Genomic DNA, 136,950 nt, shown 5'->3' on the forward strand with positions numbered 1-136,950 from the left:
ATATTTGGAATTGGGAAGATGCCATTTAAAAGTATGTTATATATTTCCTATGGACATATGGGAGACTTTGAAACTACATTTCCCATGATTCCTCATGGCAAACAGGAAGTATGATGATGTAAGAGAGGGGTTAAATCTCCTGGGTGAGGAGGAAGTTGCTCTCTGAGCTACGAGGCGTGGGCGATACAAAAGGTAAAGATGGCTGAGGCAATGTGAATACTTACAGGCGCGTGGTCTAATGATTTTATCTCTATCAGCATGGCTTTAATTAAACTACTAATTTCTATATTTATATCAGTCTTTATCATTTTTAATCATAACAGCTGTAACAAAGTTATTGTATGACTTAATACATTGTCTCTAAGAAAAGATGTATGACGAGAATGGATTAGAATGGATTTCCATGCCAACATTATGTGTGATATCAAAGCATATAAAAATAAACCTTACTCAAGACAGAGCAGAGCAGTATTCATGATGCCTACTTGGTTGAAGTTCAGACTGTCTCTTATTTGTCTTAACATGCCATTGCTGTCCCACCACTGAAATTTCCTGGACCTGTGGGAGTTAGACTCCCACAAGTACCCCCATCTCATTTCTTTTTACGTCTTCTTTCTCCATATAATTAAGTGGTTGTAATATTTTATAGTCTGTCTGAGATGTAGTAATAAAATCTTTGGTGGAAACCCAAAGAAGGATTCCATTTAGCAACCTTCCTGTGTGATTCTAGACATCAAATTTCAAGAAATCTTAAAAGAAAACTGCCTGGGTATCTCAGAACCAGAGGGAAGAGGGGAAATATGAATAATCCACCAGTTATTTCCTGAAGTAAACTCCCATATGAAAACTCCCAGCAACAATATAGCCAAAAATCCAGATCTTCTAGGTCAAAGAAGTAATATTGCTATCAGAAAAAAAAAAAAAAAAGAATTAAAGTTCTGAGGAGCTACAGACAGGATCACACAAGATTAACAACCACTAGTATAAAGGAGTGGGGAACTTGAGCTATGGTATTTCATAAAGGAAAGGGTATGGGCTGTAAGGGTTAAAAAGGGGTCTTATGGGTTCAATATATTAAAGATGGTCGCCAGAGGATTGAACTATTATCAATCCTCAATTAAGAATAATCTCAAGTCAAAATTGACTTTTATGGAAGTTTATTTACATGAGAGAAAAGAGAAAGGAAGAAAATAAGAGTCTATCCCACTGATTAGTCCAGGTAGATCTTAACCCTTAGCCAAGGGTTAAAGGGCCTGAGGCCCAGAGATGAATGGAGCAAACTTCATTCACAGAATCTATAAAAAGAAGTTTCTTAATAGAAGTTCAGGAAGATTCAATCTTTAAACTTACCACCTGGAACAGTCTTGGTTACAAACCAGCAAAGTTCCCTCAGGTCCCCTTCACCAAACCAGAAGAAGCCTCACTCACTCTACTCCCTCTTTTAAAAGGTTCACGTATGCATCACTTCCAGTGCCTTACCCTAGCCTGCGTGTCCAATCACAATAGACGCTTTCTCATAAAAAGTGTAGGGGATGGTCCATTGATTCTGATTCGCTACTCACTCTAGCATATGTGGGTTAGGACCTCCCAAAATTGGAAGGTGCTCTCACCTTTGGTGATTAAATCTAAAGATGGGCAGTGTAGACTTAATCTAATTATCACAGGGCTTATAGCCAGAAAAGCACTTACCCAGAAAAAAACAAACAACTAAGCTTAGTGTTATAAGGGGGAAGCTTAGTGTAGGGGGAAGGGAGGAGGCAGGGAATGGACCCTTCATGAAATACTTTCAAGCATTCCTGATGAAAAGACTAGAACTGCTGAGAAATTTTGTAGTACAAACACAAGAATGAAGTGATACATAAAAAATTTAAACATGAGGAAATCACTGGAGGGAAAAGAAAAGGTTAGGGGAAATTATCTCAGGTAATCATAAGTAGATATCTACACAAAGAAGGAGGAGGGGATGGGAAGAGCGCTTGACACTTGAATCTCACTCACCTGACCAAAAGAAAGAAGAACACATAAGGTTGGTTCCAGAAGTACATTTTAATTCAATATGGAGATAAGAGGAAAAAGGGAAAGAGAGGAAGGAGTGACCCAAGGGAAGGTAAATTAAAGGGAGGATCAGTCTTAAGTAAAACAAATTATACACACAATATACACAAATATTTTTTTCCAGTGTTAATGTATAGCAATGAGAGCTGGACTATGAGGAAATCTGAATACCATAAAATAAATGTTTTTGAATTGTGGTACAGAGTCAGGACCTATTGAGATCTGGACAGTTTGGAAAAACTGGACTGAATCATCAGCAATGTTCAGTTTATCAGGAATTGATGTAAAGGCTTGTATTTACCTTCAAAAATGCAGGAAGTACAAAATAGAGGAGGTGAGACTAGACTGCAGTTCCTCTGAAAGATATCTGTGGGTGTAATTAAATAGACTATAGTTTCCATGTGACTGTGTTTTCCAAATGTGACATGACAACCAAAAAAAGATTAAGAGATCAAAGCAGATTATAGGACTGCTGTGTTCTGTCCTGATCATATCACATTTACAGTATTCTGCCTTTATGTGCCACATTTTAAGAAAAACATGAATAAGTTGGAGTGTCTAAAGAAAAAGACTTTGGTGGAACACAATTGTTATTTTCTAATATGTCATGTGGAAGAGGGATTAGATTGATTCTATCTGTCCCCAGAGAACAAAACAAAGAGCAGTGGGTGGGAGAGGGGCACAGTCTACTTTTTTTTATTTAAATTAAATTTAATTAATTTTTATCTGCATATTGTTCATTCTTATAAGTAAACAATCCCATTAAACCAAAACCCCCAAACAAATAAGTGATAAATCATGTTTTCATCTGTATCTCTACTCTAACAATTCTTTCTCAGGAAGTAGATAGCATTCTTTTTCATAAGTCCCTCAGAATTGTCCTGGATCATCGTATTGCTATTAGTAGCAATGTCTATCACAAATAATCATTCCACAATATTGCAGTTACTGGGTTATATGCAGTTACTGGGTATAATGTTCTCTTGGTACTGCTTATTTCACTTTGCATCAGTTCACGCAGATCTTTCCAGCTATTTCTGAAATTATCCTGTTAATCATTCCTTGTGACACAATAGTTCATCACCATCACAATTTGTTTAGGCATTCCCTAAGTGAGTGACATCCCTTTAGTTTCTAATTCTTTGGCATCACAAAAAGAACAGCTAAAAATATTTTTGTACAAACAGGTCCTTTCTCATTTTTAAAATTCTCTTTGGGATACAGACCTAGTGATAGCATTACTGGGTCAAAGGGTATGTAATCTTTTATAGCCCTTTGGGTGTAATTCCAAAATTACTCCCCCAGAATGGTTGGATCAGTTCACAACTCTACCAGCAATGTATTAGTGTCCCAATTATATTCCACCTTTCTTAAGGAAAAACTTCCTAAAAATGAGAGTGATCAAAAATCATCATAGACTCTCTTCAGCAGTAACAGTTTCCATAACTTTGAGAGGTTGTTAACCAAAGAATAAATGACTACTTGTTGGAGATATTATAGAGAGGAGATTGAACCAGATGGCTTGTAAGGTTATTTCCCATCACAAGATTCTGTGATTCTGTGATTCTGTTTTTGTGTTCTACAACTTTAAACATGCCAAGGACAGGCTATCATCTTAATCCTTAAACCAAAAATTTTCTTTCAGTTGATTCTATTAGTCTATTTTGACCATGAGAAGATATATCAAAAAGCGTGGTACATGTCAGCAGGAAAACCAAATTCATTTATTGGAAATTTACATTATAACTTCAATGTCTGGCCAAGCTCCAAGTACTCCAGACACCTACTTCATCTGCCTCCATGGCCAAAAGTCTGTTTTGCTTCTGATCATTGCTTCCTTCAATCCACCCTCCCTTCCATCAGCCCTTCTCCTTTCTCTTAACCTCTTTCCATCCTACTTCCCTGTAGGATAAGGTAGATTTCTATACCCAACTGAGTGTGTATACTACTCATTCTTTGCACCAGTTCCAAAGAGAGTAAGGTCCAAGCATTGTCTGCCACTCCACCTCCATTTTTCCTTCCATTATAAAAGTTGTATGATACAAATTTCTTTTATATGAGATACTTTTCCCTTTTATTCCTCTCCTTCCCCAGTTCTCCCAATGCATCTCTTTTTCTTACACTTTAATTTTATTTTCTTGAAATCATCCCTTCATAGTCTTTTGCTTTATGTCTATGCACACTCCTTCTAACTTCCCTAATATTACAGGTATGATCTTCTCATATGAGAATGTGAATAGTTTAACCTTATTGGTCCCTTATGATTTCTTTTTCATGTTTACCTTTTTATACTCTCTTGAGTCTTGTATTAAGTCTCGAGTGAGCATTCTATTGAGCTCTATTCTTTTCATCAGGAAAAAGCTTGTAAGCAAATCTACTTTAAAAAAAAAAACACTTTTTTTCAGTGAACTTTTCAACCTCTTTCTCCATTAAGTCAATTGTATTTTAAAAGAATTCTTCTCTTCAGTATATTTTTTGCCTCTTTTACCATTTGGCCAATTTTGGTTTTTAAGATGTTCTTTACTTCAGTATTTTGTGTGCCTTCTTTACCAAGTTGTTGACACTCATTTCATAATTTTCTTGCATTATTCTTTTTTTCTTCTACCTCTTTTATTTGATTTTAAAAATCCTTTTTGAGTTCTTACAGGAATTCCCATTTGATTTGTGTCCAATTCTCATTTTTCTTTGAGGTTTTTCAAAATAGCTATTTTGACATAATTGTCTCCTGAGTTTTTGTAATACTTTTTAAAATTTTTTTATTTTTTAACCCTTTTTTTAAAACCCGTAATTTCTGTGTATTGGCTCCTAGGTGGAAGAGTGGTAAGGGTGGGCAATGGGGGTCAAGTGACTTGCCCAGGGTCATACAGCTGGGAAGTGTCTGAGGCTGGATTTGAACCTAGGACCTCCTGTCTGCCTGACTCTCAATCCACTGAGCTACCCAGCTGCCCCCATTTGTAATACTTTTCCCTCTAGCTATAGTAGCTTTTTGTGTAGGTTCATTTTCTTGTTAGAGGATCATTTTAAATCTATTTCTTGACTTCAAAGTCCAACTTTAACATACAGTTAAAAGAAGAGCTCAGAGTGGTCAGGATGAGGCAACGTCATCAGGGAGCATGGGGAAGAGGCGCTGCGATCTATGAATAAAGAATGGCAACAGCTTCTGGTGAGACACGTTGTATCCCAGGCCCTGGAATCTCCAAGTTGCAGTTTGCTCCATTCAGTAGTGCCTTAGATGCTGGATTCTGGCATGAACTGACCCAGAAAAAGCTTAATGAGTATCGCCTGGATGAAGCACCAAAGGACATTAAGGGTTATTATTATAATGGTGATTCAGCTGGCCTGCCAGCACGTTTGACTTTGGAGTTCAGTGCTTTTGATATAAATGCTCCTACCCCAGCCCACTGCTGTCCGGCTCTTGGAACTTTATTTAACACCAACACCCTCAAGTCCTTTAAAACTGCAGATAAGAAGATGCTTTTGGAGAAAGCAGCAAAGGAGATTTGGGAATCAATAAAATCAGGCGCTGCTCTTGAAAATCCTGTACTCCTTAACAAGTTCCTGCTCTTGACGTTTTCTGCTTATGTGCTGGGCTGAAGGGTGAAGCTGCCTCTGTTTTGCTCCTGGACTCAGAAGTACACAGCTATGTTCTGGAACTTCTTCTATGGAGCTAGGACCCCTCTCCCCTCTGGATCTGTGACCAAGAACTGAGTAATGGGCTGCAGAGCTGCCAGAAACCCAAAGTTTTTTTATGAGAAAAATCCCAGGAGTGTTGGCAGTTGTGAATATAGACTCTCTGAGGGTCTTGGAGCTGATAACACTCTGACTTGCATGTTGGGGAAAGGGGAAAAGAGAGAAATTCACAGCCCTTTGACTTAGAATGCTCTAGGAGCATCTAAAGACTGCAGCACTGAGGATTGCTCCACAAGGTTGAGGGTGGGGGAGAGGGAGTAGTGTGAAAGCCAACTGCCAGTGACTAAGAAATAGAGGTCAAAACCATAGAGGACTCCGTCCAAATGTTGGAGAACATGAAACCTAGCTCCGCCTCCAAATCCTAAATCAGAAATGGAGGCTGTAGAAAGTGATGAAGACAGTGAAGAGATACTGTGGGTCAAGAGATGCTCAAGAGGCACACTTAAAAGAGGAGAAGAGAGGAACTCTACAAGTACCATCAAAGCTTCAAGAATAAACCCTTGGCTACAAGATCTCCAAGAATCTGGATGAAATGAAGCAAGAGATTAAAAAATGAACCACGAAGGAAATCATGGAAAGAATTGGAAGAAGAAAAATTAGCTTAGATCAGAAGCTAGAAAACCTTCTCTAAGTAGTAGATTCCTGAAAAGTAGAATGGAGCAAATAGAACACAATTACTCCACTAGACAACAAGAAATATTAGGACAAAATCAAAAGGCTGCTCGTTTCTCCCTCCCCACATGCTCCTGAGGACATTTCTCCCATCACCCACCCCTCTGCCCAGCAACCCAATGGGAGCACTTCCTTCCTCCTCTGTCTGGGCTAAGGGGGTGGCTCACATTCAGTGTGAGGGTTATAGTTTGGGCACTCAGTCTCTAAAAGACCCTAGTCCAACCTTCTTATTACAGATGAGGAAATGACTACCCAGGGTCACATAGGTAGGAACAGGGTTGAAGATCAAGCTCAGGCCTTTTGACCCCCATTGTAGTACTACTCTTTCTATGAAAAAGCTATCTCATTTGACTTTGTATTGTAATTATTTGTGTATTGGTCATATCCACTTTCTGAACTTTTTCTGTGATGCAGCAACTATTGTCTTATCTAGACTTTTTAGCCCCCTCAACTACTAGCATGTTATATATATTTGGTATATGATAAATATTTGTCAGATTGAACTAACTTCACCTTAAGAGTTCTAAAATATTTCTCAATAAAGATTTTTTCTGTTGAAAAAAAAAAGAGCTCAAAAAGGATTTTTAAAATCAAATAAAAGAGGTAGAAGAAAAAAGATTTGAGCACTACTGTTTTCAGATCTAGTTCTGAGATTCTGTAAGTTTTTGGTGCTTCTAAGTATGATATTGGAAATTTTGAGGTCCCTGGTCTAAACTTCCTGTGGACATCTAGATCTCTTACAAACTACATTTCCCATGATTCCTCTTGCATAATACAGGTGGGCAAGAAGTGTGATTACATAAACAAAGGTATAAAGACTCAGGACAGAATTGGTACTTGCTCTTTCCTGCTGAAGAAGCCAAGTGGGAAGGTATGGCATGGCTTTTGAACTGGCTCTTATCAGACATGTGGCTTTAATTATCAATATGGCTTTCAATAAAACCCTAATATTTTTATATATATCCATTTTATTTCTTACATAAGCATGTATGATCTAAGATGTGCTCTCCTGTTCTGTGCTCTGCTATATACTCTAGAAGCGACTTTGTTCCCTTATCGTGCCACAAATGCAAGTGAAACTCTTGGCCCTGAGACTGTGACCAGGTCCTTTGATCTCCTGCAACCAAAAGAACTGGTCTTCTTCTCTTCCTTGGAACTATGATCAGGGACACTGATTCCTTGTAACTGAAAACACTAAGGCTCCCTTTCACTGTGGAACTGCCTCTGGGCACTGCAACAGGGTCCTAAACCCAGTGCTAGGAAAGGATCCACTGTAATTCTTTCACATGTTATTCACATGAATGTAGGGTAAGAGGGAAAGCTAGGGATGAGGAGTATACAATTTGACTTGAATGTAAAGTGACAGGAAAAAAGCAACATGGAACCAATTATTTAACCTTCTTATCATCTGTGGGCTTTTCCCAAAGTGTTGTAGCCACTTTTGGTATTTCAGTGGTATGGACTGAGCTTGGGATGACCCAACCACCTCTCCATGGTCATATATCTCTTCTACTGAACTCTCAAGTTTTCTAGGGGTAGAAAAATGTCTCATCCTGATTTTTGTTGGTTCTGTCACTCTAGAATTTGATTTGAGGCATTCATTCAAAGTTATTAGGAGGGGAATGACCGTGTAAATTGTGGTATATGATGTTGATGGAATACTATCGGGCTATAAGAAATGGTGGCAAGGATGCTTTAAGAAAAACTTGGAATGACCTACATGAACTGATACAAGTGAGCAGAACCAGGAGAACATCGTAAACATTAACAGCAATATTACATGATGAACATTTATGAAGGATTTGACTTTCTTAGCAGTAGAGTGATCAGAATCCTCAAAAATTCATGATAAAAACAAAAGAGAAAAAAAAGAATGGAGAAAGAACTGATGGAGTCTGAATGAAGACTGAGACATACATTGTATTTTATTTCTTCATTTTTCTTTTGCTTGTTCAAGTTCTCTTTCACAAAATAACTTACACATGTAAAATCTATTTCAGATTGCTTGCCATGGTAGGGGAGAGGGAGAGGAAGGGTGAGAATTTCACTCAACTTTAAAAAACCAGAAAGTTAAAAAAAATTTCATGTCTTTGAGGAAAAAAATAAAATATTGTTATCTAATAAGGGGGGAAAAAGTCTCTGTCCTCAAGAAGCTTACACTTGGAGTCAAGGGATACAATATATACAAGAGAAACAAGAAAGAAAGACAAAGAAACTTCCTGAGGGGAGAATGATATTGCCTGAGGGCATCAGGAAAGGCCCTATGGAAGAAGTGGCATCTGATCTGGATCCTGAAGAAAGCTTGGGATTCTAGAAGGTCCAGAGCAGAGGAAGAAATACATGGTGAATATTGGGTTCCATTCATGCAAAGGCAGATAGGAAGGACATTGAATGTAGGGAAAGAGGGAAAACTAGGGATGAGGGGTATGCAATTTGACTTGAATGGAAAGTGATTGAAGAGAAGTAACATGGAACAATGTTAGATAGCAACCAGTTTGTAGAGAACTTCCAAAAAGGGTTGAGGGGTTTGGAGTTTATCTTGGAGACCATAAGAGACCACGATGATATTTCAGTAGCAGGGGAGACATGGTGAGCTCTTTGGTTGAGCAATATCTATTTGGCAGCTGTGTGGAAGAGAGAGCAAACAAGATACCAAACAAGAGGCAGGATGAATGATTAGAAAACGATTGTAATAGTCCAGGCCAGAGGTGATAAGAACCTGCATGTAAGAGAGGCAGGATGAGTATAGAGAAGGGTCTGAATATGAAAGATTAGTTTTGACAAAAATTTAGAAACTAAAGGAAGATGAGTATCAAGAGAGAGGGAAGAGTCAAGTAGAACACCAAAGTCATGAGCCTACATGACTGCAAGGATGATGGTGCTTTCACCAGAAATGGGGATGTTTGAAGGGGATGGATCATAAAGTCATTACTGAGAGGGGAACAAGAGGTCTCAACTTTTTGATGTCCCGGACCTTTTGTTTGTCAGTCTGAAGAAGCCTACAGATTCCTTCTCAGGACAATGTGCTTAAAAAATCATGCAGGATTACAAAGGATGCTAATTATATTGAAAACTAAGTATATCTAAGTATATTTGTGGACTCCAAGTGAAGGATCCCTGTAAGAAATTTCCTGAAGGGAAGGACTTTTGATTTAGACTTTAAAGATGAGCAAAACTTTGAACAGAGAAGAGAGGCTTAAAAAAGCATTCCAGACATAGGAATAGTCTAAGCAAAAGCCTGATGACTGAAAGATCAGGGGTGTTCTAGTAGGATATAGAAGGACACAGATATTAACTCACCTTGACTAGGGCTTAGATTGTATGAAGGAGAAAAGAAAATGATGTAGGAAAGATAAACTGGGGCCATATTGTGGGAAGCTTTGAATGTCAGACCTTAAATGCATAGAACTTTTTTGATGAGAGAGCATTGCACAATAGTTAAATGATCAAACTTGGAGTTAAGATGAGATGGGTTTAAAATAGTTCTAAAAGGGGGCAGCTGGGTAGCTCAGTGGATTGAGAGTCAGGCCTAGATATGGGAGGTCCTAGGTTCAAATCTGGCCTCAGACACTTCCCAGCTGTGTGACCCTGGGCAAGTCACTTGACCCTCATTGCCCACCCTTACCACCCTTCCACCTAGGAGCCAATACACAGAAGTTAAGGGTTTAAAAAACAAACAAACAAACAAAAAATAGTTCTAAAAGGGGGCAGCTGGGTGGCTCAGTGGATTGAGAGCCAGGCGTAGAGACGGGAGGTCCTAGGTTCAAATCTGGCTTCAGACATTTCCTAGCTATGTGACCCTGGGTAAGTCATGTAACCCCCATTGGCTAGCCCTTATCGCTCTTCTGCCTTAGAACCAAAACATGGTATTGATTCCAAGATAAGAGTTTCTAAGGTAAGGATTTAAAAATAAAATAAAATAAAATGGTCCTAAATCACTTAGTAGCTGGGCAATCATGGACAAATCAGTTAACCTCACTTGGCTCTAATTTTCTCACCTGTAAAACAAGAGCAACAATGCCTACTTAACACAGTTTCTGTGAGCATCCAACGAGATGTTACACGTGAAGCTCTTTTCAAACCTTAAAGCCCAGAGTCCTGGATGGTTATGCCAGTAAAGCAGAGTGGAAGAGGATTCTACCTGGAAAGGCTCTCCTCAGGGCCGTGGAGACAAATGGTGTGTATCTCTTCTGAGGACAAGTCACATATATTTAGCACTAGGAGAATCACATAGGGAGAGATATTCTGATCAAAGCAATCTTTAAAGACAATCTGATAAGATAGAGGGAGAAGGTTGAAAATCTTCATCATTGGAGGGATTTTCTACACTAAGGAAGCTTTAAATATATGAAGTGCTGAAGCAAGATCAGATTAACTTTTTGGCTGCCTCATCACAAAATATTGACTTATTTTTAAATTGTAGTTCGGCCAATATATAAACAGTTATTAAGCACTGACTGTCCCAAGCATTGTGCTCAGGACCTCAATTTATGCACTAATTGTTGCCTAATTGCCTCCCTTTTCCTCATCTAATAAGGGCTGGGAAGCCTTTTGCAAGAGGGCAATGCCACAGGGTTCGAGGCTCTCAGATTTGGTGTGAAACACTACCCCAAAGAGCAGCTCAAGGAGCATGTAACTTTTCTTCTGAGATCCTTCACCCTGATCATCAGCTCCCCCAGACAGATTCCTTGCCCGTTGGCTGGCTCAGGTAGCTGAGAAGAAAGATCATTAGTGAGGATGGGCCTCACCTCCTCCAAGAAATGAAGAATATAAGAGTCAACTCTCCACAGAACTCCAGAGTCTCAAAAATGGAGGAGACTTCAAGCAAGGATCTTCAAGGGGACAGTCCATCCAGCTTGCAGATTCCCAGTGGTGATTAGGAATCTACTCCCTCCTGGAGCAGATCATACCAACATAATTTGATAGAATAAATCCAATTGCCTCTTCCTAATCTCTGAATTTAGGGGAGTTTTTTTTTTGGGGGGGGGTCTGAGGATTCTTCTAGAGAAGGTGAGTTATTAAAATCTCTCCCAGGACATCTATCAGCAATGAAAGTGAAGATGAGGAAAGGACACAGGCTTATCCAATACTCAAGAGCCAATCGTCACCTAAGTGGATGACAAATTTACTCCTATTGGTTCCTGTCAATCCTACAGGGTAGGAATAACCCCATCTTTATTGAGTTAGATGCCCCTGGGGCTCTGTTCTGCTCTGAAATAGGCTGATGGTTTGAACTGAACAAGGCTCTTGGACTAGAAAGGAAGTCAAAATTCTGTGGGTGAATATGAGAGTCAATATCTGCCCAGCCATGATCAGATACGAATCATACTTCCTGGGGGTAACCTGGGTCCAAAAATCTGTCTCTTCCTGTAGTTCTTCTTGTCCTACAGGTCACACTAGAAGGAATCACAGGACTCTCCTATTATCTTATCAACCTGATCCTCTCAGAGAGAGGGAGAAAGGAGCTCCTTCAATCCCAAACCATACCTCTTTAAGGAGCCTCTAGGAAGAACTAGGGAAATTAGGTGGTGCAGTGGATTGTGTGTCAGTATTGAAGTCAGAAAAACCTGAACTTAAAGCCAGACTCAGATACTGCCTACCTATGTGACCTTGTCTTTTTTGAATCAATTTCCTCATCTGAGTTGGATAAGGGCATGGTAAACCACACCAGCATTTTTGCCAAGAAAACCCCAAATGAACTCAAGAGGAGTTGGACAGGACTTAACAACACTAACCACAAAAACAGCTGACCCCCACAGTGACTCTTGGGGCCCCTGAGATTGCCTAGAGCAGTGTTAGTGTTGATGAAGGCTTTCAAATTCACATGTCCAAACTGCAGCTTTAAGCTGCCTGTGAATCCCCTACATTACCCAAGGGAACTGAGGGAGGAAGTGCTCCCTTAGGGTGGCTAGACAGAGAGGCTGGGCATGCAAAAAATGTCCTCAGGTGCTGGGAAGAGAGGAAACTGAGCAGCTCCACCAGTGCTAGCTCAGCAGACATACTAATACTTGGCCAACCACGCAGAGTAATGGGCACAGCCCTTGGGAAATGGACCTCAGCTTCCTGAAGAGATCAGAGAATAAAGAGGAATCCAGGCTTAGCTTCACAGAGAGAGGAAAGAGGAAAGAGTTGGAGGGAATGCCTCAATGACCTTGCAGCACATATTTCTATAACTCTTGGACTAGAAGACCTTGCCCAACAAGGACACCCCTTCAAAGCCTTCTGCACAGATGGAGCAGGGAGTTGTGTTCTTCCACAGAGGAACCCACTTAAAGAGTCCAATAACGGAGCAATGACTGTCTGAGGCAGAGAGAGTTCTGCAAAGAATGCAGAAGTGATGGCGAGAAGACCTGCATTTTAATTTTACTACCTCCCAGAGAGGCAGGAAACTATACCAGCAGGAAGGATCGGAAGGGCGGTGGCAAGAGAAAATCAGAGACCAAGTACTTACCCTGTGACACATGTGATCTTGTCAACTAGAAGAGCTTAAGTCACAAAGAGAGAAACTTCAGTTTTCTAGAGGAGAAGGAAACAGCAGAGACAAAGCTGGAACACCAGAAGGGACCAGAAGACCACCAAGGTCTGCACTTGGGCTCTACACAAGGGAAACAGCTCAGAGGGAAAGGAAGACATTCCCTGAAAAGAAGAGAGGTGAGGTCACAAGCACTGGGAAGCACAGACTCATGGAGAGCCCCTCAGAAGCTCCCCAACATGGAGGCTCTCCCTGGAAAGGGATCTTGATCACAGGTGAGATACCAGATCTACTGGACCCCAGGGAGGAGAGAGAATTTAGGGGATTCAGACCCAGATAGAAACAAGTGAATTAACACAAGGACTAAGAAGGAGATCAGGCCCAGGGAGTGTCTTCCAGAGACAGTCTCTGCAGACCTGACCAAAGATATCTTCCCTAATTCAGGGGCACCGGGGGAAGTAACAACTCAGGGCCATCAGTCCACATCCTTGAGACCAGTACTAGAGCCAAGTAATTTCTGAAGAGGCTAAGGGAGTTTTTACAGTCAGAAAAGACCTGGACTTAGAACCCAGGCCTGGTGTTTACTAGTAGTACAACAATGGACAGGTCACTTACTTCTCTTAGCTTGTATTTACTTAGAATACCACCTTCTTCCCAGGATTGCTTGGGAGCAAAACTGTCATCCTTAAAATTCCCTCAGGGTTTGGTGGGAAATGCCCTCCTTGGGTTTGGAACCAGAAAATCTAGATTCAAATGCTACCTTTGGTATTTACTATTTAATACATATCACATCTGTTCATTTATTTGGACCTCAGTTTCCCTTTCTGTAAATTGAGGGTGTTTCCTTCAGTGATCACTAAACCTTCCTTGGGTTTAGAACCAGAAAATCTAGATTCAAATGCTGCCTTTGGTATTTCCTATTTAATACGCATCACATATATTCATTTATCTGGACCTCGGTTTCTCTTTCTCTAAATTGAGGGTGTTTCCTTCAGTGATCACTAAGGATCTGCCAAGTCTAAGACCTGATTTATCTCCTCAGCCACACCGTTTTATTTATTGATTTGTTTATTAATTGAATTGAATTTATTGATTTATTGATTTCTCCCTTCAATGTCTTGCCTACCACCATAACAGGTCCTTTCTGAATCAAGTCCATGGAGGGAACACAAAATGTGTCTGAGACTAAACTCTCACATCTTCTGCACTGCCTGGGACTGATAGATTGATGTCTAGGCATAATAACCTCCTTCAAACATACCTTAGAGTTTGTTAAGTGAGCTGGGTCTCTGGTGGGCAGGAGGACCCTCCTGACCTCTGCCTTCTTCTTCCTTTTCTAGCCTCCTTCTTCAGCTGCTGGATCCAGCCCAAATCTGCTCAAGGTGCTCTGGTCAGTGTTGTGCCAAGACCACCCTATGGGACAGTGGGCAGCAATGTCACCTTGATGATCCAGGGGTACTCAGGGAAAGTTCTCAGCTATAATTGGTACAAAAAGACAATAGAGCACTCCAACAGGATCATAACCTACACGGTTCCTTTTGGAGAGCAAACACCAGTGGAGAATAGGGAGAGGGGGTTCCCCAATGGCTCTCTGCTCATCCCTAACCTCACCCTCAATGACACGGAAGTCTACATTGTACAAATTGTTGATTCTGAAGGTGTGATAGCCGCAATCGAACAAGCACAATTCAGAGTGTATGGTAAGTGCTGGCCTTCTCGTGGGCCATGAAGTGACCGCAAAAAGCTTCTGTCTGGGATGCAGACATTTCCTAAGTACATACTCAGGGATCAGGGGGAATTCATAACATGATCCACCCACAGAAAGTAGACTAAGGGAGTGGGAACCCTGAAGCCCACAAGTACCTGGAAACTGGTCACAGAAACCACACGAGATCTCAGAGGTCCTAGTCGCAGAGGCCCCAGGGACATAACACAAACAGGCTTCTCCACTCTCTCAGCTGGATTCCCAGAAGACCTGGCTGCCATTTCCTTGAGTGCTAGAATGCTTTAGCTACCCCATACCTAGCCACCCAGATGACAGACATGGACAGAATCAGGAGCAGTATAGAAGTGAAGAGCCCCAGGGAACATCTGGAGATCCAGGTCAGGCTGGGCCAAGGTGGACTGAGAACAGCTCTGCCTCACATTTGCCTAGGGATCCTTTGACACTTTAGCTTGGCCTCCAAAGCCTATATCCTCATAAGAGGATAGGCTAAGGGCAGAGCCCCTTAGAGGCTCCTGTTTAGCTAAGGGAAACCTGAGGGCGGGAGAGAGAAAGAAGAGTGTTAGAGGAAGGGTATCAGCTTGATACAGATTCATTTTCTCTTCTATTATCCAAGCCCCAAGCCTAGACAGGAGAGGCTGTGAGCCCAGGATTCCTTGGGAAATAAAGGTGGCTGTGAGGGGGCAGTCAGTATTCAAGAGGTAATTTCCTTCTTCCTCTCAGCTTTTTCAGGTTATACTTTAAAACTAGAATGAACCACTAAAGGATCAAATTGGTATCTGGCCCCCTCCAGTTGTGCCTCTGTCAGGCAACCTGTTCCTGAAGTTCACTTGCCCCAAGACATCTAAAAATCTAGGAAGCAGAGAGGACATTGTTGGGGGGCACAGTTAGTCACTGACAGTCCCTTATCTTCTGGGCCCCGCAGAGGTCAAGTCTAGACTACCTACTGCCCGGGATCCAGAGGACTGGCTGCCTTGGTTGCTGAGACCATCTTGGATGCCTGTTCATCCTGAGGCTCCCAGCGCTGTCAGAGGGAGAATCCTGTGGCACACAAGGACCCTAGTGGGACAATACCTGCATTACTTCCATTTTCTAGAGGAAAGACAGAGGGGCTCAGGCTTCTCTGAAGGAATGGAATGGGGCAGAGGGTCACATTGCTCCTGCTGAGGGCTCAGCTAGAAGAGAAGACAAATTCAATGTAATGTGGGGAGCAAAGAGATCATTTGGGGCTCCAAATAGGTGCAACTTCTCAACAACAAAACCTTTCCAGTATTAAGAAGCTGGTAGGTATCTGAGGCAGATCTGGCACTGGAGTCTTCTTAACTCCAAGGCAGCTCTAAATAAATACAAGTTAATTAGGCAGGAAGAACACTAGCAGGTGATGGCATCAGGAAAAGTTTTCTGGAGGATGTTCCACTTAAGGGACATCTTGATGGAAAACAGGGACTCTGTAAAGGTTAGGGAAGGACAGAGGGCATCCCAGAGTAGGGGGAATGGCTCCCCTCCTCAACACAGGACACTTTAGGAGTTAATATATGGAAAGGAAGCTCAGACTACTACTCTGAAGGGCCTAGGAAGAAAGGGGCCCACGAGGACCCAATGAGAGGAGTTAAGATACAGAAGTTGGGTGGGGCTAAGACTACTTCAATTCCCCTGCAGTGTTCTCAGGCCTGGAGACAACAAAGAATTAGGCCCTTTATCAGACAGAAGATGAACTAGGCTCTCCCAGGGCAACCACCTTCTACTAGAGGGGTAGGGCTATAGAAAGAGAAGAGCTATAGACTTGAGATCAGGAGGTCTGGACTCATCTGTGTAACTGGAGACAAGTCAGCTCAGCTCTCCGATTCTCCATTGCCTCATCTGTAAAATGGGGACACTAATCCCTGCATTTTCTGCCTCTCATATTGTCCTGAGGAAAGGCCCTTCTAGTGGGATAGAGAGGGGCATCACTATAACTCCTTAGATGCTTTATTAACTTCTCCTACTCAATCAAGTTCAGAAAATGAATTGGGCAGTTGGTGGCCCATTACATAGAGTGCTGGACCTGGTATAAATAGTCCTAAGATAATTTGAAGATGAGGCTATAACTTGGGGCAGAAAACATGAGGAAAGGCTCCTTGGAAGAGGCGGAAAGTGAGCTAAACCTGGCAGGAAGAGTATTTCTATAGGGATCCTCCAGGGAAATGCATGGAGAGGGATGATAGCATGTCACAAAGGAAGAAGATTTATACTCTAGTAAATTCTCTGTCAGTGATGGCTTGAACTTGATAATTTTCTAATGGAAGTCTTGCTGCTTCATTGAAAGTCTAGAGTAAGATGCAAGTACATGGAGTCTGTGGTTGCCTGACCTGTCCAGGGTGGAGCAAGAGAGAACATCTGGGAGTAACTTACTTCATTCCAAGTTTCTGCAGTGTTGTCCTGAGACCAGAAGGGCTCATATTATGGCATTGGTTTCTGGGGCTTCTGAACTGCCTTGTTTTCTTCCTGATAGAGCACTAGGTCTCTGGGCTGAAGGGAATTCCTTCCCTTCTTCTGGTGCTGATGGCTACGAATTGACCTATGAGAAGATTTCTCCTTGTTCTGGTCTCCTCCCTTCTTGTCCACCATTCCTTCTGATCCCTTCCTATAGCTGGAATATTTTTTTTTTTTTGCATTTTTTTTTTTACTTTTTTTTTTAAACCCTTGTACTTTGGTGTATTGTCTCATAGGTGGAAGATTGGTAAGGGTGGGCAATGGGGGTCAAGTGACTTGCCCAGGGTCACACAGCTGGGAAGTGGCTGAGGCCGGGTTTGAACCTAGGACCTCCTGTTTCTAGGCCTGACTCTCATTCCACTGAGCTACCCAGCTGCCCCCTTAGCTGGAATATTTTGATGGCCATACTCACTGTTCTGGGTCAACAGGTCAGGGAATGTCCATGGGAAGTGAGATTTCTGGGGAATCTCAGACCATCTTCTATTCCTCCTCTTTTCTGACATGGAACTTATCATGGGCTGGTCACAGCTGGTACTTGGGCTAATGATAGCACCAAGCACTGAAAGGAGCCTCAGAGACTGTCTAGGTAAGCCCTGACTTACAGAGAACTCTGGCAGCATTTTCTTTCTTTATTTTTAAAAGAAAATACGAATTTCTTTCTTCATATACAAGGAAAAAGGCAGTGTTGTAGAGTAAAAGAACAATGGATTCAGAGATAGGAAGACCTGAGATTAAGATGTCCTATCTCTGACGCCACTTCTGTAGCAATGGACTGGTTACTTAAGGTCTGAGCCATGGGTAACTTTTTTTCTTTCTTTCTTGTTACTGTATTTTTATTTATTTTGTTAAATATTTTTCAATTACATTTTAATCTGATTCAGGCCACACTAAAGTTGAAGCCTATAGGCCTCTGCACTAGATGACTTTTTTTAAAATTTTTATTTAGAATATTTTCCCATGGTTACATGATTCATGTTATTTCCCTATCCCCCAACTCCCCCCACCCCCATAGCCAACACACAATTCTACTAGGTTTAAATGTATCGTTGATCAAGACCTATTTCCATATTATTGATAGTTGCACTAAGGTGATTGTTTAGCATCTACATTCCCAATAATATCTCCATCAACCTATGTGTTCAAGCTGTTGTTTTTCTTCTGTGTTTCCATTCCTACAGTTCTTCCTCTGAAAGTGGATAACATCCTTCTCATAAGTCCGTCAGAATTGTACAGGATCATTGCATTGCTGCTAGTAGAGAAGTCCATTATGTTCGATTGTACCACAGAGCATCCATCTCTGTGTATAAGGTTCTCCTGCTCTGCATCAGTTCCTGGAGGTCATTCCAGTTCACATGGAGTTTCTCCAGTTCATTATTCCTTTGAGCACAATAGTATTCCATCACCAACAGATACCACAATTTGTTCAGCCATTCCCCAATTGATGAGCATACCCTTATTTTCCAGTTTTTTGCCAAACACAAAGAGCTTGGCTATAAATATTTTTGTACATGTCTTTTTCCCTTTGGGGTACAAACCCAGCAGTGGTATGGCTGGATCAAAGGGCATACAGTCTTTTAGTGCTCTTTGGGCATAGTTCCAAATTGGCATGGTTGGGTCAGTTCACAACTCCACCAGCAATGCATTAATGTCCAAGGGCAACTTTCTAAGAGGGGAAAAAAGGTTGACTTTGGAATCAGGGACATTGGTTCAATTCTAACTCTGCTATTTGCTATCTGTTTGATAAAAGAGAAATCACAACCCTGGGGCTCAGTTTTCTCCTCTAATAATGAGGGCATTTGACTAGATTAAGGCTTCTTAGCTTTAGGGGGTCCCATAAACATGGGTGAGAAAAAATGATATTTTAATTTTCGTTAACTTTTGGTTTCCTTTTAAATCATTTGCATTTCATTTTGTGAATTTTAAAAATCACGATTCTGAACAGGGGTCCAAGAGCTTTCTCAGACTGACTACCCAAGCAATCCATGAGACAAAGAAAAATGAAAAGCCAGCAGTCCAGATGACCTCTGAGGTCCCTGCCAGTTCTGAATCTGTTACTCTCTGATCCTATGAACCACAATCTAAGGGTTGGAGGTGACAGAACATGGGGCATATTTTGGAGGTAGATAATCATCTGGTTTGATCAGAGTATATGACATAGTTGGAAAGGAGTGGTCTGAGATAAGACTGCAGAGGTAGGATGGCTCAAGAGAGTGGATGGGTTAGAACATCAGTTAAAGGACTTTGACCATAAGATGATAATAAAATTCTCTGAAAATCTTTGAGGAGTGGCATACCTAGATCTATCCACAATTCTGATTATTTTTACAGGGGCATGATGAGAGCATTTAAGAAGCACAAAGAAAGGTAGAAAACCCTGGCCATGCAGTGATGATGGAATCCTCAATTTAGCTTTGGAAAAAGGGTAGTGCTATCCTTAAGTTCAACACCTTCATTTTACAGATCAGGAAACTGAGGCCTAGAGTAGGGAACAAATTTGGCCAAAGTCAAATAGGTAGGAAATGGAAGAGTCAGATTTTTAAACCCAGGGCCCTCTCACTCCAAATTTCTATCATACCCCATATTGTGTAATGGGCAGTATCTTATCTCCAAGTAGCCTGGTTTCGGCTCCACTCTCTCCTGGTCCATCCTCCAGAGAAACAAAGTTTTTTATATCCTCTTATTTCAACAGAACCAAAACCCTCCTTCAGACCTTTCTTCGTAACATGCTATAAAGGAGGAATTTTGCAAAGAGAGGTAGAAGGTAGAAAAGAATTAAATTCCTCCTTTACAGTGCTTCCTTCCTTCCCTTTTCCTTATATACCCATCTCATGGCCTTCAAAACCACTCCTTTCTTCTTTCCTTTATATTCTTTTTTTATCTTTTTTATCTTTCTTTTAGTTGCTTAAACCCCCTAGTCTCTATATTTTGATAGTAATCCAGATTATCTATAGAATAAATCTTCATTCAATTTCTCTCTACTCTGCACTGAATTTCTCCTTTAGCACAAAAATATTATTAAACAAAACCAACGACTTACTAAATTTTTACTTTCTAAATTGAATCATTTACTTCAGTTCAGGTGACTTATTCATTTACCAAGAACAATTAAACTTTGTTGAATTATTGCTAACTAGTTGCAGTTCTGCCTGCAATTCTCCAGGAGATGAAAGCATTTTTCATACTCTCCCAGAAGTGAGAGGGGACCTATAATGCCCAACATTGGTCTCCATATGTAGTATTTTATGGGACAAACCCCCTCAAAAAGCCATTAAGATATTCTTATCAGTTATAAAAACCCTTAAAACATTACATGAAATTTACACTAAGAATATTACATTTCAAAGCAGGATGCCTGCCGTGGCTCATTCACCTGTTGATAGAAAAGAGGTTCTAACTTCTCTCATTATGTTAGCTTCTTACAAATGCCTGGATTATTCAAATAAAAATTCAATTCAATTATATCATTCACAGAAGGCAACCAAAGCATTTTTTCCTAAATTAAATTGTGCTTACTCTCTGATCTTTTTTTTTTCCTTAATAGGAAAATAGTAGGCACTTAATAAAATCTTGTTTTCTACTCTCATCCTTACCTTAGATTGGAGGAGGGATAGTCTATGACACAGTGTACCATATAGTGTTTCCTGTCCATTTCCCTTATTAGCAACAACTATTGAACCACAAGACACATCCCTCTGCTCATAGTGCCCGGGGACCATCACTATCTGTAATGGAAACTTTTCAGTTAGGGCTGATAATGAGTGTTTTTCCCATTAAAATGTGGTCTAGTGAAGACACAGGCCAGTTACACCATTCTGTCCTCTTTTTCTTTCTACAGAGGAACTTGTGAATCCTAACATTGCTGTCAATAGCACCAACATTATAGAGAATGACTCTTTGGCCTTGACATGTAGCACAGAAAACAAGGAGGAAAATATTCTGTGGTTCTTCAATAATCAGCCCTTGACGCTCAATGAGAGGATGAAGATATCTAAGAGTAACGAGACCCTCACCATCATGAATGCGAAGAGGAAGGACACTGGATCCTATCAGTGCGAAGTCTGGAATCCAATTAGTTCCAAGAAAAGTGACCCCCTTACCCTGATTCTGAACTGTAAGTGACTTCAAGTCTTCTCCATCCCAAACTCTTTCTTTCACTAATGACTGACATCTCATTCCTTTGCTCTTTACACAGATGGACCAGACCATATTGAGATTCTTCAGAGCCCTGAAAATGGGGAGATTGAGGTCCCATTCAATGACTCCTTGACTTTAGAGTGTCAAGCTTTGTCTTACCCTCCAGCCCAGTATGAATTCCATATCAATGATACTTCTGGGCCTATACACTCAGGAAGCACTTACACTATCATGTATGTATCTTGGGAACATTCAGGAGAGTATACATGTTGGGCAAGGAACAACATGACCAACATATCCATCTCCAAGGATGTTACAGTCAAGGTTGGTAAGTAGTAGCTCTCTTCCCTCAAAGAATGTTTCATAGATTTGGCTGGGGTGGGACCCCAGGAACTCTATGCTTAGGCTCATTCAGGAAGGCAGCTTTTCATAATGAATGGGTAGAGGACATGAAAGAAAGAATCTGACTCTAGGGAATGTGATCAAACTTTTAATGAATTCAGTCCATTTACTGCTATTTTTGTCATTTGTTCAACATTCATTTAAGCCCCCATTTTGTGCAGAGCACTGTGCTCAGCATTGAGGGAAATAGAAGGTTTAGCCAAGACTCCATTTTTCCTTTCAGGAAACTTACAGTCTAGTAGAGGGCTCAGATCCTAACACACATACTTGAGACACAATATGACTTGATATGCATATTGAGATGATAGCTACTGTTAACCTAGAAAAAAAAAACCCACAGAACTATTAAATAGTCAGAAAAGTTACTCTTTAATTATGGAGAGGAGTTCAGCGCTAAATTAGACCTCCTCCCAGAGTTGTGTGCTACAAATCCAGCTCTGGTCACTGAACTCCTGGGAGGGCCACCTTGTGAGATGATAGCTCCAAAGGACAAAAGAATTTGGGGAACTTATATACCCTTTTAGGGAAACTGAGGACTGAGGATGTGAGAGTATAATTGATTGACTTTACAATGGTAACAAAGAAAATGAGGAGTCCTAGACTGGAATAACAGTGAGAGGCTGGAACTTTACAATGGACACAAAAGGGAAAGATCCAGACAAGAGCTGGGCCACCTGGGTAAAGACTTTGGCTAAGGGGAGAAACCATTGGGACAAAAGAGGTACTTAACACCTTTTGGGATTAGCCATCTCCACCTAAACTACTTTAAAGTCTACTACAGGCTTTTCCCTAAGGGGGAAACTCATGTGACAAGGTCAAACTTGAGGTCTTTACCTTCAAGCTAACTAAACTGGGGGTGTCATCAGATCTCACCAGGCTACAAGTTTGGGGGTTTCTAGATTCCACATCGACCCTACAAAATGAAGTGTTGTAGAAGACCTTGCATGAAAAGTCCATTCCATTTGGGGTATGATCAGAAATCACATCAGGTTTTATAGAAGAGCTATCACTTGAGTATTGTTTTAAAGGATGGGGAAGGATGGCAGAGTGGGATCTAAAGCTTTCTTGCCCTTCTAAAATGGCCCACAAACTCCAAAAATAATGCCATAAAAGGGACATTAAACGATGCAAAAATAGGCAGGAGTAGTTAGCCAAGCAGAAGAGCCAAAGATAACTAGGGAACTAGCCCTAGGGACAAGAACAGAAAAAACAGAGGGAATCCACAGAGTAGCCCTGTAGGGCAGTATTAGCAACTTCACCTTGTTTGCTGAGGTAGAGGAACCCTCATATTGGAGGATACCACAGGATTCCGAATCTACTGGTGCAGCTACTGTGTCTACTATGGCTTCAACTCCAGCACCAGAGACTCCAGCTTGTCCATAGCTGAGGAGTGAAGAAGTGGACAAATTGGAGGTGGATAGAGTGGTGCAGGGCCCCAAAGGCAGGAATTCAAGACTTGTTGCTAACACACAAGAGGTTTGAGGTACATAGATAAGACACTTGCTTTGTCCAAGGAGATGGTGGTAGAAAAGGAGGAGTGAGGAAGGCACACCCATGGGTAAATGTGTTTGCTGAAGGACTGGGGCCCTATCAACTGTAGTAACTTTCAGGTGAATGGAGACCCTGGTTGCTTCCATGGAGGGGAGGCAGAGTGGCTGCTTGCAGTTGCAGTGGCAGAACTGCACTGGGCCCCTCATTGGAGCACCTGAGGTCAAATACAGACTGAAGCTTAAGTGGGGACCAGGAGTAAATCCAACTTGAGACTATAAAAACTGCAAAAAAATTAAATGAATTCTCTTGGCCTGGCCTTTAAAATGAAAATAAGAAAATTAAAATGAGCAAGCAATGAAGAAAGAACCTAACTATTGATCATTATTATGGAGACAGAGAAGATCTGACTCAGACTCAGAGGACACCAAAGTAAAAATACCTATTTGAGATAAAACAAAGAACTATAATAAATTGCAATAAGGTCAAAAAGAGCTTTTGGAAGAGCTTAGAAAAGAGCTCAAAAAACAAATGAGAGAGTTTGAGGAAAAATTGGAAAGCAGTAAGCGCTATGCAAGAAAATAAAAACAAATTATGAAAGAAAGATCACTCAAATAGAAAAAATTCAAAAACTTACAGAAGAGGGGGCAGCCGGGTAGCTCAGTGGATTGAGAGTCAGGCCTAGAGACGGGAGGTCCTAGGTTCAAATCTGGCCTCAGCCACTTCCCAGCTGTGTGACCCTGGGCAAGTCACTTGACCCCCATTGCCCACCCTTACCAATCTTCCACCTATGAGACAATACACCGAAGTACAAGGGTTTAAAAAAAAAACCTTATAGAAGAAAATAATGTATCAAGAAGTAGATTTGGACAAGTGGAAGCTAACAATTTTCTAAGAGCACAAGAAATGATAAAACAAAATCAAAAGGATGAAATAATAGAAGTGTATGAAACATCAACAAAACAACTTACATAGAAAATAGATCAAGGAGAAAAAATACAAGAACAGTTAGACTCCCAGAAAGTTATGATCAGAAAAAGAGTTTAGATACTATACTCCAAGAAATCAAGAAAAAGTATCCAGAAAGTCTAGAAACAGAAGGTAAAATAGGAACTGAAAGACTCCAACAATCATTACCTCAAAGAGATGAGAGGATGAAAATGTACAGGAACATAATTGATAAATTATGTGTCTCCTCTCCACTCCCCCTAAAGAAGAAAATACTACAAGCAACAACAACAAAAACAATCTAAATGCTGTGGAAGCACTGTCAGAATAACACAAGATTTAACAGCCACAACATTGAAAGAACACAGTACATTGAACAAAACATTTCACAAAACAAAAGAATTTGGCTTACAACCAAGAATTATATATCCAGCAAAGACAAACATAACTATAAAAGAGTGAGAAATGGATATTTAACAAATGAAGGGAGCTTCAGTTTTCCTGGGGGAAAACCCCACAACTCAGCAGAAAATTTCATCTATAATAAACATATAAAGGTAATATAAGACTAATCATAAGTAATCAAAAAGTCATATTGTTTTATTCTGGCATGAGAAAATGTCTTCATTGGTCCCTGAGAATAGTGTTATTGTCTGAGTATTTTGAAGGGCTGGTTATGGATCAAATACCTGAGGTCAAAGGAATGTGATGGAATGAGTTGATTTGGTAGTAGAATAGACCAGGAGGAGGTAGATTAGAATGGCTGACTATCTCATAAGGAGGAGGAATGAGAGAGGGAACTGCCATGGAGAAGAGGAGGAAGGGATGGAGGACGGGGAGTAAGAGGACTCAACTGTCATCAGACCTGGGATAGAGAAAGGAAAACATACACAATTGGAAGGGTGACTTTTTTTTAACATACAAAGAAACAGGAGGGAAGGGAGATGGGATAGTGGATGGAACAGGAGTCCCCTTGGAGGACTAAGGAAATAAGAGAAGGAAGGATGGGTTGGTTAAGATAAAGGAGAACAAAGGGACAAGAAAGGGGAGGGGATGGAAGGATACTTAGAGAGTAGTAGATATCAGGAAGCAGGGAGGTAAGGTGAGGGGATAAAGGAATCAAGAAGTAGGAGGATACAGTTAGGGAATAAGAGATGGAATTTGGGAAAGTTGAATAGAATAAGAATTAAAATGCAAGGGGGAAGTTATAAGGGAGTAACCTTTGGAAAGGTGATCCAATTTGTAACTAGGAGAGTAAGGGGAGAGGATAAGGGAGGGTTTGGGGAAAGGATTATGAATTGGAGAGGTATTAGTTAAAGGAAATTGGACATCTGAAGAGGGATATGCTGGAAAGAAAAAGAAGGGGACAGATAGTGAGGAGGAACACAACAAATAGAAATGCACAGTTAGTAATTATGACATTGAGTATAAATGGGACAAATCTACCCATGGAAAGAAAATGGGTAGCAGAAAGGATGAAAAAACAGGATCTCACAAGGTGATGTTTACAAGAAACATGCTGAAAATGAGAAATACATAGAGTGAAGGTGAGGGGCTGGAGCAGAATATACTATACCTCAGCTGATCCAGAGAAGATGAGGGTAGCAGACATGATTTCTGACAGAGTTGGGGCTAAAATGGATGTAGTTGGAAGGGATGATAGGGTAATTATATCATATTCATGAATAATGAAGTAGTATCAATACTCGACCCATATACACTAAGTGTTATAGCATCCATATTTTTAAAGGAAAAACTAAATGAGACATAGATGGAAAGAAGTAACAAAATAATAATAGCAGGGGACTTTAACCAACCCCCAATCACACCAGTTCTAGATACATTTAACCAAAAAATAAATAGGAAAGCTATTAAGGAAATGAATAGAACCTTAGATAAGTTTAAAATGATAGTTGGGAGCAGCTGGGTTGCTCAGTGGATTGAAAGCCAGACCTAGAGATGGGAGATCCTAGGTTCAAATCTAGCCTCAGACACTTCCCAGCTGTGTGACCCTGGGCAAGTCACTTGACTCCCATAGCCTAGCCCTTACCACTCTTCTGCCTTGAAGCCAATAAACAGTTCCAAGATGGAAGTTAAGGGTTTAAAAAAAATTATAGCTGACTAGAGAGCCCTGACACACCTGCATGAGATTAATAGTAGATCTAAGCCTGAGCATACCTATAATCCCACAGTTTCTGGTGGGACAATAATGGTGTGGAGAGCATAAATATTCTGCAAATGTCTTACTTTGGCACTTATACTATGGAGGTAATCTTGCATTCCTGGGAAGTTGTGGCATTGGAACAAAAGTTCCACTGGAGATGACCAAGCTAGACAGACTTGGTTTTGGAAAAAGTATGGTCCTGGCAACATTTTGTGTCTGCTGCCCAAGGATCAATCTAGCTAAATATGTTCCTGGTAATATATGCTACTTAAGGAACAGTCAGATTAAGTTGATCAAATTAAATTCTAACAGGAACATAGAGAAATACACCTAAAATTAAACTTCTAGAATAGCTGTAAATTGTTTGTTTTTTTTTTAAAGAACAATATGGAAATAAACATTAAGAAGTGTTAAGCTGTTCATGCTCACTGAACTAGGGATCCCATTATTAAGATTAGGCCTTAAGGGCATTATTGAGAGGGTAGACAGCTGTGTATGTATGGAAATATTCATGGAAACTTTATAATGACAAAATAACTGGAAATAAATGCAGTGACTGGGAGAAATGACTGAATTGACTGTGATATTTGAATGTAATAGATTATATTGTCAAGTAGAAATGACAAATATTGGAAACAAAGAAAATAAGGGTAATATATGAAGAGGTGAAAAGAAAAGAAAGGAAAAGAAAAGAAAAGAGAGTTAGAATAACATAATATGAATACATTAAAAAAGTAATAACGGTCACAAAATTAAGAGAAAAAAGCATCAAAGTTAAATCTAAAGGGAACTCAAAAATAGAGGAAGTGCATATTAGCACATATGTATAATTTACATACTTTTAAACAAATTGTGAACAACTTGGAGTGTGTGATTTAGCACATAATTTTTTATGCATTTGTTTTTCTAAATGTTTCTTTTTGGTGCTGGTGGTTTAAAAAAATTAAAAAAATATTTTAAGGATGAGAAGGAATTCAGCAGGTTAAAGGAGAAAAGGGAGACTATTCTTTTTCTACAAAGAAACTACCCAAGCCAAGGATCATAGTGTGAGAAAGTCAAATGTGTTTTCAAGTGTGGATTGTAGACCAGTGCAGCCAAAGCAGACAATACATGGCCAGGAGAAGCATTAGAAAATGCTGCTGAAGGCCAGACTAAGAATATGAAAGGTTATTCAATAGGTAACAGAGTCCCAGAAGCTTTAGTAGTAGAGAAAAGAAATGATCACAAAAATATCTTGTTGATATGTGCCAGTGATTCCCAAAGTGGGCGCCATCGCCCCCTAGTGGGTGCTGCAGTGATCCAGGGGGGCAGTGATGGCCACAGATGCATTTATTTTTCCTATTAATTGCTATTAAAATTTTTAAAAAATTAATTTCCAGGGGGTTAAATAATATTTTTTTCTGGAAAGGGGGCGGTAGACCAAAAAAGTTTAGGAACCACTGATATATGCCATACAAGGATACGAGGAGACTAGGCAAAGTTTTATTTAATGTGACCATTGTCACATCTCTAGTACATTTGTGACTTGGTCCAAACAACCTGGATGTGTAAAAATATGGGGAATCTAAGAGGTTTTTTCAGCCCCTCAATTCCAGGCAAAACTAGCCTCAGTTCTAAGATAAGGTGATAAGAATACAAATAATAGAGCTATAAGCAGGCAAGAGTCATTATAAAAGAACATTTGTAGAATGTTTTGTCATTGAGAATACAAAGCAGCAGTAGAAAGAGTAGAAAGAAACTCTTCGGTCCAGTTCTCCATCACCACTACTCCAACAAAGTCTAGAAAGAGCAAAATACCCAGTAGTAAACCAAGGGGAAAACTTAATGATTCATTTTTCCATCCCAGATCAGCATATTTACAAAGAACAAAGTCTGGGCACGTGGACTAACCAGAAAGTGACATGAAGAAGAGAAACTAAATGAAGTCCCTAGCCAGTGTACTTGGGGGTGAACTGGTTAGGGATCCAGCCAAGATGCACCTGATGCTATGCAGAGGGTAGAGAGGACCCAATGGACACCCATGCAATATGAGCCCAGAACTAGGTCACAGAATCAGTGCTGAGAGGTAGAAATAACTGTGGCTCTGAGGTTGTAGAGTGGACATGTAACTGGTATTTCATCCCCAATCTAGGTCCAAGATCTGAAGCTGAGTAACTAGGACAGAGAGCTCTGAACAAGGGGAAGCCTGTAATTCTGCTCCTATACAGCCTTTTAGCTAGCTGCCAGATACTGGGGGTAGCAATAGTCTACTGGAACTCCAATTAGGGACAGATCTTCAAAGATATTGTGAAGGCTCAAATGTAAAGAAGAGCCTATAAAACTCAGACAAATAATGTAGTGATCAGAATTCGCTTAAGATAAGATTGCTTTGGGAACAATGAAGGTTAGCAGGTCATAGTCCTGAATCACTCCTGAAATTCTAAAAGACATTGAATACCCAGAGAAAGAAGCAGTTACATACCAAAGAATACAAACCACCACCAAATAAAGCCCAGTGAGCAGAGCTTGACCCTAATACAAAGTATCAATTTAGGAGGTAAAGCTAGAAGACTGAATCAAAAACAAAAAATACTCCCATAAAAAAAGCTATTAAAAAAATACAGGAATGCCCAAGTTACAAATACAGGGAAGAAATGAGTGCAAAATATCTACAATTAAAGCTTTAAATAAAGGAAAAATGCAGGTACGTGATTAACTAGAATTCCTAGAAGAAATAAAGCAATAGTTGTTTTAAGAAAAGTATTTTATAAGTATTTAGCATTAGAACTTTAAGGTTTACAAAGCACTCTTCAAATTTAACTCATTCTGTTCTCCCAAGAACCAATGGAAATAGTCTATTATTAACCACATTTTCCAGATGAGGAAACTGAGGCAAACAGAGTTCAAATATCTTGTTCAAGGTCTGGTAAATATCTTGGTTTGGATTTGAACTTCAGTCTTCCTGAACCCATGTCTAAGAATCTAATCTCTTTACTTTCTTAGGTATGAAGGAAAGACTTAGATGGAGAATTAACAGCTTCATACAAGGGGTTGAAAATTTTCTATGTAATAAGACTCTTTGAAAAACAGAATGAACCAAAAAGAAGTAAATGAACCCATGAGCTAACAAGAAATATTAATACAAAGTACAAATTTTTCTTCCAAAAATTAGAAAATAATATAAAAATCTAAAGGCAAAAAGGACCTAAAAAACAAAACAGAACAAAACAAAATTCTGGAGAATTGATCAAGGAGAAATCTGAAAGAACCAAAAAAAAAAAAAAAAAAAAGAGCTCAGACATCAAATTTCAGGAAAATATAAAAATAAACTGCCCAGAACTAGTAGAACTGGAAAGGAAAGTGAAAATAGAAAAATAAATTTTTTTCTGGAAAAAATAAATCCTAAATGAAAACTCTTAGGACCATTATACCCCAAATCCAGAACTTGCGGGTCAAAGAAAAAAATACTATAAACATTCTATAAACATACTATAAACAGTGTTCAAGGACCAAGGAGTAACAGTTAGGATTATACAAATTTTAGCAGCTATCTGTATAAAGGATTGTGGATGCTGGAGTGTGATATTCCCAAAGACAAAAATGTAGGCTTGCCACCAAGAATAATTTACCCAGAAAAACTGAATATAATGCCACAGGGGGAAAATAGAACTTTAAAGAAATAGATTTCCAAATATCACTTCCCTCTTCTTTATAGAAGACCCAATGAGACATCTACAGAGCCAGTGTGGCTTCAGAAAGGACTGAAAAATAGTTGAATAGGTGTCTGTTTCTTGACAACTCCAGAAGAAATGCCAGGAGCAGAACAGAGGTCTGTACATAACATTCATCAATCTGACTAGCCTTTGATACTGTTAGTCATGGAGACTTGTAGAAGATCAGAGCTGTATGTGTTTGCCCAAAGAAACTCATCAGTATTGTATGCCAGCTCCATGACAGCATTCTCGTACAGTTTCTGGATAATGGATGATGCACTCACATTTTCCCCATCACCAATGGAATGAAGCAGAGCTGTATGCTCTTTCCTTTTCTTTTTGCATGATGTTTTCAGGTATGTTGTTGGATATCTTCTATGAGGATTAAAATGGCCTTAAGATTAGCCACCACACTGATGGTGAATTATTTAACTTGAAAAGTCTGCAAGCCAAGATTAAATGGAAGCACAGCTGATGCATGAATTTCTGTTCATAGATGAACAGAATCTCTGAGACTGAGGTGCAACAGATCATGGACCAATTCTCTGCTACTTGAGTTAATGTTGGCCTGACAATCAACATCAAAGCAACAGTTTCTCCACCAGTCAACATTGTACTACCTATATGTGGAAATAACAGTTACAGTAAATGGAGAAACTTGGAATGTTGGTGATAAGTTCACTTACCATGACAGTACACTTTCCAAGCATGTCCACATAGATGATGAAGTAGAAGCATCCATATACCTTAAGGGACACTCAGGAAATTATATATACATATACATATATATATATATTAGGCAAGGAACCATGCGATTCACATATCAAACCCTAAGGACATCACAATCAAGGTAAAATGGTCTCTCTCTTCCCCAAGAGAATAAGTCTCCTGGGTTGGCCAGGAGGAGGAGGTGCTCAGCCCCACTCAAGAAGGCAGATTTTCATGGTAAATTGCAAGAGGACATGTAAAGAAAGAATCTGAATCTTAGGAATATATTCATTTGTGCCCAATGACCTGTAGTAGAGCCTTCTGAGATCATATTGGTCTGATTAGCCACATTTGGACACACTGTACATTGACCCTGACATAGTGATGTAATCTTGCTCCTCTTCAAGTCTGAAGGACACAAGTAATCAACTGTAGAGGAAACAGTGAGCAAAGAGGAAAAAGTATAAGAGAACAAGAAGGAGGGAAATACACAAATAATAATTAAACTGGGATTATAAAATATATTAACTCACCCATAAAAGAGAAGACATTAGCAGAGTGGATTAGAAAGCAAAAACCTAACAATGAGTTGCCTATGAGGAACTCATTTCAAGTATAAAGATTCACAGAGCTAAAAATAATGGGCTAGAGCAAAATCTATTATGATTTAGCTAAATTCAGAAAAGCAAGGTAGCAATCATACTCTGAAACAAGATAAGAGCAAAAATGGACATGATTTTTTTGACACAGAAACTATATTTTGCTGAAAGGTACCATAGAGAATGAATTGCCACACCAATATAATAATGAATATACTCTTAAGTGGCATAACAGGCAAATATTTAAAGGAAAAACTAAACAAAATATGAGAGACAGAGTAAAGTTACAATAGTAAGAAACCCTAATGAATCCCTTTCAGACCTGAACAAATATTACAAAAATAAAGGATGAAGAGTTTAAGGATTTGGGTAGAATGTTATAGTAGTTGAACATGATGGATCTCTGATGATTATTGAATAGAAATGGAAAAAGTATACATATTTATCAATTGTGTGTGTGGCACTTTTACAAAAAAAATGACCATGCTTTAGGACGTAAAAACCTCACAAACAAATGCAGAAAAGAGAAGTATTAGTTACATTTCATGCACTAAAATCATATTAATAAAGGACCTTGGAAGAAAAGATTGAAAAATTGTAGATTAAATAACTTAATTCTAAAGAACTGATAGGTTGAAGACTATTTTGTTATTTCTCCTCTTCTGCATAGTGATTCTATTTCCATTAACAAACCTAAGGCCATCCTATAGCACAAAGCACATGATAATCATTATCATGAATGATAATACATGGAGTACTTAAGATAAGAAGAGGAAGGACACAGACTAAAAAAAAAAAGACTAGAAGCAGGAAGGAAGCTACTGAAAAAATTCAGATGGAAAATGACAAAGGCTTGAATTTGGTCAGGGTAGTTAGCAGGGAGAGAAAGTTAAGTTCATTGGGTTTAAAGCAGGGATAAGTATTACAGATAGATCATCTAGCCCACACTGTATCATTTTATTATTTTATTTTATTTTTAAAACCCTTACCTTCTATCTTAGAAAAAATACTAATTATTGGTTCCAAGGCAGGAGAGTGGTAAGGACTTACCCAGGGTCACATAGCTAGGAATTGTCTGAGGACAAATTTGAATCCAGGACTTCCTGTCTCTCGGCCTCACTCACAATCCACTGAGGCACACAGTTTCCCCCTGCATCATTTTATAGACTGAGAAATCGATATTCAGAGAAGAGAAAGATCTTGCCCAAGATCCCCTCAGCTAGAAGTTGACAGAGTTAGGATTCTAATCCAAGTCCCTAGATTGCAAACTTTTTGTTCTTTCTGTTACAGTGCACTATCTTTCAGGGATAGTTGTGAGAGACACCCATTTAAAGGATTTTAGTAGAAAAGCAACATAATCAGAATGGGATTTAAGAAAGATGAGATTTGGACAGTGATATGAAGGGTGGATTAGAGAGGTTAGAGACCAGAGGCAGTAACACTGGTCACAAAACACTGCCAAAATCTGGAAGGGAAGAGATGGGGAAAGCGGGAGTAGAAGCTGGGAGGACAGAGAAGAAGAGATATTCTCCAAACAGAATCATCACAAATAACTCTAACATTAGGGAGAATATCACAATTGATTAGATGTGAGATTTGAAGGAGAGAGAAAGTCAAAGATGGTTCCCAATTGGAACCTGGGTGACTAGGAGGGTGATGGTGCCATTAATAGACATGGAGAAGGGCAATGGTAACAATGTGGGGAGGAAACCCAGAGTTCAGAGAGTAGGTATTGTGCTTACCCAAAATTCAGATTCAAAAACTATCTCAAATATTTTGCTATATATTCCCAAATGTGACTATGACAATGGGATACCCATCATCTTAGAAGCAAAGGCTGAGTTGGCATCATCAATCAACAAGCTTTTGTCAAGTATTTAGAGAGTTCCAGGCACTGTGCAAACATGTGAGGTCCTTCATATTGGGATCTCTCCAAAACACTCATGGTTATTTTTCTCTTCTCTATCCATAGTTGATCTGCCTCCAGGAGGAGGTAATGGCTCCTTACTCTCAAGAGGGGCCATCATTGGTATTGTGATTGGAGGACTAGTTGGAGTGGTTCTGACAGCAGTCCTCATCTGTTTCCTGTTCTTCAGAAAGATGATACGGTAGAATGATGCTTCCTTTGGTTTTGCTCCCTCCTACTTAGCCTCCCTGAATGGGGAAGAGAAACCAGGATGGTCTTCTGACCCTGTTCCCAATTCTGGGACCTGGTCTATCTCCCTTTTCCAAATTCCTAATTTTCAGCACTAATTCACTTGGGTGATTTTTTCCCCTAGACTTTCTTTCTTTCCCCCTATCTCTCAGACTTGATTGCCTTTTAGAAAGAAGAGTTCATTTCTCCACTGGTATGGGGACTAGACTTAGTCATTTTTCTCAGATCCTCAAACAAAGGAACTGAGATCCAAAAATGCAGAGAGGTAAAGAATGGAAGGGGCAAGAGAAAGAAAGGAGATAGTTTGCTACTCACAACTTGGTGAGACTCCAAATGAGAGAAAAGGTCACTGAGGCAGATTGAGACTGCACAGATTAGCTGAGTAGGAAAATTATAGTACCTATGGGTGAAGTAACTAACAGTGAGTTGATTGTACTTCATGGATAAGATCTGATGGGGGAAAAGAAAGTTAGAGGCCTGGGGAGAGAAATCTAAGGGGATCCAAAGACAACTCCTAATTATGCTTCAAATGTCCTTCTGGCTCAGGGACCCCAGTCTCTCTGATTGAGAACTCACTTACATATGTCTGATATTTATTCAGGGTCAGAGAACATCATCTTACAAAGCACAGATCCTCGGCACCCAAACACAGTAAGTAAAGGCACTGAGCAATCCATTTAGTAGCTTGGGGGTTTTGCTGGGGGTGGGGCTTGCCTTGAAAGACTCCTCCAGCCTCCACACTTGTGCCTTACCCTGTCTGGGGCCTTTATCTTCCCAAAGTCCGGTCTTTCCCAGTCTAACTTGCAAAAGGGATCTAGGACTATTCCCTCTCAGCCTTAAAAAGAAAGATTCCTAGACTCTTCTTAGCCACAGGCTAACAGAGTCATCCATCCCAAGCTGGCCAACTCTGGTCTGTAATAAAAAGACCTCTTTCCAGGAGCCATGTCCTCATCCTTATTCCTTCCCTTTGGTTCATGGCACTATATATAGGATGGGGGTCTCTTCCTTCAGTGAACCTTCCTATAGGTGTTCTGTGATCTTCATATCCTTCTCTTGACTGGAATTTGCAACTGAGGAATCTATCTAAAGGGAAATCAGAATCATGTGACTCAGATTCTGTGGAGTGGGAGATCTGAAATGGGCTAACAAGGCAACACTCTAGGCCAGTCCTTTGGTGCCAAGGCTGTTGGGTTGTCCAAGACTGGAAACATTGAGAAAGCATCTACTTTTGAGGATGGTGATTACTCTGCAATCCTCAGGTGTCTCCCAGAGCCTTCTCCTCCTAGTTTCCCTTTCCCAGGGAAGAAGGCGAGAATCCTAGGTTAGGGCAAGAAATGAGGAAGAGGATGATGTGGACTCCTGCTCATTGCCCAGGACAGATGCTATTTGTTTCTAACTCTTGTTCTTTTGCTTCTCCAGGTCAAGTCTTCTTTGACAGTTCAATTAATGAGGTAAGCTTTATTTGTTTCCAGGGGTTGAATCTATCCATACAAACTAGATAATCCTCTGGGCATGGAGAAATTAGATGACTTTGAAGTCTACAAGGCAATTACTATCCCATTTAGTCCCACAGTTTAAGCATTTTCCTTATTTTGCTGACGAGGATACTGAGGTTGATAAGTAGTAAGGATAGGAATCCTATTCAGTCTCCTCAGTTCCATATCTCCCACCTCACTGGCCCTCCATCCACACATTCTTTCATTAAGAGTGAGCATATTCAGCTGACCTGAGCCATACAAGCGCATTCACCTCCATCCCACAACATTTATTAACCATTTGCCCAGTTCAGTGCACTATACTTTATACTAGAGATATGAAAAAAATTACACAGATCCTGACCCTTCCAGGAAAATGTCCCAAAGAAGAGGATTCAGAGAAGAAATAGGACCAAGCCAGTCTATGGCTCAGAATCTCCAAAAGTTTTCCTTTTTATAAAATAAAAGGGAAACTTAGTTGTTGTTCAAGTCATTTCAGTCATGTTCAACTCATGATGATCCCATTTGGAGTTTTCTTGGCAAAGATACTGGAATGGTTTGTCATTTATTTCTCCAGTTCATCTTACAGATGAGGAAACTGAGGCAGAGTTAACTGACTACCTCCCTCAAAAATCAAGAATTATTAAAAATTTGGCTACCTTAGGAGATAATGGGCTTCTGAAGGTCTTCAGGTTTTGACTGGATGGCCATTAATTAGTGGGTGCTTAAGAGGGAGTTCTATGCTCCAGGTAGAAGTTAGACTAGATATGGTCTTATCCAGTCCTGAGAGTCAATGGCTCTTAGATTCCACAAATTGGAAGGGCCCTTGGGGACAATAACATCCTACTCTATCCAATACGTCCTTCACTGATCCCACTCTGTGTCTTGCAGACCGAGGAAACATTCTACGCATCCCTGAATTTCAGTGCCCAGAAACTACTTGCCCTGACACAGGCCCCAACATCTACAGACATCGTTTACTCTAAAATCAAAGTGAAATGATCTGGTCCTTCTTGTTCTCTGCACTACAGATATATTGATAGGTATAACTTGGAGATATGGTGGTTTCAATTCTAGACCATTGAAAATAAAGCAAATATTGCCAATAAAGCAAGTCAAATAAATTTTTTGGTTTCTTAGTTCACATGAGTTAAGTTTATGTTATACTGTAGTCTAGTAGTGCAATAATATTATGTCTAAAAACAATATACATATCTTTTTTAAATAGATATTTTATTTTTACCAATTACATGTAAAAACAAATTTCCACATAAGTTTTCTGAAGTTATATGTTCCAAATTGTTTCCCTCCCTCCCTTCCCTCTCCCCTTCTGCAGCTGGCAAGCATTCAATCTTGGGTATACATATATTTCCATATTGGTTATTTTTATAAGAGAATACTCATATAAAACCAAAAGGTCAAAATAAAAACCCAAAGAAACTTAAGTGAAAAATCATATGCTTTGACCTGTATTCCAACTCCAAGACTTCTTTCTCTGGAAGTGGATAGCATTTTTTGTCATAAGTTCTTCAGAATTGTCCTGGATCATTGTATTACTGAGAAGCTAAGTCTCTCATAGCTGGTCATTCCACAATATTGCTGTTATTGTGTACAGTGTTCTCCTGGTTCTGCTTATTTCATTCTGCATCAGTTCATGTAGGCCTTTCCAGCTCTTTCTAAAATTATCCTGCTCATCATTTCTTATAGTACAATAGTATTCCATCACAATCATATACCACGATTAGTTCAGCCTTCCCCAAATTGATGGACATCTCTTCAATTTCCAATTCTTTGCCACCAAAAAAGAGCAGCTGTTAATATTTTTGTATACATAGGTCCTTCCCCCTTTATTTTTAATCTCTTTGTCATACAGACCTAGTAGTGATGATCAAAGGGCCAAAGGGTGCGCATTGTTTTATAGCCCTTTGGACATCAACCCAAATTGCCCTCCAGAATGGTTGAATCAGTTTGTGTGGAGTAAGAAATTAGTGTGTTATTATCAAGTTATTAATAGTTATTAATATCTAAAAGTTGGTGTCAACCCCGCCCCCCCCATATCCTTACAAAAACTTTATAGCTTTAAATGAGTCTGTCTGGAAATTGCCCTAGGCAATAGTCCAAGGCTGATTGATGGTCTTAGATACTGAAGTACCTGTGATCAAAATCTTAAGTACCAATCTTGAGTACCCTTTTGTCTTAGAAGCTTTCCCTATAGTATCTTTGTATGTGGATTATTGAAGCTTCTTCAAGGAGGTCAAGCCCAAAGTTTTGACTAATCCTTTCATCAGCCTCTCCTAGATAATCCATCCCTGAACTACTCCGCTCCTTCAATGTCTCCAACTTCCTGAACATTTCTTTAAAATATTGATTTGCTTGGATGTATCCATTGTGAAGCTATTGTACAATTTCTAGAAGATGTTAATTAGCTTGAATATGTTCATTGTAAAGCTATTGGACATTCTGTCTCCAACTATTTTTAAAATGTTATAATCCCTTCTGGGAGACCTGATTGCATCAAGATTCTCCTAAAAGTAAGGGATTTTTGAATGTAAAGGGCTTCTGTACTTGCAGCAATGCAATGACCCAGGACAGTTCTGAGGAACTTATGGTAAAGAACACTATCCACATTCAGAGGAAGAACAGCAGGAGTGGAAACACAGAAGAAAAGCAACTGCTTGAACACATGGGTTGAGGCAGACATGATTGGGGATATAGACTCGAAAATACCACTCCAATGCAACTATCAACAATTTGTAAATAGGTTTTGATCAATGACACATCAAAACCAGTGGAAATATGCATTGGCTATGGGGGGGGAAGAGAGGGGGTGAAGGGGAAAGTAAGAGCATGAATCATGTAACCATGTTAACTTTTCTAAAAAATAAAAATTATTAAAGGAAAAAAAGTTAGACATAACTGAAAAAAATGTAAGGGGATTTTTCTGTGAATTTTTGGGCATTTGTCTTGGATCAATGATTTGAGATAGTGCCTCACCCCCTCCTTAATAAAGCATTATACTTTATTAATTTCCCTGGTCATATTTTTTAATAAGTGGAAAAAGTGGGTGAACTTTGAAATTTCCAATGATCCTTCAATTTCCACTGCACACAAGTTCACACAACTGGCAATGCATTAGTATCCCAATTTTTCCACAACCCCTCCAACATTTATCACTTTCCTTTACTGTTGGCCAATCTGATAGGTGTAAGGTGGTACCTCAGAGTTGTTTTAATTTGCATTTCTCTAATCAAGAGAGATTTAGAACATTTTTTCATATGGTTATTGGTAGTTTTAGTTTCTTCATCTGAAAACAGCTTATTCATATCCTTTGACCATTTGTCAGTTGGGGAATGACTTGGATTCTTATAAATTTGACTTAGTTCTCTATATTTTTGAGAAATGAGACTTTTATCAGAGAAATTTGTCATAAAAATTTCCCCAATTTGTTATTTCCCTTCTAATCTTGTTTACAATCATTTTGATTGTACAAAAACATTTTAATTTAATGTAGTCAAAATTATTTATTTTATATCTTGTAATGTTCTCTATTGTTTGGTCATAAATTCTTCCCTTCTCCAAAGATCTGATAAACTATTTTATGTTCCCCTTATTTACTTATAATATCACCCTTTATGCCTAAATCATATGCCAATTGTAAGGAATTAAATTAATTGGTTTGACTAAATATGTGAGAATTTGAAATTAATATTGTGGTTGTTGATTTAAAGTATTATAGCTCAAGTCAAAATGACTTTTAATAGCTTCCATTTACAAAGAGAAATACAAAAAGAGGGTAGAGAAGATATTTAGCCTATCACACTTAATATTGCTCCAGTGCTCGACTCAGCCTGGCATGACTTGTTAACCCTCAACAGAAGTTAATCTCTCTCCAGAAGTCAGGAAAGGAAAGCCAGCTATTCACTCACCCAAGAGCTAGTCCAAGTCCCAGGTTACCTCCAAGAGGCAGGTCAAGATGACGAATCTAGCTGAAGACAACATGTTGAGGATGACTCCTGAAGCCAATCTCTAGCCCCAGAAATTCAGAGTTTTTATAGTTACTTCTTGTCCCTTCCCCTCTTCACAGGGGCCAATCACAGTTTTCAAATTGTCTAGCACTACCCAGGGGGGCAATGTCTTGCGGGATCCACTTCTCATCCTCTGGAGGTATAAACTCTTACCAAAAGGATTCACAATTTCCTGATTGATTGAGTTGTTACCCACTTTAGCAAATGACTTGCGAATACTCTTACTTAGTGTATAGTGAGGTACTACTAAGTTAGTGTTATCCAAGTGTTAACTCAAAATAGACAAAGAGAATAAAGAATTCCCTTTCACACCAGTCCTCTACCATCCTTCACATTTTTTTCACTAATTCCCTTGATATTCTTGATCTTTTGTTCTTTCAGATGAATTTTATTATTTTTTTCTAGTTCTATAAAATAGACTTGGGATAGTTTGATTGGTATGCCACTGAATAAATAAATCAATTTAGGTAGAATTATCATTTTTATGATATTAGCTCTGCCTACCCATGAACAATTAATGTTTTTCCAATTATTTAGGTCTAATTTTATTTGTGCGAAAAATGTTTTGTAGTTGTGTTCATATAATTCCTTTGTTTGTCTTGACAAATAGATTGCAAAGTATTTGATACTGTCTAGAGTGATTTTACTTTATTTTCAAAACCCTTACCTCTTGCCTTAGAATCAATGATATTGGTTCCAAGGCAGAAGAATGGTAAGGGCCAGGCAATGGGGGTTAAGTGACTTACCCAGGGTCACACAGCGAGGAAGTATCTGAGGCCATATTTGAACCTAGGACTTCCTGTCTCTAGACCTGGCTCTCAATACACTGAGCTACCCAGCTGCCCCCTCTAGAGTGATTTTAAATGGAATTTCTCTTTCTAACTTTTGCTGCTGGACTTTGTTGGAGATATGTAGAAATTCTGATGATTACATACCTTAATTAAAACATACTTTATTGTGATCAGTGACCTTTGATGTTACTATTGCAATTGTTTGAGGTCCTCACAAATTGTGCCCCTTGGAAGCTCTGGAGAGACTGAGGGCCAGAGAAAGAAGAAACAAGGTTGAATCATTAACATTATAACATCCACTCCCAAATCTGGCTGGAGCATTGGAGGCATCAATTGGACATGTCCAGTTATCTTTTATTGTCAAATCCCAAGTCCTAAAGAGAATCTTTGTTTGATGCTGTGATTTCTAGGGTACTCCATTAAAAAACCTAGACTAGGGGCAGCTGGATAGCTCAGTAGATTGAGAGTCAGGCCTAGAGACGAGAAGTCCTAGGTTCAAAACCGGCCTCAGACACTTCCCAGCTGTGTGACTCTGGGCAAGTCACTTGACCCCCATCACCCACCCTTACCACTCTTCCACCTATGAGCCAATACATAGAGGTCAAGGGTTTAAAAAAAATAAAAAACCAAAAATCTAGACTAGATATGAGGCCCAGAATCCTTTCAATATAATGATGGCTTGGCTATGTGTGTCCTGTTTATATGGCGTTATGACTCTATGAAGAGGAAGGGAGGAGGTAGGGCACCCCAGGTTTGGATGTTGGGGGATGACTCCTCTCTTCAGCATAAGACACTGTAGCAGTTAGGATCTGAGAAGGAAGCTTAGCCCACTGGACTCTCTGAAGAGCCTAGGAAGAAAGAGGGAATTAAGGAAACTTTAGTGATAGTAACTGAGACAAGCAATTTGGGTTGGGCTGAGATGACATCACATCTTCTCAGTCCTAGAAGAAACAAATGTTTGAATACCTTTATCAGACAGAAGCTAAACTGAGATCTCCTGAGGGCTCCAGCTCATTCTGAAGAGGTAGGGCCAACTAAAAAAGGGAGCTACAGCCTTGGAGTCAGGAGACCTGGATTCAAATTCTAGCTCCAGAACCTATTGTATGACCTGGGTCAAGTAATCTCAGTTCTATGTGGTGCCTCCCTACATCACCTGCCTTACAGGCTATGCTGAGGAAATGTCCATCAAATAGGAAAGAAATACTAATCATTATTACTCCTTGGATACTCCATTAGCTCTTTCTACTCTAGCTAATTCAACAAATGAATTGGGTAGCTAAGTGACCTGGTGCATGGAGTGATAGACCCGGGTCCAGGAAAACCTGAGAATCCAACTTCAAGCTCTTACTAGCTGTATTATTCTGGGCAGGTCCTTTAATAAATCTGCCTCAGATCTATCATCTGTTAAGTGAGTCTAATAATAGCACCTTACTCCCAAGATGCTTGTGAGGGTCAAATAAAAGAGTAAAACCATCAGTCAATATTAAGACCCTATGTAAAGTCGCTCTATTGTTACTTGCAGATGTTTCTAAAGTCACTGTGTATGAAAGGCCAGCTTTCCCCAGGCCAGTCTCTTGGAAGGGGGGCAATGTCAGCAACCTGATTGAAAACAGCCAGAGAGCTAGTGAAGTTTGCAGAGCCTGTTCTCTGAGGCCATCTGCTGATCTTTATTTTTATACCTTTTTCTTAAGATTACATACATGCTGGCATGATTTCCATTCCCACCACACATCTTTTTTGAAGACAATGTATTAAGTATACTTTTCATTTTCCAGTAACTTTTCCATATTTTTCTTTCTTTCTTTTTTTAAACCCTTACCTTCCATCTTGGAGTCAATACTGTGTATTGGCTCCAAGGCAGAAGAGTGGTAAGGGTAGGCAATGGGGGTCAAGTGACTTGCCCAGGGTAACACAGCTGGGAAGTGTCTGAGGCCAGATTTGAACCTAGGACCTCCCATCTCTAGGCCTGGCTTTCAATCCACTGAGCTACCCAGCTGCCCCCTCCATATTTTTCAAGGTGTGTTTGACATATCTCTTGAGCTACAGTGGTGGGAAAGTACAGGAGACAATTTCTCCATTTATCATTTCATTGCTCTTTTATGTTAAAGTACTGTACCAAATCAGGAATTAGGGTGGGAGGAAACTTGGAGACTATTCTAGCCTGTTTTTGTAGGCACCTGTGTATGGGAACCTAAGTTAGGGTTTTAAAATCTTTAACATTAACTCACTATTTGCTGGTTTGTTGTGAAGTGACTTCTAGGGGAATTTCTGTATTACTGCATGTAAAGGTGGGAATTTCTTAGGAGTTTATAGGGGGCCTGTAAGGGCTCTGATATTAGCCTGTATTGTTTTACTGAGTTTCCCTGGGGCTGAATAAGGATATTGATTACAATAATTTCAATAAAAGGCAATGTTAGTGAGAAAAGAGTCACATAGGGGAATCTGAGTGGAATTGTCATCCTTCTGTCACCTGCCATGCAAGTTTCTGAACTCATGTGGGGCTGTGCAAATGTTATGAACTTTGATGGCTTCCCACAACTGTGGAGGGGACAGTTACATGACTCAGTGGATTGAGAGCCAGGCCTACAGATGGGAGGTCCTGGGTTCAAATCTGATCTCAGATACTTTCTAGCTATATGACTCTGGGCAAGTCATTCAATTCCTCTTTCCTAGTCCTTATTGATTTTCTGTCTGGGACCCAGTACACAGTACTGATTCTATGACAGAAGGTAAGAGTTTAAAAAATAAAATAAAGTCACTGTATACAGAGTAAAGTGCCAAGATGAAAGTAGTCAGAATTGTGGGTAGATCTGGCCATGTCATTACTCAAAGATCTTCAGGACTCACTTTTACCTCCCATCTCATGGTCAAAGTTCTATAATGGATATGGAGTGACATGGCCAGTTCTACCCACAATTCTGAATATTTTCACCTATAGGTGGGTGGATTGGAGGAGTAAAAAAAGAAAGGTAGAACAATCTGGCCATGCATCAATGATAGAATACTCAAGTTAATTCTGGAAATTGTTTTTAGATATCCTTGAGTTCAACTCTCCCATTTTACAAATGAAATGACTGAGGCCTAGATAAGGGAAGATACTTGACCAAGGTCACAGAAGTAGGAAGTAGCAGAGGCAGGATCTGAACCCAGGGTCCTCTGACTTCACATCCATGATGTTTTCCAATGTCACCCATTGTGTCCTGTGTTCTGTTGTTGTTGTTTGTTGTTGTTGTTGTTGTTGTTGTTGTTGTTGTTGTTGTTATAGCAGTAGTATTTTTATGAGCCATTCTCTAACTCTTGTCATATGTGGCTGGGGAACCTCAGCATTCTTTCCTTTCAGTCAAGACCCACTTAATAGAACCTGCCTCTTTGTAAAAATATAATAGCTCACATTTAGGTAAGTCCTTAAAGATTAGAAAGAGTTTTCACATAGATCATTTCATTTGATTTTCTTAACCACTCTGGTGATAGAAATTATTATTATCTCCATTTTACAAATATAGAAACTTGGGCACAAAAAGATACTTAATATATACTTGTTCTTTATTCCCTGCCTTAATCACTAAATTTGTGTATAAATTAGAACCTGTCTCTAGGGTACAGCTTGCCATCATCAGAGCTTCCTGCTCAACTTCTTGCCTAAAAGTATGTGTAACAGGTCAAAGGAAAACATGACCAATTTACCAATCCCCAAAGACATTCCATTCTATGTTGTTGGCACATGATCTCTCTGTTCTCTCAGGGAATGTGTCTTGGGTTGGCCTAGGTGGGACCCTAGGAAATAGTGTTCAGGTCCACTCAGGAGGGAATCTTTTCATGGTGAATTGAGAGATGGCATATAAATAAAACCCTGACTCTAGGGTATGTGGTCAGTCTTAAGTAAATTTTTCCAGTGATTCTTGTTCTTGTTAAAAAAGACAATCAACCTCTTTCCCTATTATGATAACCTTAGAAACGTTGTCAGTGGGCAAAAAAGGATTGTCACCAACTCCTATGGCCCCTGTAACCAGAAAATCAATCTTAATAGTTTAATCAAGGCTTGGAGGGTGGTTTTTTGAACTATAAAATGTAACTGTATGATTTATTGAAAAAATTTAGTCCCAGACAGAAGTCTATATATGTAACCAGCTTAAGAATGTAGTCCCAGAATAATACTGAGTTATAATTTCCAATATGGTTATCATAATAGTAATTTAAAGTGTGTTACTTTGGTAATCATACGTGAATTACTTTGCTAATCCAAGGTGTGTGAATCTATTTTTATTTTCTTGATATAAAATTACTTGATGTCAGAAAGTCACCCAAAGGTTCTGGAGGACAGGAGTCCTTAGAAAGCTGGAGTCTTGAAGGCTGAGGGCCCTTAGAGAGCTCTTGGAGGTTGGGATGTACTATGTCAGAATGACCTGTCAAAGCCCAGGTCAAAAGCATTCTGATATATCCATGACCTATAAGTCACTATTGTTCATGTCAAGAGTGACCCCTGTAATCTTCACCCTGACTCTTTTTGCTTTTCAAAATGTGTAAATATCATTGATCAGGGTCTCCTGCTGTAAGGGCCAGAATGTTAGGGGTAAAAATAAAAGAGTTGGACTAAATTTATAAGAGCACTGTGGCCAGGAATTATTACTCAATTCCAAATGACTTTTTATGGTAGTTTATTTACAAAAGGAGAAAGAATGAAAGTAAAAAATCAGAGAGAGTAGATATTTACTCCAGCTTAGTCCGAACCAGGCAAGGCTTCAGAGGAAATTAAAGACAGGTTTTAGCCATGAGGCCTCCTCCAAGACAAGGAGCCTCCCAGAGGCTAGTACCTCCAGAGTAAGTCAGGGAAAGGAAGTCAGCCTTTTTCACTCACCCATGTGGTAGTCCTAATAGAAGGCAGTCCAAGATCCTCAGCTGGAGCTCCTTCAGGATTAAGTTGAAGGCAAAACACTCTCCCCAGTTAGAAGACTATCTCCAGAAGACAATCTCTTCAGACAATCTTTTCCAAGACCACCTCCCCAGACTGAGTTCAGGGCTTGCTTTTATGGCGACTTCTTGTCTCCTCTCCTCTTCACAGGGGCCAATCACAGTTTCCAAATTGCCTGGCACTGCCCAGGGGGAAGTGTCTGTGGGATCGACTTTGCACCTTCTGAAGGTCAATTTCTCATCAAAAGGGTTCACAGTTTCTGAGTTATCATCTAGTTTAATGTGTGGGTAGCAGACCTCCCCTATTTAAGGTTAAGTAGGGGTATCTTCCTTTTGGAGGTGTAAACTCCTGTAGTAAAAGTCTGTGGACTTCCCTTTTTACAAGTGTAAATTCAGAATAGGCAAAGAGAACAAAGAATTTCCTTTCACACTGCCAGGTTTTGAATTGGCAGGAAACCTATACCCCACTGGTCCTGCGAGTTCTGTCACAAAAGAGCCAGATATTTACCCTGGTCTCCCAGCATTCTACTTTTATAACCCTAATATCAAAAGTGAAAAGAGTGAATAAACCACTAATGAAGATGAAATTAAAGGAATGATTAGGAATTATTTCACCCAATTATATGCCAGTAAATCTAACAGTTTAAGTGAAATGAAAGAATATTTTCAAAAATAGAAACTGTCCAGATTAGCAGAAGAGGAAATAGAATATCTAAAAAAACCTATTTTGAAAAAGAAATTGATAGTCTATAAATGAGTTTCCTCAAGGAAAAAAAAAACAAGACTGCATGGATTTCAAAGTGAACTTTACCAAATATTTCAAGATCAACTACTTCTAATATTAAATAAATTATTTGAAGGGCTCCTAAGTTAGTTATGAAGGCAGGTGGTGTGTTGCTGCTACTGGATGAACACTACTTTAGTCTATAAGGTGGGCTACAGTTGCCCAGGTGGAAGCAGAGAGGAAAGTGAGGTGGTTGGATGAAGTCCTCCATGGAGACCAAGAGTTACATTCTTCCATAATTCTACTAGCTACAGGACTGACAAAGAATATGTAGCAAAATAGGAAGTTAGAGTGCCTTAACTACCTCTTTGCACTGCTGGGAAGACAAAAGCTATCCCAACCCCCAGGTAAGGGCAATTGTAATAGTAAAAGATGGGATGCTAAGGTCTAGATCTTCTGGGAAGACATATAGGGAAGACTCAGGGGAGGAAGCTGATGTCATAGGTGAAGATGAGGAGGATGGAGTCATATATAAAGTAAATAGAATGTCCCCCCAGTAAAGGCCCACCCCATCTTTACCAGAAAGTTGAAGGGTTTGTGGACAGAAGATCAGAAGGAGCAGGTAAGAGACATAGATGAAGAGCTAATCATAAAATGGGAATATACTCCTACCCACCACCCACTCTCACCCCCAATTAATTGACTTTTCAGCAAAATTCTAGTGAGTGAAAGAGAGTATCCCTGCTTGAATGGTGAGGCTGTGGGATTTCAGAGGGGGTAATATCTCCCTCATAGGTAGTGAGGAGAGAAAATCAATAAGGCAAAACTCAGGACAGAGAATTAAAAATACTTTATTCTAAATATTTCAAAGTAGCAACATAGAGCAGCAAATGACTCCCATGTGGAGCCAGCTTATATTGGGAATGTCAACATGAGAGTCTCCCTGAAGCTACCATGCCTTTTTGTTGGTTTTTTTTTTGGAGTTACCCTATCACCAGGCTGAGAATAAAGAAGTTTCGCTAGCTACAAGACACCTTCATGAAGATGATTGAGCTATTCACCACAAACCCTGCTTGAAGTGACTTTATCCAGCTCAAATAAGTTCTGCCATCAGAAGTTGTGACAAATATCTTGTGTTCCTCTTGTTCCTGGAAGAAATCCACCATTCTCTGCCCTTGACCCCTAACCACCACTGCCACTGTTCCTCACTGAATCTAAGAGAGCATTAATATTGAGGACTCCTGGGAACACAGAACCAAGGATGGGTGTGCTTCAGTGAGACTTTTAATGGTCATTTCCTCCTAGGTGGATAGCCTGGTGCATCCCCCTAGAGGTAGAAGACATTTTAATCCTGACTTGGTATCCTTTGGTGCTTTTAAAGGAAGGATCAACTAGATCATATTATTTCAAGGCAAAGAGCCAGGAACATTAAAAGAGGAGGAGAGATGGGTGTTATTATGTAATCCACAGTCCAGCTGTCACCCTACATGCCCTGCACCCACACCCTCTAGGCAAAATGTGTGGCTTATCTCTCCTGGAAAGATGCCAGTGTCTGCTACTATACATCAAATGAGATGACCAGTATTATAAGAAAAATGGTGGGGTCTCTCCCTCATAATGCCTTCTAAGCTCTTTTAATTTCACGTTTCACTTTTGCCTGTTCTTTCTCTGATTGATCTCCAGTAAAGCCTGCAATGTGTTCCTACAACGGACTGCTTCCATGGCTGAGCAGCACAAAAATGATGGGTATATGACCAACTCCTTGTGTTCAGTATATCTGGCCTTCCCTGGTGGGTGTCCACTTTGTAGGGAAAGGACTGGGACAGTGTGAAGATGTGAACATCTAGCTTCATGCCCCAAACAAAAGTGGCTGACCATCACCTCTGGCCTGGGGCCTGGCTGTTACTTCTCTTCAGATAAAAGCTCAGAATTGTAGAGAAGGGATGTAAGGGCCCCAAACCACAGTAAATGTGTTCCTGCCCTTTCACAGGTCTGAAATGCAGTCATGTCAGTCACTCTAAGGTAGGGCTACCTAGTACAGGGGACAGCACTGTGCTGGAAGGGAAAATGCCCAAGTGTCCTCCCTTTGCCATGACACTTCTTATACTGGCATCATGGGATTATCAAATGCCCTGCAGGTCAGGTGAAATCTCACCTCTTAAGTAACCATAACTTAACAGTGAATGAAGGAATATAGCCACTTTGGGTGCCCCCAAATAGGACCCAATGGTTATATGTCCCATACTTATGGTCCTGGCTGTCCCTTGGTTGGAAAGGATGCTGCATGTTAGGGTATGTATGTTCTCAAGGAAACATTGTAGAGACCCCGCCTGCCAAACCTATGGCTTGTATTAATTAGGAATTTTGTACCTTTGAACTACATTCCCCAGAATTCCTTTCTGTATTACCCAGAATCCTTTTCCTTTCATTTACATGAGTGCTTACCTTGTTTGCTTATAAGTTCTGTAACTCCTCCCTCATGCTCTCTTTTCTGGTGACCAGGCTGAGTTAGCTAGCTTTTTTACTTTAGTTATAATTAACAAACTTTATAAAATATGACAGTTATTGTATATTAATTTTAATCTTTACAAGCTAAAGAATGCCTTGTCCAAGCCCATGGAAACATGCTTTTTTTTCCTTGGCATAATCATCTTCCAAATATCATTACAACAGGTATTGGATTATAGTATGTAAAAAATCAGGTGGAAGCCCTCACAAGTTTTGTATGCTTTGATGATAGTAAAGAAGTGCAGCGATGACTAGTATCAGAGGTGAAGCCAATGGATAAAATGGTATTACCAAAAATGGAACTAGACATCTTGACTACTTCCCAAAATGGTACCTGGCCCATAATGCAAACCTCTTCCTGTGCCTTTTTCTCTGTTGAATCACTTACTGAAACTTACCCAAATATATGATAATCATTTAATGACCTCAAATAACCACCAACTGTCATTGCTTCCTTTATCTCTTCCTTAGGGGTGAGATGGGAGAAAATATAGGAGACTGAAATGATTGGGGTAATTTTCTTATTGTTCATATTGTTTTTCTCCTGTGCTTATATTGCTGTTGTAAACTATGTCTCCTTTGTTAGTGCTGGGTTCCTCTGCTTCCTCCAGATTTTTTTTTAAATAGTCTATTTTCCCCAATTACATGTAAAAATTTAATTTTAATATTCTTTTTTAAAATATTGAGTTCCATTGCTCAAAGGGCTTTAGAAGGCTGTCTGCCTTTTGATCCAGACATATGACTGCTGGGTTTATACTCCAAAGAGATAATAAGGAAAAAGACTTGTACAAAAATATTTATAGCCTCGCTCTTTGTAGTGGCAAAAAATTGGAAAATGAGGGTGTGCCCTTCAATTGGGGAATGACTGAACAAATTGTGGTATCTGTTGGTGATGGAATACTATTGTGCTCAAAGGAATAATGAACTGGAGGAATTCCATGTGAACTAGAAAGACCTCCAGGAACTGATGCAGAGTGAAAGGAGCAGAACCAGGAGAACCTTATTACATAGAGACGGATACACTGTGGCACAATCAAATGTAATGGACTTCTCTACTATCAGCAATGCAATGATCCAGAACAATTCTGAGGGACATATGAGAAAGAACTGTAGGAGTAGAAATGCAGAACAAAAACAACTGCATGATCACATGGTTCAATGGGGACATGATTGGGAATGTAGACTCTAAGCGATCACACTAATGCAAATATTAATAATATGGTAATGGGTTTTGATCAATGACATATGTAAAACCTAGTGGAATTGCTCATTGCTGGGGGAGGGTTGGGGGGAAGAGTGGAGGGAAAGAACACGAATCATTTAACCATGGAAAAATATTCTAAATCAATTAATTAAATAAATAAAAAAGATAAAATATTGAGTTCCAAATTCTTTCTCTCCTTCCCACTCTCCCTATTTTGCTTCCTCCTCCCTTGTCCCCTCAATGATAAGTAATCTGATATAGATTTTAAATGTGCAATTGTGTGAAATGTTTTTCCATATTAGTCATTTTGTGGAAGAGATCTTAAACAAAAAAAGGGAAGAAAGTGAAATATACTATGTTTTGGTCTGTATTCAGACTCTGTTCTTTAACTGATGGCATTTGGCATTTTTCATTCTGACTCTCAGGGATTGTCTTGGATCACTGTATTGCTGAGAATAATTAGGTGATTCACAGTTGTTCATCAAGAAGTATTGCTGTAGGGCAGATAGGTGACTCAGTGGATTGAGTGTCAGCCCCAGAGAAGGGAGGTCCTGGGTTTGAATCTGAACTCAGACACTTCTTAGCTCTGTGACTCTGTAAAGTCACTAACCCCAGGTTCTTAGCCCTTACGGTTCCACTGCCTTGGAACCAATACGCAATATTGATACTAAGATAGAGGGTAAGGGTTTCAAAAATAAAAGAATTATTGCCGTCACTGAAGTAGACAAAAGCCCACAATCCCAGGCATGCCCAGGAAGCCTGCAGGGAGGTAGACAAAAACCATATTCCCAAGAAGCACCTACAAGTCTCCTCTGGAAGCTGCAGCTGCCCCAGAGACTCAGGCACATTCCACCCTAGGGTTAATTTTATGGCAGCAGGAGATGCCTCCACTGATAGCACACTGGAATGTAGCTTGTCCTGCAAAATGCTAAAAGCCAGCTCCAGCTTCTGTAATTTATTTAGTGCTTGCTTGCTTCTGCCAACCTTATAATGAATATACATTTATAACTTTGTTTAAATGCACCAATTCCCTCCTTTGGTGTGCGTGCCAAAGGAAGGTTTCCTGTCCTTCTGTAAATTCTCTACCTACCCTTTGTTCGGGGGCCACCCCGCTGGCCAGTAATAAAGGTAAAGACTCCTATAGTTTGAACTCCTGGGTGTCTGTGCATTATTGTAAGAAGTGTACCCCACTTCATCCCTATATACAATGTTCTTCTGGTTGTGCTCACTTCTCTGTCCCCTGGGAAAACTGACACACAACCAAGGGCTGTCCCTGGCAGCATGTCTTCTTTGTTTTATATGTTTTTTAATGTCTGACCTGACCTCAGAGGGCTGCAGGAATCGTATCACCTCGTCCTGCTGCTGCCACAGATCCAGTCTCATGTGGAAACTCCTTTTTTCAACATAATTGCTTGTATAAACTTGAATAAATCGACATTTGTAACCTATGCTGGTGCAGTCTGCTTCATTCTTCAAAATTCGAGTAGCTTCCCACCAGTGAGGCATTATATTTTTGGTCTGTTCTGAACAATATGAGTGATGAGTAAAGCAGATTAGGCACAAAGCTGATGCCCAGGATAGAGCATTGTCGATCCGGTGCACAGAATGGGGAACTGATCAATCTGCTATTCATGCTTGACTCATGCTAAAACTACAAGTTTTGCAGTTGATGTTGCGAAAAGGGAATTCTTGGTTCTCTTTGTTTATTCTGAGTTTACACTCATAAAAAGGGAATCCTTTATCCTCTTTGCCTAGTTGGAATTAACACTTTAGTTAACATTAACTTAAGCACAAGCATGAACTAGGTGGAGGAGTTCGCACACCACTTAGTGAGTTCACACCCTACTTAGTGCCCTTACAATGTTTAACTAGTGCGAAGTGGTAAGAAATGCAAGATTTCAGAGTAGGAGGCTCCCTTTCCTATTACTACCCTTCACTGCCCACTGTCTACTGCTATCACCAGGAGGTCTGTCCCAAAGACAGTCTCTGCAGACCTGTGCCAGGGGCAGAGGAGAAGTAGCAGTTTAGGGCCATCAATCCACATTCTGAGATTCAGGGCAATGTCAAGTCCCAGAGCTGAATAAACTCTGAAGAGGCCAAGGGAGTTTTTACAGTCAGAGAAGATCTGGGTTTGGATCCCAGCTGTGTTTACTAGCTGGGTTACCATGAACAGTTCACTCACTTCTCTTAACTTGCGTTTATCTAGAACATCATCTTGCTTCCAGGCAGTTTGGGAGCAAACTTCTGTTAGCCTTCAAATGCCCCCAGAGATTAGTGGGAAATGCTCTCCCTGGTTTTGGAGCCAGAAGATCCAGGTTCAAATGCTGCTTTTGCTATTTATTATTTGATATCAGCCACATCTGTTAACTTATCTGGTCCTCAGTTTCCTAATATGTCAATCAAGAGTGTTTGAGTCAGGCATCTCTAGGGTCTTTTCTAGGTCTAAGACGTGATTTATACTCTCAGCCACACCAGTTTGTTGATTCTTTTCTCTCTTCACTGTCTTGCCTACCACATTGTTAGGTCCTTTCTGCACCAGGTCCGTGGAAGATGCTCAGAGAGACCAAGCCAGAGACATTGATATGTAGACACAGGAATCCCCTCCCAACCTATCCCACTGAGCCCCCAGCAGAACCTGGAGCAGGCTTAGCAGTCCTACCCTTATCTTGGGAACAGCTCAGTGATCTGGGCCTCTCAGGAGAGGAAGGGGACCCAGATGACCTCTGCTTTCTTCCTCCCCTTTCAGCCTCTCTCCTCACTACCTATATCTAGCTCACATCTGCTCAAGACCTTGCCACAAAGTGTGTGCCAAATCCACCCTATGGGGCAGTGGGAAGCAACATCACCTTGATCATCCAAGGGTTTCCTGAGAAGGTTCTCAGCTATTCCTAGTCCAGAAAGACAGTCAAGGACTCCACCAAGATTATCAGGTACATTGTTGGTACTGGAGTACACGATTCAACAAATGTCCTGGAGGGGGCATTCCCTGATGGCTCCCTAGATCATCCCCAACCTTAGCCTCTCTGACACTGATTTCTAATATTGTACAAACTGTTGATTCTGATTTCCAGATGATTGGGACAGAAGGACAATTCTATGCATGTGGTAAGTGCTGCCCTTCCCATGGGCTATGCAGTCATTCCCATACCCTTCCTCTATCTGGCGTGAGAGGCCTTTAAGTTCCTCACCCAGGGAGCAGGGATAGTCCAGAGTATGAACCATCCCTGCTGGAAGGACTTGCCTACCTAATGGCTGTCCAGATCTCTTTATCATCTCAGATAATCTGATAAGGACAGTTTAGTTGATAAGGAAATAATGGGACAGGAAGATCTTTTACCTCATGCTTCTAGCTCTGGCTCCAGGAGCATGGAGTATATTATATATATTTCAAGACTCATTTCACACAAAAGAACCCCCCCAAAACTTTGCAGATTTGCAGAAGTTACAAATTACGTCATATCAAAACGCAAAAAGTCTCATTGGCTTCAGAACAGACCAAGGCCAAGGCTGAATTTTGACTGGTTCTTATCAGAAAGCCAAGTTGGGAGTATTTTTCTCAGGGTTGAATTGCCCCTGCTAAAGTTTTGGCCTTGACTGTAGCTGCATTCCTGGACAAAGGGGAACAGTGTCAACCCTTTAAATTCAGGTTTGCTAGGAACTTAAAGCTTTTCAATAAGGTCACAATACTTTTCAACAAGAAATCACAAGGATCACAAAAGGGGTCTAAAGAGGAGTCTCAGATTTTTATCTATTCTCTTATTGGCTTCCCACAAATGGCCACAGAGATCACATGGCTACAACATCGACCTTCATGCTTATTTTCTTCAATTCTCTTTGTATCACTGTTTTTGGACCATTTTGTGTTGTAGTAGGTCCTTCTAGTACCTCTATCTCTTTGGTTAGAGTTGGCATTTCTAGTAAAGTCAATTTGCTGTCTAAATTTACAAACCTTAAGAATATGACCTGGATGCCCACAAAGATAACAGCGAGGGGAAAAGGATTTTGTTCTTGGGGTGTTATTTGTAGGTTGTCTGGATTGAATATGGCCCCTACTAGCTTGGAGGGCAAATTTTTTTATTTCTTTGATTTCCTTTTCCTTCTTAGCCTGTTTTAGCTGCTTTCTAAGGTCTGCTATGAGTTTGTCCTTGTCGGAGTCTGTTTGTCTTGCTGCCCTTGCTTCCTTTTACTTTGAATCATGGATGTAGGAAGCATGTTATCTTACATCCTCCAGTGGCAGTGATTCCCACTGGGGACAGTTCTGTCTAAAATAATTTCGAATGGGGATTGATGTTCCTTTTACAAACTGCCTATGAATGTGATCTATTGTCTCTTGGGCATGTGTGCCTTGTAGTACTAGGATAGTCTCAGCTGCCTCTATCACTCTATCGAGGAAGCTGCTAGGATGTTCTTCTCCCTGTCTCAGTTTTTCGAACTTTTGACATGAATTTGGCCTTTTTGCATGCATCCGCATTGCTTCTAACAAATCAGTCCTGCATTGCATTAGATACCTAAAGTTAGTGTGTTGCATAAAATCTAAATCTTGATGGACCAATGGCCAGGACTCTAAATTGGGGTTTGTTCTCGTTTTGGCTAGGAATTTTTCCTTTTCTGAGGGAGAGTAAAATTCCCCTAAAAGAAATTCCATATCATTGAAACTTGGATTGAACAATGTAAAGACTCTTTTTAATTCTTTGATGACCTTGAAGGGATGCTGGAAGAACTTAGAGAAATGTCTTTTCAGCACCTCCATGTCACTTGGGGTGAAAGCTTTGTAGATCTTTACATGTACTACCCCTTCACCAGGCTGTACAATTGTTTATCTATGATTTGTAATACAGTGATTGTGGGTTCTGTAGATGGATGGGATAAAGGTTGTTTGTTATTGGACATTGATTTGTTAGTGGTATTATTCCCTAGATTCCACAATCTCTAGTTGGAGAATCATGTGTTTGTCCTGTTCCTTTCTTTCCCTTATCTGCTTTAGGACTTGGAATAGCAGTCTGATGTTATCCATAAGTTCCCCAGAATCAGTGTCTTTCTTTGGTGTTGTAATTGAGCCAAACCATTGTCACAAGTGAAAGAAAACATTTTTAAGACCACAAGGAATTGCCAGATTGTTAAAATTATATCTATGGCTGTTGGGATGAAGCAAATACACTCAGCTAGGGTCAGAGCACACTATTTATAATTGTAGATATCTAGAAGTTGTTGCATGAGATTAGGGACCTTTATGAACCAGAAATCTATGACACCTTGCATTAGTGACCAGGTAATCACTGAAATGCTAGACAGGATAAATGTTATCCTGGATAACTTCATTTTGATTGGATCAGTAGATTATAGGTTGTTCACTAACTTTGCTCACAAAATAATGTTATAAAGAAGTAAGCAAATGTTGATAATAAGGAATAACGGGTGATAGGAGGAGGAATGAAGGGAGGATAGCTGAGTTAAAGGATGAATGGGTGGTATATAGAAAGATAAGGGAATGAATGGGAGTATATAGGAAGGACTGCTCAAACAGGCTAATCACAGAGGGCTAGAGACAGAAGGTACTAGAAGGAAAATAGGCTGGATCTTCAGGCAGGGAAAGTATCTCTATGATATAAGAGGAATTGGGCCAGTCAGAAATGTTTAGATCTGGCTGGAGGGTTTTCTCTTGTTAATTTCTAAGGTCCCTTTGAGGGAGGAGTCAAAGGCTTCTCCCTGCCAGTGAAATTGATGTCTTCAGGAAGTCTCAGCTGGGTACTTCCTGCCCAAGATGGATGCCTAGGTTTCCCTCAAGAAAATAAAAGGAAAGTAATTTCTTCCTTCTTCACCCTTTGCCTTCATATTCAATACAATGATTCACCAGAGGCTTTTTTCGTAGGTAACAAAGGGGATTTATTGATGGCAGGGATAAGTTGAGGGAAAGAGGGTTTCAGGGTTTTGTAACTGCTGCTAGGGAGAAAACTGGTGTTGGGGGAAGGGTCACAGGAGAGAAGGACAGACTGAGAGAGGCTGGCTCTCCCAGTCAGGAAGGTTTCACTGCCCTCAAGCAAAGGTATGATCAGACCACTATATAAGGGGATGGCTTGATTGAGGATGTCCTACTTGCCTACAGAATCTAAACCCACAATGTCCAACCACCAAGCTCACCCTTCCTCCCAGGGCCCAATGGGGAAATTCAGGGGAAATAGCAGGATGTAAATGGAGAGATCAGGGAGAGGTCCAGAGAAATCAGGCTAAGTCCAAATGTCCCAAAGACCAAAGGCATAGGCAAAGGCAAAAGCCAAAAGGCAAAAGCTTCAGGATTATTTATAGCATCAGGCTCCAACTGCCTTCTGTGAACATTCTAAACCTCCTAACTGCCAGGGCTACTACAGTTGAATTTGCAAAAGCAAAAAGTTTCTGCTGCAACCCTGCATTAAACTAGATAGGTCTTTAAAGTATGGGATTTTAAGAATGTGGAGTTCAATAGATCAAAATGGAGAAGGAAGAATATTCCAATTCTATGGAGGAATGGCCCAAACCAAAGTTCAGAGGTGGGTAAGTGCAGTGTTTATTCAAGTACAAAAGTAGACCTGAGCATCCGGAGCAGGCAATGCAAGGGTAGGAGATGTATTAGAGAAGGCTGCTGCCATTTTGTGAATGACCTTAAATGACAGGCTAAGAATGCCAAAGGTTACTTGGCAGGTAATAGGAAATCCCCAAAGCCTTATTGGCAGAGAATATAGATGATCATATACATATCTGGTTGGTAGATGTCCTTTACAATACTGGGTAGACCGGTAAGACTGAACTTGATATTTAAGGGTCAGACTTTAATTTAAAGTGACCTTTGCCATGACCTGATCCAAACAACATGGATGTAGAAAAATCTCAGGAATTCAAAGTTACAGCTTCTACATTTTAGGCCAAACTGGCCTCAACTCCAAACTAAGATGATGAGAATATATAGAGACAACAGAGCTGTGAGTAGGATTGAATCAATACAAAAGTGCATTGGTAGAATAAATGTGTCATTGAGAGACCAGAAGAGATAACAGAAGGAAGAGGAAGAAGAAGCTCTCCAGCCTGGCTTTTCATCATAATCACTTCAATAAAGTCTAGGTGGGGCAAAGGATCAAGTCGAAAAGGGGATCTTTTTCAAGGGGAAAACCCAGTAGGTAATTTTTTCAGCCCAGGTCAGTGTATTTACAAAGATCAAAGTCTGGGCACATGAGCTAACCAGGAAGTTGACAAGAGAGTGCATGAGGGCACTAGGCTGTGAACTTGGGGAGGAAATGGTCATAGATCTAGGAAGAAATACGTTTGATTTTGTGTAGTGTAAAATTAGAATCTGTTACCATAAAACTATAATCCCCAGCAAAACTATGATTCCCAACAAAACTACAATCCCCAGCAAAACTACGATTTCCAGAACCCCACTTACTTCCTGTCATTACTGACATAGATAAGATATAAATTGGATGGAGTTCCAAGTCTAGCCCTCTTTTTCCTTCCTGTTCAGTGGCTTTGGTGGAGCAGGCATTTTGAGCAGGTAGAAAATTTAGTCACATGGTTCTATTTTGTCAGATAAAAAACATTATAAAATATAATACTCGAAGTATTGGAGATTAATTTAAATCCTACAGTAGGAACAGGAAGAGGAACCAACTGGCAGCTTTGTAGCCTCAACCTAGAGGTGGATCAGTGCCAACTAAGGAAGAGATTTATATAGAGGGATGGAAACAACTCTGGGCCTGGGGCTATATAGCAGGCAAGGAACTGGAGTTTCATCCCCTGTCTGGTCCTACCACCTATAGCTGAAGAACCAGAGCAGAGAGCTTAGAACAAAGGAAAGTCCATAATTCTGCACCTACAGAGTCTTGTGGCTAGCTGACAGGGACTGGGGACAGAAATAGTCTACTAGGACTTTAACTAGGGACAAGTCTCAATGGTGCTGCCAAGATCTAAATCTAAGATAAAATCCTGAAGAACTCAGACAAGGAGGGTAATGATTAAAATTCACTCAGCATATGCCTGCTTTGGACACACTAAAAGGTGGCAGGTCACTGTCCTGAGTTACTCCTGATATCTACAAAAAATACAGCATTGAATATGAGAGAAAATAGCAGCAAGACACCAGAGTATACAAAACAAGAGCAAACAAGGCCCAGATATCTCTTCAAGAAGCATATAGAACCTGATAGTGATATGAAGTACCAATTTAGGAAGTAAGGCTAGAAAAGCAAATACACAGAAAAAATTCCCCCTTTAAAAAGCTATTATATGGACAGGGATACCGGAGATTCAAAGTCAGTGGAGAAATGACTCCAAGATATCTATAAGCAAATCCCTAAATAAGGAAAGATAGTTTGGACACTCAATCAACTAGAATTTCTACAAGAAATGAAGTAACTTTTAAAAAGAACTAAAAATTATTTTATAAATAATAGATATTTAATACAGTATATAGCAGTGATGGCAAAACCTTTTAGAGTCATGGGACCATTCCAATCCCTTCTTTGGCAGTGGAAAAGCTTTTTGTTCATGAGTCCCTGGATCCCTGAATTGTTAATAATAGTTAAGTCAACCATACTTGATCATTGTACATTATTGCTGTGACTGTACAATGTTCTCCTGGTTCTGCTCATTTCACTTTGCATCACTTTACATAAATCTTTTGAGATTTTTTGGGGAATTGTCTTGTTCTTCTTTGTGGCACAATAATATTCCATTACAATCAGATACTCAACGTTAGCTATTCCCCAACTGATAAGCAGTTGTACAGTTTCCAGTTCTTTGCTACCACAAAGAGAACTGCTATGAATACCTTTGAACAAGTAAGTCCTTTCTCCCTATCTCTGATCTCATTAATCATAGTAGTAGTGTTGCTGGTCAAAGGGCATGTACATTTCTATGACCCTTTGGGCATGGTTCCAAATTGCTCTCTAGAATGCTCACATCAGTTCACAGCTCCATCAACAGCATATTAGTGTCCCAGTTTTAAATTTATCATTTCCCTTTTTTGTCATATTAGCCAGTCTGATAGATGTGAGAGGGAACTTTGGCAGACACTTGCTATAAAAATTAATGACTCAACAAATCACTGCCCCTCTCCATGATGCTATGCCAAACATTTCAGATATTCTGGAGTAACTAGCAAGTCATCTAGGAACATACTATGAAGTACTCATCTGGGCCGATGGCTTTGGATCCAGAAGCCCAGCACCAATTTTCATCTACATGGGAGAGTGAGCAGTGGCCCTTCCACGTTCTGCATCAGGGCTTTTTATATAGTCCAACAAACTACTATGGCATAGAGATTCCATGATCTCAAACTGTTTCAGTTCCCTAAAGAAATCATATGGGCCCATTATATTGATGGCACAATATCAACTTATGAGACAATTTCTCTCTTGTAGGACAAGCTGCATGCCTTGATAATATACTGTTGAGAGGAAAATTCTTCTTTTGGAATTTCACGCTAATTAATGAGGCAAAAAACAAAAAAGAATTCAAAGGAGTTTAGGCTAAGTAGTCAAGATAACAACATGGCGAAGAATTGATTACTGGAGATCAGCAAATAACTTCTCATGGGCCTAGTTTATATAAATAATGTTAATATGAAGCTAACGTGTCTGGTTTCGTTTTTTTTTTTTGGAGTTATCCTATCCCCAGTACAAGAATACAGAAGACACATGATAACTTCCTTAAAAAGTCTCACTCACTCCTAGAACCCTTCACTGTGACTTTTGGCTGACGCTGTTGAGCTGTTCACCACAAACTCTGCATGAAGCAGCTTGAACCTGCTCAGATCAGTTCTGCCATTGACAATTGTGATAAACATCTTGCTTCTGCATTCTGTTTCTGGAAGAGACTGACCACTGTCTGCCCTTACCCCCTTACCACCCTGCCATTATGCCTTGCTTAACTGAATCTAGGACAGATAAAAATGGACGAGTCTGTTACAAGGAGATCTGAACTGGTCACTTCCTCCTAGCTGAATAACTTGGTGCATCATCCTAGGTGCAGAAGGCCTTTGAGCACTCACTTTGTATCCTGTGGTTATCCTGTGGCACTTTTTGTGGCAAGGGGCCAGCACAATTAAGAGAGAAGAGACAGATGTTGTAGCATGTTCCACAGGCCCAACAATCACCCTGGCTTGCCTTTCACCCACCTCCTCTGGGCAACACATTTGGTTTGCCTCACCTGGCAAGATGCCAGTCCCTGCTACTGTACTCTACATCAAATGAAGCCATTAGTAGTATAAGGCAGAAGATGAGGACCTCTCCCCCATCATACCTAGTAACTACTCTATGGTAAAAGATCAATGGATTTTGATAAAGGAAGACCTAAGATCAAGTCCTACCTCTAACGTTTACCACTTCTGTAGTAATGGGCTGCTCAATTAATGTTTGAGCCTTGAGCAACTTTCTAAGAGGAGGAATAGGAATGAAGTTGGAGCTAGGATATCTACATTCAAATCCAGCTCTGCTAATTGCTATCCGTTTGGTCACAGAAATGCCACAACTATGGACCTCAGTCTTTTTCTCTAACAATGAAGCATTAGGCTAGATCAGAGCTTCTTAAATTTCATGGAGGCCATGAACATGAATGGTCAAAAAAGACATCTTTATTTCACTCACTTTTGGTTTCCTCTGGAATCCTTTATATTACATTTTGTGAATTTAAAAATCATGACTCTGAGAAGAGATCCATGGGCTTCTTCAGACTGCCTGCCCAAGGGATCCATAAGAAAAATAACAGATGAAAAGTCATCAATCCAGATGATCTCTGAGACCTCTGACAACCAGGAGTCTGTTACCCTCTGATCCTAGGAATCATGATGGAAGGTTTGAAGGTGGCAGAGTAGGGTGCGTGTCCCAGAGGCAGGCAGTCACCTGGTTTGGTCAGAGTATATGACATGGCCAGGAAAGAATGGTCTGAGATATAGCTGCAGGGGTAGGATGACTCCAGGGGGTGGAGGGGCTTGAATATCAGCTAGAGGACTTTGACCCTGAAATATGAGGTAATAGTTAGCCCCTGAAAATCTTTGAGCAGAGAAGTGCCATGAGCATATCTACCCAGAATTCTGATTATTTTCACAGGGATATCATGGGTGGGTTGCAGGGGCATGAAGAAAGGAAGAAAATCCTGGCCATGAAGTGATGATGGAATCCTCCACTTAGCCTTGGAAAAAGACCTATCCTTGAGTTCAATTTCTTTTTTACAAATGAGAAGATTGAGACCTAGACAGAGGACAAGACTTGGCCAAGTTAACACAGCTGGAAGAGGTCAGGATTTGATCCTGGGTGCTCTCAGACTCAAAATCCAAGTCTCCACTCTACTGTGTAATGGGAGGTATCCTCTCTTAGGGGCTTGGTTTCTGCTTTACTCTCTTCATGATCCATTTTCCATAGTTCATATCATCCTTCCTTAGGGCACTAGAGCAGAGAATATTACTTTAAAGTCTTGTTATAGCCTTCTCTCCCTCTAGTCAAAGACATATAAGGGGACCTACTTCCTTGTAAAAATGTAATAGCTCATATGTATGCAAGACTTTAGATTTTATAAAGAGTTTTGTACTATAGACGATCTCATTTGATCCTTCCAAAAGCATTTTGAGTAGATATTATTATCATCATCCTCTAAGTTCAACATTAGTAACTCTGCCACATCAGGCATAATAAGACCCACTGGGGCTGCCAAGCACCATCTAGAAAGTCCTGCTATGGCTTTTTTCCCATATCCTCACCATACATCATAGATGGCTAGCTGATTTCAGACTTTTCAATTTCTTAACCAATACCATTTGGCTTTAATGGATACATTTGTAAGAGAAGAGCTATACTTTCTCTCAGCCTAAATTTCCCAATAGGGACCAAGAGAGGGAAGATAGGTCTTCCTGATTCCAAGCCCATCTCTCTATCCACTGTGCCACCTAGTCACCCCAATTCAATTTGCCCTTCTACAAATTCACCTCTTTGGCTATAATTGTGCCCTTTGGAGACAAGGAGAATGAATCAAATCCCTCCTCCACATGACCTCCAACCAAAGACAGTTACCAGGTTTCCACTTACCATTTCATCTCCCTCTAAAAGTTCTCTTCTCCAGGTTATCCCAAATTGGCTAACTTCACAATACTAGAGAATGCCCATCCTCCTTTTTACTTTCCTTTAGACACTCTCTAGCTCATCAGTGTTCTCTAGTGACTATCCAACACCGCAGGTATATCAGTATCAAGGCTCAGGACCAGAAAGCATCTTCAGGTGGAATCCTCACCTGGAAAGAGAGAAACCCTGAGAGCAAATTTCCTTGGCATTTGTTGTGATAGAATGCCACGAAGGACTGACTTCTACCCTTTCTCACTCCCACTTTCCCAGAAAACTGTTCAGGGCATCATGTAAGAAGTTCCTTCTCTCAATGTTCCCAATAGAAAGTTAGTCAATATACATTTGTTAAATGTATATTATGTGCTAAGATCCAAAGAGAAGCAAAAGATATTCTCTATCTTCAAGGAGCTTATCTTGTGTAGGAGGAGATGGCTTGCAAGCAACAAGGTATGAACAGGAAGTAGACAAGATAAATTGGATATAATTAATAGAGGGAAGGTATGAGAATTAGGGGGGACTAGTAGAAACTTCTTGTGGAATGGGAGACATTAATCAGCTGGGACTTGAAAGCAGTCAGAGAAGATAGAAAGTGAAGATGAGGAGAGAGAGCCTTCCAGGTATGGGAACTGCCAAGGAAAATATCTAGCCTGAACAATTTCAGATTGTCTCTTATCTAGGGTTCTGATGTTTTGAGATATAATGAGTTCATGATGGGCCCAGCAGACAATGGGTTTTAAAGCTTCAAATCTTTGACTTTAAGAAAGCAGGCTTTTAGAGTCTGGCTCCATCTCCTCAGTTCCACTCATCTCTAAATCTGCCTTAGTGGTAAAACCAGGGAAGCTGCAGAAAGATGGAAGTTCATTAAGGGCAAGAATTGTGTCGTTTTAATCACAGTGCCTAGCTTTGATGACTCATCTAGGAATGGAGATGAGTGCAGATCTCCCAAAGACGATGCCAGTGAGATGGCAACCCTTTCAGTTTTCTCCATTCTGGAAGAACTTCTAGCAAAATCCTCACAGTAGACAACATTTGATTTCTGGAGATAGATATCAACAAGTAGGGGGAGGTTCATCAATAGTAGGACAGTCATTTGCAGGTGAATTCTTTGGCCGTGGCAGCCCATGGTGAAAACCAAATCGATACTCAGTGGCTCTAAGTCTTGTGGTTAAAAGCCATCATACATCTGAGTAGCTGATAGGCCTTGATAGGCCTAAGCCTCCTTCCCCCCCTTTCCCCTATTAGCCCCACCTTCTCCTGCACCTGCTGGACAGAACAAAAGCAGCTGTTCCACCTGATGGGACGCTGTTACTTCTCATGCTATAACCTAACAAATTCATGATGGATGGATGTTATGAACTTATACTGTCTGGACCATGCTAAGGACTGTAAAATCATGGGGACCACTTGCTTCCCCCTGGAACAGCCAATGAGACAAGTCCAGATTACCTAAACCCTGCACCTCTAACTTCCCCAAACCCATAAAAATCTCTATTTCTCCCTGCCTAAATGAATCCCTTTGCTAGCTATTTCAGCTTTGAGTCCCCCCTTTTTTGTATTTGCAGCACCTAATAAATCTTACTGAACTTCCCTACTCTAGTCTCATATTGCCTCTTGTATTGGACCCCCATCAGCCTCTTGTATTGGACCCCCATATTGCCTCTTGTATTAGACCCCAGGACTGATAGTAGTGAACATGGGCATGTATTTCAAAGTGGAAGAAACTACTGAGGTCAGCTAGCCTGAACTTCCCTTTTTGTCAAAAAAGAAATTGAGACACATATTTTCCCAAGGTCACACAGATATTTAGCACAGAGTCAGAATAAGAGCAGAATAGTCAAAAGGGGAAAGGAGAGTGTTGAGAGTCACCATCCCTAGGCTTTGCACAAATAGGAACTTAATTCTAAATCCTCACCATATGGAGGCCTTTCACAATGTCTAAGGAGGATACTGTTGGAAGGAGTATTGACCGTTATTGGTATTGGTATTATTAATAGTTGTCACCGATGTGAACAGGCTCTTGAGTTTGACTGTTGAGGAAAATGGCTGCTCAAGCAGTTGAAGGAAAACTCCTGCTCAGGCCAGTTATATAAAACTATTTATTTTAACTATTGAAATTTGCATAAAAGAGAAAGTAAAAAGAAAATAAGTATTGATAAGAAATATTCCCTATAACTAATAATTCTAACTTATACCCCACAAACCTTTTCTGCAAGGGAAGCCTTCTTGATCACCAAATGGCAATCCTCCTTAATCTATACTAACTAAATTATAAATTCTAACTTACTAAATCTATTTCCAAAAATTTATGAACTTGATGTTTATAGAGATCTGCCACACTTCTTTTCCCTTCAGCCAAAGATCAAACTCAGTCTGTCTGAGTAACAAGCTGTTCTCCAAGCAGTTGCCCTCTGGAGCCACCAGAGGAGGTCAGAAGAACTGCTCAGTAATTCTTCTGCCTTCCCATTAGACACCTTTCCAATTTCTTCAAAATCAAGATGTTTCAAGTCTTCCACAAACTCTCCAAGTCTGATTAGAGGGAAAGCCAGGAACAACCAAGCTCTGAATCTCTGTCCCAGAAGTGGTGTCGGTTTCTCAACTGATACTCTCAAGGCAAAATTCTCTCTCTCTGACCTTGTCGGAGTTCCATGGCAAATCTTAAAGCAACCCTAGGAAGTCTAAAATCACTTTTATAAAACCTACATCGGTCTACACTCTATTCTTAATTAAGCTAATTACATTTACATTACAATTATCATTACAATACATACTAATAAATCCTGTTTAAATTGAATGAAGTGAAGGACAACTGGAGGTAATCAATTGTATCAGTCTTGATGGTCTTTCTAATAAAGAAAATAATAGAGCAGGGCATTAGCCCTCATTGGAAGGATAGCTCATACCTTCTCCTTGAAGAGTCAAAAAAAGTCTGTGATGGGAGCCACATATCCTAAAGCCCTCCAAAGCTGTTGCTTTCCTTGGTTGGTGCCTTTACTTACTGTGCTTGGCTGCACAGAACAATTCTAGTCTAGAAAGTCCTATTTGCTGGATTTTAACAAAGAACAGACATGTGGGAATATCTTTCCCAAACAAAGCAGCAGAGCTTCCAGAGCCTGAAGGGACATTTACAGCAGAACCAAGCCCTGTCTTTGGATATGACATTTGGCTTTATGTACCCTCCTCAGGCCTCTAAACTTCTTGTTCCTCTCTGATCTCTTTAACTTGAAGAGAGATCACCTTCTACTTCCCAGAATCAGTTTCTTCACCTGTAGCTCTATTCTCCCATTCTGTCCCACAATCCTGACCCAAAAACTTTTCCTCCTGGCTTCTCCTTCCAAGACAGATTAAGATTCCAATGGCAGCTTTCCCTGAATCTCCTTTTGAATTTATGGCTACCTTCCTTTACTTGTACTCTTTTCTGCCTCTCCATCTTTTCCCTCTCCAGACTTTGTCATTTGTTTGGGATGGGGAGGTACTGTGAAAAGTCTAGGTTGCATCCTGTCCACCAACAATGAGGAAGTGAAGACTTTTCTATTTTCTTGGCTCCATGCTGAGCCCTCAATCAACTGAGTCACTTAGAAGCAGGAGTTGGGGTGTGGAGGGAATGAAAATGGGTCTCTATCTGCTCCCACTCTAGCAGAGGCTACTCTACCTTCTGTTCCCTCTCCTTAGTTCTGCTGGACCCTCCTAGGAGCCACAATAAAACCCCAGAGAAAAGGTCAGGGCACTCTGACCTGGCTGGATAAAGGAGGAGACGCTCAGTAGTCTGAGTCTGAGACACCCCAAAATAATGATCCCAGTACATCAACTTTGCCTAATATTCTCTCCACTCATTTAAGGGTCTAAACAGTCTGCTTTGGGAGGAAAATAAGGAAGGAGATCAGGCATCAGAAGACAAAAGTAAATTATATTGAGTGACTCATGTTCCCTTTGGGGACAAAACCCCTTCTCTATGGACAGTGGGAGGGATCTGTGTAGGGGAGGGGCTTGCTGGGACAGACAGGAAACCAAGGCAGTTAGGAGGGGAAGAAAGAAGAAGAGAGGAGGGAGGAGAAAGTCAGAGGCTAAGTCCTTGACCTGTGGGGCTCAAGGGATTCTTGCTGAGAGCAGCTCCAGCCCTGCAGAGAGAAGCCTTAGTCCTCTGAAGCAGGAAGAACAGGGACAGATCTGGAGTCTCAGATAAGGATTGCATCGAACCTGGACAGCAGCAGAGACACCTCCAGAGTAGGCAACTGGGCTCTGTACAGGGGAGACAGACCTGAAAAGGGAAAGATGGAGCTTCCTGGGAAGGAGAAGGCAGTCATATGCAGAGGGAAGCATAGACTAATGGAGAGACCCTCAAAAGGTCCTCACGTTGTGGGCAGCCCCTGGAAGGTGCTCCTAATCACAGGTGAGATACCAGTTGTGCTAGAGCCTCGGGAGGAGAGGGATGTTGGGAGATTCTGACCCAGATATAGACAAGGGAATCAACCAAAGGATCAAGAGGAAGGAGACCTATCTCAGTGGGGTTCTCTCAGAGACAGTCTCTTAAAACCTGTCCAGGGGAAGCTTCCCTGAACCAGGGGCAGATGATGAAGTAGCAGCTCAGGGCCATCATCATTCTACATCCCTAAATCCAGTCCCAGAGGTCAGTAACCACTTAAGAGGCAAAGGAAGTTTTTACAGTCAGAGGAGACCTGGATCTTGATCCCAGCTATAAGGTTTGCTAACTATATGACCATAGACAGGCCATTTACTTCTTTACCAGGACACCATCTTCCTCCCAGAGGTGTTTGTGGGCAAAACTGTCAGGCTTCAAAGGTTTAGTGGGAATTTCCTTCCCTGGGTTTGGAGCCAGAAGATCTAGATTCAAATGCTGCCATTGATTTTTTAAAAATATATTGGAGGGGGCAGCTGGGTAGCTCAGTGGATTGAGAGCCAGGCCTAGAGACGGGAGGTCCTAGGTTCAAATCTGGCCTCGGACACTTCCCAGCTGTGTGACCCTGGGCAAGTCACTTGATCCCCATTGCCTACCCTTACCACTCTTCCACCTATAAGTCAATACACAGAAGTTAAGGGTTTAAAATAAAATAAAATTAAATTTAAAATATATATATATATATTGGTCACATGTGTTAACTTGACTGGGAAACTCAGTTTCCATATCTGTAAATTCAGTTTATTTGATTCTGTGATGTCTAAGGTCCTGTCCAGGCCTAATCCTGATTTCTGTCCTTAACCACATCAGTTTATTATTAATTCATTTCTTCCTTTCCATTTCTTGCCTACCAAAAGGGCAAGCCCTTTCTAAATCAAGTCCATGGAGTGACCTTATAATGTGTTACAAACCAAACACTCGGATCCTTTGAATAGTCAGGGACAGACAGATGGATGCATAGGCAAATGAATCCCCTTCGGGCATACCCACTGAACCCCCAGCGGTCCTTGGTGTAGGCTTATGTGATGATTTAAAAATCTGAGAGACTGGGTTCTGGATAAGAGAATTTATGTACTGATCTGGCTAGAAATAACCAATAAATTAACTGGTCAGTGATGTCTCTTGGTGATCAGAGACCAAAATACACAACTTGTGGAGTTATGAAATACAATTTTGGAAGCTCATTCTCTAGCCCTCCCTCTAGACAGCCAAAGACATGTCTAATTGGGGAATAGCTAATGAGGAGGTGGTCCTACGTTTTCTCAGTACCTCCCCAATTCCTTCATAATGGTGGAAAATTACAAGCCTAGTCCTATGATTCCAGTGTCTAGAAGAAGAAGTCAGATCATGTCTGGTCGAGTGACAATGTCCATTCACCCAATGCGGCACTCAAGGGCTCTGCCCTGCTGCCCACAAATGTACCTGGCCTAAACTCTCTTGTTTTGTTTGGTGAGGCAGGACCCACAATTGCACTTTTCAATTGCCCTAATTTAGAAGATGCTCTGGGGTAGAGTATGTGAAAAATATCCCTTGGATTTTTTAGGAACAAAAGAATGAGGAAAGAGGTTTGGAGGACAGATCCGAGCCCCAATTTAAAACTTAGAAATAGAAACAATTCCATATTAAAATAAATCTTATCATCCCATCCTCTGATTCTGTGAGAGACACTCTCCTCAATTATTTACTAATGAGTACGGCAATTATGAACTTCAGGACTGATTCATCATGATACAAAAGGACCTGGAGGTACTATGAATTGAATTTCCTTTTTTTTTTTTAAATAAACCCTTACCTTCCATCTTAGATTCAACACTGTATATTGATTCCAAGGCAGAAAAGAGGTTAGAAATAGGCAATGGGGGTTCATACAGCTAGGCCAGATTTGAACCCAGCTCCTCCCATCTCTAAGTCTGGCTCTCAATCCATTGAATCACCCAGCAACCTTTGGTATATAATACATTTCAAGGAGAGTTTAACCGTAAGACATGGGTGTTTGTTTTTTTTTAAACCTGATGTTGAAAAATGATGGATGCATTGACAGAGAGCCATTTGATGGTACTCCCCTATGGCAAGCAGGTCATCCAGTCAAACAAAATAATGGTGCAGGAGGAAGAAACGAAGGGAGTGGGTAGCCTAACCCTTACTCTTCAGTCTATTATACACCAGGAACCAGAGTTCCATGATGCAGCTCTCGGATTTCTGGGGTCTTTTCTATTGGTGTCATCTTCCCCTTCTTAGCCGTTGTGGAACTATATTGGTTCTCAGAGTAGTTTCTCTGGAAGATCTGCTTTTCCTGGCCAGGTCTCTACTAATGTCTTTCTCTAAAATTTCTTGAAAAAAGATCTTAAAACAGCAGATCTTTAATATTCACTTACTATTCACGTCAATCTTCTCAATCCCCCTTCAGAAGCATGTGATACTGCTAACGGTCTAATCTTATCCTGGAACTCATATAGGGGGCCAGCCTCTATATGATTTTTGGGGTCCTGTGTGGCGTGGTGGCATAGGATGGTTAAGGCAGGAGAAAGAAAATGAGAACAACTAGACTAGTGGTTAGCCCATGCTGTCCCAAAGTCTGTGGGCTTGGGAGTTTATTATATACTGGTTTCAAACAAAGAACACAGCTATGAAGGGGTAACAGATCATCCATAACCCATTAAAGTCTAAAGAGTAAAGGTATAAGTACCAAGACAATGGCCAAATTCCAACCATCAATTAGTAGGGATAATTCTGGGAGAGGAAATATCCCAGGGAGATGCTCACCAGTCAAATCCTAAAGGAGCCAGTTCTAATCTGAATATGCACTCTTATCTAATTAACATTTGTTAGGAAAGGAATCATTAACTCAGTAGATGCTGGTCTGCCACTTCAAAACTCTCCAATAAGAATTGTAAAAAAGGTGGGGATCAAAGACTGAGTCAAAAGAGGAGCCTCAGATTTTTATCTTAGATGGCCCATTCTGTCTGCATCCTGACATGCAGTGCAGAAAAATCATACACACAGTTTTACTTGCCGATGATTTTGTAATGGGATCCAGATAAAATATCTGTTACAGACTCTGTTTCTCTAAATGACTCCTAATAGCCTCTTGGAGGGATCAAGTTGTTTTTGGATTAACCTACCTGTTGGTACCAGAGCCTTTTGGGGCTCAGGTGACCAGGACCAAACACAAAGACTGCCTCAGCCTGGATTGGTCACGTAGGGAATCCAGATAACAGGCCCTAAATTTGATCCTATTTCTCCAAAGGCTTTAATACATAGAACGGCTTCCCACAAACTCATAGATAACAACATTTTTTATGAACTGATGGCTTCTCTGTCTAACTGATAGCCACCCAGTGAATTTGCCTAAAAGAGGCTTATTCTCCTATTCCAATGGCACGCTTAGAATAGGCTGGGCAAATGAAGGAGACAGATACTGGCAAATGTAGGGGAGACCTGGTAAATTATTCCAAATTACATCAAATAAGCTGTCTATAGCAAGTTATTAACTGTTATAAAGTTATTAAATCATTAACATATTCAGTTACTAACTATGCTCAAATAAACTAGAAATGACATCCACATGGAATACCCTTTTCTCCTTTAGATAGAGCTGAAGTCACACAGCTAGTAAATTACTCAGCCTGGAGTAATTTCAACTCAATCTTTCCTGAATCGATGCATTTCCTAAAATTATCGTTTTTAATGCCAAATAACAAATGTATTTATTATTATTACTATTTTGTTCTTTTTCATATTGAGTACTGATTTAGCAAAATCATAACCCAATAGGAGAACACACTTTACTCTAAATGAGGCCACTGTATGATTTAATTTCGGTAGCAAAATAAATCTGGATTTATAATCCCTAACTTGAACCTTTGAATCACACTTTATCAAAGGGCCATTTACTGTTAGCACTTCACAGAGAAAAGAACCCATTTTGTCAATAATCAATTTTAAAATTTCCCAGCTCTCTAAAACCTTATGTCTAGTTCCTTACAAAACACTAATTCAATATTTGTCACTTCTCAAAGGCCTTATCATTTCCTTTCATCTAATGAAACAGTTCCCTAAGCTTCTTTCTCTACCTGTCTCAGAGGCTTTTCAGAGAAGTGGCCCTAATAAGCAATTTCCCATTCTCCTCTCAGACTACAGGACCTGCGATTTTCAAGCTACATTTTCACAAAGAATAACCGCCTAAAGTTTTCCACCTTCTTATCTGAAAGAGATTGACAGCTTTCCTCAGGTCTCTCTTTCTAAATTCCACAACCCTTTACTTAAATTTATCTAAAAAATTGTACCTGCCTTCTTTCCTAACTTCACATGACCCTTCTCTTAACAATCATATCCCATGCATTTTTTAGAAATAACTCTTTACTCCAATGACTTCTAGTTTCTCTTATTTTTTCTCTTTTGTCTTCCAAACTTTGCTCACAGTTGGAAAGAAAGAGGAGACTTTATTTTAAAACACGTAAGTTCTATTCCAAGCTTTCCATTCTAGTTAAGTAGTTCTTTTCACCTTTTAACTTAGCATTTTCCTTATCCCATATTATATATCTCAGTTGTTTTCTTCAACATATTTTTGTGCCTTTCTTTCCTTTTTTACTATTTGAGTTTTTAGGGATTTGATTTCTTCAGTGAAATTTTTCCCTAATTGATGAGCTTTTTTTCAGTTCTCTGATCATTTGGTTTTTAAATTTATTTTCAAGTTATTCCATGGGTTCTTTTAGGACCTGACACCAAACACTTCAAGTTAAAAGATCTTGTTTGTATTCCAAAATGATAAAATAAATAAATCTATCAATTTTTTTTAAAAACCCAATGAAACGTGTTCCTCCTGCTTTCCTTTGTTTTGAGGCGATTTTTTTTCCTGTATAGAAGAATTGGGGGAGTGCATAATCCCTTACTCCACCATCTTAGTTCCCAGCATGCAACTCCATGGCCTAATTATTTCAAGCATTGCATAAGGCTCACAAATTTCAGCTAATCTAAGGTCAAAAGTTTAAAATGAATTTTCCTTGTTCTTTATTAGAATTTTCTTAATAAAAGGAAGTTTTAAATTTAAAACATATTTCAACCAAGTCAATTCTGAGTTATAAAACAGCTAATATACTTTTCTGCTTTGATTCCTATACCATTCTTCAAATGACCCTACTGCCACACCTGTCTTATTTCCTTCATTATTTCTTCTCCTAAACCTTTCCTTATCTTCTTGAAGTGCACATTTTTTACCTTATATCCATCTCAGATTCTATGTACTTCACTGAGAAATGTTCTTATAATTTTAGCCCATAAATGATGTGAAACAAAATTTAATGATTTGCAAAAATCTTTTACTTTCTTAGTTATGCAATTAAATTTCTACTCAGGCAACTCTTTTCATTAATTTACCTGCTAAAAAATTATTATCATTTTTCATTCAAAGAATATGACCATGTCTCTATTTTCTTGATTGCTCCCACAGAAAGAAGATAGAGAAAATTTTACTTCTTTTTACTGGTTCAATTTCTAATCTTCTCTCTCTCTCTCTCTCTCTCTCTCTCTCTCTCTCTCTGTACACCTTAAAGAACAAAATTTATTTTATAGCTGCAAACATGCGGCCCTGATATGAGATATTGTGTGGGCTATTAAGAAAATACCATCAGAGGGGGCAGCTGGGTAGTTCGGTGGATTGAGAGCCAGGCTCAGTGATGGGAGGTCCTGGGTTCAAATCTGGACTCAGACACTTCCTAGCTGTGTGACCCTGGGCAAGTCACTTGACCCCCATTGCCTAGCCCTTACCACTCTTCTTGGAGCCAATACACAAGACAGAAGGTAAGGGTTTTAAATTGAAAAAGAAAAGAAAAGAAAAAAGAGAAGAGAAGAGAAGAGAAGAGAAGAGAAGAAAATAAAATAAAATAAAATACCATCAGAGAACAAGGTGAACAAGGTACTCCTAAGCCTGCCCAGGAAATTTCACCTCCAATAGGTCACAGGGGAGAATTATGCATAAGGAAAAAGGGATGTTGGTACATCACTACAAACCAACTAAATCTTAATTTAAAAATTTTTAGTTTTTTTAAAAATAATTTTCCAATTAAAGTTTTAGTCTTAAAAGTAGGAAGGAAAGCTCTTGTATACTTGAGTTAAAACAAAAATTTCTTTCCTCACTTAAAGCTAGTAGGAAAGAGAGAGAGCATGGAGGAAAGACTTGGAGAGAAGTTAGAAGAAAAGGGGGTTGGGGAGAAAACTGTCATCAAGATCTATAATCCTCACCTTCTTCCTCTCATACTGAGAAAACCAAGAGTTTTGGGTGGTCATAGTCACCACCATCAAAGATAACATTTCTCCTTTCCTCTGGAGATAAAAGTCACTTTGCTGTTTTAGTCTAAGACAGTGATTCCCAAAGTGGGCTGGTGGGTGCTGCAGCGATCCAGGGGGGGCTGTGATGGCCACAGGTGCATTTATCTTTCCTATTAATTGCTATTAAAATTTTTTAAATTAATTTCCAGGGACACTAAGTAACATTTTTTTCTGGAAAGGGGGTGGTAGGCCAAAAAAGTTTGGGAACCACTGAGCTAAGACATACACACACATATGGAGAATCTTTCCTGAAGACTAATGCAACTGTGCCTTTCAGAAACATATAGATCCCTTAAAATACTGTTCAGGGAAAGACAACTCTGCAGAACTATTGGAATTTACTGAAAGGGACTCCTCACTGACTACCTTGGTGGAAGGGCAGGATTTTCTTCAATTTTCCAACCTCTTCAGGATTTGCCCCATGTGGCTTACTTTTCATTTATGCCCTAAATATTTCATTTTCAATCTTTTGTGAAGGTTAAGTTCCAATATAACTTTACCAGTATTTTCTTTGAATTCTGCTGGAACAAATCTTCCCTTCAAAAGAGTTTTAGGGGATGGGTCCAGGATATGAGTACCCAGGATTCTAAACTTTCTAGGTATGAATTTTTTTTAATTCTTTCTTTTTGACAAAATCCAAGTTATTCTGGAAGTTGGAAAGTTTGATGGCAAATGCTTTAGTATCATGTGCTAAAAACTGGACTGACAAATAGTGAGTTTCAGACACAGACACAAAAAACTAGCCATCAAAAATAAAGTCAACTGAGACTGGGAAAACTGCTTTCTGCTAATAAAGATTTTTCTTTTTAGTTTGGCCATAGAGATTTGCTATCAAAAAAACATAAAACAAATAACATATCTTATGCAGAGTCAGCTGTAATGAGTCTTGATCGCCAGGAATAGGAAAGATTATCCAGTAAATCTTCTGATTACTCGCCAGAGAGATCACCTCTGGTGAATAAAATCTTTAGTTGGGCCCCAAAATTTTGTAGCTAGATTTCTGATAAATATCTCGGGGAAGAAGGAAATCTTGGGTACAATCACTTCATGGTTTGCCAGGTATGATGATTAACGAGTATGAGATTAAGTTCTGGGTAAGAAAATACATTTATTGACCAGAGTAGCAATAATCAATAAATTAATTGGTTTGTGATCTCTCTCAAAGATCAAATACCAAAACATAGATTCCAAAGTCACTAAATACAATTTTGTAAACTCATTATTTAGCTCCACCATAGATAGACCACCTATTTCTAGTTGATGAATAGCTAATGAAGAGGTAGTCCAACAATTTCCTAGTCCCTCCCCAATTTCTTGATGTTGTTGGAGAATTACATGCCAGTCTTAAGATTCCAATGTCTAAAAGAAGAAGTCAGGTCATACCTGGTTATTGTTCATTCAACCCAACAGACACACCTGGCTTGAGCTAGTTTTTGTTTCCTGGGCAGTATAAAAACTTACTTTTAAATTGCCCCAATTTAGACGATGCTCTGGAGTAGGGAATGTGGAAAGCATCCCTTGGAATTTTAGGAACAAAGAAATGAGGAAAATGATTTGAAGGCTAGATCTGATGCTCAGTTTAGAACTTAGAAATAGAAATTATACTATATTAAAATAAATCTTCTCAGTGTGTAGTCTCCATCCTCACCTTGGAAACAGCTCAGTGATCTGGGTTTCTTAGCAAGGCAAAAGGATCCTGCTGACCTGTCTCTTTCCTCTACTCTCAGCCTCCATCCTTAGCTGCTGGATCCAGCCAACATCTGCTCAAGGTAATCCTACTGGTATCACGTCAATCCCATCCTATGGGACGGTGGGCAGCAATGTCATCTTGACCATCTCGGGATTCACAGAGAAGGGTAACATCTATTCTTGGTACAGAAAGACAACAGAGGCCTCCAACCATATTGCAAGCTACACTTTCCGTACTAGAGTACAGACACCGGAAGATATCCGAGAGAAAGTACTCCGCAACGGTGCCCTGCTCATCCCCAACCTCAGCCTCAGTGATGCTGATACCTACATTGTAGAAGTTACTATTTACAAAGCTGGAGTTGGGATATTTATAGCAAAAACACAATTGAGAGTGTATGGTAAGTGTTGCCCTTCCCATGGGCATGTCACTCCAATACCCTCCCTCTACGTGGCGTGAGAAGCCGCCTCTAAGTTCCTTACTGTGGGAACAGAGAGAATCCTGAACGTGATCCACCCCAAAGGAAAAACCCCGAGAAGCTGAGAACTCCCAAGCCCACATCTGCCTACTTATCAATCATAGAGAGCACAAGAAGGCTTATAGATCCTTAGATGCTAAGGCCCAAAGAACAGAAGGGACACGAGCGCTTTTCCCCTCTCCCAGCTGGGTTCGTGGAGGAACTGGCAGGCCATTTGCTTGTGGATAAGAATGTGTTGGCCACCCTGCAGCTGGACACCCATACAACTGACAGCTCCAGTAATAGCCAGGGGAGGCTAGCCGCAGGGAAATTCTGGAAGTTCAGGTCAGGCAGGACCAAGGTGGATTCAGAGGAGCAATTCTGCCTCACATTGGATCAGGGATACTTTTTGATCCTACTTTGGCCCTCAAAGCCTACATCCTAATAAGAGAGGCAGCTAAATCCCTGAGAGGTTTCTAATTAATTCTAGGAAACGTGAAGGCGTGAGAGAGTAAGAAGAAGGGGAGCAGCAGAGGTTAGCTCGACAATGATTAATTTTCTCTTATATTGTGAGATCCGTAAGCCTAGATAGGGTCCTTTAGTGAGGTGGTGGGTCCAGGAAACCTTGGGCCATGAAGGTAGTTGGGAGGGGCAGGAAGGATTTAGTAGGAAGCTTTCTTTTTCCTCCCAACTTTTCCAGACCATACTGTGAAAGTAGGATAGGTCCCCGAGGTCTCCTCATGGCACCTGACCTCCTCCAATTGGGCCCAAGTCAGGCAACTTATTCACACCTGCCCCAAGACATTTAAAAGTATGTGAGGAAGGGGAGCATTGGGTGGGGGTAGTCATTGACACTTCCCTGCCAGCTGGACCCAGCATGGCTTAAATCCAAACTACCTACTGCCCAGGAGCCAGGAGCCTTGGCTCCTGGGACCATCTGGATGCCTGTTCATCCTAAGGTTCTTATTGCTGTGAGAGGTAGGACCCTGCTGTTGACAGGATCACCAAGATCTCTATTTTCTAGATGAAAGGCCAAGACAGAGGAGGCTTCTCCGAGAGACTGAGGCAGAGGATCACAAAACCTTCTGAGATCTCAGTTGGAGGAAAAGACAAATTCAATGTAATATGGGGAACTAAGAGGTCATCTGGCACTGCAAACAGGGCAACTTTCCCAACGAGGATAGCTTTTCAGTTGGGGAATGGATTAAAAATGGCTAACATTTATATAGTAATTGAAGGGTTGCAAATTCTTCTATGTATCATATTTCATTTGATTCTCACAAAGACCCTACAATGTAGATGCCATTTTTCTTAATGAGTAAAATGTGACTGAGAGAGACTAAGGGACTTGGACAGAGTCAAATAGCTAGTAAGAAGCTGAGACAGAATTTGAATTCGGACCTTCCTGACCTCCAACTCCAACATTCCATCCACTGTATGAACTAGATGCCTTCCACCTGGGGGAAAAGAAGCCTCATAATTGATAAGGTAATATAGAAAAGCTGAGGCATGCTGTGGGACCTTGGACCAAATGCCATTTGCCATCACTGCTTCTCTGCTGATGAGACAGTGATAAATTGTTGACCTACTATAGACCTCAGCCCAACCAAGCTACTGAGCCCTTAGGGGATGCTAGAGAATTTCTCCTGGGGCAGAGAACATCTGCTGATTGTTTTGTGCCCCCAGCTGGCCAAAGAAGGTACAAAAGACACACTTGTTCAACCATTCAGTGGTGTCCGCTTTAACGTGACCCCTTAATCTTTGTCTAAAGGATTTCTTGGCAAAGATACTGGAGTAGTTTGCCTTTTCTGACTCCAGGGTGCCCCTATTATAAAGATGAGGAACTGAAGCAAATAGGAATTAAGTGACTTGCCCAGAATAACAGAGCTAGTATTTGAGGCTTGCTTCTTTCTGACTCTAGGCTTTGTGCTCTATCTGCTACATCACTTTGCTGTCCCCATCAGCACATGGTAGACACGATAGCTGCTTCTTCCCTGCTCCCATCCACATCTTAGTTACTGGATGGTCCCTGTCCTGCGACCTGTCTGAGGGGATGGATAGTTCAGGAGATAGCACTCCATCCCCAGGGCATCCTGATCGCTTTCCTCAGTAGTACAACTATTGAATCATGTAGAATCTCTTTCCACATGGTTTCCGGACCCATTCCTATATGTCTGCAATGAAAGTGTTTGGGTTTGGGCTTCTAGTGTTTGTTTGTTTGCTTGCTTGTTTTTCACTAAGATGTAGTCTGGTGAAGACACAGTCCAGCTCTTCACACAAGCCTCTCTTCTCTCCCTACAGAAAAACTGGCCAGACCTAACATCACTGTCAATAGCATCAAAATCAGAGAGAATGAGCCTTTGGTATTCACATGTAGCACAGAAAACGAGAGGGCAAACATTCTGTGGTTCTTTAATAACCAGCCCTTGCCACTCACTGAGAGGACTGACCCATCTGAAAATAACCAGACCCTCACCATCAAGAGTGTGAAGAGGGAAGACACTGGGTTCTATCAGTGTGAAGTCTGGAATCCAATCGATGCCAAGAGAAGTAACCCCCTTAGCCTGACGGTGAACTGTGAGTGATTCGAATTCTCCTCCCTCCCCAACTCTTTCTCCAACAATTTCTGACATCTCATCTCTTTCATCTTTACACAGACGGACCAGACAATATCAAGATTTTTCAGAGCCCTGAAAGTGAGAAGATTGAAGTCCAATTCAATGATTCCCTGACTTTAGAGTGTCAGGCTCCGTCTAATCCACCTGTTCAGTATGAATGGCATGCCAACGGCAGTCCTGAGCTGATACACTCAGGAAGCACTTACACCATCCCCCAGGCATCTTGGGAACATTCAGGAAAGTATACATGTTGGGCAAGGAACAATGTGACCAACTTATCATTCTCCAAGAACATCACCGTCAAGGTGGTCGGTAAGTAGTCTTGCGTTATTCCATGAGTGGTGGGTGGGATTCCATGAGGAGGTGCTCAGGCCCAAACAGGAGGTCAGCTTTTTATGGAGAAATGGGAGTGGAAAGGTAAAAAAAGAATCTGACTCTAAGATATGTGATCAGATTTATAGTGAATATGAGTCCGAATACTGCTATTTTGTCTGGTGGAATGGAGACTAATCTCCTTTTCTCTTCTAATAATCTTAGAAATTGTCATGTCTAATACAAGCTCATTCATCATTCAGCACACATTTAGGTGTCCACCTTGAGCAGAGCACCATCATGGGAACTAAGGTAAATACCAGATTTAGCTAAGACTCCAATTGTCCTTTCAGGGACCTTACAATGATGTTGAAGGTTCAGATCCTCAAACCAAGTAATTGATGCACAATATTACATGAGAAGCTTAGATTATGAGGGACTTATGAGAAAGAATGCTATTCACATCCAGAGAAAGAACTGTGGGAGCAGAACACAGAAGAAAAACAACTGCTTGATCACATGGGTCGATGGGGATATGATTGGGGATGTAGACTCTAAACGATCACCCTAGTGCAAACAATAATATGGAAATAGCTCTTGATAAATGACACATATAAAACCCAGTGGAATTGCTCGTTGGCTATGGGAGGGGGGTGGGAAGAGAGAGGGGAAAGAACATGAATTATGTAACCATCGAAAAATATTCTAAATTAATTAAATAAAGAAATAGAATATACATCTAAACTTAAAAAAAGAAAGAAAGAATGGGGAGAAGTTCAAGTGGTCAAAGGGGAGAAGGGAGACTTCCATTTCTATAGAGAAATATCCCATATTCAGAGGTGTACAGGTAGTTTTTGATTGTACAAAGTAGACAAACGCAGCCTGAGGAAACAATGGATAGCCAAAAGAAGTAGTAGCTATAGCTGCTGCCATTCTGTGAGATGCCTTGAATGTCAAGTCAAGAATAAGAAGAGCATTCAGGAGACAAGAGGGAGTCACTAAAGACTTTTTAGAAGAGAAGAGAGATGATCACATGCATATCTCATTGGTAGATGCCCTTCATCACATTGGGCAAACCAGTAAGACTAAACCAGACATTCATGGGTCAGAGTTTTGCTTAATGTGACGCATGGGCACATTTCTAGTTCTTTTTTACTTGATCCAAACAACCTGGATGTGTAAAAACTGAGGGAATCTAAAGTTCCTTTTAGCCTCAATTCCAGAGAAAATTGGCCTCTGCTCCAAGACAATGAGATGAGAAATATAGGTAAGAGAACTGTAAATAGGTAGGAGTGGTTACATAAGTGCATTTTCAGAATACTTTGTCATCAAGAGACCATCCAAAGAACCAAAAGGAAGAGTAAAAAGAGACTTTGTAGCCCAGCTCTGCATTACATCCCAACAAATGTCTAGAAACATAAAAAAATTTTAGAGGTGATCCAAAGGGAAAACCGAGTGAGCCACTTTTCTATCCCATGTCGGTATTAACAAAGAACAAAGTCTGGCCAGATAGGCTAACCAGGAAGATGACAAGAGAACTAGTGAATTAATGAGGTTGTGCACTTGGTAAGAAAAACCTGAGACTTTCTAGTGGCCGAGGAGCTGAAGTTTCACTCCCCGTCTGCATCTGAGACCTACAGCTGAGTAACAAAGATAGGAGAGCTCAGAACAAGGGGAAACCTTTAGTCCTGCACTTACACAACCTTGTATGTAGCGTATAGGGGCTGGAGTCAGCAATAGTATACTAGAACTCCCATTAGGGACAAGTCCACAGCGGTGTTGTCAAGACACCAATCTGTGGCAAAAGGTTGTAAAACTCAAATAAGGAGGACAGTGATCAGAATAAGCTCCAGATAAGACTGCCTTGGGCACACTAAAAGTTAGCAGATCACCATTCTAAGCCACTTTTGATATCACTGAGAAACAAAACACTGAAAAACTAAAGGAAGAAGCAGCAAGATATCAGAGAATACAAACCAAGATGGAATAAGGTCCATTTAGTCCTTCCAGAAGTGGGCAAAGCCTGATGATAATATAAAGTACCAATTCAGGAAGTTTGAATTCAAGAAGATTGAATAAACAAAAATATTCTCCTAAGGAAAAAAAAAAGCTTTTATGTTGCCACAAAAGACAAAGATAAAAACGTAAGAAAAAATGATTCTAAAATATCTATAAGGAAAGTCTCAAATAAAAACCATAACTTGGAAACAATATCAACTAGATTTTCTGAAAGGAAAGAAAATAATTTTTAAAAGAGTTTTAAATTATTTTATAATAGTATATGGAGAGAACATTAAAGTTTAGAAAGCACTTTACCAACATTATCTCATTTAATCCTCATAAGAACCCTGCAAGGTGGATACTTTTCATCATCCCCTTTTACATATGAGGAAACAGAGGCAAATAGAGGTTAAACAGCTCATCCAGAGTCACACAACTAGTAAAAGTCTGAGGCCAGATTTGAATTCAAGTCTTCCTAATGCCAGGGCCAATACTCTATCCACTCTACTTCCTCTAACTGTGGAAAAAGGCATAGAAGGAGAATTAATTGCTTGGTACAAGAGATAAAAAAGTTACTCATGTAATACACTTCCTGAAAATTAGTTTTAAAAAAACAAAACAGGAGTTAACGAAATTGTGAAATGACAAGAAATAGTAAAACAAAGTCCAAATACTGAAAGAAGAAAATGTTATCTCAAAACAAAATGAACAAATAATATAAGATAAAGGAGAAATATGAATTATCCAACCACCCCAAAAAAGACTTTGGATATCAAATTTTTAAAAATTATGAAAAAAAACATGTTATAAACATCTGGGAAAAAACGGTTCAAATTCTAAAGAGTCATAGTAAGGATCACAAAAAAATTCAGTAGCAATCTTTATAAAAGAGTTGGGATGCTGGAATATAATATTCCAAAAGGCAAAAATATAGGTTTGCAGCTCAGAATAATATACCCAACAAAACTAAGTATAATTCTATAGAGGGGAAAATGTATCTTTAAAGACATCAAAGAGTTCCAAGTTGATTACAATTGTAAATGAAAATTAGATTAATTCAGCCATAAAACAGAAGAGCTGAGTGAATTATAAAGCAAAAACCAAACTATGTTTTCTATAAGGAACACATTTGAAATATAGAGATTCACAGAGTTAAATTTAGAGCAAAATCTATTATATTTCATTCAAAGTAAAAAAAAAAAAACACCAGAGCCATTGTGATCTGAGAAAAGTTGATGGCAAAAATGGACTTGATTTATAAAAGATAAAGTGGAGAAAATATGTTATACTGAATGTCACCAGAGACAAGAAGTTTCTGTACCAATATAACAATGAATATGCAGTAAGTGGCATAACATCTAAAGGCTTAAAGGAACAGCTAAGCAAATTCTGAGAGACAGAGCAAAACTAAAATAGTAAGGCACCTTTGTGTCCCCCATTCAGGCCAAGACAAATATTACCAAAAACAGGGGAAAGATTAAGGATTTAAGTAGAATTTTATAAAAGTTGGATATGATGGACGGTTCATGATTACTGAATAGGAATATAAAAGAGTATACATATTTCTTAGGTGTGTATGGAACTTTTACAAAAACTGACCAAGCATCAGGGCATAAAAACCTCAAAAACAAATGCAAAACAGAGAAGTATTAGACACATTTTATACTTATCAGAATGCAATAAAAATTATATGCAGAAAAAATCTTTGAAGAAAACAATGAAAATTACAAACTAAATGCCAATTCTATAAAACTATATGTTCAAAGGACTGCATTATCCTTTCTCCTCTTGTCCAAAATAAGTAATCTCATTGTTATGAGCTCATCTTATATAATAATAATATAATATTATATAATGATAGTTCATCTTGCAGGAGATGGTAATCACTATCATTAATGACAATACACAAACTATTTGAAATATAAAAAATGAAGGACATAGACTGAACTAGAAGAAATATTAGAGGCAGAAATGGTAGTAAGGAAAATATTAAAAAATTCACATGGAAAATGGTAAAGACTTGAATTTAGCCAGTGTAGTGAGGAGTGTAAGAAAGATAAGCTTATAGTATTTAAAGTTGGGATGAATATTAAAGATAGATCATCTAGCCCACACTACAACATTCTATATATTGGGAGAATGACATACACAAGAGAAGAAACTTGACCAAGATCTTACACAACTGACAGGGTCAGAATTCTAATTCAGGACTTAACTTCCATACCTAAAGCTCTTTCTGTTTCAGTGCACTGGTTTTCAAGGATAGAAGTGAGAAACTCTCATTTACATATAATTTTTAAACCCTTAACTTCTGTGTATTGGCTCTTAGGTGGAAGAGTGGTAAGGGTGGGCCATGGGGGTCAAGTGACTTGCCCAGGGTCACACAGCTGGGAAGTGTCTGAGGTCGGATTTGAACCTAGGACCTCCCGTCTCTAGGCCTGACTATCAATCCACTGAGCTAATCAGCTGCCCCCTTTATTTACATATTTTTGAGGAGCAAAGTGAAATAATCATGATAGGACATGAAGATGTGAAGAATCACATAGGATTGTGATAGGAAGAATGAATTAGAGACGTGAAAGACTAAAGGTAGAAACAATGCTCAGAAAACTATTGCCCTAATCTGGAAGACATGAAGGGACCTGGAGCGAAAGCAGAGAGGGAGGGGTAGATGTGAGAAATACTGTCCAAGACTAATCAACAGAAATAATCCTAACATTCAGGAGAATCTCACAGCAATTGATTCAATGTGAAGTTTGAAGGAGAAAGAAGGTCAAAGATGTTCCCAATATGAATCTGGGTGCCTGAGAGGTGAGTGGTGCCATCAACAGAAATAGAAAAGGTCAGTAGACACAATGTGAGGAGGAAATCATGAGTTCAGAGATTGGGTCTGTAGAGATGTCTTTGCCCCAAATGTAAGTGTCCTTTATCGTTTGCCAGACACTGCAATGTGATCTTGTCAAAGGGATACTCAGGCTTTGAGGATCAAGGGTCAAGTCTACTTCTACATTAATAGACATTTATTAAGTATTTACAGTGTTCCAGACACTGCACAGATACTAAGCACATCATGTCATGTATCCTTCAAAAACACGCAAAGTTCTTTTTCTCTTCTCTGTCTACAGTGGATAAGTATCCAGGAGGAGGGAAAGGCTCCTCACTGTCTGGAGGAGCCATCATTGGCATTGTGATTGGAGAACTAGCTGGAATAGTTCTAATTGGGGCACTCATCTATTTCCTGTTTATCAGAAAGACTGGATGGTAAAATGATGCTCCCTCTGGTTTTCCTCCTTTGTAGTCAGTCTCCCTAAACAAGGAAGAGAAACTAAAATTGTCTTCTGCACTATATACCAACTTCTGGGACCCAATCCATCTCCTTTCCCTAAACTACTTTTCAGCACTAATTTTCTTGAGTGACTGCCTTTCTGGGTTTTCATCCTTCCCCATCCCTCACACTTAATTGCTTTTTAGAAAGAGGTGTTTGCTTCCCCTTTGGGGTGGAGACTAGACCTAACCATTTGCCTCAGATCCACAAAAAAAAGAAGTGATGTCCAGTAAGGTAAAGAATGGAAGGGGTTGTATGGAAAAAGAGAGAGGTTGCCACTCACAACCTGGGGAGAAACCAAGTGAGGGGAAAGACTACTGAGCCAAATGTAGACTGCACAAACTAGCCAAGTAAGAGAATAAGAGTATGTATGTGTAAAGGTAATAACAGTGAAGCAGTTGCATTTTAGCAATTAGACATGAAGTCTGAGGGCATCCAAAGACAATCCTTGGCTCTGCTCCAAATGTCCCCTCTAGATCAGAGAATGCTTTTATTCTCATTGGGAATGTCCATCTCAGAAGCCTGTTCTCTCTTTAGGTCCAGCAAGTACCATCTTCCAGAGAAGAAGCATTCAACACCCAAAAATGGTAAGTAAAGGCACCAACCAACAAAGTCTGCAAAGAATATTAACCTTGGGAAATATTGCTCCAAAACAGACTTCTTTCTTAGTCTTTTCAAGAAGTTAAGAGTTATCCTTCCAATGGCATTCGCTTTCCTTTTTTTGAAAGTAAGACCATGAAGATGAATACAATTCAGCTCCTCCACTCTTTTCAACTTAAATAGTAGTATTAATTGTATACTTATTCAAAACTGTCAAATGCCCTCACATTGAGAAGACTAAGAATTAAGTTACTATTTGTGTGTGGCCTGGAGATGGTGACCCCCAACACTCACCATTCCCTTTTCTCCTCCTCTACTCACCTTTTGACTGTGTACTTAATAACTGTGTGACCTTGGGAAAATATCCCTATTCCTCAATTTCCCCATATGTATACCCAGAGGGGTGGATTAGTTGGCATAAATTGTCCCTTCCATATCAATATCTGTGCTTCTAAATCACTGCCCAAATTCAAAATGGCACTTAAGCAGAAGATTAGAGGAAATGTGTGCAGTTTTTATTTTTTCCATTGTCTGCCATGACCAAAGTATTCATCTTCAAATGACCAATATATTAAGCATAAGTGTCTCCATTCTTAGTGATGTCTGTTTCTAGAAATCAGACATAGCCTGTTACGAGGATTACAAGCCCCTCTAGAATCGAGGAAGCTTCCAGAACTGCTATTCTAATGGCACAGCCTTAGGGACTTCTGGTTCACCTCCACACCTTGACGAATCTACGAAGCAAGGTGTTATGATCAAACTAACATATTCCTTTCCTGCATTGAGCTTACATTCTCTTGGAATTTCCCTATTTTCTCCATTCAGCCAAATTCACAGATGATGAGATGATAAGATGGGGTCCATCTACATTAACACTCTAGAAGGCCAGACTCTTAGAACCAAAGAGTTCCAAGCCTTAACAAATATGAGTGTGCTGATCCAATCATGAAATCTTGGAACCCCAAAATCTTAGAACCCTAAATAAGGGATACCCTGGAAATGTCTACACAGGATATTTTCTCTTGCTGACTTCAGGCATTTCTTGAAGGTATTCCTATATCATCTTTACCTCCTGGTTTCCCTAACTTCCTTTGAGTGACACCTAATGCTGCCTCTTCCACAAGAAGTCTTTCCCACTCATTCTTAGTTCTGTGCTTTTCCTCTGTTGATTATTCTGTCCACATCTACAGTTGTTTACAAGTTGTCTCATCCTTTAGATGATAATTTCCTGGATATCAGGAACTGTCTTCTCCTTTCTTTGCACAGACAAAGCTTAGCACAGCACCTGGCACACAATAGATATGTCCTAAATGCTTATTGGCTCCCTCTCTGTAGGGGGAAATGTAGAGGATGGAACTCTCTTATCTTCTACCCATCTGTTTGTTGAGGGACTTGGAGTGAGAAGGAGGAGGAATCAGTCTCTCATGGAATTAAGGGCCAGGATCTGCCAATGAAATTTTCTGTCTCGGTTTCTTTCCTTTCAGGGGAGGACACCACCCTTTATGAGAATGCAGTTTGCCTAAAAGGTTCAGCAATTCTTGCACAGGTAGGGACAGAGGATTTACACTTTGGGGTGCCATCAGGGAGAGGGTATGGGCCCATTTATCCAGGCCTGGTGATTCTTTCTAGCCCTGAACCTTAGGCACTTTGATGTATCTGAATGATTACATGATCATTAAAGTACATGGAAGAGCTGGAGAGTGTCTGAAGAAGGATTAAAAAGCATTATTTAGCATTGTGATGGGATCTGGTAGGGCACCAGCCTGGGGGAGAAAAAGACCTTTGGAGAGGAATGTGGAGGTAGGTGGGAACCCAATAACTATTTCTGGAAGGTTGTCATGTGGATAAGGAATTTGATTTGAACTCATTGGCCCCAGAGGGCACAGCTGAGATCAAGGAATGGAATATGTAGAGATTAACTGAGGGATGATATCAAGAAATCTTCCTAGTAATGAGATGCCAAATGTTCTCTTTCTGCTATCCACACCTCTCTACTGAAACACCTCAGTACTTCAGTTCAAATCATTAACAGTTTGGTCCTTGACTTCTGGAACAGGCTCTTCATGGCAATGCCAAGTTCCAGTGTCTCATCTCTCATCAATACACCTAGCAAACATATTCTTAAGGCACAGATCTGACCATGTCATTTCCTGAATCAAGAAGACTCCAAAGCTTCCTATTCCCATGAATCATTTCCTGTCTGTTTGGGTAGAGACACTGATTTCATTGTTACGAGCAACTCCTATTCTCAAGGTGGATGGGCAATCTATAGACTTTTTCTATGTCAGTGAACCTTTAAATACTTGCCCAAGAATCTGAGGTTACTATGTGCCAAAGGCCAAATATGAAATCAGTCCCTTCTGAATTTCAGGCCAAGTCCTGCTCCTTGGAAAGGGCTCACCCATGGATGCAGATCTGTGCTTCCAAGTTTATTGCACTCTATTATCCTTCCTGAACTAAAAAGGCCCAACCTAATGAGCCTCTCCTGTTGCCCTGTTTTGGACCTTTGTTCAGGCAATCTCTCTTGTTTGGAATTTGTTCTCTCCTCAACTCCTTCTCATGGAATCTTCCTGCCTAGTTCAGCTCAAGTGCCAACTACATGGCTATAGCCTGTTCTTTCCTATTGCTAGCACCCTCCCTTTGCTCATCCTTTTGTATATGTTTGATAGTTGATTGTTTCTATACTAATGTTACCTTCCCATGGATCATTAGGTCTTTGACTTAAGAACTGTTTCATTCCTCTCTATTTATTCCATGAGTAAATGATGAAAAATCATTCATTCAGTGAGTGATCCATATTCAAATCATACTCAGTGCTTATTGTGTGATTGGCACTCTGCTAAATGAAGAAAAGTCATCACTATCCACAATCTGACTACATTTAAATAGGGGGAAATTCCACATATTGGGGAATCATAGCCACACTGGGACAATTTGCTTTGGGGATTACAGGGATGGCCACTAGAATCAGAAGTCAGGTAAAAGTTGATTTGATTATAGTTTCGGAACTGGAAAAGAGAAGAGAAGGTTCAGTAAGGCTGAGGCATTCAGGGTTGAAGTTCCAGGAGTTAAAGGACCAAGTCATGAAGAGCTTGTTTTCTGGTTCACTCAGAATAGCTATTCAACAACAGTCTGGAAGATAAGTGACTCATGACTATAGCCTATGACTTGAGATGGTGAGTATCAGCTGAGACAACAAAAAGCCAGGTCAGGGAGATTGTTATAGCTAGAGTTCCAGGCAGGTAAAGAATAAGTCTTTTTGGATTTATTTTAGCATTATACCTGACAGGTGCTAAATAAATGTTTGTTGAATGGATGAAGGTAGAATGGGCTAGCTGGGGCAAGGTTTGCTCCTCCACCCTGAGTGTCTTTAAGAAAGGTTGAATAGCCACTTGGTCCATGACTTGTAAAGGACATTGGTATTTGGATCTAGGTCAGATTAGATGTTCTCTGAGGTTTCTTCTAACTCAGAGACTTCATGATTGTGACATCTCTAAGATCCCTTTTGGTTCTCACATAACTTTCCTTTTAGCTCTAGCATTTTATATCATAAGTTCCTTTCAAACTCTAGCTTTTGGAGTCTTTGACTAGCTGCTGTTTTTCCCTCAATAGGGCCAGGGATCCTCCCCAACTTTGCCTGAAGTCCTGTCTGAGAAACTCTATGAGGTATGTACACAAAGCAGGACCAGGTCTCAGTGACCAAGGGAGAATAAAAAACTCCAATTGAAATTTTACTTGCTGATAGGACAGGGAAGAGGAGCAAGTTTTGGAGAGAGGAGAACTCTTCTAGTCCCAACTTCAGTTTTGGAATGTCAATGACATATCTTCTTTCCATCCCCAGTCACTGATCATCACAACAGAAGATGGTTATGAAAAGATCATTCCCTCAGAGAATCCACAAGATGAACAAAGAAGAAAAAGTTACTAGGGATTTTATGATTGTCCTTTTGCTTCTTTTCATTAAGGAGGGTTCAGGGGAGAGATCTGAGAGATTTAGAACAACGGGAAAACCAATTAGGAGAGGAGAAAGTGGCTGGATTTGGAGGAAGGGAAGACTTTCAGGGATACAAGAACACCCTGACTTCCCAGAAAAGACTGAGAGAAATGAAAGAACTGGATAAACTAGTTAGAAGTCAAAAAAAACTTGTGGGATTAGTTTGGATACATACTCTGATGCACTCCATGTGCTTCAATATTTTGAATGCTTTCATGTTTTCCTGCTTTCTTTATCTCCCTTATCTAAATTAAAGTCCTTTTAGAAACTGTCCTGATTATTACTATTGAACTAAGGTATAGGTGATCCACCATTCCTGGATAGTCCTGAGATGTTGAAATTCTCAGTCTAAGAGCCCATCCTCTTAAGCACCTAAGATTTCATGGAACCAGGAATCTTTGCTTTAGATCAGGGGTTGGCAACCTTTTTGGCCATGAGAGCCATAAACACCATATTTTTTAAAATGTAATTTCGTGAGAGCCGTACAGTGCTCGCAGTGCTGCTCCTGTAACAGCACCTGAAAAAAAATTGACTTTATGGCTTCTGCAGAAAGAGCCATATCTGGCCCTCAAAAGAGCCAGATATGGCTCGAGAGCCATACTTTGCCGACCCCTGCTTTAGATAATGTGATCTGGAGGATGGAGAAGCAGAATGTGGTGGATATTCCTATAATGGATAAATAAAACTAGTAATGCAAAGACAATGGCCGTTGCAAGGAGCAAACTACTTATGGGAGAAAGAAATACCAGCCATGGGCTCTAATGATAGTGATCTTTGAGATCAAAAAGTGGACTCCATCAATGGAGAGCTTCACACAGGGAGAAAAGGACTTCCAGAGTCAGGAGTTAGTTTTCTCCCATTAGCTATAGGTGTCCCCAACTCAGGCACCTTACTATCATTAAGTTTGTACTCACTTTTTGGGGGGATCTTGTGTTTATAGGTGTTATGATTATAATAACAGATAGTTTGGAGAAGCAGATAAATGTTTTCAGGGCCAAATATAGCTTTAAGTCAAGAGCCCTAGATTGACAGGTTACAGTGAGGAAAGGAGGGGGTAAAACACTCCTGATTCTCAAACCCCTCCCCCTCTAACTGCTTCTGCTTCAGTTGGTAATGAAGACAGCAATAGGATTCTTCTGGTAAGTTTCTCTTATGGCTGAAACCCCAATAATGTTCCTTTCTTAAATTTATATTCCTCTCAGGTCAGTTAGAGGAGATATATAGAAATTATTTATCTAACTGTTGAGGACAGAGGAGATCTTAAACTGGCAGCCAACAGGATTCAATCTAGAAGTTCAGACTGAATTGTAAGTATCTTCCAAATAATTATCAGGCACAGCTTTGAAGGTAAAAAGTTATATTAGGAATTAACAAGGGAAATTATATAAATCCATGAAGGGTTTAGGATAAATGAAAGGTGACCCTAAACTGTTAAATTGATGCCCCCTTCCCCCTCCTCCCTGGAGGGATGAAGCACTTAACTAAAACTGGCTCTCTTGCTATAGATAAATATCTTACTCTCTAATTACTAAATAATTATATAATTATATTAATGAAGAATAGAAATGACAAATAGGCTAACTCTATGAGTAGAAACTACTGGCTTAAGCTACAATGGTTTCTCAGGAGAAACCCAAGTCAGGAGAAAGAAGCAGAGTATCTGCTCACATCCAATCCCACAAATAAACTGTCTTCAACCCTTCTCAACTGCCCCTCACCCAAAGTTCTCCAGGGGGGTCCCCTGGAATTCTGGGTGAGGCTCTCCCTTTACCTTTGCAGGGATTCCATGCTTTGCATCTGCACACAACATAGGTGAATGCACCCCACTTGTTGTTTTTTTGTTTTGTGACTGGGGTATATGTTTTAGACCAAGTTTTCATATTATTTCTTTTCAGTAAATACCTTTGCTCCCGATAATTATCTTTCTGTCTGATTACTAATGAGAAGAACATTGGTGGGAGCTCATGAGAAACAGTGGTAGAATCCCTTCAGTTTTCCTCCTGAGAGACAATATTCTTCAGCTAATGTCTGTTCACCCCAAATTATGAATTAGGGATGGGAGTTGGGTGGGATGTTGGACTATCAGGCTGATAGCTCAAAGGATTCTAGGACAGAAAGAAAAGAGCCACAACTTTATGAATATTTACAGCTTAAGTTTTAGTTTTAAGAAAGAACTGGTATAAGATTTAAATCAATATCAATAAATCCAAGTATTAATTTTACAAAGTTTATTAATAACCACTTGAAGTAGAAGGAATAAAAAAATAGAAGGATAAAAACAAATTATCTAACAAAAATCAGACCATGTGAGTAAATTCTCCTGCCTCTCTCAAAGCCAGCTTCCAAAGTCATGATCAGGGTAAGAGAGAGAGAGAGAGAGAGAGAGAGAGAGAGAGAGAGAGAGAGAGAGAGAGAGAGANAATAACAAATATTGTTTCAATTGAGTAGAGTAGAGGTCTATTGGATCAGTTGAATTGTATTAGCCTCCAAAGTCTTCCTACCAAAAAATAAACCAAAGGGAAGGATAGCTCATTGGTTCTCATTGAAATGAGATAGAAAGAACTCTATGGTTTGAGACGTAACTCCCAAAATTAGATGCTGCTTTCTTTGGTCAGTGGCTTCACTTACCACGTCTTGGTGCTGACTGTCTCTCTTGAGGGTGGTCTTTTTTGCCCCTTAAGAAAGAACAGAATATGGTAAAAGAGTTCCCTGACCTAGAAGGGATTTTGGAGGAGAGCCAAGCTTTTTCTTTGGATGCCCTCAGGCTTCCTGTCTTATTCTTGAAGTACAACAATCTCACTACTAGTTCCTTTACTCACAGGTCCTATGATTTTGCTACTATAGTCTGTCTATAGCTTCTGAATCTGCTCCAGTGGCCTTTTTCTTCACTTGGTTTTTCACTATGTTGTCAATACTAATCTACCTCCTTTCTCCCTGAGGCCCCTCCCATTCTTTATCTCTCTGCCTTCTTGGATATCAGTTCATTTGGTTTTTGACCTGACAAAATGGTTAGGTCTAGTGCCCAGCCTGATGGGAAATTTAACCCCTGTTCTAAGATGTACTAAGTGTGACTGTAGAGTGAGGAGGGAAGCCCAAAGAAGGAGGCCACCCAAGGATCTTAGTACTGAAATGTAGGAGTTTGGGAAAGGGAGTAGACTGTGTGCCAGAAGGGGGAATAGATTACAGAGGACATTCATGGTTTCTTTTCCTCATTCTGGGACACAGGCTAGGAGAGAGGAAAACAAGGAGTCTGATTCTACCCTCCAGTATTTTTGGTGATGAGGACATAGATGAGAGCCCCAAGAAGAGCCACTCCAGCTAGAACTCCAATCACAATGCCGGTGATAGCTCCACCTGAGAGTGTGGCACCATTACTTCCTCCTGGAGACTTAGATGCTGTGGACAAAGTAGAGAAGATGGACCTTCAGGGTTTTTGAGGTGTTCCAAACATGAAGTGCCTACCTCTTGTGCCCAGTGCCTGGGGCTTCCTAAATACTAAAGCATTGCTAGCTGATTGATAACATAGACTCAGTTTTTCTTCCTCAAGCCTGAGTATTCCCTTGTCAAAGTGACATTGTAGGCTACCTGGCAAATAATTGGAGACACCTGAATTTTGGTCAACCACACTGAACTCTACATACCCAATCTCAGAATATATGGTCTCTTACCAACATTGTGCCCCTACCTTTTTCTGTTTCTGTTGATGGTACCACCAAACTCCCAGTCATTTGGTTCAGATTTAAAACAATCTTTGACCTTTCCTTCAAAATCATCATCAAATCAAGTTCTGCAATGGCCTCCTTAATGTTATGGTTATTTGTGTTTCTACTGGACAATATCTCTCACATCTATCCCCTCATCTCAGTTTCTGCAGTAGACATACATCACTTCTCTTCCACATATTGGCAATAATTTTCTGGCCAATGTTTCTGACTCTGGTGTGTCATCTCTCTAGTTTATCCTTCAGATCATTGTCCATATTTAATCATTCTTAAATACCATTCTGATCATGTCATTTTCTCCTCAAAAAATCGCTAAATGTTTGTCTCTTGCATTGATCCCTGAAAGGCAGTGCATTGTAACAGAAAGAGCACTGGGATTAGAATTTTGAGAGCTGGATTAGAATCCTGCCCCTGTCACTTTCTAGCTATGAGATTTGGGGAAGTTTCTTCCACTCTCTGGACATCAATTTCCCAATTTATAAAATGATGCAGTGTGGGTTGGGGATGTGTTTCTGTCTGTCACATTCATCTCAGCTTTCAGTCCTCTGAGCTCACCATTCTCTTCCCCACTTCCTAGTCAAAAGCCTTCATTATTTTCCATTTGATTTTTTTCTCAAAAGCTTCCTTATTGGTTTTCCTTCCTTTAGTCTTTCTTCCAATCTGTGCCCTTCCCCTTTGCATTTTAAGTGCTCCATGTATTGTTATTGAGGAGAATTGAGGAAGATGGGCTAAGGTCTGCTGATAGAAATGAGATCACTTACTCTGGTCAAAAGGAGAAGTGATAAAACTGTCCTTGATCCAACAGCTCTTTACAATTATGGCATTTACTCTGTAGTTTTCCCTTTTTAATTCAAAGACCTTTAGTGAATATGAATTTTATTGAACTGCGATCAGTATATGTGTTTATTACTTTGCTTTTTAGCAAGAAGGAGTTCATAATGCCCTGGTGCATGATCAGTTTTAGTAAAAGTGACACACATAGATGAGAAGGCTCTTTCCATTTTTTATTCAATATTCACCAAAGATCCATCTTATCCAACTTTCATACAATTTGGTTCAGGTCCTTAGACATCTCTCTTTTTAGTAATATTTTCCACATCTGAAAGCAGTACATTAAGATCCCTTACTGTTGTAATTTTCTTCATCTTTTTTTTCCAAACATATATGTTTGGCAATTTAGCCCACATTCATTGTTATAATGGTGCAGTAATTCAGTGTCTATGGTACCTTTCAGTATAATGGAGTTTCCCTAATTTTTTTTTCATATCAAGTCCATTTTTGCTGTTATCTCAGATCATGATTGGTATCAACTTTTTTTAGTTCTACATGAACATAAGAGATTTTTTTCCTAACCCTGTATTTTAATTCTGTGAATCTTTATATTTCAGATGTATTCTTTATAGACAACATATTGCTCAGCTTTTGCTTTCTAATGAGCTATGCTAACCTCTTCTCTTTTATGGATGAAATTCTAATTTACATTTATAATTTAAAAATATTAATTTTCCTCTATCTTCTTCCCATATCTTTTCATCTCTTTGTTCTTTGTCTCATCCTTTCAGAAGGTGGAAGGAGAGAGGAATGGTTCTTTATTGTGATGGCTGTTTAATTTTGTGTGATCCTCATAGTGATTCCTTAGAACTAAGTACTTGAAGAACTACTTATGGCCATGCATAGTCTGCCCAAGCTGTATTGGTCTATTTTCTGTATTTAGGAACACATCATACTTTCCTACCTTTGAACATTAACCTGAGCTATTTTTCCATAGAAATAAAATATTATTCCTCTTCTTCCTGGACCTATTGAACTCCTTCCCATCCTTTAAAGCACAACTCAAGTGATAACTCTTCTCTGAAACCTAACCTGAGTTCTGACCATCCACAACTGCAATGCACTTTCCCCCCAGGCTTCCCTCAACACTTTATCATGCAATCACTCTCTAAACATACCTATCCTCTAATATTGTCTATCAATTATTTTTGTTGGAGTCTGAACCTTCTACTAGATTGTAAGATCATGAAGGCAAGAATGAAATCTTGGGTAAACTTTGTACTTCATTCAGTGTCTAGCACACTGTTCTGCACTCGGTAGGCACCTAAATGTGTGTCACATGATGAATGAGCTTGCATTGGACATAAGAGTTTCTCAGACTAATAAGGGAGAAAGAGAGGTTTGTCTCCATTTCTACCAAGGACAAACTAGCATAAATGGACTAACATTCACTATAAATCTGACCACATCCCTTAAAGAGACATTTTTTTCTTTAAATGTCCTCTCCCAATGCACTATGAAACATTGTCCCCTTGAATGGTCCTGAGCACTTCTTTCTTACATCCCATTCTAGGCCAACTCAAGGACTTATTCTCTGAGGAAAGAGAGAAAAGACTTACCAGCCACCTTGATGGTGATGTCCTTAGACACTGATAACTTGGTCACCCTGTTCCTTGCCCAACACGTATACTTTCCTGAATGTTCCAAAGATGCAGGCATGAGGGTATAAGAGCTTCCTGAATGTACAGGACTAGAACTCTCATTGACATGCCATTCATACTGGGCAGGGGGATAAGACAGAGCCAGACACTCTAAAGTCAGGGAGTCATTGAATTGGACCTCAATATCCCCACTTTCAGGACTCTGAGGAATCCTAATATTCTCTGGTCCATCTGTGTAAAGAGGAAAGAGGGAAATGGGATTTCAGTCACTGCTGGGGACAGAGTTTGGGGGGAAGGAGACAGAGAATCACTCACAGTTCACAGTCAGCGTGAAGGCATCACTTCTATTGGCAATGGCTGGATTCCAGGCTTCACATTGATAGGACCCAGCATCTTCCCTCTTCAGACCCTTAATGATGAGAATCTGATTATTCTCCAATGTGTTCATCCTCTCATTCAGTGACAGGTTCTGGTCATTGAAAAACCACCGAATGTTTGCCCCCATATTTTCTGTGACACATGTAAAGATTAAAGATTCATTCTCTATGATGTTGCTATTATTGACAACAATCTCAGGTTTGGCCAGTTTCTCTGTAGAAAGCAAAATAAGAGAGAGTTGATTGAGGAGCTGGGCTGCATCTCCATCAGGCATCACTTCAAGAAAAAAATACCTAAAGCTGAAACCCAAATACTTCAATTACAGACATTTGGGGATGGGCCCTGATATCATAGGGAAGGAAATGGCATATCATTCTACAGCTGTGTTAATAATTAAGGAGAGCAGAAAACTATGGGAAAGGAATACTCTGTCCTGGACTACCCTTCCTCCAGATAGCTCCCAGGTGTAAAAGGGAATTCTTTATTCTATTTGAGTTTACACATGTAAAAGGGAACCCTTTATTCTCTTTGCCAAGTTGGAGCTAACACTTTAGTTAACACTAACTTAAGTACTTCACTAGATTGTGAAGACAGGATTAACTCTCCTTTGTCTACCTTATGAATGAATCAACAGGAGCTTGATAGGTGGAGGAGATCTTACAAACACTTAGCCAAACATCTGTGAACTCTTTTGATGAGTATTCACCCCTCCAGAAGGTGAGAAGTGGTTCCCACAAACACTGCCCCCTGGGCAGTGCTAGACAACTCGAAAGATAGGAAGTCACTATAAAAGGCCCTGCATTTCTGGGGCTAAAAAAGTCGACTCTAAGAAGAAAGTCAGCTTCAAGAAGGAGTTAGACTTCAAGAGGGAAGTCAACTTTAAGAATAAGGGCAACTCAAGGAAGAAAGTTGAGCTCAGGAATCACCTTCAGCTGGAGTCATTGTCTTGACCTGCCTCTTGGAGGGAATTTGGGTGAGTGGATACGTGGCTTTCCCTTCCTGTCTTCTGGGGAGAGTTTAATTCCAGTTGAAGGTCAACAAGTCCTGACTGAATCAAGTAGCAGAGCAATATTTAATTAGTAGGTTAATGTCTTCTCTACCCTTTTGTATTTCTCTGCTTTGACTTTTTCCACCTTTTTTGTAAATAAAAGCTATTAAAAGTCATTTCAACTTTGAGCAATAAAATTTTGAATTGGCTACTACCATGCTATTCATAATTTTCACATATTTTAGTCAACCATTAAAATTTAATTCTTACACAGAACGTGAAGAACCTAGTGATTAAGGTGAGACTGAGAGTAGAGAATAAGCATTAGTAAGTGCATAATGTGTTCCTGACAGGAGCAGCAAGGTGGTACAGTAGATAAAGGTCTAGTTAAGAAGATCTGAGTTCTAATCTGTCCTGGAACACTTACTAGCCATGTAACCCCAGGCAAGTCACTTCACATTTATTTGCCTCAATTGTTCATCAGCAAAATAGGGATACAGTGAAGGAGGAAATGCAAGCCACTCAAGGATCTTTTGAAAAGAAATCTTATGGATTTTGTGCTTAGGGTCATGTATGTGCATGTACAATTAGACAAGATTGAGCAACTGAGCAACTAAAACAAATGTGTCCAGTACGTGGTAGTTGTGGTTGTCCTTTTGTTCCAGTTCTGTCTTACTCCTTGTGACCCTATTTGGATTTTCTTGTAAAAAATACTAGTGTTGTGCCATTTCCTTCTCTTACTCATTTTACAAATGAGGAAACTAAGGCAAGCAGAGATGAGTGATTTGCCCAGTGTCACACAATGAGTGTGAAGTCAGTTTTTAACTCAAGAAGATGAATCTTCCTGACTCTAGACCCCACATATTATTCATACCCTTGCATATGGTAGGTACATCATAAATGTTGTTTTTTTATGGCTATTATTTTTGTCAGGGGCTTTATAAATATGATCTCATTTTATCCTTCTGACAATCTTGGAAGCTTAAGTGCTCTCATTATCCCCATTTTACAGTTCAGGAAATCGAGGTATGCTGAGGTTATATGCCTTTTCGAGCATATACATCTAGCAAGTGTCTGAGGCTAGATTTGAACTCAGACCTTCCTGACTTCAGATCCAGTAAACTCCCTATCTGATGAGGCTTTCTCTGCTTCTCATCAGCATCTCATTCTACCACAGGAGTCCCTTGACCTCCATTCTCTGATTGTATTTCATAAAAATATGTTGATAGCTATACTTCAATAAAATTGGTTTCCTTTAAAGGTCTCTGGATTTTATTTTTGAAATTTAAAAACCTCCTTCTCAGAGGGGCTGCCTGGATGCTGACATGCTGACTACCCAAGAATTCTCTGGCACAAAAGAAAGCTTCCACCAGTTTCTGCTCACTGTTTCCCATTTCTCTTCCCTTCAGAATCTGAATGTCTCCTCCCCGATGGAGGTTCCAGGAAACAGTCAGTGCATATTACTTTTACCCTGGGCCTTGTTGCTGCTCCATTCACCACCTCTTTGTCTTAGTTTCCCCATCAGTAAAATGAGGGAGCTGAATTAGCTGGATAATAGGACCCTTTTGACTCTACCTGTGTGATACTTTGCAGGATCCTCCTATCCTACTTTACAAAGGAGAAAATGGAGGCCCAAAGAGACTGATGTGATTGCTAAGATTACTCCTTTTCCAGGGTCTCATCTCTTTCCTCTTTACCTGAAGGTCCTTGGGGGCCTTTCTCAGACCAGGAACCTGAAGTCTCAGGGCTCACAGAGACAGTGAGGACCGAGATTTTCACCAGGAATGGTTTTTATCCTTATCTAATATCCTCTCTTAATTTTTCAGGGAGAAAAAAGAGCCAGGGGCTGAGAGACTCACCAAATAATAATAATAATTAGCACCCACTGCCAAGTTCTCTCTCTCTAGGATTCTGTGTCCCTATAGAAATGGGAGTGACTGACTGAGAGACACCATTGATCTCAGAACTACTTCCTATTATACTTCCTAGCTGTGTGACCCTAGACAAGTCACTTAACCCCCACTGCCTAGCCCTTTCTGCTCTTCTGCCTTAGAATCATGTTGATTCTAAGTCAGAAGGTAATGGTTTAAAGATAAATAAAATAAGAACAAATTATGGAAACAATAAAAAAAAAACTACTTCCTATTATGTGGCCCTCTTCCTCAGGCGGCTTCACACAGTACACTGGAGACCTCCATGGAGCTGCTCTGGCAGACTCAGTCATCTTCTCTCAAAATTAGAGCCCCTCCCTAGATTAGGCTCCTTTTTGGATATTGATGGCAGTGCTTCCCTCCATAAACTTCCCCTAGGAAGGTCCATAGTCAGAGAATCTAATGGGAAGACCCAGGACATTACTAGTAGCCTCCTCAAGGTGGGAGGAGCCTGTGATCCCATTAGGTCCCTACATACTTTAACCGTATTATAAAAAATAAAGTAAGGTGAGCACTCCAACAAAGACAAAGAACTAGAAAATAAAGGTTCAAAATTGTTTCTTAGATACTTTGATATGTATTATGAAAGTATCTTCAGTGGTAAGTGAAGTGAAGCTCAAAGGTGAACTTCCCTTCAGGGAAAGGGCAAGGAATGCTAATGAGACTCTTGTTATAGAAAATAAGCTATTTATTTAAACATATATAAAGGAATAAGTATAGAGGACCAGCTCTATATGGTAGGGGTCCTGAGTGGCGTTTTACAGCGTCGGATTGCTAAGACAGGAAAAAGAAACTGAGAACAGCCGAACTAGTGGTTAGCCCATGCTGATCCAATGCTATGGGATTTTGGACTTTATTTTATACTGGTTTCAAACAAAGAACACAAAGAATCACAGCTGTGAAGGGGTTACAAATCATACACAATCCATTAAAGTCTAAAAAATAGAGATATGGGTGCAAGGACAAGGGCCAAATTCCAACCACCAATTAGTAGGGGATAATTCTGGAAGCAGAAATAAATTTCATGGAGATGTTTACTAATTGTGTTCTGTCTTGATTTACAGATCTGCACCTGGTCAGATAGTCTGGACTAAATTGTCTGGCTCCAGTCCTTATCTAAGTAATATATTTTTTAGGTTTCAGGCTTCTTAATTATCAAGGAGAGAAATTTTCAAGGAGAGGAACTGTTAACTCAGTAGCTGCTGGTCTGGTTAAGGACTCAAAGCTTTCCAATAAGAACATTGAGAAAATGTGGGGATCTAAAAATGAGTCAAAAGAGGAGCCTCAGATTTTTACCTTAGATGGTCCATTCTATCTGCATCTGACATGCAGTGCAGAAAAATCATACACACAGTTTTACTTGCCGATGATTTTGTAATGGGATCCAGATAAAACATCTATTACAGACTCTGTTTCTCTAAATGACTCCTAATAGCCTCTTGGAGGGGTCAAGTTGTTTTTGGATTAATCTACCTGCTGGTACCAGAGCTTTTCAGGGCTCAAGTGACCAGGACCAAACACAAAGACTGCCTCAGCCTGGATTGGTCACATAGGGAATCCAGGTAACAGGCCCTAAATTTGACCCTATTTCTCCAATTGGCTCTTTACATCCAACGGCTTTCAACAAAAAAGAATTTCTAATTCTAAGGGATTCTAACTCCACCCAAATAAACTCCCAGGTTCTTCAAGGAACCACTTCTCCTGTGGTTCACAGGCTACACTAATCCTCCCTGAGCTAATTAGTTTGAATCCTGCCTCAGCTACTTACTAGCTGTGTGACTGGCCAAGTGACTTGGTCTCTTTCAGTCTCATTTTCTTCCCTGATAAAAAATGGCACTTTTTTTATAAAAAAAAAATACATTGCAGGGTCTTTGTGAGAATCCAGGGAAATATGCCACATAGAGCACTTTGCTTGCCTCTGGAATATGCAAGCTAATGTTGATATTTTTTCCCACCTGAAAAACTTTCCTCCTTGGGAAAGTTGCTCCTGGGTGGAGCCCAAAAGACCTTTAATCCTCTCCTTGCACTGAATGTGTCTCCTCTTCCTCCAGCTAAGACCTCAGCAGGGACCAGGACCTTCTCTCCCAGTCCTACCCAATAGAAGAGGGCCCCTGGGAGCCTCTCTTGGTCTTTCCTCAAGGAAATGGAGGCAATAAGAGCAAGTAGGTAGCTCAGTGGAGAGAGACAGGGTTGGAGATGAGAGGTACTTGGTTCAAATCTGGCCTCAGACACTTCCCAGCTGTGTGACCCTGGGCAAGTCACTTCACCCCATTGCCCACCCTTACCACTCTTCTGCCTTGGAGCCAATACACAGTATTGATTGTAAGGTACAAAGTAAGGGTTAAAAAAAAAGGAGGAAGCCATGAGTTTGGAGAGTCTCAGCTCCTCAGGCTCCTTCCTGTGGGAGAGGGTCATGCTGGGACTTCTTCCCGCTCCCTGGCTAAGGATGTGAGGAGGAACCGGACAGAGAGAGGCTGTTAGAGCGACTGCAGGGCCCCTGGGCAGGGCAGCACTTACCAGTCACTGTCACATAGACTCCTGCTTTACTCTGTTCTAAATAGTCCTTTCTGAGGATCTTTACCAAGTAGTAACCAGCATCATCAAGGATGAGGTCGGGGATGAGCAGGGAGCCATTATGGAGCACCCTCTGCCGGATTCTGTCTGGTATCTGTCTCCTTCTGTTATAGTAGTACAGGGTGATCTTATTCTCCTTGGGATCCTCTGCTGATGACTTTTTGTACCAAACATACCAAATAGGTGTGTCTGTGTACCCCAGGAGCTCCAGCACGATGCTGCCCCCTACTCTCCCATAGGGCAGGTTTGGTACAATGGTGACGCCTTGAGCAGACGTTGGCTGGATCCAGCAGCTGAGGACGGAGGCTGAGGGGAGGAAGGAGGCAGAGGTCAGCAGCGTCTCCCAGCCCTCCTGGGAGGCCCGTATCACGCAGCTGTCCCCAGGCTCAGGGCGGGCCTGCCAAGCCTGCCTCAGAGTCTAGGGTGGGCTCAGTGGGGTACGTCTGGAGTGGATTCCTGTGGCTACCCATCTTTCTATCTGCCCCAGTCTCTGCAGAAGATCTGAGGGTGTATCATACACTCTCTTGCTGACGTCATTTACCCCAAGTCTATCCCACTGATCCTCCCTTCTGTCTCTTAGCCATTATCATATTGTTTTGATGAGCTCTGCTTTATAGTATAGTTTAATATCTGGTACTGCTAGGCCACCTTCCTTCATGTTTTTTTTTTTTCATTATTTCACTTGATATTCTTGATCTTTTGTTCTTCCAAATGAACTTTGTTATGGTTTTTTCTAATTCAGTAAAAAAGTTTTTGGGAAGTTTGATAGGTATGGCACTAAATAACCAAATTAATTTGGGTAGAATGGTCATTTTTATTATTTTAGCTCGTCCTATCCACGAGCAGTAAATGTTTTTCCAATTGTTTAGATCTAGTTTTAATTATTTGGAAAGGCTTTCATAGTTGTGTTCTTATAATTCCTGTGTTTGTGTTGGGAGATAGATTCCTAAGTATTTTACATCGTCTGGGGTGATTTTAAATGGTGTTTCTCTTTCTACCTCTTGCTGCTGTGATGTGTTGGAAATATATAGAAATGCTGGTGATTTATGTACATTTATTTTGTATCCTGCAACTTTGCTAAAGTTGTTGATTATTTCCACTAACTTTTTAGTTGATTCTCTAGAATTTTTTAAGTAGATCATCATATCATCTGCAAAGAGTGATAGCTTGGTCTCCTCACTGCCTATTTCAATACCTTCAATTTCTTTTTCTTCTCTAATTGCTACTGCTAGTGTTTCTAGTACAATGTTAAATAATAGAGGTGATAATGGGCACCCTTGTTTCACTCCTGATCTTACTGGAAATGCTTCTAATTTATCCCCGTTGCAGATGATGGTTGTTGATGATTTTAGATATATAACGTTTATTATTTTTAGGAAAGGCCCTTCTATTCCTTGATTGCTCATGTGTAGGACAAGCTAACATAATAAAACTGACCATCCTTCACAAATTAATTTACTTATTTAGTGCCATACCTATCAAACTATCAAAAAACTTTTTTTACTGAATTAGAAAAAACTATAGCTAAGTTCATTTGGAAGAATAAAAGATCAAGAATATCAAGGGAAATAATGAAAAAAATATGAAGGAAGGTGGACTAGCAGTAACAGATCTTAAACTGTACTATAAAGCAATGGTCATCAAAATGATATAGCACTGGTGAAGAGACAGAAGGGAGGATCACTGGAATAGACTTTGGGCAAGTGACTTCAGCAAGACAGTCTATGATAAAACCAAAGAACCCAGATTTTGGGACAAAAACCCACTATTTGACAAAAACTGCTGGGAAAATTGGAAAACAATATGGGAGAGTTTGGATCTAGATCAACATCTCACACCCTATACCAAGATAAATTCAGAATGGGTGAATGACTTGAATATAAAGAAGGAAACTATAAGTAAATTAGATGAGCACAGAATAGTATACTTGTCAGATCTCTGAGAAAGGAAAAAATTTAAAACCAAGCAAGAGTTAGAAAAAACTACAAAATGTAAAATAAATAATTTTGATTACATCAAACTAAAAAGGTTTTGTACAAACAAAACCAATGCTACCAAAATTAGAAGGGAAGCAACAAATTGGGGGAAAAAATCTTTGTAACAAAAAACTCTGACAAAGATCTAATTACTCAAATATAAAAGGAGCTAAATCAATTGTACAAAAAAATCAAGCCATTTCGCAATTGATAAATGGACAAGGGACATGAATAGACAATTTTCAGATAAAGAAATTGAAACTATCAACAAACACATGAAAAAGTTTTTTAAAACTCTTATAATTAAAGAAATGCAAATCAAAAGAACTCTAAGGTACCACCTCACACCTAGCAGATTAGTTATCATGACAGCAAAGGAAAGTGGTGAATGTTGGAGGAGTTGTGGCAAAATTAATGGGACATTAATGCATTGCTGGTGGAGTTGTGAATTGATCCAACCATTCTGGATGGCAATTTGTATCTATGCCCAAAGGACTTTAAAAGACTATCTGCCTTTAGATCCAGCCATACCACTGTTTGGTTTATACCCCAAAGAAATAAGGAAAAAGACTTGTACAAAAATATTTATAGCTGCACTCTTTGTGGAGGCAAAAAATTGGGAAATGAGATAATGTCCTTCGATTGGAGAATGGCTGGACAAATTGTGGTATCTGTTGGTGATGGAATACTATTGTGCTCAAAGGAATAAAAAACTGGAGGAATTCCATGTGAACTGGAATGAACTCCAGGAATTGAGGCAGAGTGAAAGGAGCAGAACCAGGAGAACTTTATACAGAGACTGATACACTGTGGTACAATTGAACATAACTGACTTCTCTACTAGCAGCAATGCAAGGATCCAGAGCAAGGCTGAGGCACTTATGAGAAAGAAAACTAGCCACATTCAGAGGAAGAACTCTGGGAGTATAAACACAGAAGAAAAACAACTGCTTGAACACATGGGCTGAGAGGGATATTATTGGGGATGTAGACTCTAAACGTTAACTCTAGTTCAACTATCAATAATATGAAATTAGGTCTTAATCAATGATACATGTAACAACCCAGTGGAATTGTGCATCTGCTATCGGGGCATGGAGGGGCTTGGGGGAGAGTGAATGAACATGATACATGTAACTATGGTAAAATATTCAAAATTTAAAAATTAAAAAAAAAAAAGAAAATCTGAGAATTTGGTCTTGATATGGGCAGACAGGGGGCAGTGAGGGGCAGTAATAGGAATGGGGTCCTCTTACTCTGAAGTCTTGCATTTGTCACTAGTTAAACCTCAACTGCAAAACCTCAAGTTTCAGCATTAGTCAAGCATGAATTGCAGATTGAACCATTAACCACTCTGTGTTCTAGATTTGTAATATTTGAGACTGACCATCAGCTTTGTACCTGCTCCATTTTATTAATTACTTATATTCTTAGAAATAATTAATTATCCAGAGTAGGCCTCCAATGTACCACACCCCTCACTCCCATGTTCCCACTCTAGGAGGGCAGCAAGACCTCTCCCACATTGACAGATGATGACAAGCTGGACAATGGAAGAACATGGAACCCATGCAGTGGGGACTCTGGCATTCCAGAAGAATCCCCCCATCTTGCACATGCTCCTTATTCCCTATGGCAAGAAACCCCAAAACATACCTCCCCCTGAGTTTGGAAAGGGAGATACTAAGCTACCAGACCCCAATAAACATGCCAACCTGCTCCACAGAGTGTGGAAGCTGCCAGTCTATAGAGGAGCTGTTACTCCATACTATCAGCTCCAGAGAGGCTACTCTACTAGCTAGTCCCTAGGTTTACACATCAGCCCTAGGGCTACCTAATTTGCCCCCAGACTTTTCCCCCAGCTCTTAGGTTATTTCAACACCTTAAGCCTCTTCTTGGAACATTCTTTTCTTCTGGATGGAACAGAGTTGAATCTCCCATTCTTGGGGAGAGACCCTGCTACAGGCTTGGCTGTGTTTCTCCCACACCATATTTTGGTGCATTGACCAGGAAGTATCTTGCTTGAACTCCCTTTGATCAGAGGTCAGAAATAGTGATCTTTTTTAACCCTTGCTCCTCTAGGGTCCTGATTTTTGCTGCATTCCCTAAGGGAGTGCAATCAGTGTACGGGAGTATGGGTCAAGGAGCATCTACTCCCAAATATTCAACATTGGGTACTCTTTTAAAGTGAAGTTCTCTGAATAAATGAAATAGGTTAGAGAATATAGTAGAATTGAAGTAGATTAATACATTTCTGCATTATTTAGGAAACTGACCTCATCCCTCCAGGAGGTCAAACAATTTATGCAAGTGGTGGTCAGAGTCCAAATTCCCCTATGGACAACAAAGGGACAAAGGGACATTAGGTACAAACAAATAGGTCAGGATGGAACACAAAGTAAACATATAGCTAACTAAGGAGTGTTTCAGTGCATATGAAAAGTAAATATCCACTGAGTGATCTGAGTATTATCCACCTAGCACTACCTATATTTGTGATGAGTGTCTTCTTGACAAATAAGAAGCTGGATGTGAAAGGAAATCGCTTTGTATCTTGTAACTCATATAAACCATCCCAGAATGTCAGTTTGATACAGCTTCCATTAGGGAAGGCTGTCCCAGCTGGTACATTTCTTTTTATTTTCTTTTTTAAATCAATAAAAAATGGTTCCAATTACTGAATTTCTGGGTGTCTCATGTTATGAAGTACTCCCCTTCAAAAGCATTGGGACAAGGTAGATCGTGTCCATCTAGAAGAAGAAGAAGTTGATTTCTTATTGCAATATCCCCTGGCCACAATATAGCCCCAAAGACCAAGAAATGGTAGTTAGTTATAATGCTTCCTTTCCATTGGACTTGTTCTGCCACACAAATATTTTATGTCTTGGCCTTCCTGGTCCTGGCACAGAGCCCAGAACTTAGTGGGCGGTGTGTGGTGTGTGTGGTTAGGAAGGCTAAAGAAAATCCAGAGCCCAATCTTTTAGAAGATCCTATCCTGGCTCCAATCTTACTTCTCTCCCTAATTGCGCTCATGCCATTCCTCAACCCACCCACCACCACCTTTGAGTAAAGGCTCTGCACCTGTCCCATCTCTCTCCTCTGCTTCCTCTGGTCCCTCTCCCTCTGCTCCAGCAGAAAGCTCTCTTCAGGAGAACTGCCCTACCCCACCTTCCAGCCTCTGCTTCCTCCCTTTTACAGGCTTTATACCGTTCCTCGACACCTGCTTCTTCGCCCTCCTTTACCTCCTCCCATTCCATTCCATACCAGAAGCCCCTTGTCTCATGCACCATCCCATGTGACCTGCCCCCTGAGGGAAGAAGCTATGGGGAGAGAAATTAGGCAAGTATCCTGAAGATCCTACCCATTTCATTGATTTAAAATTTCATTGGCTTAAAGCACTCACCCTGCAATTTGAGACTGTCTGGAGCAACACTGACATTATCCTGTCTCATTATTTATTGCACAGTAGATGAAAACTAGAGAATTTGGAATCTGGCACAGAAGAAGGGAAGTCAGTTAGCAACCAGATGTCCCTTGGGTGCTACAGCAGCTCCCACATCTGACCTGGGCTGGGATTACGAAAGGGTCAGACATGAGAAAAGAAGAACCCATAAGCTGATGTGTTTGATTGAGGAAATGGTGAAAGAAATTAAAAAAAATGTAAATTATGAGAAAGTAATAGAGGTCACCCAAAAGATGGAGGAAGTCCCTGCCATGTTTCACAGCAGGTTAGTGGAAGCTAGGAAGAAATTTACCCACTTAGAGCCTGAGTCTCCTGAAGGAGGCCTGCTCCCCAATATGCATTTCAAAATCAATCAGCTCCTGATATTAGAAGGAAGCTGTGGAAATTGGAATCTGGTCTCCAAACAACAACCTCCAAAGTACTTAATGCTGCCTTTAAGGCATTTAACAACTGGAATCTGGAACAGGCTGAGGGAAAGGATCATAAATTTCTTACTGATTGCAAGGAACATGCACTGCTTATTGAAGCTACCATGTCTAAGCTAGACCCTTCCTGTAAGAAACCAGCTCCAGAGGAAAAGAGGTTGACTCAGAGTCAAGGGTCAGCAACCTGCTTTCATTGTGGGAAGGAGGAGAAGATGCCCTGAGAACCATAACAAACTAGCTTTGCCCCAGGCCCTTGTCCCTCCTGAGGGGAGAAGGGGCTTTGAAAGAGCAAATGCCCTAAGAATCATCTGTGTCAAGAGTCCTACAACTCTGAGTGATGAGGTCCCCCCACTCCTTCCATCATGAAGGCTGAGCCTAGGGTGGCATTGGATGTGGCAGGTAAGAGCATACATTTCTTTGTTGATTCAGGAGTCGTGTACTCTGTCCTGCCCCACTCTCTGGCCCCACAAATCTTCTCAGCATCAAATAGTGGGGACAGAGGGTCATCAGGAAGGCTGCTTTGAGATTTTGCCTCTACCCTGTAGATTTGGAGATCACATGTTTCAGCATAGTTTGCTAATCCACCTGTCTTGTCCTATATGCCTTCTAGGTAGGGTCATACTGACCAAAATCAAAGTAAAATGAGCTTTTGCTCCTCCATTCTGGTCCCCCTTCCAAATCCAACCGCGTCCCAACTGAAGTCCGGAATATGGGAATCCCTGGGAAAGCTACCCACGTGGAGCCAGTTAGGGTACATTTGAAAGAGCCCCTTAATTACCCCCACAGGAAGCAATAGCCTATTAGCATGGAAGGAAAAAGGGGTCTCCAGTCCCTGATTGACAAACTTCTTCAATATGGACTTTTAACTCCTTGCCAATCATCTTGCAATTCATCAATCCTTCCTGTAAAGAAATCAAATGGGGACTATCAGCCAGCATGGGATCTTAGGGCAATCAATGAGGCAATTATTCCTGGCCACCCTAGAATGCCCAACCCCTTTATCATCCTGCTCAGATCCCTGGTGACACTCTCTGGTTTTCTGTTTTGGACCTGAAAGATACTTTCTTTTGCGTTCCCCATTGGCAAGGACTTCATTTTTGCTTTTGGATGTGCTTCACCATCTGAACTGCTATTGAGACAATATACATTGATTCCTCCCCAAGCATTCACGGATAGCCCCCACCTTTAGAGGAATGACCTCAGTAAAGATCTGAGAGACCTCCAATTAGATAAGAGGGTTATTATTCAGTATGTAAACGACCTTTGAATTTGTAGCCCTAATCTTAAGATGTCTCAAGACACCATTAAGATCTGATTTCTGAGCAGACTGGGGCAACTAGACTTCACCAAAGAAAGCCCAAATCTCTGAACAGCAAGTGAAGTACATGGGTCATGTGTTAACACTCTCCTGCCAGTCCCTAGCCCCTGAGAGGAATAAGCTATCCTTTCAATTCCCCCTCCCCAGCCACAAAGAAAAAGCTGTGAACATTTTGGGGAATAGCTGGGTTTTGTAAGTAAATAAAGCTCTTTAAAAATTATATCCACAATTGGCCTTCCATATTTCCTCCAGAGTGGTAATGGACCGGGCTTCTCTTATGTTCAGCCTGGCATCCCCAATCCTATGGGAAAGCAGAAAAAAATAAATCACACTTTAAAGTGAATCCTCACTAATATATGTCAGGTAGCTAAGAGAGATTGGATACAAGCCCTTCCCATGGGCCTGTTCTTTTGAGGATTCACATAGATTCCAAAGCTGGCTTAGCAATCAGCCCCTTTGAACTTCTATATGGGAGACCCTTCTTAGCTACTGACTCACTTTTAGACTCAGAGTCATATGCCTTCATAGTTTTGCCTGCCAAATGGGATCTATACATACTGCCTTATGGGAATCTGCAGACACTGTACTCCCTAAAAAAGAGGATGGAGAGACTGGACAACCACTTCCATCAGCTCAGCTGGGAGACATAGTATATCAGAAGACCTGGAAAGTAGATGGGGTAAACCAACAACTTTAAGCTAAATAGAGGGACCCCTTCTATGTCATTTTTGTAACCCCTACTGTTGTTAAATTAGAAAGCAGTCCTCCTAGACACATATCTCTCATATCAAACCAATTTTACCCCTAGATTGTGCAGACCCTCTTCCATCATACTCCTGTGAACCAACTGAAGATCTTAAATCTTAAATTCCAATCTGAGAAGAAGTCAAGTAGGGTCAATTGTAACATGCCCTGAACACCCCTGTATAACATTCCTAGTAATCATTAGGCTTGGAGCTTTACTCTTAAGATTCCACTAAACTATTGTCTATTTATGCAACTTAAACTACAGAAATTTCCCACTTTATTTTCATTCTTTATTCCTTTTGGACTTTCCAGGTAACCCATACCTCCATGTGGTGGAGAGAGCTATAACACTTTTTAACCTGTCCTCCTGTTGGCTATGCCTAGAAAATGGAGAAAACTTATAGCTGTTTCCCATGTTCCTGAAAGCATGAAGTGAGCCAAACAGGTTCAGAGTCCCTAGAGCAGTGATGGTGAACCTTTTAGAGAACCTTTTAGAAACTGCAAGCCACTTGTGAGCCACCTGCCTACCCCAGACAGGGGAGGGAGGAAGGGCTCCCATTCTGCTGCTGGATAGAGGGTTTGGCGATGTGAGAAATGTCTTCAGGAGCAGTGGAGAGGGGGAAGAGAGCAGCCCCCTCTGGCACGTGTTAAATAGTTTTACCATCATAGTCCAATGAAGAAATAAAGGTAGATAATTTGGACTAGAGAGGAGGAGGATGTGATATATTTTGTATCCAAAAAGTGTCTTTTAACTCTCCTCTCAAGAGGAAAGCCAGTGATGACTTTCCTTCCCTGGGTCAGACGTATGACAGGTTCTTGGAGACACACTACACACACACACACACACACACACACACACACACACACATATATATATATGTATATACTATTTATTAATGTATAGTGATATGAGAATAAAGATAAATAAATTGAAGACTCTTAAACTAACAGGAAACTAAATCCACCCAACTGCTAAGTCCATCTCACAATGGAGTCTTCTGTTCTTCAAAACTACACTAATATTACACTAACATTGACTAAAAAAAACCCCAAATGCCATCTGACTACAAATCTACCTAAATCTTTATTCACTTCATTCAGTTTGATAAAGATGTCTTCCAAGATTCAGTCAGCCAATATGGCAGCCCCTAACTGACAATCTGGTGGCCCAGAGACCTGACCAACAGCTTCAATCTTCCTCCTTCTCCAAAAACTGTTATCCAGGAAAGCAGGTCTATCAGTTTCTTCTGAGATATGACTTCTCTCAGTCAGGAAAGTAGAAACCCCTTTAGATTGGATTCAGAGGTCTCTCTTCTTTTTCACCAACCAAGAGTAAGATGTCTGTCTCCAGCAGCAGTCAGAGAGGGAGTGCCAGCTCACCCACTGAAGTCCAGTGAGTGACTTACATTTAGAGATGAAAAGCAAGCTCGCCAAACAAAGTCCAGTCAGTGAGACTCACAGAAAGAGATGAAAAGCGCGCTCACTGTCCAAAGCCTAGGCAGGGAGTGTCCTAGTCAGAGGATCTCCCCGCAATTGCCAGAAACTCTTCCTTTGTTCTTTCTTCCAAATTCTAGTCTCATGCCTTGCTCTCTAACTTGTTCATATTCCCTAAGTGATCTCTTTATCAACTATCTTATCTTTAATTAATATTTCATCCTAATTTCCTTACTACACCTAAAAGAAATATGGATATTATAAACACACCTCATTCAGACAGCTGCTATAAGACCCTGAATTGCACAAAGTACTTCCAGAGCCTAGCAGAGGTGAACCCTAGAAGCTCCAACCCTTGTATCAAAAGTTAGTTTACAATGATACCTTTCCTCTTTGCTATACTGTATCTCCTTTGTACAGTGCCAATATAGGGGGAATTCCCCTATCCCAGTATATTTTCCCTGCTACTATCTCTAAAAAAGATTTCAAACCTATAGGCAATGTAAGCATCTGGAGACACACAGTCTCTGTAGCAGAGGCCATGTTCAGCAAACAAAGAGCCTCGGCACTCACTAATTGGTTAGTACAACAACAAAGATGGGGCAAGTCTAATTCATATTGTCAAGATTTCCCCACAAGTATGAACCCAGGCTCCATTTCATTTTATCAAGAACAACTCTGAGCCAGGGAATTGCCAGACTCGACACCTCTGGATCACCTGAAAAAGCTGTCTGGGGACTCAAAAAGAGGATACCTGTGGAACTACACCTCAGAAACTGGCCCTCATACATCTAACTCCTGCTCTAACCCTTCTATGGCTTTCCTCCTTACTCCCAAATTTTGCAAAATCTCTCCAGTAGCAGACCAGACCCCATCATGTCCAACCCTCCTTGGACTTTTATTGAATTTTACTCAGGAACACCCACTGATTCAGGACTTCTTTTTCTTCATGGACAAAAACCTCTATCGCTGGCTTCCCCCATTTTTGGTCAGAAATATTTTCCTTGATACATGTATTTCCCCCCATCAAGACCTTGAATGCTACATTCCCAGTCCCACTTCCTGCTCACATACTCCAAAGCTCACATACACCAAAGGTGAGGTTTCCCTTTTTTTTCCAGCCTTATTGGGGGCAGGTGCCCTCAGAGGGACAGTCAATGGAATAACAAGATTAGTGTTCCCAAGGCTAATTACCAAGGACTAGCAAACTGGATATTGGAAATAAGTGACCTTCTCATTAGAGGTTTAAAAGTCATTAAGGTCCCTAACTAAGACAGTCCTTCTGTGCTCAGAACATTTGTGAATGATCCTCACTGAGGCACAGGAAAATTCCCAACACTGGAGGGAAAAAGCTTTAAGTCAGGATCTTCTTGGGGGTCCTGATTTTTTACCATCATAAGCCTCCTCCTTATACTCTTGTTATTCATAACTCTCCTTTTGATCTTTTGGTCCCTGTCTTCTAAACATGCTCACTAATTTTGTTTCTTCTCAGTAACACTCTATTAGATTTCCAATGGTATGATCTACTGCCAGTCTGCCTGCAACTACTCTCTACTTCTTGGATCAAGCCCATTGATCCTTTCCAAAGACCCAACTAGGGCCAGCACAACATCTCAACTCAGCCTGAAGTTACAGAAGTTGAGATTTTCACCGATTCTTCCCAGATTTCTTAATATCTGGGCTTTTAAAAGGGGGGGATGATGTAGGATGACAAGGAGCCATGAAGGGTAGTAGTAGGAATGGGACCCTCATACTCTGAAATCTGGCATTTCTCAGTTAGCACTGGTGAAACATTAACTATGAAATCTGTAGTTTCAGCATTAGTCAAGCTTGAATTGTAGATCATTCAATTATCCACTCAGGGTACTGGATCTGCAACATTCTATACCTGCCATCAGCTTTGTACCTGTGCTGTTTTATTAATTACTTATATTGTTCTTAGAAATAATTAGTTACCTATAGTGGTCTTCCAATGTGTCGCATCCCTTCCACCACCATATTCCTATTCTAGAAAGGCAGCAAGACCTCTCCCACATTGACAAATGATGACAAGGGAGACAATGGAGGAACATGGAACCTGTGCAATGGGGACTCAGACATTCCAGAAGAATCCCCCAATCTTCCCCATGCTAAGCTCCCAAGCCCAATAAATGTGTCAACCCTGATCCACAGGTGTGGAAGTTTCACTCCTCAGAGGAAGCTACCACTCTACAGGAGAGCTGCTATTCCATACTATCAGCTCTTAAAGAGGCTGCTCTACTAGCACCTGGGCTTGCCATCAGCCCTAAGGCTACCTGATTAGCCCCCAGATTACTCCACCAGCTATTAGGCTACCACTGCCTTAAAGGTCTTCTTCAAATAAAATTCTTTTCTTACTTCTGCATTGAATAGAATTTGAGGATTCCATTCTTGGGTGAGTCCCTGCAACAAGCTTGGCTGTGTTTCTCCTACATCAGTCAGTGACCTATTTTAAACTTACTCTTTGGACCTAATTCAAAAAGGACCTGCCAGTGTGGTGGACAAGACACTGAAGGGAGAAAAGAATTAACAAAACAGTGTGACAGGAAATAGAAACCAAGACCTAGGCCGAGAAAAAAAACCTTTAGAGATACCTGAATCAAATACTCTTAGTTTGCATATAAGAAAAACTGAGGCTTAGACAAATTCACATTGGTATTCAATAGTCTTAGTATTTTTACTTTTGGTATTAAATAGTAAGTAATGAAAGCAGCATGTGAATTTGGATCTTCTGGCTCCAAATCTAAGGAGAGTATTTCGCACTAAACTCTGGGTACACTTAAAGGCTCAAGAGGTTTGCTCCCAAAAAGCCCTGGGAGAAAGGAGGTATTGCAGACAAACAATGAGCTGTCCATGGTCACACAGAAAGGAAACAGGGCTAATGTTCAAACCAAGGTCTCCTCTGATTGAAAAACTTACTTAGCCTCTAAATTACTCAGCTTCTGGGCTAGACTTTGCCTTGAGGCTCAGGGATGTGGGCTGATGGTCCTGAGATGCAACTTCCTCCTTTGCCCCCTGGTTCAAGGAGGATTTTTTTTTTAATCAAGTCTGAAGAGATTGTCCCTAGGACAGATCCCCTGAGACTAGTCTCCCTCCTGCTGACCCTAGCATTGATTCACTTGCTTCTATCAGGGCCAGAATCCCCCAAGCCTCCTCCCCTCCTCTAGGTTAAAACAGAGTTGGTATCTCACCTGTGATCAGGAGCCACTTCCATGAGCTGCCTCCACTGTGGGGGGCTTCTGAGGACCTCTCCCATAGTCTAGGCTGCCCACTGTGTGGCACCATCTCTCTCCTTCCCAGGAATCTCTGCATTCCTCTCTTGAGTTGTGGTTCCCTTGTTTAGAGCCCAAGTGCAGACCCTGGAGGTGTCTCTTCAGGTCTCCAGGCTCAGAGCTATAACTGCCTGGGATCCCAGTACTGTCTCTGCTCCATCTCCTCTTTCTCTTGGTATCTGATGTCTCTTTTCAGGACTGGATTTCTTTCAGCAAGAATCATATAAACTTCACAGGGCAGCAACTTGGCTTTTGACTTTGTCCTTCCTCTCTTCTACTTCTTGTTCTTCCCCTCCCAGCTGCTATGGTTTCCTGTCTCTCCCAGGGAGCCGCTCCCCTGCACAGATCCCTCCCACTGTCCACAGAGAAGTACTTTGTCCCCAAAAAGAGAACATGGGTCACTCAGTATTACCTCCTCTTTTGTCTTGTAGTGACACTTCAATCTTCTTTATTTTTCTCCCTGAGTAGAGACTGTTTAGACTCCTAAATGAACACAGGAAATGGTGGGCAGACACTGTGCTTGAATCCCTATATTAAGCTTCTAGGACCCAGACTATCAAGATCACCTCCCCTATCAGGCCAGGCTAGAATACCCTGGCATTTCTTCAAGTATTTTACTGTGGTAATGAGAGGTCCAAACATCACTAGGAGTGGGAATAGGAGATGGTACAGACTTCTTTATATTGAGAGCAAGAATGAAGCACCTTCTCTGCCCCCCACTCTGCTGCTACATGGTTCATTTGGTGGAGGCTGAGTCTGGAATCAAGAAGATGGGAAATAGTCTTTACTTCCCCATTTTAGAGAAGGGGATGAGACCTTCACTTTTCACTATCACCCAAACAAAAGGGACAAGTTTTAGGGAAAATGGGGAAGAATGAAAGGGCAACAAAGGGGCAGGGAGAGAGGACTGGTAATAGATTCAAAGGGACATGGGGAAAAGCTGACATGAGGCTCATGATGGGCCATGGGAAGAAAACCCAGGTGAAGGGGATAGACCTTGGAGACAAGACTATGGGACAGACATAGCATGAATGGAAAATAGACCCTACAGATGAAGGAGTAGAATCTAGGAAGGAGGAGATGATCTCTTCAGACCAAAGACTTCAGAGAAGGACAAGAAGTCTAGAGACCTGGAGAGGAGACCTGAAGCTTGAGGGTAACCAAAGGCAAGCCTTGTCCTTGCTACCAATGCCTGTTCAAGCACAGAGAGCTCTCTTATTCTAATTAGGAGTGTGATTCCCTTAAGATTCTTTTTTCTTAAACTCTAGTATAGATAACCTTCCTGAGAAGAACCATTCATCAGCCAAGTGCAGTAAGTAAAGTGCTTAATGTGTTCCTGACAGGTGCAGCAAGGTGATAAACCACATAATGGCCTACTTAGGAAGAGCTGAGTTCAAATCTATTCTCAAACACTGACTAGCCATGTGACCTCAGGTGTCACTTTACATTTACTTGCCTCAATTGCTCATCAGCAAAATAGGGACTCACTATTCAGTATCTTTGCAAAGGAAATTTTTTGGACTTTGTGCATAACGCCATGTAGAGTCTTGACTGTGATGAGACCTATAGGAGGCCCCCAGTGTATCATTGACTCAGCACAACAGAGCACCAGATATAGCAGGGAACATATGGCCCAAGATCTGACAGTATGCCTGGACAATAAATAGTCATCCAGCCTCTTCTCATCCATGGCCTCTTTTCCCCACGGACAGCTCTGCTTCTGAGGACTCCAATATGCTGTGCTGACATTGGCTTTCCTCTAATCTCTCTTCTATGGTCCTGGCTCTCCTCTCAATGGCCATAGAGAGAATGCTGACCTACTTCCACACAGGAACCCTACAGGGCCCTCGGGACAGTTTTCCTGTGTCCTTTTGCCTCTCATCAACTCCTCCAGCCTTGACTATGCATCACCATTTTCCTGTGGGAAGATAATCTAATGCTTCAGTGGCTATGATTTGCAGGAGGTGTTCCTTCCATGCTTTGGTTCTCTACCTTCTACCTTTAACACATGGATATCATGAATGTGCGAGACTGAAAGATCCATCTTCCTGTGGCCAGACTTTGGCTGATAGGCCTCTGAGGCCTTTGATGATAGACTCCTATGGTTGGTCTCTCCTGCAATAGCTTCTATATAGGAGCCCACAGTTGCCTTTTTGGTTCAAGCAGACATTGAAGATCAACTTCTTGGAAATTGACTTGTCCACGTCTGTCATAATTTGTAGTGCCCAGAAATGAAGATGGCATTTATTCCAGGGGTGGCTGGTCCCCCTAGAACTGAGAAGACTCCCTGATTCCCTGGTTTCTGACAGCAGGATTCTATTACTGCAATAACAGGACAAGTTTGCTTTTAGTCCAATCAGTAATGAAGGCATTTCCAAAGCCAGTTTTGTCAGATCATTTCCTACCTTTTGTATTCAATGAATCAGGCAGAATTTCAAGATTCAGAAGAGAGGGTTATTTGGTGCAAGCCAATTTCTTCTTATTGGGACACCTCTAGTGAAAAGAAGCCCTCTGTTTGTGAAGAAAACCCATTCTACTTAGGTCAGTGTGATTCAACCAGATGTAATTCCATTTGCTCTATTTAAGTGGGGTACTTCATAACACGTGTCCAGACACCCAGAAATTCAATAATTGGAACCATTATTTATTGATTAAAAGAAGAAAAGAAAAGAAATCTACCAGCTGGGACAGTCTTCCCTAGTGGAAGCTGTATCGGTTATCATGACAAGGTACCTTATATAGGATACAAGATGCAAGGCTATTCCCTTTCACATCCAGCTTCTTATTTGTCAAGTCAAAACTCATCACAAAACATTGATAGTGATAAGTGGGTGACAATTAGGATATTCTTCACATATACGTAAATACTCAACCTTAATTAGCTATATGTTTACTCTACATTCTATCCTGACCTATTTTTTGTAACTAAACACTCATCCCCAGTTAACTATGAGTTGTTTCTCTTTTATTCCATCCTGACCCATTTGTTTGTACTGGTATCCTTTTTTTTCATGATTTCAAAGGTCTTTATTTTTATTTTTTTTAAACCCTTAACTTCTGTGTATTGGCTCCTCGGTGGAAGAGTGGTAAGGATGGGCAATGGGAGTCAAGTGACTTGCCCAGGGTCACACAGCTGGGAAGTGTCTGAGGTCAGATTTGAACCTAGGACCTCCCGTCTCTAGGCCTGACACTCAGTCCACTGAGCTACCCAGCTGCCCCTGTACTGTTGTCCTTTTGATATCTACAGGGGGAATTAATGACTCTGACCCTTCACTTGCCTAGGTTGTTTGCCCACCTCGAGGGCCTAGGTCAGTTTCTTAAAAAATGCAGGAATGGATTAATCTACTTTGATTCTACTTTATTCTTTAACCTATTTAGTCTACTTCACTATCATGGAAACTACATTTCTCCATCCTTTTGGTCATGGACTTCTAGGGATAGAGAGCTCATTACTTACACAGTATATTTAGAAATTCTTCTTGATAGTAAGCTACAGGCTGCCCTCCTCAGTCTTGTGCTTCTTGTTCTGAATTACGTACAAAGCCTTGCACAAGGCAGGTGTGTAACAAATTTTTCTAATGGAACATTCTGGAACCAACATATCAGTTACCCCCCTCATTCTGGATATTTTATTTAAAAACCGTCTTAGAATCTCACAGCTATTGGAGCCAACCAAAAGTAGAGAGAGCAAGCATTCTCTCTAGCTCCAGCCTGAGTGGCTCATTCCCCCACAGCTGCCTCATGGCTACATTTTACTGCCCTCCTCCTTAGACTCTCAATGCTGCAGTAACTTTGACTTCCATCACAAAATCATCACATTCCAATATGTTTAGGAGGATTCCTGTGCTTATCCATCAGTCTGTCTATCTTAGCCTCTGCAGAAATCAGAGAATTTGTTTTGTGACTCATTTTAAACTCCCTCCATGGGCTTGATTCAGAAAGCACCTGTCAGTGTGGCAGGCAAGACATTGAAGGGAGAAATGAATCCATAAAATGGTGTGACCAAGGAGACAAATCAGATCTTCAAATCTTCAGGAACTCTGAATCAAATGCTCACAATTTATTGATAAAGAAACTGAGGCCTAGATCAGTTGATGTGACTGATATAAAATAACAAATAGCAAAGGCAGCATTTGAACTTGGATCTTCTGGCTCCAAACCCAAGGAGGGCATTTCCCACTAAACCGTGGGGAAGACCTTGCTAATTTGTGGAAAAATACCTTTACACCAAGTTAAGATAATGAGACACAGCTTCCTAACCTGGCTATCCTCTTGCTAGTAAATGTAATATGCTCAGGCATATTGCCATGAGGCATCCCTCAAATATGTTAGAACAATATGGAAATAATTGACAAATATGAAAAAATATAGAACAAAGATGCAGCTCTATTCATTTGTAAAGTGAAAAGTCAGACTTTTTCCCCTTATTTTAAAGAATAAGATTTAAATGAAATCAACTGTCTTAGAAGACAATAGTTAACCATCCTTTACTCTTCTGTTGTCTGTTATAATAGAAATTAAATAAACTTCTTTTAATCAAGCCCATCTACCTCTCAGGTTTGATTCTGGGGATCGGTTGTCTCTAAAGTGCTTAGTCCAGTAGCTTGCACACAGCATATTGCCAGAAATACATCCATAGTGACTACCATGAGTGCTTCATTCTTAGCGATTCATTCCTTGCCATTTTAATATGATTCATTTGTCTTACAGGATTTCATTTCCAGTAAGCTATGTCTTCTTAATAGGGTAATTAGTTTGCTGCCTCTCACCTCAGTTTCCCAGTCTACAGGGAGAAGTAGTAACATCCAAGGAAGAGATGAAGAGCATTAGAAGATGTACAACAAATCATTTTGATTATATGAAATTAAAAGGCTTTTGTCCAAAGAAAACCAATAGAAACAAGATTAGAAGGGAAACAACAAACTGTGGGGAAATTTTATAGCAAACTTCTCTGACAAAGGTCTTCTTTCTCAAATTTATAGAGAATTAAGTCGAATTTATACAAATACAAATCATTACACAATTGACAAATGGTCAAAGGATATGAGCAAGACATTTTCAGATGAAGGAATCAAAGTCATCCATAATCATATTTTAAAATGCTCATATTGAAAAATCACTCTTGATTATGGATGGGATGTTAGAGATCTCTGAATCAAGCACCCTTAATTATGGATAAGGAAAGTGAGGCTCAGATAAATGAATTGATGTAATTGATATTCAATACTCAAGAGTGAAAGCAACATTTGAACCTGGATCTTGTGGCTCCAAACTCAGGGAGAACATTTCTCATTAAACCATGGGGGATTTGAGGACTGACAGAATGTCAGTCCCAAACAGCTAGACAGGAAGGTGGTGTTCCAGATAAACACAAGTTAAGAGAGGTAAGTGAGCTGTCAGTGGTCACACAGCTAGTAAGTACCAAAAGCAGGACTCCAAATCCGGGTCTCCTCTAATTGTAAAAAACTCTCAGCCTCTGCAGCTCCTGAGCTGGATTCTATCCTGAGTGTCAGGGATGTGAATTGAAGGTCCTGAGCTGCTACTTTCCTCTCTGTCCCAGGCTCTAGGAGGACTCTTTTAGTCAGGGCTGCAGAGACTAGACTGTCTCTGGGGCAGATTCTTTAGGCCTGATCTCCCTCCTGATAATCTTACTATTTATTCACTTGTTTCTATCAGGGCCAGAATCCCCCAAGCTCTCTCTCCTCTCCTGAGTCCCAACAGATTTGCTGCCTTACTTATGATCATAAGCCTCTTACAAGGGCTGCCTCCACTGTGGGGAACTTCTGAAGGGCTCTCCAGTAATCTATGCTGCCCACTGCATGTGACCACATCTCTCCTTCCCAGGAATCTCTTCACTGCCCCCATGAGCTGTGTCTTTCTTTTATAGTTCCCAAGTGTAGTTCCTAGAGGTACCTCTTCTGGTCTCCTGTCTGGGAGCCCAGAGCTATTCGTGCTATGCCTTCTTCTTCTCTGGGTGCCTGAAGTCTCTCTTTTCAGGACTGGAGTTCTCACAGCAAGAATCATATGAGGTTCACAGGACAAGGGCTTGGTTTCTGACTTTCACCTTCTTCTCTTCTCCTTTTTCTTTTACTCCCAGCTGTTGTGATTTCCAGTCTCACCCAGGGAGCCCTTCCCCTGAATAGATCCCTCCCACTGTCCATAGAGAAGTGATTTTGTGCCCAAGGGGAACATGGGTCACTCAGTATGACTTATGATTGACTGGTATTGACACTTCATCTCCTTCCTTATTTTTCTCCTTGAATAGAGACAAAATTTAGACTCCTAAATGACCAGAGAATTGTGGGGCAGAGACATGGTGCTTTGATATCTATTTGGAGATTCCAGGACCAGACTACCAAGGATCCCTTTTCCTATTAGGCCAGGCCAGAGTGCTCTGGCCTTTCCTCATGTATTTCATTGTGACTTCTGGGATGGTCCAACAAGACTGGGAAATGGAAATAGGGTATGGTGCAAACTAGAATTTCCTCCTTTATGTTGAGAACACAAAGAAAGCATCTTCTTCCTCTCTATCCCCTACTCTGCTGCTAGGTGGTTCAGTTGAGAGAGGACTGAGTCTAGACTCAAGAAGATGGGAAATGGTCATCAGTTCCCTATTTTAGGGGAGAGTGGGATGAGACCTATACTTTGCACAGCCTCCCAAACAAAAGAAAAGACAAGTTTTAGGGAAAAAAGAAAGAATAGAGAGATAACAAGGTTAGGGAGAGAGGTCTGGCAACAGAGTCAAAGGGATTCTGAGGAAGAGGTGTCATTAGTTTCTTAATGGGTAAGAGAAAGAAAAGTCAGTTTAGGCAGAAAAGACTTTGGGACAGGACTGTGGGACAGACATAGCATGAATGGGAGAATAGACCTTACAGGAGAAGGAATTAAGTCTGGGAAGGAGAAAGTGATCTCCTTAAGCCAAAGACCTCAGAGAGGGATAAGAAGTCTAGAGACCTGGGGAGGAAACATGAAGCCTTAGGACATCCAAAGGTAAGGCATGGCTCCGCTACAAATGTTTGTTCTAGCCCAGGGAGCTCTCTTACTCTGCTTAGGAGTATTATTCCCTCCTACTTTTTTTTCTTAAGGTCCAACATAGATAACCTTCCAGAGAAGATCCATTCAGCAACCAAGCACAGTAAACAAAAGCACCAACCAAGGAAATCAGCAAATAGTTAGGGCCTCAGGATATCTGGCTTCACTCATCCCCAAGTGGCCAACCTACTGGTAGTGAGCCTCACTATACTTAGTGATATCTGTCTCCAATAATCTGATGTAACCTGTTGTGAGGGCTTTATTTGGAAGCCATTTAAGAATGGTAAAACCTCCCGTGATTGTCATCCCACTGGCAGAGCCTTTGGGTCTCCAGGGTCATTTTCCAGACTTCAATGAAGTATCATAGGAAGGTATTGTGATTAAAAGGAAATATTCCTTGCCCTCACTGAGTTTGCATTCTTCTATGACTTCTCTGTTCTTAATATCAAGGTAGATTCAGAGATGAGTAGAGGTAATATGATTGGGGCCATCTAGAACTAAACAGAACTTGAGGTTCTCAGAAGCAAAGATTTAAAAGTGTAACAATTATGAGTGTGGAGATACCATCATGAAATCATACCTCCCCAGGACTTCAGAACCCTAGATAAGAGAGTGTCTATACTAGGCATTTCCCCTAGCTGTCCCCCTTGTTTCTATGGTTCTTCCACCTCATATTTACCTTCTGGCTTCTCTGGCTTCTTTGCAATGCCAGCTAACATTTTATTTCCACAAGAAACCTCTCCTCATTCCTCCTAATTCTAATGTATTCTCTCCAAATTATTTGTTCTACATCTTATTCATACATAGTTGCTTGAAAGTTGTTTCACCCTTTAGAGGACAAGCTCCTTGTGAGAAGATTTTCTTTAACTTTTCTTTGGATGCTCAATTTTTAACACAGAGCCTCACACATAGGAGGCATATGACACATGATTATTGACTGACATTCTAAGAAGCAGATGGGGAAGAAGAATTTAATCTGTGTCCTCTTCATCTTTTCACTGGGGTAGAGATGGAAATGGGGCAGGAGACATCATCCCTCATGGAATTCAGGCTTAGGATACATCAAAGAAACCTACTACCTGGGTTTCTGTCCCTACATGTGAGGGCACCATCCTGTATGAGGACACTGTGTATCTTGCAGATGCTTCCTGGACCTGAGCCTTAGGCACTTTGATGTACCTGAAAGGTTGGATGGTCACTAGAGAATATTGATGAGCTAGTGTCCGAAGGAGGGTAGAAAGAAGAGTGGTCATTCACTAGCATTGTGGGGTCATCAGGTTGGGGGCCATCATAGTGAAGAGAAGATGTGGAAGGTGATGTACTAGTAAAAGGGGACCTGATAATGGTCTTTGGAGGAGGATCATATGGAGGACAGATTAAATTTACCCCACTTGGTCCTAGAGGGCTTAATTAGAAACAAGAGATAGGATTTGGAGAAGGGTAAGTTGAGGAGTGATGTAAAGAAAGCTTTCTACTAAAGAGATGTCAACTCCCATCTCTCCACTCAATCGCCTCAGAAATCTAGTTGCAGTCATTATCAACTCATTCTTTGACTCTTGGGACAAACTCTTCACTGTTGCCTCAACTTCCTGCCTCCCCCCTCCACACATAACTGGCAAACAAGTTGCTAAAGCACAGGTTTGACCATGTCATTTCCTGGAACAACAAGGCTTAGTGACTGACTCCCTGTTGCCTGAAAGAGAAACAACCACCCTGCTTGTTTATTTGGATTTTATTGGTATAACTCCCAATCTCAATGCTAACAGGAAACTTATGGTCCCAGAGTTTTCTAGGGATTGAAAACCTAAAGGATTATCCATATGCCCAAGGCCACTATATGTAAGAAGACAAACTTGAGATTCTTCTGACTTCAAGGTCAACTTTTTAGTCACTATCCCCTGCTCCTTGGAAAGAGCTTACCCAGTAATTCAGGTCAGTGTTTCCAGATTTGTGACACCTTATAACTCAAAAGTTCAACATAACTAGCCTCTTTACTTTTCCAAATATGTAACATTCCATCTTCCATCTCTATACCTTTCTTCAGACTGTCTCCCATGACTAGAAGGTGTTTCCTCTTACCTGCATCTCCCCTTACCACTAAATTCAGCTCAAGTTTCTCTCCAATCCTGATCCTTCCTATTGCTAGTGTCCTCCAAAAGCAGTCAGAGGTCAAAAAGGTTTGGGTGACAGAAAGAAGTATTGGTAGGACAAAGTGGAAGTCCTCAAGGGAAAGCAAACTCATAGGAACATAGCAATTAAATCTGGAATGGACCATAGAGATGTTCTAGTCCAATCACTTTACAGGAGAGAAAACAAAATTTCTTCAATTAATGAGCCACAGAGTCCTCTATGTCCTGCTAGTACCACCTGGAGGACAGAAGGAGATCTGCAGCAGAAAACTCAATCTGAAACCAGAGATAAGAGAGGCAGCTGTTTTATATTTGATCCCTATGAAGCAGATGTTGGCACTATTCTCTCCCATGAATGGATTGAGTTGGTTGTAAACTTGTTTGAGATTCTCAGCTTTACTCCAGAGTAGCCTAGGAATCCTGTTTAGTTCAGGCCTTCAGGGTAGCCTAAGTGACTCTTTGACATGGGAGGAGAAATGAGCAAGGAATCAAGTCCATCAAAAGTGATTCAAACATCTTACTCATAAAACGGAAAAGGATAGCAGAGTGGAATAAAAAACAGAATCCTACAATATTCTCTCCACAAGAAACACATTTCAAACAGGGAAGTACACATGGAGCAAAAGTAAGGAGCTAGAGTAGAATTTACTATTCCTCATCTAAAGTAAGAAAAAAAAGCAGAGGTGGCAATCATGATCTCAGACAAAGCAGAATAAAAATTCATCTAATCAAAAGAGATAAGGAAATTACCTCACAATAAAAGATACCATAGACAATGAAACAGTAACAATAGTAAATATAAATGCCATAGTATCTAGATTCCTGAAGGAAAAATTATCTGAGTTATAGGAGGAAATATAGTAAAATATTACTATTGGGGGACCTCAACCTTCCCCTCTCAGAAGTTGATAAATCCAACCAAAAATAAACAAGAAAGAAGTTAAGGAGTTAAATATAATATCAGAAAAAAATTGGATATGAAAGGCCTCTGGAGAAAACTAACTAGGAATAGAAAGGAAAATACCTTTTTCTTAGCAGTGCATGGCACCTTCTCAAAAACTGACCACTTAATAGGGAATAAAAAGTTCACATCCAAGTGTAGAAAAATAGTAATATTAAATCAAACCACAACACAATAAAAATTGCATTCAACAAAGGACAACAGAGAGAAAGACTAAAAGTTAATTAAAAACTAATATTATCCTAGAGGAAGATTTGATCAAAGAACAAATTGTCAATTTCATTAAAGAAAATGACAATGATGAGATGATATATCAAAATTTATGGGATGCAACCAAAGCAGTACTAAGGGGGAGATTTATATCTACAAATGCTTATATCAATAAAGCAGAGAAAGAATAGATTGATGTATTGGGTACACAACTAAAAAAAGAACTAGGAAAAGAACAAATGGAAAATCTCCAATTAAACACCAAATTGGAAATCCTGAAATTGAAGGGAGGTTTTAATAAAATTGAAAGTAATAAAACAATTGAACTGATAAATAAGAGAAGGAATTGGTTTTTTGAAAAAAATAAATAAAATAGATAAGGCATTGGTTAAATTGGTTTAAAAAAGAAAGAAAAACTAAATTGCCAGAATCAAAAATTAAAAATGTGAAATCACAACCAACTTAGAAGAAATTAAAGCAATTATTGTGTGAAGGTAGAATTCTCTCTCTTTGTCTATTTTAATGAAATCAATCAGCATCCTTTAACTCCATCAGTCAAGAACTCAAAGCACCCCTACTTAGAAAGGCCTAAATTTTAATTCTGCCTCAGGTACTTATTAATTGTGTGACTCTGGTCAAGTGAATTTACCTCTTTCAGCTTCATTTTCTTCATTAAGAAAAAATGCATCATCATCATAGGGTCTTTGCGAGAATCCAATGAAATATGCTACATTTATGACTTTGTATACCTCTGGGCATATGCTAGCTACTGTCGACCTCTTCCTCAACTGAAAAATGTTCCTTTTGAGGAAAGTTGCTCTGCCTTGGAGGCCCAAAAGACCTCTTTACTCGCTTTGTTGTGCTGAATTTGTCTTTTCCTCCTCCAACTAGGACCTCAGAAGGAGCTCTGAACATCTGCCCTAGTCCATTCCTTCAGGGAAGAAGAGAACCTGTGAACTTCTGTCTTAGTCTTTCCTCTAGAAGATGGAACAGGAGCAGCTAAGTGGCTCAGTGGATAGAGACATGGTTGGAAATGGGAAGTTCTGTGTTCAAATCTGTCCTCAGATACTTCCTAGCTATGGGACTCTGAATATGTCACTTAATGCCCATTGCCCAGTACTTATAGGTCTTTTGCCTTGAAACCAAGACTTACTATTGATCCTAAAACAGAAGATATGGGTTATGAAAGAAAGAAAGAAAGAAAGAAAGAAAGAAAGAAAGAGAGAGAGAGAAAGAGAGAGAGAGAGAAAGAGAGAGAGAGAGAAAGAGAGAGAGAGAGAGGGAGGGAGGGAGGGAGGAAGGAAGGAAGGAAGGAAAGAAGGAAGGAAGGAAGGAAGGACAGAAGGGAGGGAGGAATGAAGGAAGGAAGAAAGAAAGAAAAAAATGGAGATAATTCATTCCTGCTGGTATCCCTGTGTATAGTAGGATCTTCCGCCTCACAACATAGGGAGCTTCAGGATGAACAGGCCTCCAGATGGTCCTAGGCACTATGGCAGACAGGCATCTGCCTGCTGGATGGTAGGTAGTCTGGACTTAAGCTCTACTGGGGCCAGCTGGTAAGGGAATGTCAGTGACTATTCCATTAATCAACAATGCTCTGCTTGCCTCATAGACATTTAAATGTCTTGGAAAAGGGAAAAAACTTCAGGAACAAATGTCCTACCTCAGGCACAACTGGTGGGGGCCAGATGCCATTCTGAGCCCTGATCAAAAGTAAGGCAGAACTGCTGTTGTTGGGTTGTGGGATGGATGCAGAGCCAGGAGGAGGTGGTCGCAGCTTCCCTTCGTCTTCCTGCCAGCTCAAGACATGACCAGGGGGCCTGGCCCACTAGGCCATGGCTATCTCCACCTGGGAGTCCACCGCCATGCCCAAGAGAGTGAAAGGAGTCGCGTTCCAGGTCCACAATACCTGCTTTAGCCAAGTGATTGTGGCACATTATGCCAACTCAGATCTGGCAGTCATGAAGTCCGGAAGAGTCAAAAAAGCTGCTGCCAATGCGATTCAGCAGGAAGTGAAATCCTTGTGTGGCTTGGAAACCTCCCAGGTACCCAAAAGAGTTTTCTCTGGGGCTGGGGAGCCGTGTGACAGCAGTGATGAGAGGGATGCCCAAGAGGAGAGCACCCATGAGCAAACTATGTCCAAACTATGTCCAGAAAAAGAAAGGCAAGAGGCACAAAGAAGACCCCGAAGAGGCTGTTGGAGAAAACCATCCCATGGATATTTGGCTACTGTTCATCCTGAGGACAGAGAATTTTTCCCTGATTTGTAAGAATGCCTGCACCATCACTGGCACTGCCGCCTTTTGGACCAGATTTTTTTCTCTTTTTTCTTTTTTTTTAAAACCCTTAACTTCTGTGTATTGGCTCCTAGGTGGAAGAGTGGTAAGGGTGGGCAATGGGGGTCAAGTGACTTGCCCAGGGTCACACAGCTGGGAAGTGTCTGAGGCCGGATTTGAACCCAGGACCTCCTGCCTCTAGGCCTGACTCTCAATCCACTGAGCTACCCAGCTGCCCCCTGGACCAGATTGTATGGAAAGCGCTCCAGGCTCTACGCCTACGTGCCCCTCCACCTACAGCCAGAGTCTATGGAGAAGCTGCGCTGTCTCCGGCAGATGTGATCTGGTCTCTGTCCCACATGTATGAGCCAATCCAGCTGGAATCTCCAAGAATCAGGCCATTCCAGAGACCACGCCCAGCTCTTTAAAGGGTTCCAGATGTCTGCTTTTCTGGCACAGAGAGATTGTTGGGAACAGACAAGAGCCAAGGAGCGAATTTAACTTCACGTTCCAAAAGGAGCCCCCTGGGTTTAAGAGGGAGTGTGCGGGAGGTGTGCTGCCTCCTGTTCAGTACGAAGATGTCCACACCGACCCAGCCCAGGATGCTGCCGCCTACACGTCGCCACTCTCCATGTCATCTTTAGTCCCATTATCATGGGCCCCATTTTTATTCTGTTTACCATCAGCGTGAGTGGGGCATGAGGCACCACGGAGTGAGCCTGGGGTTCCGGACTCTCCTGTCCAGAATGGTCAGAAACTACACAGTGAACAGAGCACACAAGTCCTTTTTGGCCCCCAGCACAGCGTTGGTCCCATTGACTGGTGGCATCCTCAGGAGCCCTTCTCCTTGAGAGCGCAGTCACTGCCTCCTGCCACTGGGAGCAGCCCTGAGCCAGCTGGATAAGCCATTAGTCATCAGAATACAACTGGGAAGGGGGCGGCTGGATTGCCTTTCCTGTTGGGTAACTCAAATGTGGCTCAATTTCTGAGGGCTCTCAGCGGGGGCAACAGAGGAATCAAGGGGAGAAACAATGATTTGTCAGCCTATTTTAATGTCAATTCTCCATTTGAAAGGAGAAACCTGGCCCTGTTCTTTGCTTTAAAAGCCCTTTCAGTGCTAAAAGAAAAAAAAAAGAGCTGCTGTTGTCAGTCCACCTCATTCCTGACACACCAGGACCTCCAGATCTTCTCTGTGGCTAATCACACACACACACACACACACACACACACACACACACACACTTCTCCTGGTGCAGGGTGGCCAAGGCAGTCTAGCCCACATGGACATAACTAGCCAGGTGATCCGGGAACTCAGCTTGGAGAGAATAGGCACCCTTGTATCCCCTGGGGCTTTGGGGCCTCAGCAGCCAGGGACCTCTGAGCTCTCCTGTGCTCTCTGGGACTGATGAAGAGGAAGGTATGAGTTTGGGGATTCTCACCTCCTCTGGCTCCTTCCTGTGGGAATGGGTCATGCTCTGGCTTTTTCCTGCTACCTCAGAAAGGAACTTAGGGGAAAAATCGAACCCCAGACAGAGGAAGGGTTTTAGAAAACTGCTCTGCCAATTGGAAGGACAACACTGACCATACACTGTCAGTTGTGCTCCTTTTAATTTAATTATGTGGAAACTGGAATTGCCGATATCTGCAGCATAATGACCAGTGCCACTGAGGAGGAGGCTGGGGATGAGCAGGGAGCCATAGGTGAGCACTCTCTGCCTGATATCAGCTAGTGTCTGCCCTCCACTATTAGAATCGTAGTTGAGGATCTCAATCTCACTGGGCTCCTGGGCTGTTGTTGACTTATAGTACCAAGTAGAGCCTGCAGCTGTCCCTGAGAACCCCTGCATAGTCAAGGTGATGCTGCTGCCTTCGGTCCCATAGGGTGGGTTTGGTACAACAGTGACACCTTGAGCAGACGTTGGCTCGATCCAGCAGCTGAGGATGGAGGCTGAAGGGGAGGAAAGAGGCAGAGGTCAGCAGGGTCTCCCTGCCCTCCTGAGAGACACAGATCATTGAGCTGTCCTCAAAGTAAGGGTGTGACTGCTTAGTCTTTCCCAGGGCCTGCTGGGAACTCAAGGGGGCATGTTTGAAGGGATTCTTGTGCCTATTTATCAATATATCTTCCCAGTTTCTGAAGAGGATCTGAGAATTTGGTCTGTCATACATTTTAAGCTCCCTCCATTGACCTGATTCAGAAAGGACCTGCCAGTGTGCTAGGTAAGACACTGAAGGGAGGGAAAAAAGAAAAGACTGATGGTAGAAATCAGGTCTGAGACTTAGAAAGGGCTTTAGAGATCCCTGATAAAACACCTTCAATTTGCATACAAGGAAAAGTGAGGCTTAGATAATTTAACACTTGGTATTATATAGTATCAGTATTCTCAGTAGTGGTATTAAATAGTAAATAGCAGAGGGAGCATGCAAATTTGGATGTCCTGGCTCCAATTCTCAGGAAGGGCGTTTCCCACTAAACTCCAGGGACACTTGAAGGCTGAAAGAGATGTGCTTGGGAAGAGCCTTGAGAGGAAGGTGTTGTTCCTAGTAAGCACAAGCCAAGAGAGTTAAGTGAGCTGTCCATGGTCACACAGATAGGAAATATCAGGGCTGAGCTCCAAATCCAGATCTCCTCTCTTTGGGAAAACTTCCTTAGCTTATGCAGAGATTACTCAGGTCCCAGGCTGGACTTTGTCCTGAGTCTCAGGGATGTGGATTTATGGCCCAGACCAACTACTTTCCCCTCTGTCCCTAGCTCAGGGAAGACTCTTTTGGTTAAGTCTGCAGTGGCTGTCTTAGAGATGGATGCCCTGTGACTGCTCTCCCTCTTGATATTCCTAGAATTGATTCACTTGCCTCTCTCAGGACCAGAATCCAAGAAGTCCCCAATCACCCACCCACCCCATCCAAGTTTCAACATTGGAGGCCCCACCAAGTGCTACCTCCATTGTGAGGAGCTTCTGAGGGTTTCTCCAGCAGTCTATGCTGCCCACTGTGAGAGATCATCTCTCTCCTTCCCAGGAATTTCTGCCTTGCCCTCCTGAGCTTTGTCTTGCCTGTAAGGAACCAAATGCAGAAACTGCAGGTGTCTCTTTTAATTTCCAAGATCCGGACAGTACTTTCCTGGGAGCCCAGAGCTGACCCTGCTTTGTCTCCTCCTCTTGGTGCCTGCTGTCTCTTCTCAGGGATGGATTTCTTTCAGCAAGAATAATATAAACCCTACAGGGCAGAGACTTGGGCTCTTACTTTCTCCCCCCTCTCTCTTCTCTTTCTTCCCATTTCAGCTGCTGTGGTTTCCTGATTCTCCCAGAGAGCCCTTCTTTTGAAAAGATCCTTCCCACTGTCCTTGGAGAAATAGCTTTATCTCCAGTGGGAACATGGGTCACTCAGGATTGTTTACTATTCACTTGTATTGATACTTCACCTCCTTCCTTATTTTTCTCCCAGAGTAGAGATTCTTTAAACTCCTAAATGGGCAAGAGAACTGTGGGCAGAGATGCTGTGCTTGGATATCTATTTGGAGGCTCGAGGACTCAGACTGCCAAGGCTCCCTTCTCCTATCAGGCCAGTGCCCTGGCCTTTCCTCAGATATTTTCCTGTGCCTTCTGTAAGGGTTCAGCAAGGCTGGGGAGTGGGAATAGGGGATGGTGTAGACTAGAGTTTCCTCCTTTATATTGAGAACACATAGGGAGCATCTTCCTCCTCTTTACCCCCAAGCCTGCTGCTAGATACCTCAGTTGATAGAGGACTGAGAATAGAATCAAGAAGATGGGAAATAGTGTTAACTTCCTCATTTAGAGGGAGAGGGGATGAGACCTAGACTTTTCACAATTCCCCAAATAAAAGAGACAAGTTTTATGAAAAAAGGGAAAGATGGAGAGGCAGCAAGGGGTACAAGGAGAGAGATCTGGCAATAGGTTCAAAGGAAGATGGAGAAGAGCTGTCATGAGCCTCTTAATTTTCTTTTTCTGTTCTGTGTTTTTTTGTTTGTTTTTTAGAACAAAACGGTTGTATTTCTACTAGTAGGTAAAGAGGATTTTGTAATATGGCTGGATATTATGAATGGCAAATAATACAAATATATTTTATTTTGGAAAAAAAGTTTGCATAAGTAAAGGGACACTTTGGAAACATTCTTGCTCAACTGTATTACTAAACATTCTTGCTCAACTGTATTACTAAACAAAAATGATGCCACTTTCAGCATAAACCTCCTCCTCTTCAATGTGTGTTTGGAGATAGAAAGACAGCACTTGTTTTTTTCTTTTTAAAAAATGACCTATTGTTAAGGGCTGGTCACCTATGTGTAAACAATGTAGAATAAATTCACCATACATAGTTCTGATACTAACTATAACAAATCCATGGTGGCTCTGTGTTTGGAGAGCTGTGGAACACAGACCTTCACTCACCCTCTTGGAAGGGCTGCTGTATCACTGTCTGACTTGAGTTATTGGCAGGCAGGACTGAAGAAGAATGTCAAACAAGTTTTACAAACTATTTAGAGTAAATTGCCAGTGTTCCCTTTACGTTCTGTGGTTTTTTTAAACAGGATAAATGACAAATTATATCAAAATATCTGAATGTCTCAAATGTTTAGATTATTAAAAACATTTCCATCTATCTTGCAGGAAGGAATATTGGTCAGCTTAGACAGTTGCAGCTAAAAATATGAGGCATAACAGTACATATTACAGCAATAAATGTACAACATTTCCAGGAAATATTTTTTATTTTATTTTATTTTCTTGATGGGGAAGAAACTTCTTTTTTGACAAGTATTGCTGGGGGAAAAACTGACAAAAAATAAGGTTCATTTAGTGTCTTCTTCAAACCACAATAACTTCAAAGTCAATTAATATTCTCATAAAACACTGGGCCATAAAACAAATTAAAGTAGAATACAAAGTTGCATATTACATAATTGTAGATGGAGAGTTTTTGGAGTGAGGAAATACATTTTAGAAGCAAGAGAAAGATGCATTTGCATCAAAAGGTGGCCTTTTAAAAAGCCACAACTTATGTATGCCATGGAAAGAAAAGCCAGGTGAGGAGGAAAAGTCTTAGGGACAGGACTGTGAATTAGACACAGCATGAATGGGAGAATATACCCTACAGGTGAAAGAGCTAAGTCTGGGAAGGAGGAGGTGATCTCTCTTCAGGCCAAAGACCTCAGAGAGGGACAAGAAGTCTAGAGGTCTGAGTGGGGTGGAAGATACGAAGCTTGAGGGTATCCAAAAGCAAGGTTTGGTATCAGAGACATATCTTCTAGTTCAGGGAGCTCTCTCACTCTGCTCAGGAGTGTCATTCTCATGTATTTGTTTGTTAGTTTTTGTAAGATCAAGTAAATATAACTTTCCAGAGAAGAACCATTCAGTACTCAAGCACAGTGAATAAAGCCACCTACCAAGGAACCAAGGAAAGCAGCAACTAGTCAGGGGCTTAGGACATGGCTCCACTCATCCCAGAATGACCAACCTACTGGTGGTGAGCCTCTCTAGACTTAGTGATGTCTGTCTTCAGAAATCCAATGTATTCTGTTGTGAGGGCCTTATTTGGAAGCCATTCAAGAATGGTGAAGCCTTCCAGGACTGCCATCCCACTGGCAGAGTTTTTGGGACTTCTGGATTATTGCTAGGCATCAATGAGGCATCAGAGCAAGGCATTATGATTAAAAGGAAACATTTCTTTCCCTCAATGAGTTTACACCCTTCTACAGCTTCTCTGTTTCTTACTCTCAAAGCAGATTCAGAGATGAGTGGAGGTAACTGGAATTAGAGTGCAGAAGTCCAGGTTCTTAGAACCAAAGACCTGGAAGTCTGAACAATTCTGAGAATGCAGGTTCCATCATGAAATCACAGCACCCCAGGACCTCAGAACCCTAGGTAAGAGACATCTTGAAAGTATCTACACTGGGCATTTCCTCTGACTGTCCCCCTTGCCTGGATGGTTCTTCCACCTTATCTTCACCTTCTGGCTTCCCTGGCTTCCTTGGAGTCTGATTTCCACAAGAGGCCTCTCTTGATCCTCAGAATTCTAATACCTTCTCTCTCTCTTATTTATTTCCAAATTATATTTTCCATATCTTGTTCATACATAGTTGCTTGCAACTTGTCTCATCCTTTAGACGATAAGCTCCTCAACAACAAAGATTATCTATTGATTTTCTTTGGATCCCCAGTTCTTAGCACAGAGCCTCACACAGAGGACTTACTAGATAAATGATTACTGATATTCAATGGGATACAGAAGGAGAGGAAGGATTTTTCCTATGTTGTCCTTATCTTTTTCCTGGGGAAGAGATCAGGAAGGGGAGGGGGAGACAGGTCATCATGGAATTCAGCCTAGGACACCCCAAAGAAACCCATTATTTGGGTTTCTCTCTCTCCATATGAGGATACAGTCCTGTATGAGAATTCTGTGTGAGTAGGAGATACTTTGTGAAGCTAAGCCTTTGGCATATTGAAGTGCCTGAAGGCTTAGATGGTCACAAGAGGACAGTTATTAGCTAGAGAGCACACAAAGAATGGTATAAAAAAAGGTGGGATGATAGGGTTGGGGTCCATCTTAGAGAAGAGAAGATGGGGAGGGTGATGTGCTAGTACATGGGGACCTGATAACTGTCTTTGGAGGGAGATCATGTGGAGGGCAGGTTAGATTTCTTTTCCTTTACCCCACAAGGCACAAAGGGGAAAAGGAATGTAATTTGTAGAAGAGTAAATAAAGGAATGATATAAAGAAATCTTCCTACTAATGAGATTTCAGATCTTACCTCTCCTCTATTCCCATCCACTCAAACACCTCAGAACTCTAGCCATTATCAATTCAGCCCTTGACTACTGGAATAGCATCTTCATTAGTGCCCCAACCTCTCCTCTCCTCCACACAGCTGGCAAGCAAATCACCAAAGCACAGGTTTGACCATGTCATTTCCTGGATCAGGAAAGCTCAGTGAATACCTAATGACAATTCTCCTCTCATTTCTCTTTAAATCTATCACCGTCCTCTCTCTGTTCTACTTTCAACCTCTCCATTCTTTCCTTTTCAATGATTCTAGCCCTTGTCTCTTTTCTTTGGGAGCCTGAGAAAGTTTGGATCTAATCCCTGTCCCTCCAAAAATGGAGATGGAAGATTTTCCAAGAGAAAAAGTAGACAAGTTCTGACTCATGCACAATCTAGGGACTAGGGTGGAGTGACCCTCCAGATTTCACTAAATCCATCAAATTCACATTTCAGAGACAACAAAATTCCATGATATTCATACATCACAGTTTATTAAGACATGTCCCAGTGGATGAATGCCCAGCTAAAATAAACACTGCTGCTATATGTAGTCATATACTTATGGCTCCTTTCTTTCTGCCCTTGACATCGTTGAGATACCATCCCATCACACCTCTCTCCTGATTGGTTTTTCTCACTGACCCAGATCTCTCAACTTTCTCTCCTGAAAGATGCCTCTCAATCCCCCTTAATGAAATGAAACAGAAGGACTATGACATCATCCCTGGAGACTTCTTCCTCTGCCTTATGCTTGAGGCTTCTTCAAGGGAGTGATCTTTTCATAAACGTCCACTCTAGTTGTGTCCAACATCTAGAGATGGAGAAAAGAGGTGTCATGGGCATCTCAGAATGGAAGTCAGGATTAGAAGGAATCTCCACCCCACCTCCCTCATACCCTAAATCCCTTTTTCTCATTCTTGGTCTTGTTCCTGTTCCATGTTCCATCAAAAAAGAAGTTCATCTTCAGCCAGCATTTTTCTTCCTCTTATGGTCCCTAAGTGAGACTTGGCCAGTCCTTTGCACATACCTGATAGGGACTCTCAGTTGAGATTTCAGGGGAAGTAGAGGAAGAGCCCAGGCCCTGTAGATAGAAAAACAGCACCCAGTCAAAGATTGCAAAAGTCAAAGTTTGAAAAGAAATTAAGTCTGAAAATGCTAGAACTAGAAGGAACTTTATGACAAGACACAGCCAGAAGGGATCTTAGAGACTTCATGGTCATGGAACTTCAAATTAAGAAAAGGACCAAAAAAAGCATCTATTCGGATCCAGGTCCAAACACTAACCTTCTTTTCAACTCATGTGAGAAAGATCATTCAAACTTTCTTGGAGATTTCCATTGTGGGGAATAGAATCATATCCTAAGAAGCCCATTCCACCTTCTTTCTTCAGTAAGCGCTTATTTATCACCTACTACATGCCAAGCACCTTGTCAAATTCTGGAAGGAATTTTTGTTCTCTACTTGCAACTCCTGCTATAAGAATCTACATGTCCTGAGTCAAGGTTTCCGTAGCAGCTGTCTGCACATGGCTATAACCATGAGTCATTTCTTTCCCAGACCACTCTTCAGGAGCTGCCATGTTTGATACACAAAATAAGCACTCTAGCACCTTTCGCTCCTGAAACTCCCACCCTGGAAACTCCACTCTCACTCCATCTTCTCTCCTGGTTTCCAGTCCTAGAAACATAATTTAATCAATTCTAGCTTGATGTTCAATTCCACTTGCCATCCCTGAAATTTCCCAAAGCAAAATCTTACTATTTGGTCACTATTCGACAGCGTGTAGAATGAAATTCTACATTCCCTCAATGAAATGTAATCTCATTGTGGACAATGACCAAAGTTATTTGTAATATTAAATTCTATACTTGGCAGAGTTCTGAATGTACAGTAAACTATGAACATAATTTGAAGAGAAATCACTCATTGAATGATTTCTAATTTGTTCGTTCATTTTTTTCATGGATTACACAGAGGAAAAACAATCCTTGCAGACAAGGAGCTAATACCTATTGGAAGGAAATCATTTTTAAACTGTAAAGATGGGACAAGTTTGCATTGATGTAACAGCAGGCTCAGAGCCCCTGGCTGAATACTCAAACCTCTAACAGGGGGAGGGGAGTGAGTAGATAGAATTCTACCTTCTCCCTGCTTTGGAAGGCAGAAGGCTCTGGCAACTGATCTAACAGAATTGCCTCTGTACCAGTAATGACTGCTATCTGACTTAACTTTTACAGGGCTAAACTTGCTAGTAAAAAGGGGATAACCCCACAGAAATTGATGTCTTCAACTGTTTGAGGTTCATTCCCTAAACCAGGATGGATAATTGACTCTGGATGTCTTCACTACAGGTCTCTAGGTCTCTAGATCTCAACTGCTCATAGAGTGCCAAGATGGAGATTTGGCTTAGGTAATGTATATATCCTGGTCTAAGGAACTTCACACACACAGACTTAATGAAACAAGGGTTTATTAACTAGGATGGAATGGGATGGAGGATCAATATTTAGGAAAGAGAGAAAGGTAAAATCTGTCTGATATCTTCAGGTGTTGTCAGAATAGCTTCCCCCGAAGGGAAAACCCTAATTAGAGACTCTTTCCCTAATACTTCACAAGCTAAACTATATCCTTGTATCAAGTAATATCAAGTGCAAAATGGCTAAGAGAGGCTTGATTGAAGATCTGTGGATGTTTAAGGTTTAGCTGAGACACTGCTGACAGGATTTCTCTGCAATAGTAGTCGAATCAGTGTTGGTTAGACAGTCTTGCTGATTGCCTCTATGGTTAAATAAAAATATTCCATCCTGCTCTTCAGGTCAGAGATAAGCTAGGCTTAAAGAGAAGTAGCAATCCTACCTGTTCTTCCAGCCAGCACTCTCTTTTCCCCCAAAGAGTGAATCACTCAAACCTGGGTTGCTGCTTTTATACCCACATTCTTAACTGCCCTAAGTGGCCCTCTCTTAGGGTTCAGTGGGGTAGTTCACCCCACTTAAGATCCTTTAAGTTACAAAACAGACAATCAAATTTGAAACAAGTGTAAAAGAATGTCCAGTGGCAGCACACCAGTAATAGGAAAGAGCAGGAGAGGTTCCTTTAGGGGTTGGCACTTGAGCTGAACTGGGCAGGAGGTTCCATTACATGGAGGTGAGGTAGGAATATCTTCCAAATATGGGAGAGAGCCTACACGAAACACCAGAGAGGGCAAAAAGAAGATGGTGTGCTGGAGTGAGAAATTTCCAAGGAGCAGGAGATAGCTAGCAACGAACTGGCCTGGAAGCCAGAAGGAGGTTTTTTCATGTCTGCCCTCTAACACATATTGGGCTCAGAAATCTGGGAAACACTTTAATGTGTTAATATCCTCATATTACTCTTTTTTTTAATTAGTTTAATTTTTTCAAATTTCATGTAATCATTTCCCAAAATTATGTGATCCAAATTGTCTCCCTTTCTCCTTCCCTCCCCCTTCCTGGAGCTGGACAGCAATTCAATCTGGATTATACATATATTATCACACAAAACATATTAATAAATTGTTCATTTTTGTAAGTGACTAATCTGATAAAACCCAAACCCCACAACATATATTCAAATAAAAAGGGAAAAATCATATGCTTTCCTCTGCATTCTTACTACAACAGTTCTTTCTCTGGAGATGGATAGCATTCTTTGTCATAAGTCCCTCATATTGTCCTGGGACGTTGCATTGCTGAGAGTAGCTAAGTCTATTATTACATTTGACCATTCTACGATATTGCTGTTTCTGTGTACCATGTTCTCCTGGTTCTGCTTATTTCACTCTGCATCAGTTCATGGAGGTCTTTCCAGCTCTTCCCCAAATCATCCTATTCATCATTCCTTACAACATAATAGTATTCTATCACCATCATATACCACAATTTGTTCAGCCATTCCCCAGTTGAGGGACATCCCTTTAGTTTCCAATTCTTTGACACCAAAAAAAGAGTAGCTATGAATATTTTCATATGAGTAGCCCTTTCCCACTTCCCTCATCATATTCTTAGATTCTGTCTTGCCTCACTTTGAGAATGGGAGTTCCTCCCAAACAGGAAATTAGGGATTAGACCTGAGGAATAAACAGAAGCTCCTAGTTTCTCTTCCTGAAAATAGGGAGACACTGAACCTTCCTGACTCAGGAAGTGACATAGTCAGACATGGACCAAAGGAATATGTTGGTCAACTGCATGGAGAGGAGGAGAAACAGTAGAGTTTGGGGTGCCAACGAAGAGGGTGTTCCTAAAGTCAAGGGAAGAATGGATAATGACTCAAACTAGAGTACTGGGATGTTTGAGTATGGGAGAGATGGGAGAGGAGTGGAGAGATTATGACTGACATCTCAATATTAGGAAGATTTCCTAACATCAAGCCTTCATTGACCTCTACGAACTCCATCCTTCACTCCCAATTATGTCCTTTGGGGCCAAAGAATGTAAATGCAATTGTTCTTCCACATGATATTCCACCAAAGACAGTTAACAGATTCCCACTTACCACCACAATCCCCTTCAAAAGTCAACCCTTCTCCATGATGGCCCCCAAACAGATCTTTTCCCACTGCCAGGGAATGAATGCCCTTCTTTTTGTCCTCCTTCAAACACTCCACCACATCAGTGTACTCTAGTGATCATGTGATCTCTTGGGCAGCTCACAGTGCCTAAGAACAGGACCACCAAGAATCTCCAGACCTAGGGAAAGGGACCCCTTCCCTCTCCCTGATGAACACCCCCAAAGTCCTTTACGGGATTCAGAAAGACCTTCAATCCCTACCTGTGCAGGCAGAGTCAAGCCTCTTGGATAGATAGTGTTCTCATATACACTGGTGTCCTCTCCTGCAGGAAAAGAAAGTGAGATAGAAGATTTCCTTGGTGTATCCTGGGCCTAAATTCCACAAGAGACTGACTCCTCCATCTCAATCCCACTCCCTCAGTAAATAGGTGAGGAGGACACAGAAGAATTCCATCTTCTTCACTTCCCTCACAGAAATTCAGTCAATAAGCATTTCTGAAGTTTCTTCTTGCTGTCAGATGCTATGCCAAGCATTGAGCATATGAAGAAAATCTGAAGACAGTCCCAGATATCCAGGAGAACTTAATCTAAAAGAGGAAACTACTGACAAAAAAAAGTGTACGTACAAGATGTATAGCGAAGAAACTGGTGAGATAATCAACAAAGGGAAACCATTAGAATTAAGGGTGAGCAGGAAAGGCTTCTTATGGAAAGGAAACGTTAGCTAGCACTCAGAGGAAGATGAAGAACAAGAAGAAGATGAGGAGGGAAAATCTTCCAGACACGGGTGGAAGACAGCAACAGAAAATACCCAGTGGAACCATTTCCAGGTTGTCTCATGTAAGATTCTGACATTTGGGGGTTCTAAGATTTCATAATGACATTTGTTAAAGCTTCTAGACCATTGGTTCTAAGATACTGACCTTCCTCAAGATAGGCCCCATCTTATTATCTCCACTCATCTCTAAATCTGACTTGATGGAGAGAACAGAGAAGCTTCAGGAGAAGGTAAGCTCAGTGAGGGCAAGAAATGTGTCATTTTGATGATAACCTCTTGCTCTGGTGACTCATTGATGCCAGTGAGCCAGACACCCCCAAATCTATGAAGCTTCCTCTATTCTGGAAGAGTTTTTAGTCCCATAACTGGCTATGTAGAATTTCTTTGGTCTTGGCAGCCCAGGGTGAAAACAACAACAACACAATACATCTGTGATCTTTTGCTTAAAAGTCATCTGGCACTGAAACAGTGATTTGGCAGCAAAGCTATGGAGATGGGAGGGGCTACTGAGTCCAACTAATTAAGCCCTCTTTCTATGCCCATGTGGAAACTGAGGCATAGAGATCTTTTCCCAAGGTAACCCAGGTGGAAAGTAAAGAGTCAGAATTGGAGAATAGTAGAAGATGGAGTAGAGAGAGTTGGAAGGCACCATCTCTGGGGCATGCATAAATAGTAACAGAACTCTTTAACCTCAAAATATTAGAAGCTTTGAGTGCACACAATAACAAATATTGTTTCAATTGAGTAGAGTAGAGGTC

At 40.7% G+C, this 136,950-nt stretch overlaps 3 protein-coding genes and 1 pseudogene across 3 annotated transcripts in view; 2 read left to right on the forward strand and 2 right to left on the reverse strand.

The window, feature by feature from the left end:
* Nucleotides 1-11,225: 11,225 nt before the first annotated feature.
* LOC123240852 lies at nucleotides 11,226-86,761 on the forward strand. Its single transcript, XM_044668565.1, has 19 exons — nucleotides 11,226-11,289; nucleotides 12,898-13,164; nucleotides 14,230-14,589; nucleotides 20,920-21,195; nucleotides 21,277-21,546; nucleotides 30,789-30,804; nucleotides 33,235-33,327; nucleotides 33,976-34,025; nucleotides 34,794-34,825; nucleotides 35,741-35,842; nucleotides 65,266-65,476; nucleotides 73,558-73,920; nucleotides 76,279-76,554; nucleotides 76,635-76,907; nucleotides 82,034-82,169; nucleotides 82,771-82,820; nucleotides 84,318-84,379; nucleotides 86,446-86,499; nucleotides 86,675-86,761. The coding sequence occupies exons 1-19, from the start codon at nucleotides 11,226-11,228 to the stop codon at nucleotides 86,759-86,761; spliced, it is 3,042 nt and encodes a 1,013-aa protein (XP_044524500.1).
* A 2,686-nt stretch (nucleotides 86,762-89,447) lies between these two features.
* Nucleotides 89,448-111,518, reverse strand: LOC123240853 (carcinoembryonic antigen-related cell adhesion molecule 6-like). Its single transcript, XM_044668566.1, has 6 exons — nucleotides 111,425-111,518; nucleotides 98,796-99,158; nucleotides 93,297-93,572; nucleotides 92,940-93,212; nucleotides 90,088-90,223; nucleotides 89,448-89,502 (listed from the first exon to the last, which is right to left on the reverse strand). The coding sequence occupies exons 1-6, from the start codon at nucleotides 111,516-111,518 to the stop codon at nucleotides 89,448-89,450; spliced, it is 1,197 nt and encodes a 398-aa protein (XP_044524501.1).
* A 12,126-nt stretch (nucleotides 111,519-123,644) lies between these two features.
* LOC123239949 lies at nucleotides 123,645-124,881 on the forward strand (annotated as a pseudogene).
* Nucleotides 124,882-131,635: 6,754 nt separating this feature from the next.
* Nucleotides 131,636-136,950, reverse strand: part of LOC123240854 (carcinoembryonic antigen-related cell adhesion molecule 4-like) — a 92,782-nt gene continuing 87,467 nt past the window's right edge. The window contains 2 exon segments of the mRNA XM_044668567.1: nucleotides 131,636-131,701; nucleotides 131,918-131,971. Coding sequence (XP_044524502.1) covers nucleotides 131,636-131,701; nucleotides 131,918-131,971 — 120 coding nt within the window.

Source organism: Gracilinanus agilis, chromosome 3 (assembly GCF_016433145.1).
Source record: "Gracilinanus agilis isolate LMUSP501 chromosome 3, AgileGrace, whole genome shotgun sequence".
In the NCBI taxonomy this organism is placed as follows: domain Eukaryota; kingdom Metazoa; phylum Chordata; class Mammalia; order Didelphimorphia; family Didelphidae; genus Gracilinanus; species Gracilinanus agilis.

Excerpts from the sequence above, each read along its gene's own strand:
- LOC123240853 (XM_044668566.1), bottom strand. The coding sequence starts at position 111,518 with ATGGTGCCACACAGTGGGCAGCCTAGACTATGGGAGAGGTCCTCAGAA. Across the intron at positions 99,159-111,424 it reads GAAGTGGCTCCTGATCACAG|CCTCCGTCCTCAGCTGCTGG; the intron begins GTGAGATACCAA and ends TCCTCCCCTCAG. Across the intron at positions 90,224-92,939 it reads CATCACCATCAAGGTGGCTG|CATCTAAGTCTCCAGGAGGA; the intron begins GTAAGTCTTTTC and ends CTTTGTCCACAG.
- LOC123240852 (XM_044668565.1), top strand. The coding sequence starts at position 11,226 with ATGGAGGAGACTTCAAGCAAGGATCTTCAAGGGGACAGTCCATCCAGC. Across the intron at positions 34,826-35,740 it reads TTGACAGTTCAATTAATGAG|ACCGAGGAAACATTCTACGC; the intron begins GTAAGCTTTATT and ends TGTGTCTTGCAG. Across the intron at positions 86,500-86,674 it reads TGTCTGAGAAACTCTATGAG|TCACTGATCATCACAACAGA; the intron begins GTATGTACACAA and ends TTCCATCCCCAG.